The following is a 144179-nucleotide window of genomic DNA, read 5'->3' as shown; positions in this document are numbered from 1 at the left end:
TGACGCGGTAACCATTCCTTCACCGTGGCTAAGTCGTATGAGGTTCTCGGGGTATCAATTACAATTCATAGTCACTGGGAGTCCCTTTCAAAAAGAATGGCTAGTAATATACGCGAAAATATATCGTCAATATTAATTTCAAACTTTCTCTAACTCTTCGCCGGGCTAATTTTTCATTGGGAGGCAATCTTAAAATCCGGGAATGAACTCAGTAGAAATGCCACGAAATTTATTTACTGGACAAATTTCCTATATCATCGGTAGCAACCTATCCATTTTACGGAAAGACTGGTTAAAATAAATGCTTTCAACGAATATGCTAGGTTGTTGAAATTACCCCCGAAAAATGATACAAAAGTGAACTCTGACCTTGATGTTCAAACAATCTTTCGCAAAGCGATATTCTTTTGTTTCGTTCATATAAAATAAGATTATGACTAAAATTTAAAATTCTTGACACACAAAGTAATAATTCCATATGTGAATACGTTCTTCCCTTCCATTATGGCCGGGAATAGAATATCTCCAAAGCTGAGCAGCAAGCAATTGTTAAAATGGCCTGAATTTTTCTTGAATATCCCTTAAATAAGTACACGCACCATAGTATACTGTACTGTATGCAGTATACTGTATATGACTTTGTCTCCAATGTCATACGCAAAACTATTTACAAGAAATCGTACCTATGCATGGAAAAATACACAGGGAATAACCAAAATTTCTCAAAACACAAGCGTTAAAGCAAATGGAAAAATACGCAGGGAATGACAAAAATTTCTCAAACACAAGCGTTAAATCAAATGGAAAAATACTAAGCTTCTTCGCTTTTTACATCCAATAAAATTTCATCAATTTCCGTACATCTAGACTCTTAATTATCAGTGAAGCACTTGCGTTCAATTGCAATTTTGGCCATTTTCGAACAGTGATCAATTCCGAGTGCACATATGCCAAAAAAAACCACTCAAAAACTGAAAATTCTGCGCATTAAGTTCCAAGTGTTCGAATTACTTTGGCGAAGCCAGCTTAATAAGACATTTCTTTCAATATTTGACGACATCACTATTTTTTGGCGTTCCATAGCACACATTCCCAAGTTTATAGCTTCATGAAATTGCATTTTTGCGATGGTTTTTCTCAATCTAACAGGTTCAGAATTTTAAAGGAGAAAAAGTTCAAAGGTTTCAAACGCAATTATCAAAGAATACGCGTCATCGTCATGCATATGCCTATGATGACACCTAATTAAAAACGGACCTATTGATTTATACCTATTCATGACACCTAAGTGTTGAAACGCGGAATTCAATGGAACTCAACAATATTTTCCTCTACATAAATACGCAATCGGCTGGAATAATCATAATCTAGTGTTTAACTTGTATTATTGGTGTTAAATAAGCATTTAAATGCATTTTAACAAACCCGTTTTCCAATTAAGATTAAAAAAGCAACGCCTAAGGCAGCATTCACCCGGAAATTTTACTTTCATACAGAAAATAGCTCTTTTTCTTACTCTGAAAATATTAAACCTTATTAAGCTTTCTGGAATGATTTTAAATTAACACTTTCTTATTATCAGAATGCCCTTATCATTAGTGAATATATAATTACAAAACTGATTTGCATACACCATGTCTCTCATTTCATTGTCTTCATGCCGCATTGGCACGCAATCGACATCTCTTAGATGCAGGGAATTGAATGGGGTTCCGGATAAATTAGAAAAACCGAGCTGCAATTATTCAGATGGTAAAATAACATGACACTCATAACACGCCCGGAAATTGTTCTTAAATATTATACGAGAAAGGATAGGCAAACATTCCATACACACTCAAACGCGACTATAAGGCACCGAGATGGTTAAACACGAGTCTGAGCAGCGATAACGAGACAAAGAATATTCAGCCAATTATCAAAAATAGTTTACAAAGTAATTATGAAAAACTAGCTCACTAAAACAGAGAAACTTAGTGGATGTCGAGGAAAATTTTTAACAATAAATTACGCAAAAAACGAATAAATACATGGGAAATAATTTTTTGAAGGCAGAAAATTGAGAAATTGCTACAGCCATAGTTAGCACAGCCAATATTTCAAATGATATATTTTATAATCTATTCTACAATAGAAGAAGGGCTTGATGTAGACTAGGTTGCTGGATTTTTTTCTGTTAGGAGTCACAAAATATTTACTTGGTTGTTGTGTCCATCCAAAAACCTACCTTAACCGGTAGATAACCTTATAGTAAATAAAAATTCTACAATAGTGGACAAAACGAAGCCCACTCAGACCTGAGGAGTTCATGAGTGTCATATTTTTGACCTACGAAGGAGATGAATAACGGCATCGAAGTACAAGAACAAACGATGACCCAGGCCCGAAAGAAATCCACGCTAGAAATGTTGAGGAAACAAGCAGAAGGCATCGCAACTTACCTAAAAACAGTTTCCCACAAATCGATAGAAGGTTCGGCACATCGCGACAATATGCTGGCTCTTACTGCTGCCAGGCAGAGTAATCTAATATCGCGAACCTGAAAATTCCTAGATCATATAATGTTTGCAATGCAATGAACTTACTCGGTAGCAAACACACACTTTGCAGGTACCAGCACGGATTTATTTATTTAGCCTTTTATATATTTAACCTTATTCCAAAAACAGCACTTTTTGGCCTTTACCTCGGACTATTAACAGTGAAAACAATGGAGACGATTACAAGCACCCAAAGTGAAAAAATAGGAAAAGCAGTTCATGCAAAACGCAATTGGGTCTTTACTTAATAATAACCTGATCTCGGGGAAAAGAATTCACTGGTGGGTACTATATTTTTTAGATTTCAAGAAATCATTCGACGAGGTCCCTCACAACAAATTGACACATAAACTATGATAATAATGAGATTATGACCAACTCTACTTGGGTCTTCGCGTTGATGGGGCGAGTTCACAAAAAAGACGATGCAACGTCATGAGTGCTACAGGGAAGTGTTTTCGGGCCCCAGCATGCTCTGATTGCCGATAACGACATCAGTTCCCATGTTATAATTTTCGGAAGACAGTGATTTACTGATAAAAAAGACACCGCCCAATTGCACTTTAGATAAGATACGGAGCGGAAGTGCAGAATAATGCATAGCTATGAAATTTATATAAAAAGTAGAGGAAAAAGACTCAAAATATAATATTGATGGGATCGAACCAAAGAACAGATAAAAATACTACGTCACACGGACATCGAATTTTTTGTGGGGTGCACGCATCACAAGAATATGGGCATCAGCCTCAAAGAAGTTAGATTGCATTGGTTGGGATGTATGCCATGAAAGATTAGAGAGATGCAGAGCTTAGCGTTGGCTACACCACTTAAGTTCGGCCGCTTCTTCAGCAGGCTGCAGGTACAGTTATTTGGGATCTATGGTGAAAACTTGAATTAATTATGCTGAAAAAATATCAGTGAAATCCCGAATTAGCTTGTTTAACATTGCTACGAGAAGAGAGTTAGTACGAAGGATATGCTGGAGAAATTAGCATGGACAATCATGACTATGACTGATAAATACATACAAATCGCGTTTACTAGAGACAGCGATGGCATGGATTACTAATATTATCACGTTATCTACACGTTAAGGTAGGTTTCGTATGGACACTAGCTGGCAAATTGTACAGCGACGATTCCCTTGTCCCTCAAACAAAACAACCTGACATTCAACATTCCAATTAGCCCCTATTCAATTCCGAATGCTTCCTTCCTCCCCTCATTCCGTCCAACATCCTTCTCCTATTCCTGCCTCTTCCTCGTTAGCCTTAAAATTCTACTCTCAACCATAGTCTAATGCCAATCAAAATCCTCTGCATCCATCCTTACTGCCTCTTTTTGATTTCTCCCGACAATCCTCTCCCCCCCTACAATTTACTGCACTCTTCCTCTGCCTTCCTTTCACTCCACACCCAGGATGGAAAAGGTGAGGTGGATTGAAAGAAAAACAAAGGAGAAAGTGCTAGGCACGGTGGGGAGGGGAAAGGATTATTGGGATAAATAAAAAGAGGCAGGAAAGATGGATGCAGAGCATTCTGAAATACTGACCCAACATTTCAATGGTAGATTGTACTATCAGGGTGAACTAAGAGAGATAAATATCAGCACAGACAGTGTTGATTATTCGTTTATACCTGGAACTATGCATAATCAAAACATCGGATGTAACTAAACCCAAATGCTAAATTCTAAAAGCAAAGTAAGAAATTTAACTCGAGCACACACATAATTGCATGATATTCGTAGATGGGCATTTACGCGTCTAAGTGTACATGCATGGGACATATATTGTATAAATACGATATTTGTGCACGACAGCTCGTTGTTCTAGCCCCCCGCCACAAGCCCTTGCGGCGACCTGCATGGTATAATATAGAAAAACAAGTCGTTAAAATCTTTTCACTCCGCTAGCTCCATAAACTGCCGTGGGAGGGCGGCCATCCATCACACGACAATGGCTGATGGGCTATTCTCCCGGAAGCGTGCAGCATTCGTGTTACGCCAGACAACACGATCGAGTTCTTTTGGGGAAAATCCTCGCCGGAAACAAAAACTTGGTCCCCGACCGGCCTTGGTGTTACGCGCAGAGATCGGGGGGAAGGAAAGGGAGTGGAGTCCAGTCGACGGCGTGGCAACAGCGCTTAGCCGAGGAGGGTAGAGGGCGGCGAGAGGGGATGGGGACGCGGCCGACCTCCGTCCCGGTGAACGCAGGCAGGTGGGGGGCATTCCTGTGGGCTCCGGGGCCCCACCCCCGGGGCCGACGGCTCCCTGGGCGACCGAGGGAGCACTCACCTCTCGCAGTCCGTCGAGCCGCCCCAGGGATTTGGATCCCTGCAGCGGTCCGAAGGCGACGACGGGGGTCCCTCCGGGCTCTGGGTGCCGCTGCTGCCCGCGGTGGTGCCGGGGCGGCCGATGGCGGTCCCCGTGGCCCTCCTCTCCCGACTCGGGCTCCGACTGCACCTCCCGGAAGTGGTGGCGCCGCGCCGCGGACCCCCGGGGACGTCGCCGGCGAGGGGGCGCGGCGGCGGGGGGCGGTCCGGCTGCGGACGGTGCGTGCAGCCTGTGCACCAGATTCCCCAGCATATCCACGCGAGGGGGGGTTCACTGGCGGCGTGCCGGGGGGCGCACCGAAGGTGAGCAGCACCACCGCCGCGGCACGGGATCACCGCGGGGGCTCATCGCGCGTAAATGGGGCAATGGGGGGGCATGTGAGTGGAGAGGACACGGACCACGCCGCAGGCGGCGATACACACAAATACACCACTCCGCACCCGACAAGCGGGCGGGCACCACGACACGCACCACTGAGAGCACCAAGGTGAGAACAGAGCGTCGCACGCCACACACTCGCACGGCGATGAGGACCACTCGACCGAGAGGAACGGATGACGACTGCAGCGGCCTCGCGTCGCCGCCCGCCTCCCGTCGTTCTGGAGGGGAGGGAATGGCGTTGAAAGGGGGGTTAGGGGCGCTGGTGGGGGGGAAGGGGCTCTCCACGGGCGAAGGCCGTCCAGCGTCGGCCGGGAGTGTGAGGTGGGGGCGCGTCCGTCGTCGTATCGGCCCCCGTTGCTCCGCTTCCCAGCGGCCCCATTCCGCCCCCGCGGCGGGCGGGGTCATGGCAGAGAGGCCTTCGCGGTGGGGCCCTCGCTGGCGGTTCCCAGAGTTGCCAAAATTATTTTGAAGCCGTCAACGAAGCGACTCGAGGATCACTCGATCGTGGGAGAAGGGAGGCGACTTTGTGTGAATTCTGACGATTCCGAAGATTTTTATTATCTCCACCTGGATTTCAACTTTTCGGGTCACCTTCAGGTTTGAAAGTGGTACCACGTGGTGAAGCCTAGTTTGTGATGAAAATCTACTTGTGGATTAAACAAAAAATTGTATCATTTCTCCCACGACTTGAACATGACTCTAAATTTTCTCGGAAGTGTAGATAAAAAGTCGCCAATCTCGAAAAGTACTGCGATATTGCAGTTGAAAATTAAAAGTACATGTACTCTCGAATGCTTTAATAAAAAAAACATTACTGTCCCAGTGGCTCCAGAATGGGATTGGATTGGGGAGCAGAGTGTGCACTTTTGCGTGTTAGCATAGAGGTGGCGATGCCTCCCGACAATGACTCCTTCCAGTAAATAGAACTTATTATACTCGTGTGTAGGTAGTCATGCCAAACGCTTCGAATCTATTGAAAAACTCATGGAATTTTAATTTGTTTTTATGAATTTTTAATTCAGTGACAAAAATACTTAAAATTTGTACAAGGAGGCATTTAGACATTTCGGTACAGCCAATGTAGTTGGACTACACTTGTGAATTCACCCTCGTGCATGGAACGATGAAATCGGCCGATGAAACCTTTAAAAAAAACCCTGAAACATTTTGTAGAATGACGATGGCTCTTTCTATTTCTTTTGTTCCATACTCATCAGTTGAGGCTGGAACATTATCGAGCCCAGTCTTTTTCCGTAGCTTCCATCTTCATTGACCGTGATCGACTTAAAGTCTTTCATCATAAAACGTAGGCAGCATTCCGCGGATGTCTTTACCCCCCGTTCTGTTTGCTCCCATACATTTTAATCCAGCAATTGAGAAGTTCTTGAAACGTGGTGCTAAATTTGAAGTCATCCTGATCATTCTGAGAAAATGGCGTTTTTAGCTAGACGTTAGCTGTTACTGGAAGAGGAATGTGTCAAAATATAACGTCGAGATTCAATTGTAATCTTTAAATTGTCTACATAGTATTTTTCGTTTTACCTGCGACCCATATCTTCATAATTCTTCAATGTTGATGTGTTTCCTTATCCGCCATCTGCTTTGAGTTCATAAATATTCTATTAAAATGTCAATCTGCTTCTCCAATCTGTGTCTCCGGAGTAAAGCATGAATAAAATACAGGCAATGAAGTCAGTACTTCCGGTGTTTTGCCTCGGTCAAGGATTTTTTTTGAGGTTAACACTGATCGATATCAAAGCTACCTTCAAATACAGTTGGATGTACTGTTATTCAGTTTTTCAGAAAAGTGGAGTCATGACAGCATTCTCAGACTTCGTTCGTCTTCGACCACTCATCGCTATCCTGGCAACACACTTTCCGTGTCAACGACTGACTACACAATTGTTCTAATATAAGTCAAATTCCTTAAAAACAATAGGAGAGATCGCTTATGAGCTAATAATTCGTACATTAATACTCTGAACATATTAAGACTTACGAAAAGACAGATTCCTCCAGAGTTTCAGATTATAATGTAAGTTTTTAATTGAGATTATCTTTAAAGGTAATCTACTGGTTAAGGTAGATTTTGGATGGAACCATCAACCAAATATTTCTCTTGCCTATTCTAGCAAAACGCAACCCAGCATCCAACTCTACAGCACAGTCCCTCTACAGCAGCAGTAGATTTAGGAGAGGTGACCGACAGCTGAGGTCATTTGCGCCATCAGGGGTGGAATGGTAAGGAGGAAGGGAGGAGAGTAACCCGGCGTCGGCATTTATCTACTCTTAATAAAAGGCACCTAAGGGGTCCACAGTTTAACGTCCAATTTGAGGGACACCGTACTCACTCACAAAGCGCTTTCCACAAAGCACCTCAAGTAGGGATCGGGATACGAATGAAAAAGATCTCCCAACTTTGGGGTTCGAGCCCGGGCCCTCTGGGTGGGAAGTCCCTCTACATCTTAGTAAACTTCCTTTCTTCTTTCATTCCTTCCAACCACTTGTCCTATTACTCCCCCTTCCTCGTTTGCCTAACACCCTCCCCACTCTCACAGTCTTTTCAACATCCCACTGCCACTCTTCATATGCCTAGCAGCTTATATATGCTTTGCATCCATTTTTCCTGTCTCCTCATGAATGATTTCTACGAGCAATTGCCTCTCCTCCCTTACCATACCCAGAACTTCCTCATTTATTTTCCTTTTTGCCCACTTCAACCTCTCCATCCTTCTCCACACCCACATTTTAAGAGCCTCCAATCTACTATATGCTTATCATCCTGCTTCAATGACCATGTTTCCGCGCCGTACATAAGCACACTCCATGTCGACGTTTTATCGAGCCTTTCCTTAGCATTTTTACTCGATGTCCCTGTCAACAATTATCTCGTCCTTGTGTTAGCTACTTTGCCTTGCGAAACTCTTCTCCACACGTCCCTACCGCGTTCGCCATTTTGCTCCAAATCAATTCCGAGATACGTAAACTATTGCAGCTGGTCTAATTTTTCCCTCCTAATTTAATGTGACTGATGGTTGAGGCCGAGACTTTGTGGAAATCCATTGCGAACAGGAGTTTCAGAAATAACTTTGCAGCTTCCACATAAATTATTTTAAGTGGATTAAATTAGTGGGGCAAATAAGTTATTTTATGTGGAAGCTGCAAAGTTATTTCTGAAACTCCTGTTCTCCTAATTTAATGATTAATTTAGCCTTTCTCTTTCAGGAAAACGGTATTATCTTCATTTTGTTTACATTTATTCTCATCTCAAATCAATCGCACTTAATTTCCAATTCACTCGGCAATAAAATTTGTTTTCTCCGGCGTAACTTTTTGGAATTTGCATAACATGTTCAAATTAAATTATTGACTTTGTAATTGCACACACTTTTCGTCCCAGGTTTCGACGTCATCATCAGGTGGTCCTCATGGAAGCAAACTTGGTGTGTACAGGTATGCACTGTATGTATACCTTCTGATTGAGGGAGGGGGGGGGTTGGTCAGAGAGGGAGGGGTAAAAAGGATAAAATGCAGCTGGGAGGAAAAGAGAATTGCATATTTCGGTGTCAATCGCAGCCTTGGAAGAGTGGTAGGTCTAGGAGTGGGGAGTGGGTGTAATACAAAATTTCGTTGGCAAGTTCATCTTTGCAAAGGACGCATTTCAAATTTTCCAACTGCTCCAAAGCATCGAGCCTTTGACCTTTATTTTTAAAATAAAGAATTTGTCACTTTTTGGTCAAAAACGTTTTTTATACAGGGTGCGGCGCTTAAATCCGGACAAGCTCGCGTTTCCTCGAATGAGATTTCCTCGCCGGGTAAGCGAAACCTTCACCAGGCTTCTCCGAAGCATTGTACTTAGCCACAATATCGTGAGAAGTTGATCTGGGGTGCCATAAGAATCAAACTATTTGAAAATATAACGCAAAATGCGAACACTTTCGATAATAGCGGCTCTTCGATCATACTCCGCACTATTACGCAACATCTCGGCCATTTTGAGGTTATGACTGTTTACTAGATGCCTATAGCTTTCAAGAACGCCAATCGCGACATCCAGTGGAACTACGATACGGCGGGAAATTCAAATTGAAATGTGTATGGATTTATGCGCCGCACCATGTATAACAAGTTTGCTTCTGTGAGGACCACCTGATGATGAAGCTCAACGTTGACACCTGGGTCGTGTTTTTAAACAAAGTGTATGGAATTACAAAGTCAATAATTTCATTTCATTTCAATATCACTCAGCAATGCTTGAAATCCCTTGGCTGACTGAAAAACTAAAATTTGGTCATCAGCAAACCCAATTGATTTAATGTATTCCGCCGCAGTTTTTCACTCCAATATCCGTTTTTCCAGCGTCCCTGCAATAATTTCCTCCACATTTACATTGAGCTGCACAGGTGATAATGGACATTCCTACCTTACGCCACTTCCTAACACTGCCCATCCGTACTCTCCGTTCCCCACTCGCACCTGCGAGTTCTGAGACATGTACACGTTGCGGATTAGTCTCATATCCCTTTAAACTATTCCTATTTTCATGCAATATATTAAATTGTTTTTCCCAAATCACTTAATCCAATGTCTTTTCAAATAAATACGGCACTGGCAAATACGTCCTAATTGCATTCTATCTTCCTCTCTATTAGCTATCTAATTACTGCAATGGCATCCCGCAGCACTCTTCCCTTCCTCAACCCAAACTGATCATCCCCTCAGTAATCATTTGCCTTGCTCTCCATCCTTTGGTATAAAATCCTGAAAACCACTTTACCTGAATGAGAAATAAAACTTATTGATATGCAGTCCTCACTTTAATTAGCTTTTAACTTTTTAGGAATTTGGACTAGCACTAATCTGATAAAATCTTCCGGCCAGATCTATGTCTTAAAATGCTACGAATCAGTCCAAAAATACTCTTTCGCCCATTTTTCTCAAACCTTTAAATAGTTCCGCAGGAATGTTCTCCACCCCGATGGCCTTATTTGATTGTATTTCCCTTAATGCCCTTTCTATCTCGCCGTAGAGAAAGCCTGGACCTAAGCTATCCTCATCTACGTCATATTCTCTTTCTACAGATTTACAGATCTTCCATATAATCCTTCTATCTTTCTCGGATCTTTACTATTCCAACTAATGTTTTCCCCGACTTTTCTCTGATTGTTCACACAGATTTCCCTTTTTACCTCCCGATAGTGTTTTAACCTTCATGGAGACGCACCCATTTCACCCTTCCTCTGTCAACTTTTCATATCTGCGCACTGCGTCTTCCACCACGATTCTTTCTCGCTATTTTATACCCGTCTCAATTAATAATTTAACTCTTTTTACTTCCTTTTACCCAACTCTGTATTTACATTCTTCCATTTCCTTCTCTCATCAATCTTCCTAATCATCCTCTCCGCAATCCACGATTTCCTTTCCATTTTCCTATTTACAGTTCCTACAGTTCTTTAGCTGCTTTCAATATCCCTTTTTCACAAATTCCAGTTTTACTTCGGTGTACTCAGCTCCTTTCCCTCATTCACGGTTTTCTCGGCAACCTGCCGATACTCCTTTCTTGTCAATCCAGTTAATGCTTCTACTTACCATTTCCTAGCCCGCCTCCCCTCCCTTAACTTTTGGAATGGAACGCTACATTTCATAACTACTGAAATGTGATCGGAGTCCGAATCCGCTCCCGGGAAACCGTGCGAATATATCACGCTGTTACTAAATCTGTGTCTCGCCATAATATAATCTGTCTGATAACTTTCTAATTCACCTATTCACATATTCCATGCATCATAACGCCTTTTATGATGTCCAAACAATGTTTTTGGTGGTAAATGGAGGTGAATAACTCTTGTTTCCTGCAAAACTCATTTGCTTTCACCCCAATGTTATCCTTTGATCCAAAACCCTTTGCTAAGTCCCTCACCTGATCACTACTTCTTTATTCACCTATTGTCACACTCAAACCCACCATCACTCTAAAATGTATCCCAGCAGAAAGACATCCTACTATATTCTCTAACTAATTGTATACCCTATCGATTTCTTCCTTCTTATGAATGCTTAGTAGCATGTATGCCTGAAGAATGACCAAATTCGTCGGTTTTACCTTTACTTCTACTATCAATATTCTATGTTGACTACACTTCTTCCTGTCTTTTTATTCAATTTTATTGCAAATCATCTCTGGCTCTCGTCCCCTCCGCTGTATATTACCCAATAACTATCATTCCAGTAATCCCCGCTATCCTTCCATCTCGCATCGCATAGATCTGAAATATCTATAATCCTTCTTTCCATCGCTCGCTTTATATTTTCTAATTTTCCTGTCCACAGCATTGTCCTAACATTACAAGTTTCTATTTTAACTAATTCGGTCTTCTTCTTCCGTCCTGCTGCTGTCGGTTTTCCTTTGCAAGGGTTTCGTGAGGTGACGACCGCGGAAGCCTTGCCTCTTTCGCTGCTAGGCACGACACACGACTAATAGGGCCGAGTCCCGTAATAGCCAGGACTCATTTTCACTCAAGTGTCCATCAAAAACTAGCCTGGATGAATGATGACATAGGTATCATTTTCCGATTTTCGATGACAGCACGAGGATGGCGATGGTGGGTTGGTTGTCTTTGCACTTAAAAAAGGACACATGGTCATGGACGGTGTCAGTAAAAATTGTGACAATTCATATTGATACTGTCCATGACCATCATCTTCAAAGACATCCGTCTTTTTGCCGACAATACACCTGCTCACTCATCTCGAGTTGCAGTGGAGGAATCAAAGCAACGTGGCTTTGTAAGTTCGCAACATCCACCCTGTTCTCCTTACCTCGCCACCAGCGACGTTTTCTCATTCCCAGAACTCTAAAAACTATTGCAAGGACGAAGATGTAAATATTAATTGATGAACCTTTAAGGTATCCTCTCGTAACTAGCTCCAACTTCCAAAGAAATATTATCAATAATCTTTATAAAATATTCCGAAAAAGGTAAAGGCTACACCATCATCATCATGTGAAGACTACAGGACAATAAGTTTTATATCCCACGCAGCTAAAGTTGTTCTCAGGATAATAAACAAAAGGATAGAGAGTAGGGCAAATGATTGCTTAGGGGATGATCAGTTTGGGTTTAGGAAGGACAGAGGCACGCGTGATGACATTGCAATAATGAGATTGTTAATCGAGAGGAATATAGAACACAACCAGGAGGTATTTGCCTGTTTCGTAGATTTCGAAAAAGCGTTTGATAGAATGAATTGGGAAAAACTAATGAGTATATCGCAGAAAATAGAAATAGATTGGCGGGAAAGGAGGCTAATCCGCAACCTGTACATGTCTCAGACTGCTCAGGTGCGAGTGGGGAACGGGGAGTCCAGTAGGGCAGTGTTAGGAAGAGGTGTAAGGCAAGGTTGCCCATTATCACCGTTGCTGTTCAACCTGTATGCAGAGGATATGATTAAAAAGGTATGGGAAGAACTGGAGGTAGGAACGAAAGTGGGCGGGGAATTCGTAAAATCAGTTAGGTTCGCTGATGACCAAGCTTTAGTTTGTCAGTCAGCCAAGGGGTTTCAAGCATTGCTGAGTGAATTGGAAATTCAGTGCGACAGGTATGGGATGAGAATCAATATTAAAAAAACAAAGGTTATGCGATGTTCTAGAAAGAAAAGGCTAAGCTAAACATTAAAATAGGAGGGCAAAAACTAGAGCAGGTAGAACAGTTTACGTATCTCGGAAGTGTTTTGGACCAACACGGTCAAAGTAGCAGGGACGTAAGGAGAAGAATTGCGCTAGGCAAAGAGGCTTTCACAATGAGGAGTTAATGACGGGGACGTTGAGTTAGGATGTTAAGAAAAGACTCGTAAAAACTTTGATATGGAGCGTAGCTATGTACGACGCGGAAACGTGGTCATTGAAGCGGGAGGATAGACGTAGACTGGAGGCTGTTGAAATGTGGGTGTGTAGAAGAATGGAGAAGGTGAAATGGACAGAGAAGAAAACAAATGAGGAAGTACATGGTATGGTGGGCGAAGAGAGGGGTTTGTTGGGAGAAATCCTTTGGAGGCAGGAAAAGTGGATGAAGGGGGTATTGGCCGGCAGTGGGATGTTGAAGACTGTAATAGAGGGGAGAATGTTAGGCAAACGAGGAAAGGGAAGGAACAGGATAGGGATGTTGGACGGGATGAAGGGAGGAAGAAAGTACTCAGAGATGAAGAGGGACCTGATATAGAGTAGGATGCTGGATTTTGTGTTTTGTTAGGAGTCACAAAATGATTTATTTAGTAGCTTTGTCCATCCAAAAACCTACCTTAACCGGTAGATTACCTAATAATGATAACTTTATAAAAATGTTTATCTTTAAGTTGTTTTAGTTATAATTACCATTGTAAATTGTGATTTTACTAAATTTCACACTGGAAGTATGAATGTATAAATAGCGATAAAATTGGGTTAGAAGATGGTAGCCGATAGAGGCGACAAAGTTTTGAGGACTTCAGGTTTGCTTTCGGCGTGGATTTTTGTCGCAGGTGATGAATCATTTATTGCAGTGTTCATCGGGGCTTGATTCTGAAGAGTGAGTTGGCAAACATGAAGTTGCCACTTTCAGTAGTTAATTTCCGTTAAGTGTGGGAAGTAGACCAACTGTAAAGTAGTTCGTCGAAGGAAATGGTTGACGTGAATTTGCTGTGGCTCTTGAAATGTTGCACACACATTACGGGTAATATGTGTACATATATATGTATATATATATATATATGTATATATATGTGTATATATATGTGTGTATATATATATATGTATATATATGTGTATATATATGTGTGTATATATATATATGTATATATATATGTGTATATATATGTGTGTGTATATATATATATTTATATATATATATATATATATATATATATATATATATATATATATATTCATCCACAAGGAAATAGATATAAGGAAAAGGGATAGGGACATATATACAGGACAAACACAGGAGAGAAGTGGGGACGGCGGAATCAGGCAAATCACGAGCATAAAAATATTTCTTTGACCGGCATTTGAACACCGGATCTTTCCAATTGCCAGGCGGATCATGTTTGAATGTATAAACGAGGGGGGACCCAATAATAACAGGAATGTTGTTATAGATTCTTTAGTTCTCAATATATTTGCATTATATTTTGTTCTTCTTCAAAGCACTCCCCATTGACCACAATGCACTTCTCCAAACGATGCTTCCATTGTTCGAAACATTTCTCAAGTTCATTTATCGGGATGCCCTTTAGGACTTCTAGCGATTTTTGTTTCACCTCCTCCACAGGGTCAAAACGCTTTCCTTTCATGTCCCTTTTGAGTCTGGGGAACAAAAGGAAGTCACAGGGAGCTAAATCCAGTGAATAGGGAAGGTGGGGTGGACATTCAATGTCATGCCGTTTTTTGTGAAAACCCAATCACGGAGAGGGCGGTATGAGCCGGCGCGTTGTCATGTTGGAAGACCCAATCGCCTCTGTGCCAAAGTTCTGCTCTTTTCTTCCGGATACTCTCCCTCAATCTCTTCAAAACCCCCCAGTAAAACTTCTGGTTGACAGTTTGACCCGGGGGAACGAACTCCGAGTACACAATAACTGCAATCGAAGAAATAAATGAGCATTGTCTTGATTTTTGATTTCACTTGGCGAGCTTTTTTTGGACGAGGAGAGCCAGCTGTCTTCCATTAACTTGATTGCTGCTTCGTTCCAGGATCGTATCCATAGCACCAGGTTTCATCACCAGTAATGACCTTGGAAAAAAAATCAGGGTCCTCTTCGAGCTGATTTTGAAGCTCAAAACATACCTGAACTTGATGATCCCTTTGCTCGTTAGTGAGATGGCGAGGGACAAATTTGGCTGCAACCCTTTTCATATGACAATCTTCAGATAGAATCCTCTGAATTGAACTCCATGACTTTCCAGACATCTCACAGAGTTGATCAATGGTTCTGCGACGGTCTTCACGAATGAGGGCATTGATTTTGTCGACGTTTTCGTCAGTTCTTTATGTTGAAGGGCGGCCTGAGCGGGGTGGGCCTTCAATTGACATTACACCATTTTTAAAACATGTAAACCACTCGTATACTCTGTTTTGCTTAGGACAGCTTCCCTATAAGCAGTCTTGAGCATTACAATAGTTTCCGCAGCCGATTTCCCCAACAGGAAATAAAATTTCACTGCAGCGCGTTGCTCAAGATATCCCGACATCACGTTTTTCGCCGAAATGAAAAAAGTTGTTTCACTGAAACAGCTCTCACGGACGAACCAATCCAGTCGCAGCGACGGCGCTACGCATACTGACGCAGGAGGCGTGAGCCTGACGTACGTCCGGCCAAACAAAGGCTTCCCCCACTCTCGCTCACCACCGCAGCCCAATTCCTGTTACTTTTGGATATATATATATATATATATATATATATATATATATATATATATATATATATATATATATATATATATATATATATATATATATATATATATATATATATATATATATATATACACACACACACACACACACACGAGGGTCATCCGGAAAGTAGTACCCGTTCGTGCCGCATGAAGTGCTGACGACGCGAGTAGCCGCTGGACGAGGTCAGATAGCTTCAGTGGCTTGTCTGCCTTCTCTGAGCCAAGTTGCGTGACGCTAGCATTGCCTGTGTTGTTTCTGTGATTGTTTACAATGTTTAAAAAAATTGAGAACGCCGCCAGTTGTGAAGTGAGGGCAGTGATTAAATTCCTCAATGCAAGAAACGTTCGCCCATGTGATATTCATCGCCAATTAAAGGAGGTGTATGGAGACAATGTAATGGACGAGTCGTCTGTTCGGCGGTGGTGTCGCAACTTCAACATGGGGAGGGGGAACACACACGACGATGAGCGTTCGGGGAGACCGTCTGTCATTACAGACCAACTGGTGAGCTCAGTTGACGAATTCGTGAGGAACGATCGGCGCGTCACAATTGATGACATCTGTGAGCATTTTCCCAATGTTTCTCGAACAATTGTTCATGAAATTGTTAAACACCATCTGCATTATGCAAAAATTTGTGCAAGATGGGTCCCTCGCGTATCTCAATGAGCTGGCGGCGAAGGACTATGCAGCAGGAATACAGAAACTTGTCACACGTTATGACAAATGCCTTAATTTGCTTGGAGATTATGTTGAGAAGTAGTTTAAAGTATCCTCTTTCAAATAAAATTTTTTATGTTTGTTAATATTTACTTTTGTGTCTTTATTTCACGAACGGGTACTACTTTCCGGATGACCCTCGTATGTATGTATATATATATGTATATATATAACTTGGATAGCGACAAACAATATAAAAACACCTAAGGGCACACGTTATTTCTTAATAATTTCAACGGAATTTAGCTCCGTCTTCCTCGGAAGAAACAGTGGTACTCCTGAGGTGTCTGAAAGCTGAGGTGCAGTTGCCTATAATCTGGGTCAACGTAGGGATAAGTGGTTTTGCCTACGTTTAATCCCTCTCGTGCGTTGATGGTTTTGGTGGAAATATTACATGCACCGATGGGCATAACAAACCTGTGAGTTAAACCGATCGTATTTAATCTTTATACAAATATAGAAATGTATTTGCTCAATGTGGAAGACGCTTGAAAGTTTAAATTTTCATCCTAAAAATTGAAAAAGAAGTACACATTTATTAGTGCGTGTATAAATTTCAAGGCTGCCTTAACAATTAATTATTGATGCTATTACGTTCACATTTAATTAAAATGTGTTAATATGAATTTGAATATTATTTCTTAAATAACTAAAATTTGGTGATATGAAAAATAAACATCGATGCAAAATATACTCTTTATTCATTTAAAAAACCATATGACAACCGGACACGTCCACTGGAAACATGAATTGCATTTATTTTGCCATTCTAAATGTAAGATGGCGAGCTTATTGATTTTGAACTAAGTACGTTTTTCATTACAATTTTGAGAACGTCATTTATCTGGTACTGCTACCATAACGGAGATCGGAAAATCCGTTCATGAAACACGAATTGCGCGTATGTCTTTATTTATTTGTCCACTGCTAACGTCATTACTCTGATATCGTGCAACTCGCGACCGTGTCGTCATCAATCCAATATGGCGGCCTAGACGATCTTGAAGTAGGTTCATTAAATGTCGTCGGAGGCCGCCGGTGTGCTGTTTTTGACCAAAAACTTGGTAATAAAAAATGATATGGGCGCCGGTACGTTGTCTTGATGAAAATACTAAGACTTGGTTTTCACATTCGTGGTCTCTTCCATTTCCAATCAAAGAAAACGATGAATATCACCGTCCGATCGCAACATCCCAGCTTTTTTGGGTCGTGGGGAGATGGTCCCTTCCTTCCATTATGAGGGGGACAGCCACGGGATTTTGTTTCCATATCATAACCATAAACCCAGGTTTGCCCTGAACCCAGGTTCAGGCCTGTATCTATTGTTTTTAAAAAGTTTCGGTGATCGTTTGAACGATAGATTAGTTCCTGGTTGATCTCAAAACGTTTTTGCCTCTTGTCAACCGCTAACAATCACGGCACAAATTTTGACGCGATAGGAAGCATGCCAACATTTTCTGTCAAAATGGTTAAACACGATCTAATTCAAATGAGAACCTCCTTGGCAATCTCCCTGAAAGTTCACCTACGCTTTGCACGCGTTAAATCATCCACAGTGTTAACGCGAGCGTTGTTCGTTGACGTCAAGGGTCGTCCACTTCTCAGTTCTTCATCAGTCGAGATTTGTCCAGACTGGTAGCGGCTGTAGCAACGAAAAATTTTATTCCGACTCATAGATTCATTACCGAATGCCTCTTGAGTCAATGCCTAAGTTTCAGTTGCACTTTCCTCGGAGTTAAAAAAACCCCATGGCCACGCGCTACTTCTCTGACACCTTCATTCTCAAGCACCCAAGAATTTGTACAGCAAGCGTGTGTAAGCTCAGACAGTAATCGATGTTGTGCGGAGATAAGTCGAGAAGGGTCCTTGAGCAAAGCAGTATTTTGCTTCTCGCAGACACTGCTAGAAAGCGACACCACACTCATTACAAACCGTCCAGCAGGTCGCGCTAAGAAATACCTGTCTCATCTTTGTTGTGCAGACCTAGAAAAGTTATGAACTCAGGATATAATGCAACATTTGGAAAATAATTCCCCTAGATGTCTTATTTGGTAATTTTCGAAACTTAGCCCACGATGGCGATCATGCCTACTAGAGAATCCAGATACATGATATAATCTCTCAATATAATTTCACTGACATTTTTCCGAGTCGCCAGGCATTTTTATGCATATCTACAACTTTTTTGGGTCTAAACCAAGTTTAGATGATAATGAACCCCTTTCTCCCGGGTGTCTCAATTACTTTCTCACCGTGGTCAATCCTCATACCTAAACCATTGTCCTCCACCAAACTACAATCCCTTCCTTTGCCAAAAGTTGCGTTCCAATTCCCCATCACTATCAAATGTTTCCCTCGAAGAGCATCTCGGATTTTGTCTTTTAACTGATGGCATACCCTATCGACTTCTTCCCCTTTATGAATACTTGGCTGCAAGCATACCTGAACAATGACCAAGATAGTCGGTTCATCTTCCTCACTTCTAATTGTATTATTCTCTCCGTTTCTTGTTCTATGTTGACTATACTCCTTCTTACGTTTTTATGAAATGTTAGGGCAACCCTTCGCTGAATGTCATCCCTCACCTGTACATGGTGCGTTTCGAAAGTAATGCAATCATTTTTTTAAAAGTAATTTATTGAACAGATTTGCGCAAACACTTAAAATTCTTCAAAGTACTGTCCTTGGGCCTCTACTCAATTTTGCTAGCGACTCGGCCATGACTGGGACGCGCCCTGGAAGGAGTCTTCCCCCCGCAAGGTCATCGCCACGGCTGATTGGATCTCTTCTATGGACGAAAAACAGGTTCCTTTCTGGGCTGCCTTAGTCTGAGGGAAAAAAAAGAAGTCTGCTGGAGAAGTCAGAACTATAGGGGGGTGAGGAAGCGTTGGCACCTGGTGTTTGGCCAGGAACTCGGGGACCCGTAGCGCGTTGTGGCAAGGCGCGTTGTCGGGATGGAGTTTCCAGGTAGCACAGATGTCTTTTCTCGTCCTGGTGACCATTTAGACAAGTAACAATGCGAAATAAAACAGTTGGGGACAAGTTAAGTTCATTGGCAACCATCGTGATACTCAATAGACGGTCAGAATCCAACAATTGTCGAACACGAGCAACAGTGTTGCCGGTTTTGCTGGCTGACGGCCGCCTAAAGCGTTGTCCGTCGTGAACCTCTTCACGGTCCTCCTCAAATGCCTTTAACCACCTCGACACTTGTGAGTAGAACAGAGGAGAGTCCCCGTAAGCATCGCGAATCCTTTTGTTCGTCTCCTCCAGAGTTTTTTTCAGTTTAACACAAAACTTAGTAATCGAGTGACGTTGCTCGATCGTCGATTTCATTTTTTTCGTGACACGGTTGGCGCGCAGACGTTTCGTATAACTGACGTCCTGCCGCTTCCGCAGCTAGGAGAGCTCTGATATTGGGCACTGAGACCGGTTTTCGGCATAGCTTAGCGTCTCCACCAGCTACTTCAAGTGGAATGATCCCACTCCGATCAGTAGGAGCGGCGCGGGGAATTCAATTGCATTACTTTCAGGGCGTACCGTGTATATTGTCCTATAATTACCAACAAAGTAATCCACATACAGTAATCCCCTCTATCCTTTCATCTAACGTCTCATATGCCTAAAATATCCACATTTCCTTATTACACTTATCGTACATTCTCTAATTTTCCCATCCTCAGTATTGTCCTGACATTCCAAGTTCCTCTCCTTACTGATTTGGTCTTCTTCTGCGTCTTCTGTGTCCCTGCTGCCGGTTTTGTTTTGCCAGTCTTTTGTGAGATGACGACCGCGGAAACCTTGCCTCTCCCGCTGCCGAGCACGATACACGGCCGATTGAGCCGAGTCCCGTAGAGTCCAGGACCCATTTTCTCTATAAATTCCATCATCAACATCTTGGAATTAATAAGGGAGGTATTTCCCGTTGCTTTTCTCAGTAGTGTTTTTAACATGACACCATAACTCAACTAACACCTTTTGCAGGGTTCTTATTGAGGAGCAAACGTTGCGTGGACTACCCTTCGACTGGCTCCTAACCTTCGACTTATCTGGCTTGGGTGACCTTACGAGGAGCAATCATCATTGGTCCCGCCAGCAGAGCTGCACGAGTCATCGGAACGCACCAGCCCTTTCCCCACTTTAAGGTTGTACTCCTTGGACGGGATATATACACATTATATATATATATATATGTACACACACAGTTATCAACCCGAAATTCGGTTTGTAATTTGCAATAGGTGATTGTGATATTCACCCAACACAATAAAGGGCCTATGAAAGACATTCATCAGGGAAAGGTGGCCAGATCACTTCTCATTGCCGCATATGGCCTCCCAGAAAGTTCTGATACCCAAAGATTCACCCACCACGGATGAAGCTGAGGGTACTCAGACAGGTATCCCCGGGAATCGAAACCGGGTCCCCTAGATAGAAGTTTAAAGCTCTTCTTCTAGGCTATGGCATTCCCTATGACGTACGTTCTTATGCTTGCTAAAATAGAAGAAGAATGCCCTATGGTGGGAATTATTGAAGGCCCTAAGTATGTCGCATACGTGCGAATGTTCAAAACCCATTAACGCCTCGCCAATGAACCTATGACAGGTCTGAGCTGTTTTTCGACCAAACGACGTGAAAAGAGAAAGCATATGGCTATTGCCATTATTTCGAACGAGCGGCGATCAAGAAGGAAAGCTACAAACATTTCAACCCCTGTAATTTAAGTGAGTGTATAGTACTTAGTAATCGCAGTATATGCAGATTTATTGAAACAAGAAATAACTGTAACGAAACCTACCGATGTAATCCTAAGATCAAGTACTACCTCACTCATACCTCTGCTCTTACAGGTTCAAAATATGTTTTGTTGCTTCACGAATTTACTTCCATCCGTTGAATGATTGTTTTTGTTGGTTTATCGAACTTGAGACTGAAAATTTGCAAATAAAGCATCCTACAATATACCCAGCAAATAATACTCCGTTATTTTGCGCAGAAATGTGGAACGCCTTCACCAAAAACAGTAATTAATCGGTAAATTGGATTGAAAGCTCATTTCCTAATAATTCCTACGCCAAGTAGTTGTACATTAAATTAGCGGCGAACAGTTTCTTTTTGTTCAGTTCTGCGGGTCAATCTGAAACATAAAACATCAGTTTGGCCAAGTAATGATATCTGGGTAAATTGGAGAATGTTTTGAGCCACCTCGGAGTTGAACCCAGGACTGCTATGTCCGAGCGGTAGAAGATAAAAGATGATCGTCGGATTATGGTGGACTAGCGGTGCGAATATTAGATAGTGGAAAACATTAAATAGATAATTTTGCTAAAAATGAAAGAATAACTCTGCAACTGTTAACGTGAGGAAACACGGTTACTAAGCATTAAATATGTTGTAATTTTTAACCCATGGTTTGAAAAGCCAGGTATCACCATGGAGAAACGTTTGCCAAAAGATGGCAGGATCACATTAAATTGTTATCACAGTAGTTCTCTAGTTTTAATTGAAAATCAATAGTATTACAAAATGTATATAGATGCTAAATGAAGGAGACTAGAGTATATATTAATAAAATATTTTCAGCATTTCCCAATTTTGCGAAGTAATGACAAATAATTTTAGTTTGGTACTCAATAGGGTGTTGGCCGGTGGTTGGTGTGAAAGTCTACGAGGCTCGCCGTATTAATTAAGGGCCGTCGAATGTATAAGTATGGTGTCATCCGTTCGTCCCTCAAATCGAACATCCAATCGGGGGTGCGGCAACCAGGGGCGTAAAACCCTGCTCCTTGCCGTGTTTCTGTACTTTTCAAATTTTAACCCCGCCTCCGCTTGAGAGGTCAAACCTTTAAGATTTTCATTCAATGGAATTACCGCGACAGATTCCGCCATGGAAGCGTATTCAGTCACAGAACTCCATTTCAGCCCGCTGAATACAACCACGCCATCTGCGAGCATCTCTCAACGGATGAAAGACAGGTGGACCACCGGTTAGCAGTAACGAGCAGTGTTTCGTGTTGGTCCATTGCATGCCCGTGGCCTTTCGCCTTTCCAGCCGCCAAGGCTACCAAGGTGGGGAGAATTCTTCTGCGTTGTCAAGACGCAGATCTAATTCCTATCCGCTCGAAGCTGCCTCGGCCTCTTCTTCGATGTTCGAGCTTCTGCTGTGCTCAAGCTGGCTATGGGGCGCTTATGACGCTCCCGCGGCCAGACTTTGATGTCGGCGATCTTCCGTATGAGCGGCGTCTTCCGACTCCACCGCTATCTTAAAGAATTTACCCGAGATCTTCGTCAAAAGGATGTCCACGGGTTCCAGCTTCCCGTCCCTGTACATGTCAGGGACGCGGTCGTATCGATCGGGTCCCAAGATCAGCAGAGTAGAGTTCTGCATCAATTGAATTCAAGCGAAATTCGATCGCGACACTCCTGACCATACCGGCGCTGCGAACGTGATGACAGGCTACACGCACACACAGTACAGTCAGCGCTTCGTATCCATGCTCAGTATAAGCTGGCGAATAATCGGCCGGAGCCGACTAAGCATCGCAAATACCTTCGCACGAACAAGAAGCGCTTGGGAATGCGAAAGGAGTGGCCGGTCCATCAACACACCGAGGCAGAGAACCTCGGATTACCACGGTAGAACGACTCCATTCACCGACATGTCCACTTCTGGCGGCCTTCCATGCCCCGTGTGAAAGACAATCGACTTCGTTTTCTGTACGTTGACGTTGCAAAGTGCCATCGAAGATATATCGGCAGCAGTTTGTCGACAGCGCCCTGCTTCACCGCACTGCAGCCTCCTTCCTCCTGGATATGCACAGGAGCGCCGCGTCGTCCGCGTACAAGTACAGGATTTCATGATTCCCATGCTGTGTAGGAACATTGCCGGGAGAATTTAAAATGCAATGGCCTTAATACGGACGCTTGACACACGCCGGCGGAGATCCCGTCGCAGCACAGAGTTCACCTTGAGCCATCGCTCAGTGAAAGTCCTGTTCCGTAAGTAGGAGTGGACCAATTTGGTTACCCAAGAAAGGAAATTGAGTTGGGGTGGGAATCATTAGAAGAAAGACGATTCAATGCTAGGTTGAACTTACTGAATAAATTCAAATCCGTATGTTTCAGCACCGAACAGATCTGGCAAATTATTCGCACTCCTACATACATTGGTCGCTTGGGCCATGTATATAAAATTCGGGTAATAGATGCCAGAACTAGAAGACCCAAGGACTCCTCCTCCCCACGGACAACACGGGATAGCAACTGTACGGTTATAGGTAGCAAAAATTCCACTTACCACCCTCAGTGTCTAGGGAATCATTAGGCCTACTCAATTTCATGCCCTTCACTAGCCTCGGGTGTTTTGTTGTCTAAACCCTTTCTCTCCCCATGACCACATTAGAATGCCATCAAATAATGTAGTGCTCTTTAGAGTATTACTTGCTCTGCCTTTTCTGTTTTTAAGTTTACCCTTCCATCCCTCGTCTCTCTCCGCGGGGGGACCCTCCCGCTACCTACAGCGTTGGGTCACATTCCCTACCTGTGTCCTCGGGGGAGGAGACCGCTGTATGTTGCATGTCCATATGGTAGTGGAAATACGCTTTCTTACTTTTCAAATTCTAGCTTGCACGTTATAGGATAAATTTTTACTGTATTCTAAGGTGCAATTGTTTGTTAGTTGATAGTATATGTATTTGCTTGCGTGTAAGTTGAAAGGATTTTTGCATGAATGTATACGCTACTGAGGGTATAGGTTTGCATGGATTAGTTGATTTTGCATGTGGTTTAATTCTCTTTAACGGGAAGTGACCATACAACCCCCGAAACACGCCCTTGCGGCGGCTTGCGCGGTATTATGTAGATGTAGAAATGGAATCGCCTCATATTTAACAGGAGTAATTGGTGCCAGGAGCGATCGAGCGCCTTTCTGATGTCAAAAAATGTTCCGGTAACCGCATCATCCTGTTGAAGGCGTCCGTGATAAATTTGCTTCTCTCAACAGCTGATGGATCGTAGAATGCTGCTTATGGAAGTCGAACGTTTCTTCCTGAAGGATGTCATTCTCCCGGACAAAGTCAGATATCGACCGCTGCAGCAGTCACTCGAATATCTTGCCGAATCCGTCGAGAAGGGAAATAGACCTGAAGTCTCAGGGACCCACCTCCGATCTCGCCGTCTTCGACTGATATACTACTCTCGCTCTCTTCCAAGTGGTCGGGAAGTAGGATGTTCTGACGCAGCCGCTTATAATCCTGGTCAGATACAACATCATCACCGCCTTTGAGAGCTCCCGGATGACAACATTTGAAATGCTTTCAGATTGGCTTTCCTTGGAAGAGATAACGTGTTACCCCAGTGATTTCCTCCTCCCGGAACTTGTAACATCCGCGGCGTCTTCAGATGCAGCATCCCCAGCTTCCTCCGACGCCGCAATCTCCTCTTTGATGTCGGCGGATTCCTCGTTCCCAGGGTTCGGCGAGAAAGTCCGCTAGCAGTTCCACCTTCTCCCCGGGAGATCGCATCACCACATCCACGGTAATGACGATCGGGTCTAGCCTACGAGGCGTCCGCAGACTCATGCAAACCTTCCACACGTCGCCGATGTCTTCCCTGACGTCCTCCGAGATGAACTCCTCCCACACGAGTGCTTCCCAGTATTCGGAACGTATTTCTTGAAGGGCGTTCTGGACCACAATGTTCAGCTCGGAGAGCTGCAGCCGAGTGTCGTCTGTTCGGTATCTCTGCCATCGCCGCCGGACGCTGTGTCGGCGAATGATGAGACCGCGGACCGCTGAAGGAAGCGGAATCCGATGGTTCGAATTCCGCGTTTTCCTCCGTGGGATCGCGATCTCAATGGCAGTTGTACCGGACGGTCTGTGAGACATGGTCGACCATTTGATCGTTCATCTCTGACGATGCTGGCCGCGATGGCTATTTTGGCTGCTCTCCAGCAATGATCCTGCGGAAGAACTTCCAGACGGCGGACAGCAAATCAAGGCGGCATGTTGGAGGCAATACAGGAGCTGTCGTCCAAACTAAAAGCAGCGTAGAGTTGTGTATGAGTGCATGCTCAAAGATGTCCTGATACCGCGAGCGATCGCGATATCAAGAACGCTTCGCCGGTGTCGTCGGTCCCAAACGCGTCAGTTCCGCTTCGTCATTCAGCTCGCGCAGGTCTTCTTCTCTCGGATTGGAGGACTGTGAATGCCAAGTGTAATGCTTAGCATTCAAGTCCCCCAGAATGATGGCGGCGCTGCCGTCTTCAATCAGCCCATGACGAGATCCGCATCTCATGGCTTCCCCGGCGGAATGTATAGGGGTGATACTCGGAGCCATCCCCACCGCGTCCGGATATCCACCAAGGCAGCCTCTGCGTGTGGACGAAGAATCATCACACACGCTCGGAGCTCGATGGACTTGTGGACGAGGATGGCCGAACCTTCGTGTGGTCTCCTACGCTGACGCTGAAGATCCCGATCCGACCGGCAGATGACCCAACGCGGCATTCTCTATAACACAGAGGGTGCGTTTTGTTGGCCGCGGTGGCGATAGCACTCTTCTGGAGTAACGCCCGAAGCTCTTCATGCCGGCGAAGAACCCCATTGGCGTTCCACTGAGAAATGAGAACTGCCCGTTCAGTCATGAGTGGTTGATTGAATCGTCCTGCTGCTCGGTAATTCCTTCAGGAGTGAGAGGAGTAGCTGGCCTTGACGTGACTAAATACTCGTATTGCGGCGAGTCTCCAAGAGCTCGCGATCTCCGCCATCCTCCTCAGAGAAGGAAGCCACGTACTCAGGAGACGTCTTGGCCCCGGATAAAGCGCGTACGCCAGCACGCAGATCGACGCCCTCCCTATGGAGAATGCCGTCGTCCTTCGATTCGCTAGAACGCTGCGAAGTACGGGCTCCAAAGCAAGATTAAAGAAGATCGGCGACAGGGGTGTCTCTAACCTGCCGGGGATCGAGATGGTGCGGGGGCTAACGTACTGGCTTCCCACCCTGAGGGCGCGGGTTCAAATCCCGGCGGTGTTGAATATTTTTCAGAGGTCTCTCGATCCCTATTTGAGGTGCTTTGTGGAGGGCACTTTGAGTGAGTACGCCGTCCGTCGGATGGGACGTTAAACTGCGGACCCCTTGGCGCCTTTCGTAAAGAGTAGGCTAATGCCGACGCCGGGTTTCTCTCCACCCTTCATCCTTTCCTGTCCATCCCCTATGGCGCAAATGACCTTAGCTGTCGGTCGCCTCCCCTCAAAACTACTACTACCACTCTATCCTGCCTGTGGTGCCCGTGGACCTTCTAGACGTCGGACGTCGCGCCCTTGTAGATGTCCCCGATGGGCTCCACCATCCCCTCCGGCATGCCCAAGTCTGCCGGCATCCTCAAGATATGCGAATGCGGGATTGAGGGGCACACGACCAGCAGATCGAGTCAGGGATGGCTCATGAGTAGTGGCCTATGGATGCCGGTGAATGTTTAGAGGAGGGCAGATCTGCCTCCAATTCTGCAGCCCTTCCCTCTCACCTCCCTTGAGCTGCAAGACGACTTCGCTGCACTTCCACATGTGTGCCACCCACCGCATCTCCGCACACCAGTTGAATAACTCCGCCAGCACCTTGCCGTCCGGATCAACCTTTCGGTATGCAGGTTATGTGATCTCGTCCAGACGGACGGTGTCATGTTCTTTGCTCGGCGTAGTCGCGGGATTGCTTCCTCATAGGTGATTTGGCCCGCATGAGTCTATCACCCTCGGCGATCATATCGGGCGGGAGGAAGGGCAAACAGGGCGGGGGGTGGGAAGAAGAGTCTTTAAAAGGGCTCGCGCGAAACTCAAGCGGTGCCGCGCACCAAGTATTGGTGTCCTCACATTCGAGCGCGCCTTAACGCCTTTCCTTTGTTCATCTTATATGTGAACTGTAGCTCCCGGTGCGTGAGCACATGTCAGCCCGCCTCGGGCAGTGACTAGGGGGAAAAGCGTTCAGTAGTGCCTCGACTCCAGGTGCTTAGCAGCATCCTCACTGACTCGACTCGCCACCCCCGACAGCGCCACAATGCCTATCGCAAATCGTAACTCGAAGAGCCGCAACAGATGCTCGGGGGTGCATCTCCGGTCTTCCGGGGAAGGTGAGGGTACTTCCACGACTCGGAGTACATCGTCGCAATCTGACCACTGTCCTCTCTGATCCTCACGGTCTCGCTCCTACGCCGAGGAATTAGGGCATACGCTTCAGAACACAGAAACAAGGCAGCTGGAAGGAGTTTTGGCCTAGTGATGACGAACTTCTGGGATTCTACGATGAATAATGGTAATATCTGCTAATGTTTTAAGGTAAAAATTCATTTTTCTTCGTGTTAATTTTTAACATCAAAATAATTTGATCTCTTCTGTGTGATCCGAGTATATTTCATAAATTCTAACCTATAAACCCTCAGTATGCCTTATGCACTGGTGGATAGAATGGGCAGGGAAATGTGATATATTGTAATATGAATTGTAAGCTATCTTGTGGATTTTGTTTCATTTAATATACATTTTTCATTTCGGTTAGAGATAACATGATTATAAACTCCATGTGAAACAAGAGTTAGGCATATCGAAAATATCATTTAAAATAGAGAGAATAAATCCTTCTCAGTCCATGGCTAAATGTATATCAAAGTCATAAAATCCATCTACTTAATGTGCAATGGCACATGTGGCATCCTTTAGGCAAAGTGGCACAGAAAGTCAACAATAACAGCTCTCTCTCACATATTTATTAAGGACTATATGCATACATTCCTGCAAGCCAATGTACAGAGGGCATGCACATGGTGGTGCAAAAATATTCCCTCACCACAAATTTAGCTCCACCAAGTCTTTCGGGTCAATTTAATTAGGAAAATACCATTCAAATATTATTTTCAAAGTTTTAATCAAAATTGCTAAAGAGAGAACTTTTACATTAAGTACCTCCTGTATTGTGGCTGCATTTCACACTAAAAAAAAGTTCTCGAGCAAGAGCAACAAATTAAATTAGTTCTCAAAGTCCTCTCCCTTTAACTGCAATTTAAAAATATCTCCGAAGGATTCAAACTAATAGAACAGCCTCGCTAAAAGACATCACAAACACACTGTGATAATGATCTCACTACAAGAGTACCAAAGAACCTGGAATCACTCTCATTTTATCTAACTGTTTGTATAAAATACCTTGATGGCCTGGACGCAAAACATATAGGCAACAAAGTACACCCTGCTCTACCTTGATCGCATTTAAGTAAAATAGTGTGCAAATATTAAGTTAATCACCAATTGCTCAACTCAGCTCTGATGTGAATGATTCCTTTACCTGGTTCCTTCTAATACTGGAGTCACATCTCCACCGAGCATCAACAGTGTGTGCTTCAACTTTTACACTCTCTTCAACAGTGCATACCCATGGTATGTTTTTCTTTGTTGACAAATGAGAATCTAATGCTGACTTTCTACTGAGTCACCATAACACCACAATGTGCCCGATAGGAGTAAACACGATTCTTTTCCAGGACCTATGATTTGATAACACTGCTCAACCAACAACTCTGTGTAAAATATTCCTTTCGTTATTTTTATGAATAACTCTTTCAAATGCATCCAGCATGCCTACTTCTTACAATTATGGACATCAGTTCGCATGTTGGTTCAGATTGAAAATGAAGGAATCTTCTCTTTGACGACCCTTGCTAAGTACGAAATTGTGCAGGAACTTGTTAAAATAACACTAAATTTTCACTAACTCCTGGTACAAACTGAATGTTATTGCTGATGCCAAATCAATTTAAACTCCAGTGGAATATTTGTGAAAAAAGGAGTGGATGACACTAGACACAGCTGCATCGGCCCTTTTCATGTTATCAAGAGAAAATATAGAGAACGCGCTGCCATTAGACTGGCACCCATCCACTAAAATATTATTCAAATACTGCAAATCATTTTCCCAGCGGGCAGTGAGTGAGCATCGCCAGCACGTTTAGCTGACCAACACTGCACTCATGCATTCCTTGAACTCTATTGAGGAAATTACCCGCTATGCCCACAACACATACTGACACCACACATTCATGACAAGAGTGGGAATATCAGAACCTCCAGGTGAACCCATCAGAGCCTCTATTGGCAGCCCAGCTAGGCCACAATCATTTCAGATATGTACCAAACTTCACGGCCCACCTCCATAACCCCTCCCTTTTATACATCCCAAGGAGTTAAACTTTGATTAAGTTTAAAGAAAATAAATAACAGCAATGATAATAGCAACAATAACAGTGTCATTGACGATGAATCTAAATCATTTTAAAACCTTAAGTGGCACTAAAAATGCTTCTCACTATAATATCACTTAATGATTGCCAACGAAGCAAAATAAAATCATCATTAAAGAAAAGATAGGAGACTAGGTGACAAAAAAGAGCCAAGCCCAATACAGGACTGTACTGCCCTCAAAAGTTTCTTCTCCTGGTTTTGAAACAATCTTCATGAGAATCTCAATGAGCAGAGAATGAAACAGTAGAGGAACAAAACAATGGAGGCACGTACTGCATATGCTCCACTTCCGCAATCCGTGGCATTCTCCTGCAAAGAGGCAAAGACTGGAATAATAGCTGGACCATGGTGAACACAAGGAGGAAAATTGACTTCTCAGGCTCATGAGTTAAGAGGCAAAACACATTTAAAACATACCAAACTAAAAGGAAATAGTTTTTACTTGATGATATATAACTAATAATAGGATTTACTTGATAGAATGAAACATATCCATTTAATAATCATCACATTCAAAGTAATAGAATACAGATAAAAAAAGGGCTTCTCAAATTGTCTTTCTCACCTTATCTGTATTAGCATAGCATGTCAATGGCTTCACACGAAACATCTTCTTGTAAGCACACCAATCTGGACCAGCATCTGGAAGGAAAAGAAAAGAAGAAAGAGATGGCATCAAGCCATAATGACAATCTGCTAACTACAACAGTTCATTACAATGTAGCAGCTGTCTTGGTGAGTAAGAACTAAGAACATGTAACAAATATTATTAATCTATATGGTTTCTGTTCTCATTATGGCATTTTTATCTTCAAAGTAATACCTCAGTGGTTATAAAACCTTTCTTGGTATTCCCCCATTCATTAGTTCTAGGGTCATGATACCAAATCAAATGCTTCTTCAGAGTCCATTTAGACTGTAGGAGGGTATTTCTTTCTTCTGCCTTCCAGAAACTTGTGCTAAATGGTGCCACTACTTTTCTGAAAAATATTAGTTTTCGTGGTGGTGGCATTGGTTCCTTTCAACATGTCAATGTAGTTTTAACTTGATCAGTCTTTATGGATTCTTTCCTAGGACTGGAAGCAGAGTAAAGAGTTCAAAAGATTACAAGAATCAAGGATCTCTGAATCAGAAGACTGGAGAGTAAACCACTTCTCAACATTTGGGAAAAAAGCAAAGAAGTATAAAATCTTCCAAAATTCTTGAAACTTTGGATTTTGAATTAGGTTCTAAATCATTATTCCTTCGATTCTTTCAACATTTACTACTTTTCTAGTTTTAATATGCTCAATGGCTGTTGCTTTATAAATAGCAGTACATCTGCAGTTTTGATTGCCTTCCGGAGTAATTCCCATTTGTTACCATTGATACATTTGAACACATCTCTTTTTTAGCTATATCATGTTGACCATTTGTTTTGATTTTCTCCTACAATTGGATTTGTGTTGTTTGCATGGATCATGGAAAGGCATATTTATTTCACAGAAGAGTTTACAAACAAAACCCCATGCATTTTCCACCAGATTATTTTCCAGTTTTTCTTTGTCTTCATGGACTGCTTTGAAATGATGGGCCAGACTCTGCTCAAAATTTTCTATCAGAGAGATAATTTTTTTCACAATTTGGGCCCATTTGGAAATTCTTCTCACTTTGTTTCATTTTATTGTGTAAAAATCTTAAAGCGTGAGCTTTATTAGCTCTGCCACACTGCTATACAGAATGGATTGGACTGAGCCTCTAAGTTAAAAATATGATTTATAATTTTTATGAAAATCTCAGTGAGCCCCATTTATTTATAGTTCTTATGAATTGTAAACTTATCCACAGAAATACACAAAAGGAAGCAAGTGCAAATAAAATGTTATAAAGTTAAATGATTCATGTAAAAAACAATGAACAAAAATCTCAAAATAAAAAGAATTAAGCCAACTTTTAAAGCTGCTTTATAAGTTCCAAAGCCTGGAAAAGAAAATCTGATGGTGAAGAAATGGAAATATGAATGGATGGATGCATTCCTGAGAGTAGGTTCCTGGTAGTCAATCAAGTGTCCCCAGGACCTCATAATATTAAGATAAACTGACTAGTCTAATGGGAGTCACATAAAATAAGTGACTTGACTGCTCACGTGCACATTCACGGCAGTGTTGTGCATTGAGATCATGGTGGAAGTCTTAAAGAAGACTGTAACTGAGGGGAGAATGTAATAAGTGAGGTAGAGGGAGGAAAGGATTTGGCCACCAGATCTGAAGGATTACTAAATGCATCTGGAGATCAAAGGAAAAAATAATAATGGTAAATGCAATTTGGTAACTTTTTCATGTACACATATTCGTAAACCAGTAATCTTGCCTGCTGAAAGAACAAAAGATGCACAAGACTATATGTGTTAAAGATCAAAATTTGTATAATTTTGATCTCTAGAAAAAGGCAGGACTCAGTAAAATAGTGTCAAATCATCTCTTCCAGGCCCTACCCTCATTTCACTTTGGAATCCTAATATGTATACTCACATTTCTTATCACGTTTTATTTGGTGAATGATGGTGATAATATGAAGCCACAATCATCTCCTAATTTCAGAAAAATACTTATTAAATGACTGCATGGAATAAATTGGGGTAAAAGGATTCCCTTCTAAACTTCTGTGGCCACTATACTTTATCCAATTGGTATCAAGAGTTTGATTATTGATTGACATTTCTTTCAGTTCAGTAATTATAGCTCTTTTTATGTCAGAAATACTGTTTAATTATTGATTGAGACACTTGTTTGGACACCTTTCAAATACAAAAAAGGGCTCAAAACAATGTTTATTGATGGAGCCTTGAGCAAAACAAGAAGTGTTTCAACAATGACTTGGAAGAGAACTGATAACTTTAAGGGTTGCAGCTAAGGGTATTCTCAGGAATCACTACTGCATGCTAGAGCTGACTCTGGGCACTGTGGTGCATTCCTGACAAATTGAGAGCAACCTTTTGCAGAATCAAGTCATGTGCCAGCATTTGACAACGTCCCAAGATCAAACTAGAAGACAAAAAACTACCCAAAGCAATATCAAGTTTGATTTCTTTAACAATGATTTGTTGCACATAATAATGACTCGCTCTTTGAATGTCTTTAGGTTCTCCAGTTTTTAACATTCTCATATATTAATTAGTAGGGCAGAGAGTAGAGCCGTGGGCATTGGTGGGCGCACCCACCTTCAGTTGGCAGTTGGTTCAGGTAGTTGGTGGGGAAGCGGCAGGTGCATGGAGCCTCGGCGACGACAAACACAAGTGTCAGGTTGGGCAGGAAAGATGCTCTCAGAGAGCGAGTGCAGTTGTCACAATGGTATGCACCCACGTGGTTCAGTTTACCAGTGTGTGTATACCATGATGCTTTGGTGGTGCACGCTTGGTCCACTCTTGTTGGCTCCCAGCCATACTCCAGCTGTGCCTCTGAGATGGGTACATACCCTAGGAGAAGGCTAAGAGAGGAAATGACAATGTACACTTTGCATAGTAATGTCCAAATAATTAGCTCAATGTAATTACTGTGAGGAGGGCATTAGATACTATACCTATGCACTCAACCCTATCCTTTTTGCGAAAATTTCTTGCAATAAAATCAAGAGGAGAGAAAACATGCAATTTTTATGCTTCATAAACAAAACCGTGTCATTGAAAACATTCCATTCATAAATAGAAGAAAAAAAATATTGCTTTCTGTTTTTGTGTTGTGCAATTATTACATAAGCGTCATAATTTTCATAATAATTTTTATAAATAATTTTTATATGCATATTTAGTTATTATTCCATACAAAATTAATTTGAGGATCTCAGGAGTTCACAACTTTTCACCCACACAATGCTCCAGGATACAAAATCAATGGTTGAAAAATTATATTATGTGTTAAGCATTCTTTAAAATATCAAAATTTATTTGTTTCAATCAAAAACATATTTATCTAAAGCTGCTTTGATTGGATGAAAAATCTTCACCTTGAGATGACCCAAATATATAGGGTAATTGTGAATAAAACTATGATAAGAAACACAGTGCCTTTCTCATGTGGTTGGGTTTCTCTGCGCTCTTGTGGCAAATGTGGCTCCACACTGCACTGAGAGAACGCAACTGAAAATAAATGAGCCTCTCTCTCACAGTTTCAATGAAGAAAGTATTTCTTGGCTCCAAATTAGTTATATTATGACTAAGGTATTTCAGGTTTAGCACCTCCAGCTAGACACGTTCTTTCCGTTGCATCTGAAACTTGAATCCGGTGAATATATTTGGTGCGATATATGATGGATGATTTTTTAAAATTGATTGATTGAATTCCAATGTTCATCAATTGCTCACCCTGAGTTTAAGCTGAAACTATTTGATTTGGAGATGTTCAGTATTATACAGTTACCTCTAACTGAATTCAGTTTAAATTAAAACCAATTCGAAGTCATAATGAATCAATCTTCTTAATTAGATTTTATATGTTTATATATACTTTCATCTAATAATATCAATGGAATTTATTCCTATCGAATAGCTTTCAGAAGAGTGAATCCTTTTAATGAATTGATCATAGTGCAAATTTAAATGAATTCTATGTTCCTGGTAAAACCTTTTCTCATTTATTTTCACAAGGAGATTTGTTTGAATTCTTTTCTGTTCAGACTTTTAATTGAAGATTTGAGACCTGCTCATAAGTTCTCTTTTTATTGAACAGTTCATTTCCAATTGGTGGAAAGGAGGTCAATTCATGGACAGATGAAAGGAAGAGGTGAGTGACTGATGAAATGATCATTTTATCACGAAAGCTGTAAACCCAATCCTACCTGACCAGGCAAAACAGAAAAATAACCCGATCTTGAAAAAATTTAGCTGAATTTAAAAGAAATTATATAGCCCTACTTAAGACCTAAAAAATCTAATGATGACTCAACTTGCCCTAGGGTAAAATAAAACTAAGTAGCTTGGCAGATAGTAAATAAGGAGCTAGGAAAACTAATGGACCATTTACTCCATTTATAAAAGGTAGCAGTAAATATCAGGGAGGTTTAAAATCAGCAATTTAACAAATAAAAAAATTATTAACACTGAAATTGTAACCTCTAACACTCCTGAAATATTAAAAATTAATGCAGTGAATTCACCAAACACTATTAATATAAATATATCCATATGAGGAGAAGGAATAAAAGTTGGCATTAAAGAAAGGGAGTATCAGCAAATCATCTGGATTAGATGCCCTCTCAAGGCATCTCTCTCCATCAGTGTAAGGATCATTTAATCATGCAACTGCTCTATCTAATAAAGTGGTCACTAAAGTTGGTACATTTCCTAAAGCCTTATAGATAAGTGTTGTACTACCATTTTATAAAAACAAAGATGACATAAAAAACTTTAGACCGATTTCCTTGCTCTCACATTTTGCTAAATAATTTGAAAAATATTTAAGTCATTCAATACTATATCTGGAGCAAAACAAATTAATATCCATCTCTCAGTGAGGCTATTTAAAAAAGAAATCAACCATGGCTGCTCTTTTCCATGCAATGTACTGCTTCTTCAACTGCATGGATGAGAAAAAATGCTTTCTAGGTATGCTCTTAGACTTTCCTAGTCTTGATATGGTAAATAATCAGCTGCTGTTAAACAAATGCCATGCTAAGGGCATCAAGGGTATTAATTCCATTGATCTATACCAAACCGTATCTTTGCAATAGGTATCAGAATATTTACTTAACTCTGCACAGAACATGGTATATGTCTGATCATTCACCAGTAAATTGAGGGCCATGAGACTCAGTAGCTTCTCCAATCCTATTTATATCTTTTATAAATGACTTGCTAACAATAATCAATAAACCCAATTTAAAAATGTTACCTTCACTTATCATCTAATGTCAATGCATTATGTTCTGAAGGCTAAGTACTAGTTAGGCAATAACATTTTTCAGTGCCGCAATCCAAATGGTTTGAAATTAAATTTTAATAAAACTCAAACTGTGTTAATTAAAAAGATCATTTTCATGATAATTTTATTATATCATTGGGTAATAATCTAGTGAGCACTTCATCAAGCATAAAAATTCTAGGGAATTGGAATGGTGCAGTGGCTAATGCACAGGCTTCCCACCATGAGGGCCTGGGTTTGAATCCCTGAGGTGGCAGATATTTTTCAGTGGTATCCAGATCCCTACTTGAGGTGCTTTGTGGAGAGCACTTTGAGTGAGTACAACGTCCATCAGATGGGATGTTAAACTCCATACCCCTTGGCACCTTTTTACAAGGGTAGGCTAATGCTGACGACAGGGTTCTCTCCGCCCTTCCTTTCCCATCCATCCTAAATGGCACAAATTACCTTAGCTGTCGGTCGCCTCCTTTTTAACTACTACTACTACAAACATTCTAGGAATGCATTTGAAACATAATGGTACGTGGAATAGCCATGTCTCTAATTTAATTTCACCATAACAATGCAATGCATAATTTCTGTATTTTGCATCAGATTTTCTGTTTCCGTGAATATTTTGCTCTCGGTAAATGCCAGTCATTTTTAGAGCAACTATACTAAACGTGTAACTTGTATAGCACTGGTTTTATAAATCTGGATTTCATGAAAAAGTATGGAAAAGTATTACCATTAGACAGCAGCTAAAGATGTATCACTAGACGTCCAATGACTATTAGTAGCCAAGAGATAAATTGACGTGTTGAAGTGACCTGGATTTGGTCAAACTCACCTAGTGAAAAGGTACTTCATGACTCCAAAGATTTGGTTAATATCCAGCACCCATCCATGGTTCCAGAAGGTGAGCATTTGGGTGCAGAAGCGAAGGATGGATGGTGTGTGGGTGGGTGCGCTGGTCGTCACATGCTCCTCCTCCCTAATGCACCGAGCATGGAAGTTGTAGCGATCAATCTTCTCAAACATGAATCCCGTGAGCAGCTCAGTCATTGCCTGTGGGTCTGCCTGCCCCAAGAATGTCCCCACCTGTGCACAGGAAGAGATAATTAATCCTTCAGCCAACAGAGATTTAGGACATTTCATGGGCATAAATGAAGAGCCATTTCATGATATATACCTCAATATCTGGTTGGTTAGAAGCAATAACAAAACCAGCATCATCAAGAAGAAAGCACCTCAATTCCTCTGTGTCACCGCAATTCCACTTTTCCACTTCTGCTGTACTAGTGATGTCAAGAAATGCCTTTTGCACCACATGCCTCCCCATTTCAGCTCCAACCACTGAAACATTGCAAACAGTTATTGACATCTAAAGATGGGAATGCTCTGAGAATTATGAACGTGGGAAAAAATCCCAGAAAATGTAATAAAAATAGAAAATGAAAGGGGAAGTTGGACACAAATAGCAATCGTAATGATAATAATAACCTCAGATGACTGAGGTTTTTATTTCCAAAAAAATTACCACCCTATAGCCTGCCTCAACATCATATACAAGACATTCTGAATGATTGTATCCTCTACCTAATCCAGCCTTTATGGGAGAAGGTGACAAAGACAACATGTCCATATACAGCGTAAACTGTCAATGGTCTGGGTGGTTTACCACAAGGCATACGACTTCAGTTTGTGTGAGGTGGTCATCACCATGCTGATCTTGATGAAAGTTCACCCAGGTGATACATACTAAGCCTGTTACCACTCCATAAACATCCATTCCATTTGACAGCAAACGGTTTTGATGGAGATGGTAACATATAACCAAGTTTTATTTCAAAGGAATCGATAGAGTCTTCTTGCTTTGTATTTTCCTTCCTTCCTCTATTGTCGAAGCTCAGTGATGTTAGAGGATATCTGTGCTCTGTCCCATTGAACAGGAAGTAAAAGATCCCATTTGTAAAGTAAAAGATTCCTGTCCTTTGTGGATGACAAAAAGCATTGTACCTCCAGGGCAAAAGATCTCTCTACCTTGCAGTGGATGTTGTATAGAAATACAGTGGGGCTATATGGATGGAGTTCAGGTTGGACAAGTGTGTGACCATCCATCTGGTGAAGGGAAGATTTAAGGGCAACAAGAAAGACATGCAACTCATTGATGGAAATGTCATCCATCATTTTGATTATAAGGAGGCATATGAATACCTCAGCATTTCCCAGCTTTACCTCCCACCATCAAATAGAGACATACTCTCAGATATATCTGGAGTTCTGAGCTCTCTGGCAAGAACATGGTTCCAGACACAAACATGCTTGAGGTTCCAATACTGCATCACTCCTTTGGCAAAATAAAGTGGAAGGCCAACATGTTGCAGGACCTTGATTCATGACATTGCTGATTGATGTGTGACCTTGAGCTATACCTCCAAGGCAAACGACTTGTTTCTTCTGTATACATGAGTGGTTGGAATTATTTTCAATTTCATTTCAAGAGAGCACTCTAAAACAGTTTTTAATCAGCTAAACATACACAATTCTAAATGTTTTTTTGAAACTGGGCTAATGTCCATCATCATTATACCAGGAAAAAACATAATGTTGCATTGTCTCAGTGTGGGAAATCAAAAATCAACATCTCATTTAATACATTCAAACTATACTTTTTGACCTTTTACCCTTGGAGGCGATGAAAGTCACCTTGCCTAGGAATATTCAATTATTATATATAATTTCGATTATATATAAATGTATTATTTCAATGCATGCATATATGCAATAGGCGTATTTTATTCTCTTAAATATTTCCTCAGGTGTAAAAATCTTGAAATTATTTGTTTTTATGAATATGTTACATTAGGTAGTGGCCTCATCTGAGTCTCTAGCAAGCATCAGTTTTCATGGTCGTCATGAAGGCCAGAGACTCAAGAGGGATTTAGATGAGTGATGTTCATGCCCACTACTGTCGGGTAACTGGCGACCATCTCATAATGTCATGTGCATGCAGGAGGAAGAGGGATCCCAGTAAGATGGCCTTCTGCATGCCAGCCACAAGTATTGCCACTCTAGCTCCCTACAAGCGGGTATGCACTTGGTGTTCTCCAAAAGAGAGCCATTAACTCTATGGTGCCTGCCTATGATGAGGACTGGGAGCTTGGCAGAGTATCCCAGGTATCATTTGCTGAGGTTTACTCAGCAGATCATGGTCTACTTTTCAAACATCTTGGCATCCATGCATGCTTCAAATAGCGGTGGAAACTTGATCCCAAAAATGGTATGCATGAGGTGGTCAAAAATAATGATATGGTGCCCCTCAATGCAATGTGACTATTAGATCAAGGCATACCACTGCTGACCTTGCCAGGAAGCAGAGGTCAATTGGCTGATCATGACACCTACCAGGAAGTTTCATACCCAAAATCTGCATAACCCTTATTGGTCACTTGCTCATCTTCGGGAAAGCACTACTTCCCCCTTTGCATTGACAAATTGACCTGGTGGCCGGAGGTTATCCTGATTACAGACAAAACAGTTGACATGATGGTACAGGAGCTTTCCCACAGATGGGTTGCCCATTTTGGTCTCACATTTCCACCAATAAAGTGGGTTAGTTGCGCTCAACCCTGTTCCAATGGTTAGCAGAGCTGATGGGTATGCAGCATATGCTATAAACCCCATACCTTCCCTCTGCTAATGGGATGATTGAGAGATTCCTACATCACCTGAAGGCTACCGTCATGTGCCACAATGCTGACTGCTGGATGGACATCTTGCCTTCTGTCCTCTTGGGCATTTTATCCCATAGAATTTTATTTTAAACTGTCTCCAGTGTTGAAAATACATGTTCAATTATTTTTTGTAACTATTCAGTTTACATCATAACATAAAGTTAGGTTGATTAAAGATGAATCAATAAAAGGATTGGATAGTGTTGTGAATGCATCATTACTAATAATGATGTAGAGGTACATGAGGATACAAATAAATATGTGAGATTAGTTGGTAATTGTAAGAATCAAGTTTATTTGGAATTGGCTTGCTAAGTATTTACTCAAGGAAAGGAGGATGCCATGCACAAACTACTGAGAACCTTTTTGCTCTGATCTTTTGATATGAATTACACTAGATATATTGGTAAATCTGGATTGCTTCATGAGGATTTTGGAAAATTATTGGTTTCAGTCTTGACTGTATCAAGACAGCCCATGATATTTTGTTAAAAAAAGTTTGTGGGAAGTCACCACTAGAACAATAAAAGATAAACATCACACTCAAAGAGTTTGTTGAACACTTACCAGCTGCAGTGTAGACTTTCCCATCTTTTTCAATTGTTACTTTAGTGGCAACATGAACAGATTTACTCTTAATACCATAACGAGTAGACTCCATGATTGAAAAAACGTAACCATTCTTGAAAGAAGACCTTTTATATATGGGATTATGCTTAGGATCTCTCAAATCAATGTAATGGTTAACTTCACTGCAAAAAATACAATGAACATTAGAGGATACAATGCCATTTCAAAACTTATAAAAGTGGGTAGCGAAAGGTAGCACGTGAGCTCTAATTTGAATACTCAAACTAAAAAAGATATAGATACACAATTTCCATTCACAAGAGTTACTCCTGTCATGATTCATCAGCATGGTAGACATTTATAGCTTTTCATTATGCTCAGGCTCTTATTTCTTTAATAAAAAAAACTATAAAAACAGTAATCAACTCAAAGGTCGGTTTGGTAGGTGATGGTAAAGTTCACCCAATACTAAGCTCGACAGCGTATGAAATTTGCACATCAGGGTAGGGGGGCCAGTTCCTTTCCCTGTGCCCGTTATGGTTTCCCAGGAAGATCTGGTACCCAAAAAATCACATAGCTTGGGTGGAGCTGTAGGTGTCCAGAGAGGCTTGCCTAGGATATGAACCCGAGCCCTCTTGCCAGTAGTCCAATGCTCTATCCCTGGACTACCACAACCCATCATAATGATAAATTACAAATAAGTTATCAAATGACTTGTTTTATCCGGTATAACTTTATGGAATTTGCGTAACATACTGAAATGGTGTGCCAATATTTTTTAGTTGTCTTATAACGACAAGGTATTACAAAAAGAGAATTAGTAATAGTGTGAATTTCTGCGAATACTAAAAAATGGTTCAAATCTCATTTTCAAGTTGACTTGATGTTTAGGAATTTAAGTTTGTGTTTTATTCCGTATGACAACAATGCAGTGTTCTGGCGGAGAGTGAGCCACATGGAACTTCATGTCACTCCCTGGAGGAGTATGCCTGGAGGATGTGCCTTCCAGCCACAACTGTGAAGCAGCCCAATGCAATCCTCATGCCACATAGTGACCATTGCTAAGCTGTGGGTTATTTTACGGTTTGACTTTTTTTCAGGTTTCAAAATTAGGATTGAAAATATTCAGAACGAATTATCAACTATGATTGCATAAATGATTCGCTACTGTCCAGACTATCCACCTATGCTCGGTTCTATCTGGGATGTGGAGGCATGGTGCACACACCCATTTTAGTGGCCTTCAATTTTCATACTGCATAATATATTAATGCAGGTAAAACTAAATTATAAAAAGTTAATATTTGGGGAAATTGGATAATTTTATGCATAAATAAGAAACCAGAAGAATGCCAGGCTCACCTTGATGGATAAACCATTGTCAAACCTCCAGTGGTGAATACAAATCGATTTAAAACTTTGCTTTTTATCCCTTTCAGCCACTCTGACCAAAGTTTTCGTGTATTCTTCACATCCCACATCAAATGCTGTACTAGGCTGGAATCACCTATGGGACACAAAATAGAATCGATTGACAATGGAGATGAAAAGAGAAAGGAGCATTCAAGAAGATACCTCAACCATACCCCGACCAAAAGGGACCCAGTTTCCTTCTCAGAGGTGATTGAGAACCTCACATTGGGGTCCATACCAGACCATTCCGCATCCTACGTGCCTAAAGTAGACTTGTGTACATTATATCCAACTTGACTTGTCCAGGTTCATTGAGGTTGGGAGGTTTTACGGAGTAAAACTTCCCCACCAATTGCTTCCAGATTGACTTGTTCAACTGACTTATTGTGAGATCAGAGCCATCTGCCCATAGCCGGGAACTGGGCTATGGTCTTTGAGTAATTAGATCTCCAGACATGTGCAGAATTTGCAGGTACTCATTAAATCAAATAACTTATGTGGTTGACAGTGTTATGCATGAAAGTCTCTGGTTGAGTGAATCGTGAGTGTTTATTTCCATCAATATGGTAGTATTTAGAGGAAAAAAAGGAATTTAATGTTCAAATGCTTTTAATTAGGTGTAATTCATTGCACATTTTATGAAGCGCGAAGTTAACATTCATCCCAATCTTTTTTTTAGCCTAGAGGGTCAGTAAAACTAATTTTGATTTCATAATATTTAGATCTATATATTTACTTATATGCGTACAACAGTTATGAATAAATTGAAGAATTTTGTAGATGGAATTGTTATTATTAAGATTATCGCTATTATGTGATGTGAATATTGTTTTGCTCACTTCTACGATGTTGAAAGATGTACAAGTGAGAGGCCAAACAAACTCAATTATATTTGACATCAATTATTGCACCATCTATTTGGATTTTCTGAAATGTAAGAACTAAAAGCAACCCTTAATTAAATTGGTGAGGTGTCACACTTTCGCATGGACCGTTACAACTTTTACTCTTTTGTGTGTCCTACTGAAATTGGGGTGTCTTTTATGCTGATTAAGTAGTTAATGATGCATGAATTAATTCAATATACAATATTCTCAAGAATAATGTAACCAATCATTTATGTGCCAGCAAAACACAATCTTAACCACCAGCAAGGTCTCTTAAGTCTTTGGTCAGTTGGGTTCTACCAGGCATTAGTTCCCCATTTTGTCCAATTCATTGAGAAGGCAGCCAAGTAAGGGGTAGAGAAACAAAAGTTAGTTTGGGTGAATGACCACGGAATACTTCTGCAGTTGCATCAATGAACAATGAGGCGGAGAGGGGGTGGGAAGTTGAAGAAGCATATCTCACCTTGGGACCAATTTCAAGTTGTTTTCATTCATAAGAATGACAGCTCTATATCTACATTAAAAACTGGAAAAAACTTCTTTGCAGGCCAAAGCAAGATATAAAAAATGCAATTTTTCATTTACTGGTACATATTATGGGCACAGCTGGTGTCGATAATAATAATAGTTTCTGGTGGAAAGACGTCTAAAAATAGATCATACATAATCACATCATTAATGGGGATACAAATTTGTTGATTGCATGGATGGAATTCACCACCCTAAAATACTAAGGATAAATTATGGGCACTTCATTCAGTAAGTGTTTTTTGTTAGGAAATGTACTTCATGTAGTATTGTCAATCAATTTTTACAATGAAGTCTCATTTTTATGCACAGAGAAGCTTAATAGGTATCAAGGAAACCCTTTCAATCAAAACCATTGGCCAAAACTGAAGCATCTAAAAGAGACATCTCATGATTTTTAAAAATGAAATTTATTTCTAGAAAAATTTGCCCTTAAAATTATGACAATGTTTGAGATATAATTCCATTCATCATTATAATCAAGGGTGGTGGAGGCTCTTGGTACATCTTCATCAGAACTCTCTCTCTGCCCTCTGCTCTAGAGTTTATGCAATAATATATATTTTCTTCTGCCAATCTGCCTGCCATTTCCATACCTCTCTATTGGCATTCCCTCCAATATACCTTAAAACAGGCATTCCCCCCTCTCAACATGTACACCATTTACTTATAGTGTGCTGCCCCTGAGTAATGCGAAGAGCATCACAGCAGCAAACACAAAGCAAGCGTGACTCTCGTGGCAAACCAACTTGGAGAGAGGTAAACAAAAATCAGGTACAAGTGCTCAAGACATGTGATAGTGGCCTTCAGTGGTGGAAATGATACTAATCAACATGGCTAACCAGTGACTTCATCGGGGAAATGAGTGCCCACTCCCCACTTAAGGAGTGGCTACCAAAGGAATGAAATTGCTACGTCTGGAGAGGCTATAATAAGGTGAAAGACAGATCAGATACGATCACAAGTGCTTCGTTAGAGGAGGGTGCTTGGAGACACCACATGGAATGCCCATGATTAGAACTTAAGAGCAGTCAAATAGAATATCAAGAGAATGTTAACACAAGGCCCTCGTAGATGTCACTGATGTATTATACCCTGTAAACAACAACTCTGTTCACTCACATGACTGCATGGACTCTGTCACGAAATTGGTGATGTTGTGCACTTGCACAGTGTGTTCACAAAACCTCCATGGAGCCAGCAGCACACCATCCGGATGGACAAAGTTGAGGCTATCTCTAAAGTTATCATAGGACACCTTGCCAACAATATGGCCTTCAGGCACTGCTAGACCAAATCTGAAATAAAAATTTATAATTTTAATGATTCATTTTAAATCCATAACCTATTTAATATCATTAAAATTTAATAGATACATATTCAAGTCGACATTCGCATGTTACAAGCTATACCTAAATTTTGTTCCACCAATAGGTCCATAGTAATAGTTCATCTTCAAAGGCAAAGAATATCTCTCATCAATTATCACTCTTGCTGGAACTGATGATGAAACGCCAGTTTTACTGTCAATCATTGCATTGCGTATTTTTTCCATTTCGTCTGAATGCCCTTCTAGCTCCATCAAATCAACATCTGCAGGGTCCTACACACAACATTGATTTGAAATCCATCATGTATTCAATGAAATACCTTATTAAAAATTAGAATCATAAACTTACCTCAGAATCTATAACTTGATGTTCTAATAATGGATGGAACACGACAAAGCCATTGGGGTTGATGGAGAACCCATAACCAATGTGACCAAGGCTCTGATGTGGAATCAGTGAGGTCAGCTCAGATAAAGATACATCAATTCCCATCACACCTAGTAATGTTTGATTTTCCTGATAGGGTATGGAAAAATATTAAACAAAACAATAAAAAAGGAGTACCAACAGGCTGTAAAGAAAATTTTGAGTGAGGAAAGGGAAATGGGTGAGAAAAATTGGAGCTTATAAAAGAATGGGATTTCAAAAGTTTCAAATGAAACTATAGGAACAGCATATTGGAAAAGGATAAGTAAAAAAATAAGAAATAGATTATGGACGAGATGATTTGGAAGTTAGACGAGAGAAGGAAATGGAGGAAAGCAAACACTGAGTTAGGTAGATGGAAGTGTGAAGAGTTGATTAATAAATAGAGGGGGGAAACTAATAGGGTGAAAGAAGCATGTTGGGAGATGCAGTGGAATAAAAATGCAGGATACGGAAAGTTTACATTGGAAAGGTGTAATTGGTGCACTATACAGGAAGGTGAAAGTGGCATCAGGAAGCAAGAAGGGAAAATCCATGCAAACAATCAAAGATAGGGCAGGAAATTATAAATTGAATCCGAAAAGATTCAAGAGAGAGGGAAGGAATATATAGAGGAACTGTATGGCAAATGCATTCGGCCAGCAAGTATATAGAAAGAGAATGTGACGTAGATGGGCATAGCTTAGTTCCATGTATACTTGGCAGCAAGATAGAGAGGGGCAAGGGAATTGAAATGAAATAAGGCTGTGGGGGTAAATAACATTACCATGGAACTACTTAAGGATTTACAAAAATGCGGAAGGAAGAGTTTTAAGGACAAATTCATAGCATTTATGAGGGAGGAACTTGGCTGGAAGATTTCATCAGATCAGTGTTAGTTCCCATCTCAGAAAAGGGAAAGGTATGTTGCTGTATGTTATGACCATAGAAAAATATCTTTGATTTTACATGCAGCTAAGATGGTACTTCAGATCATCATTAAGAGGATGGGGACAATGTGATACGATAAAAGTGATGATGATACTAATGAATTATTCAGTATAAGGGAAATCTATATATATTATAAATCTAAATATATATAAATTCAGTATTAGGGAAAGAGGCAAGAGCTCCATTTTCACTGGTACTTTCCAATTTTATGTGAAGGAATTGATTAAAAGGCCATGAAAATAACTGGAGGTAAGATTGAAAGTCAATGGAAAATCCATTAAATCAGTTAGGTTTGCAGATTATTAAGGTTTAGTCAGAAATTCAGCCACCCAAGTCAAGGGTTATAGTTATTGCTAACTACATTAAAAAACAATGTGGTTGGTATGGGATGAGAATAAATGTAAACAAGACAAAGGTTATGAAGTTTTCAAGAAGTATGAAGGCTAATGTTAATATTAAAATTTGGGGGCTACAACCAGAGCAGGTGGGAAAGTTTACAAACCCAGGAAGTGTTTTGGTTTAAAATGGTCAAAGGAGTAGGGGCATAAGAAGAAGAATTGTGTTAGGCAAAGAAGTTTTCACATGGAGGAGGGAATTAATAACAGGGTTGTTGGGTAAGGATGTTAAGAAAAGGCTTGCTAAAATTTTGATATGGAGCATGGTATGTACAGTGTGGAAACATGGTCATTGAAACAGAATGATAAAGCCTAGATTGGAGGCTTTCGAAATGTGGTTGGGGAGAAGGATGGAGAAGGTGAAATCAATAGAAAGGAAAACAAAGAAGAAGGTGGATGAGAGGGCATTGTTGAGAAAAATCATAAGCAGGGAGGAAAGATGGACGCAGAGCATTTTGATTGGCAAAGGGATGTGTACATCTATGATAGAGGGGGGAATGTTAGGCAACCAAGGAAGGGGTTGAAATAGGATAGGCAAGTCTGATGGGATGAAGGGAAGAAAGAAGTATGCAGAGAATTGAAGACTATCAATAGTTCCAGAAGTCAGGTTTTGTCTGGTTAGCTGAGGCAAAGAAATGTTTAGCTGTAGGCACTGGGTCCATCCAAAACATATTCAAAGGTAAAACCCAACCGAATGGTGAAAATATATTCATATGGATATAGACAAAGAGTAAAGGGATTGTATAAAAGACAAACAAATGGTTGATGGGGATGGTGGAAAGGTGTGAATTCCAAGCAGAAAATGGTCTCCTTGACTGGGACTTAAAAATTTACACCTTTGACTTGCCGAGCCAATGCTCTACCAATTAAGCTATTGAGGAAACATAATTACCACTGAAATCCGTGGTGTTTAACAACCATGGGCCCCAATTCTTCAGCCAAGAGATGGCGCTCGGGAGCTATTCCACCCTCTACTAGAGAAATGGAAAACATACAAAAGGGAAGGACAACAGGAAAAGCAGCCATAGATGTTGTAAAGAGTAGAAAGTGTATGTTAAGATGTATGTATAGCCAGGAAAAAGAAAAGAGCCAATTCTGCCAAATACTTATGGTCAATATGGCTCATTTCCTTCTTCTGACTATGCATACTCTTAATGGCACTGAAATAATAATAAAATCCGATCAGAAAACATATATGAATGAACACAAATGATAAAAATAAATACACAGAAAAAATAGGACACATCAGGGATCTAAACCTGGGACACTGCATAAAGGTTGCTTAAAGGAGCAGGTGATTTAGGTATTTTGTGATGTCTAAATGTTGTCCAACTCACATTTACTGCAGACCGATTAGCCACTGGAAGAGTTATTGTGGCAACAAAACCAAGTCCCTGGAAAGAAAAATAAAATTTTGCTATCACTGATTTAGACAATTAAGTCTAATTAAATGGAGTAGTTATACATATAAAAATGATCAAGTGGCTCAACAATTTCTCTGATGAACAACACAAGTACATTTTGGTAACTATTTTTTCACGACTCCATATGGTATGCAAAGTGCACTACTTCTGATAAAATGTGGATTAAAAGACTCAGCATTAACAAACTTGAAACTTAATTTTGATGTGTATTGAAAATACAAGTAGCAAGGAGCTTTCAACATATTTTATGTAATTCAGTCAGTATGAAAGGATATCAGGTGACCTCCGAGGAAGAAATGCAATGCTTGGTAAAATAGAATACCAACTCGAAAATATATGGCTGTATCAAAATAAACTGTCATAAAATTAAAAAAAAATGAAAATATCGGTATCTCCATGCATGTGCATGGTAAGAGAGTACTATGAATAAATGGCAATGATTGTTCCCAATGAATAAAATCTTTTACTTAATGAACAGTATACGGCGCTTAAATCCAGAAAAGCACTCGTTTCCTTGAATGAGATTTCCTCGCTGGGTTAGCGAAACCCTCCCCAGAATCCTCCGAGGCATTATCCTTTGCCACAATACCATAAACAGTTGATCTGGAGTACCAGAAGAATCTATTTTGAAATACAAAGCCCAGCGCGAACACTTTCGATTATAGCAGCTCTTTGATTGCACTCAGCACTTGCATGTCACATCTAGGCCATTTTGAGGTTATGAATGTTTACTAGATGCCTATAGATTTCAAGAACGCCAATCACGACCTCCAGTAGAACTACAATATGGCGGAAAATCCAAATTGAAATTCATCCAGATTTAAGCGCCGCATCCTGTAGTTAGATGGAGTACTTTATTTTTTTCTATGAAAAAAATATGAATCATTTCCATTTTCAATGAAAAACAACTATGAAGATATGAAAATAGGGCAATGGAAATCACACCTTCAACTATTTTGGGAAAGGGTTAATATCACATGCCAATATATGAAATTACCCCAGAATCCTTGTAGAAATTTGTCCATTGAAAAAGTTCTTTGTTCCCAGAAATAACTAATGGACGGCTGAGAATTCTCACATAATCCTGCAAAAAATATAAGAAAATTAGACAAAGGACAAAATCTTTTATGCTTAATCATTGATGCATTATAAGATTCAAATCAGTATGAACTATTAATGCATGCAACAAAGTGTAAAAAAATTTTACACAATAAAGGGACTTTAAAGTTTATGACAAGAGAGGATACTATCATTATTGACTTTCAATAGTCCTAAGCAATGTGCAAAACAGAATGAATGCAACTATGATATGGGATGTGAAATAAATGTTTTCTACTGCACCCAGACAGGCGGAGGGAGCACACAGTGATGCTTGGCCTGCCTCGATGCTGGGTTTAATGCATTACAGCAAATGCATCACAGTCTGCACACACATTGACACCTCTCCTCGACACCTCTTCTCAACACCTCTCCGCCGGCATGCCCCCAGTGGGAGACCCTGACCCAACCCAATATCAGCAAAAAGAGGCCAGCCACGGGCCATGGGGCATCAAACCCTATATGGCCAATTCATCTCAAGCATGTTTTCTCACAATAGATAATCAAATTACCTGGCATCAATTTATCCACCAATATAAGTGGAAATATGTCTGTGGGCCATAACAAAATTTTATTTGAAACAGGGCAAGAATGAATATTAACTGGTGGAAAGGAAATGAAAATGACCCTAAAATATTAAAGCAAAGAAGGGAAAACACAGGCAAAATTTGAGACACTTCAAGAAGCTATTCAGCATAAAATGCTTAAATTTTTAAAGTTGAAATAAAAATGTTTCATAGTAAAAATCTTTTCAGAGCACTGATTTGAAAATGATCCATCAAATGCTATTTACTTCATTAATGAGCTCGGAAGCTCAGATGAAGGCTACTGAACATGAATATGGCCATTTTTTCAAACAACTGTAAATCATTAGGTACCTCTTATTACAAAGACATGAAAAATTATACTTCAGCAAAATACTAAACTAGTTCCAAAGAGGCATCAAAATGCCCACGTGTAATGTTAATTCCACTGATGTAGAGGCATGTAATTGAAACATCAGGCTATGGTGGAATTGAACATGATATTAGGCCTAATTGATGCCAACAACCATGTAAAGCTTAACTGCTCAAAATTACATCGATAATACCATAGACCCCACCACAGCTTCACATCACCCATTTGAACATGCATTTAATGCAACAATTCCCTTCCAAATGGACTAAATAACTACATATTTGGTTAATTCATGCACAGTTTTATTATTCACAGCTATTTGTGCACAATTTATTATAAATATCCCTGTAAACCATACGCACAGTAATCAACCCGAAGGTTGGTTTGGTAGGTGATGATAGAGTTCACTCAGTACTAGGTCCAATGGCATGTGAGATTCACACATCAAGGTAGGGGGGGCCAGTGACTTTCTCGGTGCCAAGTTATGGTTTCCCAGGAATATATATATATATATATATATATATATATATATATATATATATATATATATATATATATATATATATATATATATATATATATACACACACACATTTCTATGTAATGTAAATAACCTTTTCTTTCCATGTGATGAATACTAACAAAATTAATGCACATTTTTTTGTAATATGATGAAACCATGCTGAACCAGCTTATCATGAATAAAGCAATAAGTAAATAAATAAATCTGCGGCTGATTATGTTATGTAATAAGCATCAATATAAACCCAAAGAGAATGAAGACTAAAAAGAATTTTAAAAAGTAAAAAGAAGTATGGAAAATTGCACTTCATAATCAGAAGCAACTTTTTTTGAAGACTTTTGAGACACTCACTGTAACTAAGCTAATAATGCAACCATGTTACCATCTGCTAATATTTGTATCATTATAACTTCCTAACTTCTAGCAGGATTTTGTACAGGGAGACTGCCCCAAAACAGAGCTGTAAGGGCCTTTGATGGGTTACAAACTATGGGGTGGGGGAAGATGAAGCAATAGAAATTTTACAGTAATGGGCAGTCAAATTTGGAAATACCAATTGTCCCTATTTTTACAAGTATTGATATTGAATTGGAGGTAAAACAGTGAATTAAAATGCAATGATTCAATCCTTAAATATTCATTTCTAAATAAATCTTTTCTGGAATAAATATTTACAGGCTCTAATTACTATTTACCTCCAAATAATTGCATGTAATCTTGAGAGTAGAACTGTAACCATAAGCCCATGCAATTGTAGAGACGTATTCATGAAAAAATTTATTGGAAATACAACATACATTCCTCCTGGAAAAACCTGAATATGCATACTGTTAACTGGCATATAAACAATGAAATTCCATTTGCAAAAAGTCAATGATTCATTTATGTGGAGCCTAATGACTAATGGCAGCCCGGTAGGCTACCGGTATATAGCAGATAAAACCATTTGGTCCAGGACCTGAGGGCTCCAGGCTTAATTCTGGGCATCACCTCAGATTTCACCTCAAAGCTTCACCAGTTTTAAATGTGTTATAGAGCTTCACAATAACATGAACTTAACCTCAACTATTGAAATAAAACATTTAGTTGAGTAATGTGTGGATTGGACCTATTTTGTTTATGTTTGTTTTCATGAAGGTTTTTCCATGGGATTTTGCTGCCTTAACCTTAGTGGCACTCCCAATGGTGGCATGGATTGAAATATCATCATCATCATCTTTGAGAGAACCAACTGCCACTACATTGCAGGGAGATGAATAGAAGAAGGCAGGAGGAGAGTGGCAAATAGTTGGGATTGACAGGGATGTATTTTAAAATAGAATAACATTGAGTTATTATCACTACATGTACAAAATTGTTTCCTGTGAAGTTTATTCTGAACATTAAGAATGATTCCTTGATCAAGTCTGATATGGGAGTGGCAACATGCTTTTGATTGCTCTCGGACACAATTATACATACATATATGATACCAATTTATATTCTTAAAATAATTAAGACTATGGAAAACAAGAAATTGAAAATCTGTATTTAGAATATTGAGAATATTCATTGGAACAATTTAGCAACTCTTACAAACAGCAAAGAACACAGAGTGAAAAAGATAAGAGGATTGTATTAAAGTGACTCCTTGGGAAACAGCTACAATTATTTTTACATCTATTTGAACTTATGTGGTTTGCAACTATTTAAATCTAAGATAATTTTCATCATTAAATATAGACGATCAAAAGTCAACATTAATGATTAACTTTTAACTTGACATTCAGCTCCTCTCCCACTCATCATATATTTGACACATCAGATTGTTTTTTGTATCATTCAGATGGATTTATATTTGTGATAAATTACAATTTTTTTGTTTACAATTTTCCATATCATTTCCGTTCATTCTATAATGATGCCTGGATCCATTTTGACTGAGATTCAACCATTTCAATTTTTCTACATTAATAGGGTAGTTTGTCATGGTTTTGATTCCAGACTTAAACATTCAACAGTTTTATAGCGTTACTTACTTTGATTCCAAAGAATTAAAAATTGCTCTACCCCCACCACTTCAAATGCTACCATCAGAATCACCCACCTCATCTCTTTTCCCTGATGAAGGACTGTCAGTGAAGCAGTTGTCGTGTAATAAATAAATTAAGTATTACAGAATTTCACAAAGAGTATTTTCTTTGCTACAATGTAAATATACCAATAAGTAATCCCTGAAACTGTCAACTTCATCAGTTGTTGTGTCTTTCTCACAGGTGCCAGTGCTCCACAAGACAGTCATAGAGCATATGCTAGGCATCACATGAGTAATGTGTTTGTTTTCTTAGCAGTTTGTGGTTTTTTTCTGCACTATCTGAAATCGATCTCATGGCATGAATAACACCATCAGATATTCATGAAGCTTTTAAGGAGTCAGAAGGCAAAGAATCTGAAGCAGAGTATGTCAATGCACCTTCGTAAGCTGACCAGGGAGCAGTGGTGCTGAAGACCCACAGACCTCTGGGGATGAGGAAGACCATAATTACTTTACTCAGTCTCCTTCTTCAAAGAGAAGACCATGTAAGGGTAAGTTAAGCTTATAGTTTTCAATTTCTTTATGTTGAAAAATAAAAACATTAGATAATAAATAAATGGTAACTAATTTCAAACAATATTCCATATTTGAATTTATCAATTAGAAAATTATAAATAAATAAATCTACCCATTATTTTATTATTTGTAAATAAAATTTTAACTTTGTAAAACATGTTATGAATATGTGTGGGTGCATGCAAGGATATTTAGGATATTTTTTCCTTTTAGTACTCGCTTGTTGTCCGAAAACAGCAAGGTTTTCACGGATGTTCCTACAAGTTGATGTTGATGTTGTTATTTGACCCTGTCACCTAAGAGAGGATGTAAGCATGGGGCATTTATACTTCTCCATTAAGAAAATTAAAGTGGAAATACATTAACATATTCTGATGTAAAATCATATTCCATTTTTTGTTTTACCGTTTATAAATTAAAACGTATCAATGGCTACACTGTTATTTTATTTTCTCACAAGAAAATGTTAAATTTGTAAAACTTTATCCATACTCATGTGTGTGTTTATGCATAAATATTAAGGGCATTTATTGGTGGATTTCAACTACTTTTTATAACAAAACAAAAAAAATGAAAAACATAATGAATTATTCTGAGACAGAGATCCACTGTGTACTTGAACGTAACAGCTGGTATCTATTGCTAGAAGAGCTTGATGCTTTCATAAACGTCCTCTGCCTATTAAAAACGGTAGGAGTTAAGAGGAGGTATACCTATTTCTATTTAAGTACAGTTTTAAATTTACTCAGTTCAGGCCAGCAAAAACAGATAAGTATGGACAACAAATTTTTAATGGCGGTGGATAAGTACACAAAGTATATTCTGAATGTATTAATGAGTTTATATTCTATATATATATATATATTCAAATATAAATCAATATTCAATTTTAATTTAAAACAAGTCAATTGTTAAAAAGAAAATTTTCAACTCTTTTGATGAATTCATATAACAATGATTTTGTATGCATTGATTATATTTTTTGACATGCCATATATTTGTATGTACTGACAAATCGCTGCACAAATAAATGATTATTATTATTATTTAGGGAAAGATGACTAGCAGCCAAATATTGAGTGAAGTGCTGATCATGTGCCAAAGAAACTTATTCAACATTTTATGAACAAAGGGAGGAAGATCACACCAGTGAGAATTGTTTACATCTACTTTACTCATCAAGCATCTCTAAAAGGGATTTTCCAATGAAACTTCAAGTAGACCTCTCAACAAAAATACATCCAGTCTAGGTTAGCAAATATACAAGCTGTAAAACATGATGTAAATCCAAAAGCAGTTGAAATAACTGGAGGTTGAATATGCCGTCAGGTGAGAAGAGAGTGTAAAGGGAACTAAACAAGCATCTTGTGTCAGGCCTGTGACAAACCAGTTTGTAAGCAGTAAAAAGGGAAAGTGTTTCAAAAGTACTGCACTGGTGACCTTGAGCAATGAGTAACCTTATATTCTTGATATATTTATGCAGCACTAAAATGTAACATACAGAATAAAATGCAACTTTTACTTTTTTCTACCATTGTTTGCAAAGATAATGTCACACACAATTCCATAACTTATGCACAAAAATGATTTAATAACCATGTCTTCAATATCTGGTGCTTCATTTTTTAGTTTTTGCTAAACGTGTAATCCAAATGTGCACTTTTTTTGAGAGATAGTGCAAAACTTACATTTTATCTTGTAAAAATTGTGAGTAAATGATTTCATCAACTTTCATGCATAATTATGACAACTAGGAAAAAGTTCAATCATTAAAACAGGTCATTACTACAACAGGGTCATTTTTAACCCAGGACATGGGTCTAGGGGCTTGGAAGTCACCATGGTTTTTGTATTAAAAATTAACTCTGTTGATGCATTCGACAAATTCAAAGAAACTCTGGGAAGTACTACAGCAGTAACTTCAGTGAAGTTACTGCTTGCCTTCACTGAAGTCATGCCACCTACTGGCATGCAAGATTATGCCATTCTGTAATTAAAGCAAGAGAGAAATCCTTAGTAACATAGCTAAACTGTAAACAGCACTGATTTAGACCTGGAAATTGCCTGGTCTGAGTTTGAATCCTGGTCAAGATGAATGATTTTTCACTTTGCAAAACTTCAGTTCATAACAAATGGAATTTGTTTGTTTAATAGGAACTTTCCAATAGAAATAGTTGTTGCTTCCATGAAATTTTTTTATGAATGAAAAATATAATATTTGTTTCACCTAAAAATTTGGCTCCCAGAAAATGAAAAAGTGCCAAACTTGTCCGTCGACTTTCAGGGTTACAGATGGGATGCTCTGAGTGAGTGCCAGTGAGGGCATATCAGAGTGGGTCAAAGGCAGGGTCATGCACCACATGCTGAGTATGCAGCACACACACTGAGGGCGGCAATCTTGGGGTGGACCGGTGAAGAAGGGCGGGCCAAGGCAAGGTATGACACATTTTAGGGTGCTGACAATTTAGACATTAAGTGGCTATCAGTATCTTGAGAGTTCTGACTTCCTGTTTAACTATTCCAATTGAAAAATTTATACTTTGCAAAATATAAAAAAATGAGAAAAGGTACAGCATTTATTTGTGTAGTTCAGCACATTTGCATCATAGATACAGCTCAGTTCTTGGTGGGCATCTGTTTGATTGCACCCTAAAGGGCCTGATCCCTGTGGTCGGTGGTTGTTTCTGAGCAAAAGGTGAGCAGAGTGAGAGCAGTATCATGGGGGCAGCAAGGAGATGGCCAGGAAATGTCATTCGTGTCAAAGCTAGGGTTTTCAGACACATTCAAATGCAAGCATCAACTCTCTCATGCTACATATTAAGTTGAACAAGAACATTGAGGAATGGTAATGCTTATGTGCTATGAAAAATTCATGAATACTTCAATCATTCACAGTTACTGACACCCAAGCAAACTGCTCTAATAGTTTACTTTACAAATAATAATACATACATACATCATTTCATAAAAACTAAACACTATACACATTGAAATAGCTAACGACACTATTTCTATTAAAATCCTAGTATATCTCTGGAGGGCCTCCCTTCAAGTCCCATAACAGCTTCCATCATCTGAATCTATCACTACAGTTTCTTTCCCTCCCATTTCTAGATCTCCAGTTCAAGTCTCAGAGTGTATTTGCCTGCATGATGCCCTACCATGACTAACTAAAATTTTTCAAGTAGAGTTCTCATTGATGTTTACACACATTGATGCACAACTACTTCTCATCTATTAAATGATGTAATAAAAGTAGATACCTTAACCAGGTTTGCCACCTTGCCAGAAAAAAATTAAGAATTTCATTCCATTACTCCAATATATATTGACGCACTTTTCATATTGATTAAAATTAAAGCACATATAGTATTTATAACTAGTTTTAATCATAAAACCACATCCTGATCATGTAGGATGTTGGCAAATAAAAATATGTACTTATATCTTACCATTATAATAGAATAAGTGAATTGTTAGATTCTGTAGCGTTAAAACAGGGCATCAGATAAAAGCTGATTTCATTGAAATGTGACACATAAGAATATGCAAATGACATTTACAATACAATTAAACAGCATTTGCATAGTTTATGGAGATAAATTGTTTGACTGCTGCCAAAATCAATGGAAAAGGGCCTAAAAGTACAACTTTAGGGCACTATAAAAGTAATGGAAGAGGTCCATTCAAAATGTAATTATGAAATGTTTACTTTAACTGTACTGCTGTGAACTTGAGATGGTATTAATCCATATGGCAACACAATGAAGTATGTTAGTAATTATATATCAAAATAAATCATAAAATTTCTGGACTGAAAATTTAAAATTATAACTTTTCATAAGGTATTTTGAAAAAAAGTGTTGAATTTTAAAACATATCAGCTACCATAAGTTAATCATGTAGGACTCTTCCCAGTTGAAGCTCTACAAAATCTGTAAATAATTTCAAAATCACTGAAGGCCTTAGGGAGAAAATGGAGATGCTTTGTCATCATATTTGAAATACATTTTTCAAAAATGCTAATACATATTTTATGTGACAACTTTCTTAGTTTGTGGCCATAGAAATGCAAATTTATTTCTAAATACTGATTGGAGGCTGTTCTTTTATTCTTGGGCTGAGATTTGAAATATAAATTTTTGTTTTCCTATCAAGTTTCCTGAATTCATATGTAATTTTTTTTGAACACCTAACTTTTGAATGATTTGTGTTTAATTGCATTTCAAACTTGTTAAAGCAAATAAAATGAATATAACATGAAATACTATACTAATCTAATGCCAGCCAGCAGCTGTAGTGCTGTTTCAAGTAATACTGAAAAACTGCTTTCACCAGGACAACAAAAGCACCATGAAAAACATAAGCCATTCAAATTAACATGCTGGCATCTTACTCCTCTAATGACAATAATAAAATTGATGATTATGAACCTATATAGCCAAATTACTGCAGTGGAAAATAATTACCTTAAGCCAGCATATGTAATATACACAGTTTAACTTACATAAATAAATAAAATTGTGAAAATTATGTGCTTAAATTGGAATATCATGTGTGAGATTTTAAAGCCAAAATAAATTTCCAGAACACAAATGTGATGTATTACATACCACATTGACTAACATAGCCAGTCTTGACCATTGAAAATTCATGTATTACCATAATACCGTACCACAGGTAAGTATTAATTTAGGGTACATAAATCAACGATTTCCCTACATGTTCCGAGTAGATATTAATATGTCTAATTGCCAGACAGGTCCAAAGGGGGAAGCCTTGAAGTTACACCCTTATTTTGTTAGATAGCTTGATTGTAAATATGTTGTTATATTTCATGGTGCTGTTGCCTTTTTTTATGGACAACAAAGGTGGCTGTCAAACAAAGCCCATAGCCACCTGCCAATGGTAGTAAATGTCTGAAAAAAGACACTACTGAATCAAATTTAAGTATGTACCAAGCTTCCAAAGAATATTGGCTTTAAACAAAAATTTAAAATCACTAAGCATGAGAATATGTATTGAAAAAGCCACTGACAGTCTTGGGCAGTTGAGAAGGCTGGGCAAACCAACCCACTGCTAATGAAAGAGGCCTTGTATTAAGATGACAGGAGTGAGGAAGTTGGAAGGCACAGCAGTGGTTAAGTGCTCAGGGTTTCACAACACATTGAGGATTGGCATGGAATGTGGTTAAATGTTAATTGTTCAAGATGTGAGTTAGAGGAATGTGCAAAGGAGTCTGATGGGAGAAAAGGAAGACTGCATATTGAGGCTAAATGTTGGGTTGGCGAGTGCAATGGAACAAATTGAAGTGGTATGGGCTGGAAATGAGAGACTCAATGGAGAATAGCATATTGCAATGGCACCCAATGAAGATGTGAGGGAAGGAAAGATGGGAGATGGAGGAGGAGGCGAGGTCTATCTAGCATAAATAGTGATCACAGCGGAGAAAGTGAGGGGTGCGGAACGGGAAAAGGGTCGGCTGAGATCATGGCAAAGGGGAATCCTCAGGAAGCTCAACCTGCAAGCTCCGCAAACATGACAAATAGAAAGGGAAGCAGTAATGGGGGGTAACTAAGGACACTCACTGGAGCCTGGGTGAAGGATCACCCACCTCTTGTCCTGAGATGGGGAGACTCCCTACCATGCCCACGTGGGGCACATTCCACAAATAAACATCATCCTGAGAATGCTCTTAGAGCCTGGGAATGGGCAACTTTTGGATGAGTTAGGGGATGGAAAATGGCTTTACACACGATTTGCTTGAGGACCCTCCCATCACAGGTAAAAAAAATCAATTACCACCTTGGGTGACTCCCAGCAGAGATATCCTGGCAATGCATGTGCTGGAAAAGAGCATGACAAAGAAGTAGCACTGATTTGTGTGGGGACAAAGGAGGTGAATGGGTAAGCAAGATGTGGTAGGCCCCATTCAGGATCTGTGCACAATCACAAGGAAGAAGTTCAATATGCTAAAGCCATAGTCAGTGGTAAATCAAGGAGAGGAAACACATTACAAAAATGACTAAAGTAATTATGATATGCATTGAGTGTGCAGAAAATAAGGACTCCTATTTGTCCATTTGAACTGTTGGATTAATGAAACTGATCTGGCCAGAGAGGGCTTGAACCTAAATAAGAGAGGATCAATGAAAATTGGAGAACTGCTACATACTGTGGTACATTCACTTCACTCACTGAGTTAGTAGAAGAAGCTGCCAAGGATGCAAGAGTTGGATCTCAAAGGCTTGAAGAACATGAAGGCAAGAGCTTCATAGTTTCTCAGGTTAACCACAGGAGTGTTCAGAATAAAGTAATGAATTTTGAGATGTTGGTTGATGAATACAATCCTGATATTGTAATTGGCACATAGTGATGGCTAGGTGCCAATCATATTTTACCAAACCAGATCTTCCACCAAAATTTTGCTATTGATAGAAGAGATATGGATAGTTGCGCTGGAGGGATTTCCATATGGGCAAATAAAAAATTAGTAAACACTTTGGAATGGCTATGAAATGATTGTGAGATGATGTGCAGGCATGTAAAAGGTGGAAATGGAACATCTCTGGTCTCAACAGGGGATGAGACAGCCCAAGAAATTGCTAGTCGTTGTTTAATGCACAAAGAAGGCTTTGTGCGGGTGTTGAATAAATCCACCCATGGGACCAACACCCTCAATGCCATTGGTACTTTTGAGACCAAATGTTAGGGTGGGGAAAGCGGATATCTTCCTGGGAATAAGCAATCATGCAGCTGCGTGTGTGTTCATATTAATTGGGAAAGTGCCCTGTGGAAGGGACTAGCAAACAAAAGGACTATATATAAATAGTGAAGGATTCCTGCAGATCTTAAGGAAGAAATTCTTCGAATGGTTAGCCAGGGGTCAGAATATAGAAATAATTTAGGATGCCTTTACGAAGATAATGGAGGAAGGATTAAAAAAATTTTTGTTCAGAAAAAATTCTCAAAATCAATACTGCCCTATAGTTCTACAACCACAAAATCAAATCACTGCAAAAAAATAATAAGGGGAATACCAACAAAAAGTTACAAAAGTATGTAATCACTAAAAATTGTAAAATATTAGCTTGGAATTGAAGTAGGAAAAAGAAAATAGCAAGGGATATAGTCTTGCAGAACAATCTTGACTGGTAATTAAAACCAAATTAACTAATACTTGAGGAGAGGGAAAGCCATTTGGGAAAATATTACAGTTTATAGAAATGAGGACAGAACTCTACTCACAGGTCAAAATAATAAGCTTATGCTTTCAACAATTGGTACGCTAGTGCGTATTTGGGAAGGTAAATAAAATACATACTTTGAATATGGCATTTCATCCTTTGAGACATCAAGGAGGGACAAAAATATCGAATTCTAGAAGAACTACAGCAAATAATTTGAGAATTTTAAAGAAACTAAGAAAATATGGTAAAAATAGCCAATAGAGCAAGATGACATTTCAATTGGCTTGCTCAACATATTTGGTAGTGCTGCTTTGTCTTATATAAATTATTTACTTAAAGTCACCATGAATAAAAATGCCCTACCTTAAAACGAGAAGAAGGCACACATAAATGAATCCTCAAAGGAGGGGCAAAGCCCCTTCTGAAAATTATACACTGACTGGTAAACATAATTTTAGTGGTCTGCTAGTTAATAGAAATGATAATTGCTAAATATCTCTGGGATTTATGGGTGAGTAAAAACTGGTTGTTCAATGGCCTACATGGTTTCAGAAAAGGGCACACATTTGATGCACAACTATTGGGTTTCTGTCAAGGTATTACTAATTCTATAAGTACAGGATTAGAAGTTGATGCCATAATAATTGATCTATCAATGGCATTTGGCATGATTGTTCATCATTGACTTATCCTCATGATGGGCCAACTACCACTGCAAACAGAGAGCAGAATTATCTCCTGATATCCTAAAGGGTCAAATGCAAAGGCCAAAGGCAGGAGAAATATGTCCCAAAGAAATGAGTGTGCCATGGCGAAATCCACAAGGTGGCATCCCTATACTGGTTTTGTTTTTAATCTACATAATTGAACTCCCTGATAAAATTAACTAACCAATACGACTATTTGCAGATTTCAATGGTAAAAAATGCTTTTGGGTGTTCCTTCACATCGGGGTAACTCTTGGCGACAACAATTTCTCCAGCCATTCCGCTGGAATCTTCATGTCAAAAGTGGCAGTGTGTCCATTTTGGCTATCTTATATAGGGGAATGGGATCCGCAGGTTGTCCCTGAATGGCCGAGCCAATGACAGCCAAAATTTATGCATTGTCACTTCTGACCTGAAGATGCCAGTAGCATGACTGGAAAAACTGTTGTTGTCAAGAGGCACCCTGATGTGGAGGAATGCCAAAAAGCCTATACCATTGTGAATAAATGCCATGGAAACCTCAGATGATAATTGCAGATTACTGCATTGTCCACAGGAAAGTTGAGAAGAAGAGTAATTGTGAAGTCATGTAAACACAATGGCTGTCTGGGTGGCAAATAATATCCTATTTCATTACTCTTAGTAGCAAGTATCACTAACAGGAAATACAATTTCTCTGGTAAATTCATCCCTAAATGTGATATTAGCAAATATTTTGCAGTATATTTAACCAAGGATTTTGGATGATGAATATGACTTACATGGTTAATGAAGCTTTCAAAAATACTGGATTGGGTGATGAGAAACCTGAATTAAAACAGTTCAAGCACTAACGGAAAGACATGTGAAACCCAGGTAAGGACTGTTTTTGAGCATTTATTAATGGTGTGGGGCCCGTACATAGAAGGTCATAGCACAAAATTGGAGGTAGTGTGAACTACGGAAGCTAGATATAGGAGAGTAGAAAGTATGTTAGAAAAGTTAAAAGAACCATGTTGCGACTCTTTACAAACTAGGAGAAAAAGAAACAGGCTCTGAGGAGTGTTTCATCTGCAAAAGAGGGGGAAAATATAGGGAGAAGTAGGGAAAACTGTGGAAAAACCAAATTTCATAGGATTAACCATAAGAAATTTGGTAGAATGTTGGTCACAAATGACTTGCATAAAAAAGTCATACCTCAATAAAACAATTGTATATTGGAACAGATTACCTGCAGAGCTATTTGACCTCTAATCAAACATTGTAAATATTTGCAAGAAAAAATCTCAAAGCCTCAAATATAATTACATTTTCACATGAACAAAATACTTAGTTCTTTTTGGTGTCCCGTTTGTTCATTTCACTCAATAGTGTGAGATGCACAAATAACCACTGTTCGTAAGTTGTTTGTATTTATGTTCTTTGGGATGTATGTTACCACATGACATCAAATGAAATTGTAGAATTTGTAATAATAATAAATAAACATTATGCTTAATCCATGATATTGTGAAAAATTCAATAACGGAAGGCAAAATTAAGAGTTCATATAAGTTACAAATGCAAGCCCAATTACAATATCATGCCCTATCTTACATGTGGCATGTACTTAAAGTCACTGCCATGGCTTCCAAAGCAAAAAGAACTCCTTAAATACCCTTTCCAATATACAGCAATACCAAAAGTGTACAGAAATAATTCAATAATAAGCAGCATTGAAGCACAATCAGAGACACTAGTCATGAGAAAAAGAAGTGGACAACTACAACTTGCATGGCATAACTTAATGGCATACCTGAATTCGAGTCCTGATAGCTCCTAGTGCTGTAATTGTATTGAAGTACCCTTTCGTCTCGCACGCAATTGTCTTCAGGATTACAGTAGGAATAGGGTGAGGGCCACATGCATAGGTGAAAATTCGAACATTCTCTGTGATGGAGTCATTGCGATAATGGTTGAGGATTTCCTCAGGCCACTCTGTTCCACCATCACTGAAGAACATGATCACTTTGTGGCAATCAGATCCTTCCCAAGGTTGCTTTCTTCCTTCAAACTATATGGAAGCAGGGGAAAAAAATTAAGTTGAGGAAGTTTGTTTGCTGCTCTGCATAACTGAAAATTGGCTAAATGTTGGGTGATTGAGGTATGGCCACAAATGCAAGCCAGTACAGTGGAACCTTACCTAACAAGCTATTTGTGTAGCAAGTGATTTGCATAAAGAGTAATTTTTACAATGAGCAAAAAAATTTTTTCTCACGTCTCTCTTAGCAAGTAACTTTTCACATAATGAGCGACAAGGAGAGGTGGATTCCGGGAATAATCATGAACCTGCTGTTTCAGTTTGTGCTTAGCACTCATTCCATTAGTATCTTAATGTTGCTAATGGTCACACATTTTTCCAAACTTGTGTTCAGACAGAGCAGACATATTATTTGTTATATTCTTGTGCAAACTTTCACAATATTTTGTGAATTGTTTTAAAATTGTCCCAAAAAACAAAACAAGAAGACAGCCACAGGAGAATAAAAATAACCTTAGAAATGAAAAGTAAAATCACTGAAAAGTAAGAATGAAATGTGAGCATGGCTGATTCATCATGAACATACATTCGATCAATGCCAACAAACTGAACTATTCTCAAAAACTAGGGTAAAATTAAGGAGGTAAATGCTTCAAAGGGTGTGACAAGAATATCTCTCAACTGCTATGCATTCCCAATGAAGCTGAAAGGTTACTCACTCCTCATGGATAAACAAAAAGCAATTGTGAGGCCATGCTATTAGCATGAGAAGGCAAAATTGATTTTTGCCGACCTCATTAAAAAGATGTCAGGATCACCAATGACCGAAAAATAAGTATTTAAGGGAAGCTGTGGGTGGTTCGAGAAGTTTAGAAAAGAACCAGCATCCACAATATTGTGAGGAATGATAAAGCATTGAACTCTCGCTCAGATAGTAGAGAACTTTCTCGGTAACTTCAAGAAGTTCATAGATTCTAAAGGATTACCTGCTGCAACAGGTTTTTAAATGTGATGAGACGGGCCTCTTCTGGAAAAAGATGCCAAAGTGAATTCATATGACAGCAGAGGGGAATGCATAGCATCGCACATTGAGAAGCATCACCCTAGTAAAGTGGTGGCTATGCATGCTACAAATTTATTCAACGATAATGCTGTGTCACTTATTCACAAAATTTTGAAGCTTTGGTAAAAATACATAACTCCAGACAGCTTTCTCACAAAAAAGAATTGAGAATGTACTATAAATAATAAATTAATTATATTGATCCTTTTTTGTTTCCTGCAAATGGAATTCCAATTCTAGGTTGGCTCATTCTGCAATAGAAGAAAACATGAAGATGATTGAATATCCTAAACAATGTATGCATAATTTCTTTGCATAAACCATTTATTTTTTTCTGGCAAGGAATGCATTATAGTATTTTACATTAATAAATAGAGAAAATTTTTTTGCTTATTAAGTGTTTCACTTTATGAGAAAGATTGCAAAACGAATGATGCTTGTTGTGCAAGGGTCCACTGTTTATGATATTTGGAATTGTATAAACTCATTGAATGCCGAGTTCAATTTTCGTGCTCTCTTCCTCTTCATAAAATATGAGGTCCTAATTCATTTATTGTTTCCTCAGAAGTCAAATAATGCATGCGGCTGCACAAAAATATAGTAGTTAAAAATACTTAAAGGAGTTTACATTTGTGTGTTAATCATATAATCAAAGTCTTACATATACTGTTTTCTTAAAATATAATTTCATTGATATAACCTACCTTCCTAAATGCCTCAAATGCAAATTCCAGAGCAGTTGCATAACTGGTAAGATTTCCTTCTTGTAATTGGTCAACAGCATCATATAAAAGTCCTTTATGGTAACTTGTAGCTTGAACTAAAGTATTTAAGCAGGGTATCACCCAATCAACTTCATTGTTGAACTGAAAAACAATTTAAGCAATGACTGCTGCATGATATTAAAAAGTTATTCTGCATAAAAAATTTAAAAAAATGGTTTATGAATGTATGAAATTGGTGAATTGAAATATTACTCACAGATCAGTGGCAACAAAAAAGCATAATGCCTGTCATCACTCACAGGTGGTATGTAACTAGTATTACTTGCACTCAAGCCAGTGATGGAGAGCAGGATCAACACCAACTATTATATCATTTACATGACATGTTTTCAAATAGGTTGACTTCAGCTACACCCATTGAAGTGCTTATCATCTGTCCATAATTTTTTTTTTATAAAATCTAAATTAGTGCAATGAAGAGGTCAACAACTAGTCAATGAAAAATCTAGTGTTTGGGCTTGCAAATTAAAAATAACCACTCATTATGTTTTAAATACCATGCATTTATAGCAGAAACTACAGCATAATCATGACTTAAACTTCATAATAATTATAGTTTCAGTCCTTTGTAGCTATGGCGAATCTAATTAATGATTACATCGTCAGATAAAATATTGATCATTATTTCCCATCATATTCCATAACTATTGCAATATTCAAATCATAAACTAGTAAAATAATAACTGCTATTTCTCATCCATTGGTTTTACAAATGGGAAAAAACCCTAATATTTTGGCTGGTTTTGCAGATAATTGCCTAATTCAGGCCAATGAATGGTTAAAAATTGTCTTAGGCTTTCTATATTCTTAGAAAGCTAATCATGTTTATTTCATCTGGGTATTTAGATTTTTTCTTTTGTTTCTTGGTTATAGGAAAATGCTATCAGGATAATAATCCAAGCATCATCTTCGGTACACTGCCGACCACTTTTCATCAGATGCCAAATTTTGACAGTTTTTAGTAAGTTTGTTTTCTACATTCTCTTGCATGTAAAAAATGACCTCCATGGAGTACCATAACCATAACCCCGCAAGGTGTGAAACTAATGATCACAACACAAAAAATAAATCTCTTTTATCAGTAAATAACTGTAGTTTTAATAAATCCTAATAATCATTCTCAAATATGGGAATAAAACTACATACTTTAAGTACAAATTTAGCTATACACTGGCAATGCAAGAGTAGCTAGCATTGCCACATTTAGATCAGTGATATACTCATGGCTAACATCTAAAGCTTTATATTCATCAGATAAATATTTCTCTCATAATGTTCCTGATCTTATGTACCCATTATATACCTGTATTAATTTTATTGTCTTGATGAGGTCTATTATGTTTTATATACTTAACTACCAATGCATATTCATTATTATTATCGGTATTTTCCCTGAACCACCAATCTTGGTGTATGCATACGGTGAGTATATGAGTAAGGATATGGCTTCATAATTAAACGTGGTTTGTACAGGATAGGTATTGCAGCCTAATATTATATAAATACAGTTAACAATGCCTCCAAAATTTGGATAGCAAAAAAGTACTTTATGAAATGGCAAATCTATTCCATTAAAATTACATTTGGGGATTAATGCTTGACACAACACCAAGAGCTAACAAGTACCATGAGGGAAAGTTTAAAAGCACTTTGAAGAGAGAGATGAAAAGTACGTGAAACCATTTGGGAGTAAATGGGTGGTACCCAAAATTTGAGTACCATCCATAAATGCCCTGTGGTACTGTAAAATCTATGCAGGACATTTTAAAGAAGTGAATACTGGAAAGTAAAATTCATGCATCTAAAAATAATATAATTAAACCAAAATATATGCATACTGAATCCCTTTGCCATGAGCATGGATTATTAAGTAAAAAATTGTAGAATAAAGGTAAAACCATCACGTGATAAATGGCATCAAGCATCTGAATAGTCCAATATCTTTCTCAGAACAGTGTTACACATACATCACTTATGTTTAAAACATAAAAACTCTCCTGCAAATATCCTTCAGGGCACAATCAACTGTTAAGTTTCCAAGAGCATTCTGTTGTTTAGTTGGATGGGTGAAACCTTAAGAAGAATATCAAAATTTTTAAAAATCAAGTTTTTTTCCTGCTTAATGATCTAAAACTAACAACTATTTGGTCATTTTAGGCAAGACGAGCTACTGTGGGGTTGTGGGCCTATACTAAACATTTGTACTAACTCTGATGTCAGAAGGATGAAAAAATAAACTATCGGCAATGCATTTTTTGATATAGCGGAGAATATAAATGATATCTATAGGTGTGGCAGTACACTAGTGCATGGATACACTGCTCTGAATTGGTGAGTTAATGGTGCATTTCACCTGAGTTTTCCACAAAGCTTCAGAGGCAAGTGAGCAGGGCTAAATATATGTGAACCGATTCCATAAATATTTTTTTGTGGATGATGTTGACAGCAGAAGATAACATGTGCATATAGAGTACATCCAGGCAAGAATAGGTCACCCTTGTGATCACCCATTACAAACTATAGGAAAGAGGAAATTTGAAGAGTGTGAAGATCTCCTCAGACCAACCCATGCAACATTGACGTAATCATCCTCTCCTAGTGTGTTCAGCAAAGTTTTCACAGCTATCTTCATAATGTCAAAAGTCTGGCCATGGACACTCCCACTCCTGAATGGAATGAGGAAAATAAAATACATATAAATCACCCCTCAGAAGCAAAAGCAATATCAAAATGCCCAAAGGGTACTTACACATCTATTAGTATGACTATGTCCTTGGGAGAAACAGATCCTTGAATATACCACGACTGACGTCTGACATCAAATAAATCAGGCAAATTTGGAATTTCTGGCCACCTGTTGGCATAAAAGACAACAAAATAAAGTTCTATCATACTTAAAAGAATTATTCAGATACTATATACAGAACAAGAATTTACTTATCAACATAATATTCACTTAATTAAGGATGAGGAAAACTTATGGATATCTCCATGCCTCGTTAAATTACTTCCATGTTTCTTCTCTTATTGATTTTTCAAAGTGATCATTGACCAGAGATCTGTAGGAAAAAATAAATTCAAAGGGTGTGAAGATATTAACCATCTGAGATGGAATTTCACAAAAAAAGAGATGGGAATGATCAAAGATAATCAAATCATTCAAAATTGTGTCACAAGATCAATACTTGTAATTGATCGAACACATGAGTCATTTTTGCTTTTTTTAATTGAAGACTGGAAATTTGAAGTGATATTTCTCTCAATTCCTAATTTTTAGACATTTATTTAGAGAGGGAGGGTTAAAGGCGACTCACTTTCTCATGGACCTGAGAATCTCCATTTCATTTAGATGGGATGAACCCAAAATGACTCTCTTCCAACTCTATGGGTCACTACCCCCAGTCGTTAATTGGGTTATTTCCCCCAGTTATTGACTGGCACAGTCTATCACCACTTAGCCTATGATAATATGCTAGCTAATGGATGTATATCATAATGCACAAATGACCATTGTATGTAAATTGTTTTTATGTATGTACATTGGGATCTATGTTACCACAGACTCAAATAGAGATATATCATTATATGCATTTAATCTAGCATTAAATTTTGAATATCTAAAGGTTCCCACCCTGATCTTGCAACAAATGTGGGATGCTTTGTGCTCTTTCTCATGAATTTTGCTCGCATCTGGTAGCCCTTGTATGTGCCTTGTCTGATTCTGTAGTCGGCATTTTTTGAGATGGATACCATGTTCTTGCCTCATACTCCTTGAGAGATCTTATTAAGAGAACACGACACTTCTCCTTCACTTTCTCAACACTACATTTTCCAACTAAACGTTTGAGGATTAGACCATTTTTTAATATTTTTCAATTCATTGTTTAGTATTTGACAATCTCTGATCAATGATCTCTAAATCAATGATTTTTTAATCTATTTATGTTTGTTACACTATGGTAGCATGGTAATGAAAATTATTGAAACAAAAGAATGAAGAACTTCAAGGATCCTTGAATATTCTATCTTCACTTTGCCTGATCATCAGGCAGGATATGTTTGGCCATTTGCTGGGTCAAACATATGCTGCCTCAATTGACTTACCAAACATACATTCATAATAGATTCAAACTGTTAGAATTTTCACACAATTCATTGCTGGTTACCATTTCTTATCGATAATATCAGCACTGATGTATTCTTCAAACAATTCCAGCAACCCTCACAAATTAAAATTTAAACACTCCAAGAATGATTTCTCTTACCTGAGTGCAGGATAAACTCGCATAAAACCTCTCTGGCTTCCAAAATACTGCCACCGCAAGGATGGATCCAGCTGTAAATTTTCCTTAAATGCTTCATTCAGCAATGATGTCCACTTCAAGCCGTTAAGAATTTGTGGATCTATAGGAAAAAGGCGTCAAACTTTTAATAGTCAGATTCTCATGAAGACCACTTGCATTTTCAACAGCATTAAATTCCCACTTCCATCTTTAAATATAATTAGGCAGATAATAAAGTTAACTAAAGAATGCAATGGTACCAAAAAAATTCATTTCTAGCATATGAAAGAACACGTAATTGGCATGGAAAAATTTACAAATTCAAAGCACCCAACTGTCTAAAAACATTGTATATATTAACATTGGCATGGGAATTAATTTTAAGAATTTTTGCAGCATGAAAAATGAATGGATGGATATTATCGAAAAATGTATGGGCACTGTCAAAATTCATCTCCAGAATATAAAAGAACGTGTAAGTGGCATGGAAAAATCTACAAGTTTTAATCATCTAACTCCCTCAAAACATTCCAAATAATGATATTGGTCATTACAATTGATTTTAATAATTTTTGCACGATGAAAAATGAACATTCATCAAGAAAGGTAATCTTTCCAACAACTTAGATCTCATATTTCACTTTTCTTTCTTCCAAAATAGCCAACATTTCAAAGAAATTTTCAAGCAAGCAACTCTAAGACCCCCATACATCAAAAAAAGCAATAATCTTCAAATACAAAATTCAAATTTCATTCACTACTGATAGTAAACTTTCATGCATTTTATGTACGAATCTAATTGAAAACATCAATGGGCTCCAGATCTCAATTCAATTTGAAGTAGATAAAATATGCAATTTTTTGCAGTGCAAATTAATAATGAAACAGTTAAAAAACAAATGTTACCACCATACAAGCCTCTTTTTATTGCAGTAGTCATAATTATTTTATTTGCCCAAAAGATCAAATATAGAGGGACCATACAAGATATGAGGCATGTCAGGTCATATTATGTAAATATAAGCTGTTTGAGGCAAAAATAAGATAATTCATGAAATTTAAATATGTGACTCATCATCCATATATGCCCCAATGGAATTATACAATTTTTTACAAAGAATTTTTTTTCAATTGAGCCTTAAAAGAAAAAATATTCTTAGAATTTAAGAAATTAAGAGGAAGTAAGTTGTAAAAATGTATACCCATCTCTTGAGGTCCCAATTTCATCCTTTTTGTTCTAACTGACATGCAATGTGAATAATTGTTAGTTCGTGTGAAGCTTTTACATTAGACAAAATAGATAATATAATATCACAAGAAAAAGGAAGAATTTTTAATTAAGATAATATTCGTTAAAAAGGTGAACTATTATGTTGAAAGGCAACAATTCCATTTTTGTTGTACTCACAATATCATATCTAAGAAGTGGGAAGACCTCCAAAGTGTAATGTTATACAATACTCAAAACAATCCACCATAATGAAACTTAAACAAATTTTTATACTTGTAGCTTATCTTAGGTGTCTTAATAAGTATCATGCTGAGTCCAACTTGTGCTTTAAATCCACTACCTGTTTTTCCCAGGACATACTGAAATGAATACAAATTCCTAGGAACTTACACTAAGACACTTGTCCGAGAGACATGATCATTATTTACAAGACAGCTTTCCATCAAACTTTAACAAAATGTGAGCCTATTTATTTGAGTTTTATTACCATTTAAGCTCAAATGTATATCAACATACCATTTTTTGATTGCATCCATTACATGATGTGATTCTTGATGAGATTGGAGAAAGATGAATCAGAAAATATAATATTAAGATCATCAGCATGCATATGCAGATATGGGTAATCCCATCAGGTCATTTAGAGGTTAAGGTGGATGGTTAATATACAGGAGGAACTAGACGGGTTCTACAATTGATCCATGAGGAATACCCAGAGGTAGGATGAAGTTCAGGAGTATTTATGAATTTAATTTGATATTAATAGAGCCTGAGTATGATCACTAAGATAGGAACTTATCCAAATTTTAGGCATACCTCAAATTCCTAATATTTCTATTTTTGAAAAAAAATATTTTGTAGTTAACATGATCAGCAGTCTTGGAGAACTTGAAAAATAATATCTCTACTCCATGTTAATTAACTAAACACTTCAATACTGTTTAAACTGATTCATAATTAACATGTGTTGTCTTTATAAACTCATGCTGAAAGGGGCAAAATATTCTATTTTAATAGAATAGTTAATTTGTTGTACTTAACCTGTTCAAATATTTTTAAAAAGTATTTTGGACAGCAACATGTCTATAATTATTCAGAATATCCGACCAGCCATTTTATTTATAAACAGGTATCATTTCCAGTGTTTTTGACTGGGAAGGGTAGTTAACCCATGAAGCACAAATTCCATGATGAGAAATAATAATTCTCATTTGATTAGGTCAAAACTAGAAGAGAATAATTTACTTGGTAGTTTGATATCTATCAGGAATGAACTAAGAACACAGTATGTAATTATACGAACATCTTCATGAGATACATGGTTTGATATTTTAGCTGTGCTTCAAAACTGTCTTCACTTCACTAACCACATGAGCCTCTACAGTTAAAGAACATTAGCAATTGAAGCGTGTCTGAAAAGTCTTGGAAAAATTAGATTGCATCATTTTGATGCAGCATGGAACCAAATGCTAGGACATGTGTGGCCAAAATGTTGAGTTTTGCATTGGTAACACATAACACTGCGCATTTATTTTACATTAAAAAGCCCTTTTCACATAATGGTGAAACATTTTTATGTTCAACCACTTTTTTAATATTACATATTATTGATTAGGGGAGGTTAACAACAGTTAATGTTATTTGTGCCATCAGAGCTAAGTGGTCGCGAATTCATAGAAATAGGATAATCAGGGAATAGTGGAGAGAAAGCTGGCATTAGCCAACACTTAATGAAAGGTGCCAAGAGGCCAGACAATGGAGCATTCCATCCCAAAAATGGTGTGTTCCACTTGAACTGCTCTCCAAATAGCACTACAATTAGGTAGGTATTGGATACCACTCAAAATACCTGCCAACTCCAGGATGTGAACCTGAACCCTTGGGGTCGGAAGATGCACCAACCTGATTCCCTTTCTACTATGTACCTCACTAACCACATCTACCAGCCACATCCCAGTCAGTAACAGGGGGAGGCTATCCTGGAATTTATTTATTTATTGCTTTATTCACCATAGGCCGGTTAAGCACAGTTTTGTCATAAAACAAAAAAAATGTACATCAATTTTGTTGTATGCATCGCATGAGAAAAAGGTTATTTACACTACATAGGGATATTTTATAAACAAAATTTTAGGCTTTTCTTTGCATAATGTACAAAATTCAACCAAAGAGTACAAAGGTTAAATAAGTAAGTATGCTTTAAGTTTACGCTTGAGATTATTTAAAGGAGATGCTTTCAAATCTGGAGGAAGAATGCTTAAAAATTTATCTCCTGATGGGTTTGGGAAGGCTATGATTCTTTTTCCCATTTTTATCCTCGGAAGTATGAAACAGGATTGAACTCAAAAGATATTGGCATGGAAATATTCAGCTAAAAATTTATCATTTAAAATATATTTATTAAAAGGATATTTCCTATGGAAGGATTATTCAGAAAAAAATTATATGTTCAGCATTAAAATCCAAGACATTTCCAAGGATTCGTCTTTTTCAAAATTTCTATGATGTAACAATTAGGCAGTTCCTCCATGCATTTTGCTGGTTTTTCCCAGCTATCACATGTTCTCTAGTCTCTCGGTCTCTTAAATGGAATGAAGCATACAATGCAAACTGCAACAAACCCATTGAATTTCTGCAATTATGTTGAATTATTTACCTTAAAAAAATAGAAAAGTTTAAATTTATTTGTTATGAGATTAGAAATTTGTTTTTTTCTTGTTTTTATCCAAATCTAAGTGTTTGCTCTAACTTTCAACATGGGTACAATACATTCACACTAATTATATATATTTCTACTCTTCCAGGTATCTTGATTCACCTATTAAATAAAGCAGACAACTGTCATTCTGTTTTCATCAAAACATTCAGATAAGAGCAGCAAAATTTGAAGTTATAGTTGCATATTTGTTATTGCCAGATAACCTTCAATCACAGGGCTACAATAAGGAACTTACACATATGAATGAATTGAAAATGAAAACGCAAAAAACCCTAAACCAATCCAAGCTTTTTAGGGCGAGATAAAAATATCAAAGAGAGTGAAATTTGAAAATGCATAAATATTATCCCTCTTTTTCCGTTCCTGGCCATTTGGCTGCATGATTTCACTCTTGCCAAAGTCCATATTCTGTTCATATTGTCTGAATAGTCACAGCGAGCTGTATCAATGGCATCTCATACAAGAGTCAATCATAAGAAAAAGAAGGCAATGTGATTCCCAAGAAAAGGAAGGCATTGAGGTAGAGGGATGTACGATAGAATAGTTTTAATAGTTCACCTATTTCAGAACATTTAGAAGAAGGTGAGCAAAGTTGCAAGGATATTAAAGGGCAAGGGACTATTGGCAATAAGCAATGTTGACACACCAGTTCCCATTAGACCATCAAAGGGAAGCAATGTTGGTCCGGGAGGGAGGCTGAATGGATGAACTTTATCATAATTTGTTGTTATTAGTATATTAAACAAAATCGGCCCCAAGAGCCTTCCAGGTTATGAATACTTCTGACTGTGAATTCCTTTTTTGCTGGCCCCGGTGGCAGCGGGGTAATGTCATCGCCTACCAGCTCAAAGGTTGTGAGTTTGATTCCTACCGATGAGTTTTTCTCCACCTAGGGCATGGATGCTTGTTATTGTCTTCAACGCAATGTGTAGGGGCCAGGTGGAAAAAAGGCCTATGAAGTCTCAATCTTGCCCCATTAAAGTCGTTAAATAAATAAATAAATTATCTGGACTCAACTACCATGCTTCCAAGCCATACAATACCCTGGAACAATGATGGTGAGAGGTATTCCGCAAACTCCAGATGGTTAACAGGCAAGTCGCTGCCAGATAGAACAAGGGAAGTTTCAAAAACGGCTTCGCAGTGGGGGACAAGGCCATCACCTGTACGCAACCTCTAAGCTCAGATGGCAAGAGGGAGTCCTTCAAGAGACCAGTCAGCATTGCCAAATTACCCTCCCCTGTGACTGTTGATTTTAAAGACTCAATACCAAGCAACGTTTTTCAATGCGCACATGTATTCAAACTGAAAATAGGCAGAGAGAGGGGTGAAGTGAATGCTAAAAGAACAAGGAGCAATCTAATTACAACAATGAGGCTGAGGGAAGGCCTTTTTTCTTCCTATTCCTATTATTTAGTATATTTAGGTTCTCAAATCATATGGATCAAGTCCATGACTGCTGCACTGAAAAAAGGCAACAAGCAAATTATCCCACGGCCCTCTTGGCTGTGTATTTTCATCTGCAGTGGGATTGCGAACAAAGGGGAGGTGGATTAGCCATGTTTGATGGCTGAAAGTAGCTTTTGATGTCACAAAAGAAGGTGAAGGAGGGGGAGCACTGGGTTATGACCTCACCTCCCTATGCCCCCATGGTTGAGAGCAGATGCATAATGAATGGAGCAAGGAGAATATAGTCCCTTTGTCCTTGTAAGCAAGAGTACTTACCTGGGCCAAAGATGAATTTAAATACAGTTCACATTAAAAAGAGTGTCAATATCATTTTTGCCATCCTGACCTAAGGTGCACACTTCTGCTGTGACCTGCAGTGATGAGTGTTTCAGAATGAAACCCCTGAGAATGTTGCGGTTGTGTGTTTCTGTCAGGGGACTGTATCTGGAAGTTGGGGGTAAAATTTGGCTATTAAGTAATTTGCTGGGGTGATTGTGTGCACTCCTAGCATTGGACAATGCCAGAGAAGAAGCACGCTGTACCATGATTTCTGCAGCAACATTACCATAAATGTCCACAAATGCTGGCCGTAGGATCATATTATCCCATATTACATATAGGTAGTTTTTCTTCCTTAAATGCTTCTTAAGTGCACTGAAACGCTTCAAAGGCTTGGCATTAATTTTGAAATGAAATTGAATCATATATTTTCATCACTCATACTGAAATACATTTAGACTGCAGCAAGCATTTGCACTTATTATTTCCATCAAACATTCATATGGGAGAGGGTAACTCAAGATGATGCACAACAAAGGAGAATATATCACATGCAACATACAGGGCGACCATAAATGAATTCTAATGTTTGCTTTTTGGGTGGTGAATACCTCTCCATAAATATTATGAAACAAAGGCAATTATAAACTTCTACTATAAGGGATTAGGGACGTTGTGGAATTATAGTGCTTCACTTTTTTATGGCTTTTGTTTATTTCATGATAAATGAATAATATTTCATGAAGTTTTCTCGGGTCTTCCACCAGGTCAGGGGTTCTATATTGGCCAACGTTTCTATGCACAAGTCGGGCATCGAAACATTGGCCAGTATAGAACCCCTGACCCGGTGGAAGACCTGAGAAAACTTCATGAAGCAAATACGTAGGCAAAGCACTAGATCTTAAAACAATAATAATTTATCAAATGGTATGCTAGCATAATGCTAGTATTCATTTTGCAGCTCATATATTAAAAAGGAATTTTGTTGGAGAGAAAATTTTTTCAAAACTTAAAGATTGTATATTTCTTTTATGTGATTTTATAAAACTGAATTAAATGAATATGCATGTATTACATTTTAGAGGATCATAAAACATCATGTTTGATTGTATCGATACAAGTCTTCAAGCATCAATACATCCTAGGATGAAAAGCTAGAATTCAAATAGTCACCACAGATGTTGCTTGGCACGCTCATTTGGGAGGAACTAAATATTTGCAAAAAATCTGTTTAACTTCCACTGCAACTACCCATGAATGCACCCAATGAAGGGCTCTCCCCATCACCAGAAATTGCCACCCTCTCCTCTCCTAACCATAAGAGCTCCCCCTTTTATATGTCCTCAAAAGTACATAAAGTTAACAGTCCCGGATGCCCTAGTATAAACTCGTCTATTTGAAGACATCTCCACACCAATTCACCTTTACATGCAACCATTTGTCACATCACTCAATTCCTTAATCAAAATTTTCTGCCGCCACCATCCCAATCCTTAGTAATGCTTACTCCTCAATACATCCATCCCACATATAGAACGCCTAGAATCTATCCACTATTACCTTGCAGAGCACCTCACACTTAACATTCCCTCTACCAACTTTCTCATCTGCCTGGCAGAAAGAGGATAAATGAAAAATTCCCTAACCTAAAATGAAAAATTCTTCCATCTGATTGAAGGGACCACTATAGGTACTCGCATTGCCCCTTCTCATGCCTATTTTTTTATGGGTCACCATGAAAATACCTTCCTTCGAAACCAAAATATCTCATCCCTCGTCTGGACCCATTATATTGACAATATTTACCTTCTTTGGCCCCATGGACACAACAATCTTCTAGCACTTTTACTGGCAATTTCAATTATTCTTCCTTGATTTATTACATATCTTCTAACTTGGAACTCTCTTAAATATTCTTAGACATTGAAATCTACCTCAAGAGTAATATTTTTAACCCTTTGTCTCCACAAAAATGACTAACCATGAATTAGACCTCCATTTCCTCAGTTTTCACCCTTTCCAAACCACAAGCTTCATACCATTTTCACTCTCTATTTGTGGCCACTGCTATTGTATTAATACTCCCTCCCTGCAGCAAAAAATAGATAGCTTCTAACATTCTCTTAGCAAAAGCAGATACCCTGACAAACTCTGATAATCTCAAAATTATCATTACCTATGTCCAAGGTGGTCGTATAATCCATTACCTCTTCAAAGAAATTTACCCCATCACAAAAATAATGAATTCAAATCTATTCTCCTTCCAATATGCAGGTTTTTTTTCTTTCTAATGTCCCACAGCATATTAAGTTGCATGACCTTCTAAAATCCATCAGACCCCCACTTCATCTGGAACCCCTCCTCCATACTCCTCAACCTGCCCAAGGTGTAAATGCTGCCCTTTCTTCTCTTTCACAAATTCTTTTTCTGAACAAAACTTAAATACCCCTTGTGCTTCAAAAAATATAATATACTGCCTCCATTGTAACTTCTGCCCCTGTACTAGTGCAAGTGAATGTACCACCACCCTCTACATCCATTTCAACAATTATTCCACACCCTCTCCCACATTCCCCAATTACCAAATTTAAAAAAAACTGCTTCCATCATTAAATTCTTAGACAACTTCTTTACAGTATCAGTAATAGAATAATAATCTACTTCCACTGTATGTATTAACTGTCACCACCCATTTTTCACTAAAAGCTCTCATCCATACTTACTCTCCATCCACGATCACCAAATTGGTAACAACCCTGACTCTCTTCAGATATTTCTCTGCAATTCACGCAACTCTGTACTTAACTCCAGATCCCCAGACACACTATTAACTAAAATATCCTATAATTCGTCCACATGCCCAAACCTTCCCAAATTAAAAACTAGCACACTATCTCCAATTTCTACATTCATAATTTATTTCCCAGACATTCAGTCCCTCAAATATATTTTCAAAGACCAATCCTCATTCTGATCAACCACAAAATATTGGCCAACCTATTACATACATGTCCTTCTTTCACTTTAATCAACCCACCAATTATTTCATCTTGAATTTCACTGAACCCTTTATCTAAATCCTCCACTACCTTAAATTCACACCAACTCTTTACAATCGACTGAGATATAAAACCGGTCCCATCATCACTACTCCTTTGTTCCATCCACTACCTACTTATTGTCTCTCATCTCATTCTATTTCCTCATGCACCACCAGCAATGTAATTTAACAATTGAATTTCAAACTCTGCCTCTCTTTCTACAGTTGGCAATACATACACCACAGCCCTCAGCATCTGCACAAGCAATCAATGTGCCTCCTTCAACCTTTCTTTCATCAGCCTCTCCACCAGTTCCCAAACATGCCTCCATCTATGATTAAAGCTGTAATCATTGAATTGTATTATGATCATTAACGATGTCTCAATTCCTTCCCCCCTCAAGCTATTACAGCTCAAGATCCTAGCAGCATACTTTGTTTTGCTCCGAGGAGCATGGTCAAACTCGGGATTGAACCTTTCCCGCTAGGAGGTATCCTCCCAAATCCTGTCAACTCTCCTTCCTAACACTCTCCCCACTCTTCCCCAACATTTGACCTCCCATCAACCATGCTCTTATTTTTCTCCCTTCTTGTGAAAGAGATGGTTTTGTATCCGAGATATTATAAACATTAAATTGTGTCCTTTTTTGTGCCTTGTGCCAGAATCATGCAAACAAAAGTACTTACATGTATTCACATTTATCAACAATGTTATATGTATGTTTTCATGTGCTATGTGCAGAGAACTCTCACTAATCCGGACCATATGGAACTGGTGGTAGTCCAGATTGTGTGAAATCCAGACTATCCAGGATTTGAACAAGTAAGCCCATGTGAACTTTCCCCTGTCCAATTCTATGCACTGTTGATCATTGGTGACTTTCAACAACTCCATATGACCCCTTAGATCCCTAAGTGTAATATAGGATCATTTCAATATTAAATAATTCTATTTAGATAAAATGCATTGCTGATGTTCTTCAAAAATTAAGTCAGTAGTGATTCAATTGATGTAGAGAATAGCAGTAGAGGAGTGGTAGCAGATAAGTGGAAGCACAGCAGTGCTGCCTCTTGGGATCATTTAATAAGCTACAAGCAGTACATGCCAGATTCTGTCCAAATCAGTAAGAAATTAATTTACTCACACACACACATATGCACAATAAACATTTTTATTGTGGTTGCTACTTAAAGCTTTTCCATGAGCATTAAATTAAATTTGTTCTCATGTACATTCATCACCTAGCATTGACTCAGTTTAGTATACTTTTATTTTATCAATAGACAGTTATCATTAAACAATGTATTAAATCACTCAAATAGTTATGAATATTAAAATTCAATTTAACTCTGATTCCTTAACAATAATCTAGAGTAATCCTCTACCTAGTATAAAGTTCTTGTAAACCATATGTGAACAATAAACATAAACTTTTTTCCACAGAATAAAGTTCAAATGAAGTCACCTAATTAGGTGTCATAGCCCAAAATGCAGATGATCGACAGGGCTTAACAATATTACTTCAACTTTGATTTCAAGGCACCCATCAAAACTTCAATAATCCAAACTCCCCTTTGATAAAATTTACCTCTAGATGTAATAACTACAAGAAATCCTGTTAAGCCTATTTATTTAGAAATATCACCTTATTATAAAGGTACTTCACAATATTTGAGGAAACATCAAAATACTAGTGGTACTATTTTGTTTTCTTGTTCATGCAGTGCCAAACAGGTAAGAATTTAATTCAAACATGCAAACAGCCAAGTAGAAAGGTGAAGTCTATTGCGCTATCAACAAGCAAACAACAGAGGAACAGACATACCGTGCCACCAGACCACTTTGTAGCGAGGCCCCATCCCTACAACAGAGACACACAGCAATTCATATTCTGAGACAACGGAGGCATAAGGCAGTTTCCTGCACAGATTTCATACCCTAATGTAGATGGGATGTATTAAAATTGAACAAGCCTACTAAGTTTATGAGCATTAGGGAAAAACATTTTATTCAGGCAAGCTTTTACAATAACAACAGTTGAACACAAAAGCATTCATTAATAATGGTGGTTTGGGGAACATCACATGGTGTTCAAATGTGAGGTGTCTCAAATGACAAAAATCACTAGAGCCACTAAACAAACAGCAAGTCTGGAAAGAGTTTTGTGGAAGTCCATAGGTGGGATTCCTTTACGATCACTCTACAAAAACATGGTGGCACAACTGTCATATGAAACAGATTTCTGATTCTATGACCTAGTTTTATAATGTCTGGTTAAATCTAATCGTTAGTTAATGTTCAGAAATGCAAATTTAACATCATGTGGAGATTGCCAACAAAACCAATTTTATACACAAATAAGATTGCACATTAGTGTAAGTGATCATCGTAACCATAGTAACATTGCCTGCCAGTTATTGAGCCGTTTAAGAGTCAATTAGTGGTGATAAACTGAGTTTTGGCCTTAACTGGAGGTAAGATTTAACCTTCAGCTTAACATGACATTATAAAACCTGGCCTATTTAAACTTGATTAAGAAGGTTTTCTAAACTGATAGTGTTGGATATAAATTAAGTGGGATAACCATAATGGCCTATCAGAATAAAACAAGTTTGACTAATGGGTAATCAAGTTTTGATTTGGGAATTTGAACATCATAACCTAAATCTTAAGAAAGATGGCATTACTTATTCACCACTAGTTTTGGCTGCTACTATTGCCATGTCTCCATCCCGATGATAAAGAGAATAAAATTGAAGAAATCACAGAGTTACTCACCTATATGGGCATGCGAAAAATGGCATTCAATGAAAAATGCATGTCATGAAAGTGTGTAAACATTTCAGATTTGGGGAGTTAAAAGTTACTGCTAATGAGTATTTAAAGGGACTTGGCTCATAATGAAAAGCCTAAATTCTAGACCACTGATGAAAGGAAGAAATAATTATTCAAGAAAAGTTTATAAAGAAATATCCACTTTATCAGAGTCAAAAGAATTACTAAGCCAAAATGTTGAAATAAAATTGGAAAAATTGATGGCTAATGATACTCTAAGATAAATTGTAATATGCAATGGTTGGCAAGTTAAATGTTGGATAGATAAAGGCTAGAACATTCGATTTGACCATCAACATGCAAAGTAACAGTTCAAAAAAGTGGAAGGGGGCAAATTGCATACATAGTTTATTGGAAGTACCATGCTAAAAGGACAAAAAAGTTTATTTTTATCATAAAATAAAACAACTTATTGCTATTTCTGAGGAATGTTTTTGACGCACACCTAACTTGCAATGCTGAACTAACTTAAATCCTTTGTCAATCATATGTGTCCAATGCCGTGTCCAATTGCCCTAAGCATAGTTTTCTTTTAAAGTTAATGGACTTTCTCCTTAATAATACTGTCACTGTAAGCATCTGCTTTTCAGAATATATTTAGTTTTGGACCGTGGTAGACAGAAAAAATGTGTTATCAGGAGAAAATCATTAAACTTATTCCTCAGAATAATATTTTCTTCTTTGTTGAAAACAAAATATATCATAAAATTAATACACAGATCAATTCGCCTAACCATATTCACCTATGTAGCCAATTCAATTAGAAATTCACAATACACTATGCCTTCAAACCAACTGTGAACCATAAAAATTAACTTTTTATCATGCCACTCCAGCTCAGGTTTTGAAAATCAATTACCACCTTCAAGTCCAATTGACAATGAGAAATTCTCATAAATGGACAAACAATATGAGAATTAGTCAGAGAGGTGAAATCCCTCACGCTCATGGACATTCATTTCATATAGGTAACTAAACAGGCCATTAAGTATCCCATTTCTGCCTAAATCTTAAAATTTCAAATTTCAAAATTCAATGCATTAAGAAGAGCTATGATTAACAAAAAATGCCCCGGGCCATATTGTTTGGCAGGGAGAGGGGTAGAAGAATGATGGAGCAAGCAATCACAGACATCAATTGCCAACAGTCCCTCACTCAGGATTGTGGAACACAGTGACCCTTGTGAGTTGAAAACGCACATGCATTCAGGGTTTACGAGGACGAATTCCTGCAGAGGTGACCCACCAATCGTGCTAGAATAAATAAAATGGGGGAAGAAAAAGATAATATAAAATTTTCGCTCACACCCTCCCTCTCAGGATTGTGTAGCACAGAGATCCTTGCTAGTCGCAATCACACATGCACAAATGGGGTTTATGAGTAGAAACACCAATGCCAGGGACCCACCAATTGCACTGAAATTAATTAGAAAATAAATGGTAATAAACAAAAGACTTACCTAGATATGCATACATGCTCCATCAGTCGCACTAAAAATCACATGTGAACCAGTCACTCACACAAAGAGGGTTTTCAAGGGAAACTCGTTTGCTAGTGACCCGCCAATTATTCTGCCAGGTGCACTAACAATCACACAAGAACACACCGAAGGAAGAGAAGTGCCCATAAAAAACTGAAACCAGGTGATTCATCTGCAAAGCAATCCCCTCCTATACAGGATAGGGAATGAGGAGAGGTAATAGGAGTCATTGTAGCGATATGGGGAGCATCCGTGAAGAAGTGATGCTTGTTCATTGGCTGAAAACACATGCAGATGTGCAACAGAAATATGTATATATATATATGTATGTATGTATATGTATATATATGTATGTGTGTGTGTCTTTGTGTGTGTATATACACACACACACACACACACACACACACACACACACACACACACACACACACACACACACACACACACATATATATATATATATATATATATATATATATATATATATATATATATATATATATATATATATATATAAGTGTGTGTGTGTGTATGTGTGCGTGTCTTTGTGTGTGTATACACACACACACACATATATATACTACCTCGATCAAAAAGTTCCCGGAATAACCACCGTGTGGCGCTCCCATCGTTCCGATTTGAGTTCTGTTTTTTTGTTAAATTGGTACATCTGTTGTTGATATTCCCTTTAAATCTTAGTGTCATAACTTGACATTTGCAAAAGTTACATAGCCAAGAGTACATCTATCTCTGTGTGTGTTGGCGATTTTTTACAATTTCAGAAATGGATTTAAATTTGCAACTACGAACTTGTATTAAATTTTGCGTAAAAAACGGATTTAGTGGCGCACGGACGTTGGAAATGTTGGAAAAGTGTTTCGGCAACGATTCTCTAAAAAAAAACGGTCGTTTACCAGTGGCACGAGCGGTTCAGAAGTGGTCGTGAGTCAATCGAAGATGATGAACGCAGTGGCAGACCATCGACATCGAAAGTCGGTGAAAAAATTGATAAAGTAAAAGAAATGTTGGTCAATAACCGCAAATTAACCATCAGAGAAATAGCGGAGGACTTGAACATTGCCTATGGATCCGCCCAAGACATTGTGGTTAATGATTTGGGTTTCCGTCGTGTAGCAGCAAAGTTGGTGCCAAAAGACCTCAATTTCATGCAAAAAAGAGACCGTGTTGACGTCGCAAAAGACATGATTTGCGATCCCACATTCATCAAAAGGATCATTACTGGAGACGAGACGTGGGTTTATGAGTACGACACGCAATCCAGACATCAGGCAAGTGAATGGCGTTCACCAAATGAGCCGAGACCAAAAAAACCACGTCGTTTTCAGTCAAAAAAGAAGGCAATGCTGACGGTTTTCATGGATTACAACGGTGTAGTGCATCATGAATTTTTGCCAGAAGGCCAGACAGTAAACAAAGAGTATTATTTGGGCGTTATGAGACGTTTGCGTGAAGCAATTCGCCGAAAGAGACCAGAAATGTGGGCAGAAAACTCGTGGATTTTGCACCATGATAACGCACCGTCGCACAGTGCTATCATTATTCGTAATTTTTTGACGAAAAATGCAACAAATACCATCCAACAGCCACCGAATTCACCTGATTTGGCTCCCTGTGACTTCTTTCTGTTCAATCGAGTTAAAAAACCATTACGGGGAACGCGTTTTAGCAGCCGAGAGGAAGTAATGGAAAAATCGCAGGAAGCACTGATGGACATACCGAAAACCGAATATAAAAAATGTTTCGAGGATTGGATCAAGCGCTGGCATAAGTGTGTTGCAGTCGATGGGGATTACTTTGAAGGGGACAATATAGATTTAGATGAATAAACTTGTATTTTTAATTTTCTGAATAAATTCCGGGAAATTTTTGATCAAGGAGGAAAAAGTGATAATAGTAGGGGCTGGAAATGCTGGATGGAAGGAGAAGGAGTGGAAAGGTTTGTGAGGGTAAGAGTTGGGAGAGGGATTTTTAGAAGTGAAGGAATAATATGGAAGGTGTTGGGAGTGGAGGGGGGATGAAAATTATGTGAAGATCGAGGTAATGAATGCCTAATATTAATATCTGGGTAATTGCAGGGATTCAGGAGCCAGATAAATGCCTGCTCTAGTGTTTTGAGTTTGAGTGGAGGGCCAGAGGGTGGAAGGGATGCCTGCGTGAGGCCTGTATGAGCTCTGCGGTTTATTGATTCTAATATTGAAGGGTGTGGTACGCTGTCCCATATAAAAGGCAGGGCATAGTTGGCACTTCAGAAGGTAAACTATATTGCTGGAAAAATGATTGAGTACATGAGGAGTAGGGAATTGGTAGGAGAGAGTTAACTAGCGGGTGGAAGAGAACGCCATATACGCCATTAAAACTTGGTATCATATTTCGAGGCCCATGAGGTGCACTATGATGCATAAGATGCCCTATGATTTTTCAGGTTAGAATTTATGAAAAATTCTTGGATCAGATCGAAAAGTATTTCAATGTTAACACTTTATAGGAGGAAAATAGAATTGTTACATTAAAAAAATTAACAACCATAGAAACCATTATTCATCATTGAATTCCAGGAACTTGCCATAACTGCTCCTAAAATCATGTACACGGTTATGTTCACTGTGGAATTCTATAAGCTACCTTTCATATTGAAGTGATAGTTTCTGTGTTATTGTAGTTCTGGTATGCACGCAGAGACCTTTCTCTTCATGAATACTCTACATAATAACATTTCCAGAAAAAAATTGGCAATAGACATAACTATCACTGATTTTCTTGCTTGAGTTACAACCATTTTTGTTAAGACAGTACACCTATAATTCCAGTGTCTCATCCAGCTCACAACATGTTCCTTTGGCCATTTAGGAGCACATGAACATTAAGTTTTTTTTACTACCATCTGTATTCTCTAAATCAATTTACTGCTTCCACCATTCTACCACCATCTTCTCAGTCGCAAGTGGGCCAAAATGCCTTTTAGCTGCTCGTTTTCTTGTTCTGAAGTGTAGTTCACAACTTCAAGTTTAAATGCAATAATGTAGGACATTCTTTTCTCTTTTGATCCCATGCGGTTATTCTCATGGTAACTTTTTATTCAACACTTAGTTTCAGTATGTAAAAGATACACACTAATTGAAAGGAACATATTAGACATTGAACGACAAAATCATACTACTTACAGTTGAGTGCCTGTGGATTCCAAGTTTACCACAAGGGATAAAATGCTCAAGCTTAGGGACAACATTTCCATTAGCCTAATACGCATAAGTTTTGTAACATATGAGATGAAACTAAATGCCCTACATTGTATAAATATATGATTTAGTTGGGAATTTTTGAGGAAGTACTGTTAAGGAATTATGTAAAAGCTCTTTCACTTACTAATGGTTATTATCAAAATATGTCACAAAGACATTCATTGTCTATGACTGTAGAGTGAAAAAATACTTTACAGAAAGTATTTTTCCATGCAAATTGGTTTGGGACTTATAGAACAAAGTCATACCTTTAAACCCTTAGGCCAGAAGACCCAGACTTTTTTTAGAGCACTTTTTGGAGTAAAAAAAGTGTCTTTTTGGTTTGGAAATACAGTATATGATGACCTAGTTATTTAGCAAGGAGGAAATTATATAGTATACACACTAGGAAAAGGTTACCTCCTTTAAAGCTGTCACTAGGCTTAGGTTTTTAGATAACATAATTAATACAGAGAAGTGCATGAACATTAAAATCATACATGGAATATAGCAGGAAACGTGGTAAATTATGCAAATAGTAAATTATTGAACAGCTAATTAATTAGTCGCAGTACAAAAATAAAAAATGTGTAAGACTTTTATTAGGCCAGTTGTTACCTATGGAAGTGAAACATTGGCAATTGAAAAAAAGGGGCAAGAAGGGCTGAGGAAATTTGAAAAAAATCATACATTGTGTCTATGGCCCAATTAAAGAAATCAGTACTTGAAGTATAAGGTGCAACCAGTAAATAAATTAAATTTGAAAACATGAGGATTAGTAAGAATGATAAAATCTCTGTGAAAAAAATGATTAGGTCAAATAGAAAGAATGGCAAAGTAACAAATGCCAAATAAAACCGTGAAGGCCGAGAAGTATAGAAATGAGAAGAGGGCTCGACCTAGGAGGAGATGAATGAGGAAGACATTTTGGATGTTCTTAAAAGGATGGGAATGAGAGGGTATGAGGATCCAAATAGATGCATTAATAATAATCGATAATGATTAATAATTATTAATAATAATTAATAATAATTAATAATTATTAATAATGATAATTAATAATAATTAATAACAATTAATAACAATTAATGATAATTAATGACAATTAATAATAATTAATAATAATTAATAATAATTAATAATAATTAATAATAATTAATAATAATTAATAATAATTGATAATAATAGATACAAATTGATAATAATTAATAATAATTAATAATAATTAATAATAATTAATAATAATTAATAATAATTAATAATAATTAATAATAATTAATAATAATTAATAATAATTAATAATAATTAATAATAATTAATAATAATTAATAATAATTAATAATAATTAATAATAATTAATAATAATTAATAATAATAGATACAAATTGATAATAATTAATAATAATTAATAATAATAATAATAATTTTTATGCTAAAGGGAAAGATGGTGTCTTGAGAGAATGAGTTCATTCCATTTGGATATGGAAAATAGTGTCTCTTTATTTAAACTGCACCTCTTATATATGAAAAACTTAAAAAAACAAGGAAGTCATGAAGGAGGAAAGTCTGTGGGAGGAAAGTCTGTGGAAGTCTGTGCCGGAGGAAAGACAAAAAATGGTAGCGCGGTGGATAACAAGCTATCAATTATTAATTCCTCAATTTATAAAAGATTTTCTGAGACCAGAGGAATTCTTTAGTGCAAAATACCCAGAAATGTACAGTAGCGGTCCATGGCAGGAGCATCTTCACTTCAATCAGAAGATTTCCATTTCATGGTCAGCCATCCATGGTTTCAGAAATTCAAGACACAAAATAACATTTGGCAGTAGAAACTAACTGAACATATTTACAAGAGTACACTGAATATATTAGCACATTTATTTACCATTACTTAATTTCATATTTTCTCTTGGAGGAAATTGGTGGGAAATTCCATGCATAAAATTGTATTAGCTTGCATGTTGGAGTCTGATGGCACTTAGAGACGTCAGTTGGGTTCACATTCCTTGTCCTTTTAGGTGAATGCAAGCTGAGATTATGTATAAAAAGAATTCAAGGAGTGTCAATGCTCTTGTATGTGTAAGTTTTAAATTTCAAGGTAATATCCAATATCATCTGAATATAACTCCTGATCAAGATGGGCACATGGAGAATACATAAAAAGTTGGCAAGTACATGAAGAACAAAGGTGTAAACCTTTAGGAATAAGACCCAAAAAAGTATCCGGTAAGTGCATTATAATTATTGGAATTATTTTTTTAAATTGGTATTTGTGAAAGTACAACCACAGAACTAATATACTGAAAAACTTAAATGCTCCATCAGGAAATTACTGACTAACTGGCAATATCTTTGGCTATGCTTACAGGAGAGAGATTCCTCAAGTCCTTGCTATTCCCTTTATGTATATTATTATTCCCACTGTAGTGTTCCCTTGTATTACTCTCACAGCAAAAGAATGTTGAACGAGCAGTTGGACCACGTTATATTTACCTCAGAGAGCACCAGGTTTAGTGAAATCCAGTAATGATGGTCAAATATTATATGACAATAGGGGCTAATCTTTATTCGCATCATTTAAGTAAAAAACTTGTTGACATATCATCTGTTAGAAAATTTTTTATCCCAAATATGAAACATGGTCTTTATATCCTACGATTCTTATAACACAGGGAACCCCTAAAACTCTTCAATGTTTTACATTTGGATATATCATTAATTATTGCAATATAAACTTTCACTGTATAACTGAGTAAAATCCAAAGGAGCGATTATCAATGTATTCAAATGACATGATAAGACAATCAACAAAAAAAGTAATGATGGTGAGTTGTAGTTTATCATCAGTGCATTTAGAGGCCATTGGAAAACACTTTGTATGCCTCTTGGGATGAAATTTCCTTTCTGAACCCAGTGTAAATCTATTGACTGAACATTGTAACATAACAATGCAGTAAAATGAAACTCAAACATATTTATTGTTCTGTAGCAAGAAACCCCAGTTCAAAAATTCAATAAAATATGTCATGAAATTCATAGAGAATAAAAGCAGATGAAGATATAGTTCTAAAAAAATCATAGCAGAATTGCTCTTCTCAGTTATGTATACTCATTACAGGTAGGTATAGGTCCTATTAAAACCATATTTCACTTTCATTTCAAAATCACATTACATACACTTGGCTTTGGCATACTTTTCTTTAGTCAAAACAACATTAGCTGGATTCAAATCTTCCTAAGAACAAAGCCTAAGTGCCATGAGGAGCTCTGAAAAAAACTTGCAAAGTGATAAGCATTTAGATAGTTGAATAACTTACATCCTTCATAGATTTCCAGAGGTATATGTACACCTGATTCATCAAAGCTCACATTCTGCATAAACCTTGGACTATACTGCAGGCGCTCATCATACTTCTTGACTTCTTTCATGTTCATGAATTTCACATCATCCAAGGAGAGGGCAGGGTTCTCTCTGTGATCTGCCACTGCGCTCTCAGCAGCTTTCACCAACCTCTGTCATGAGGATCAGAATTTGGGCACATCAGTCACTTTCATTGAGGCTAAATCGTTTTAGCAGAGTATTTACAGAGTGTCACATATATTTTGCATCCTACAGAAACAAAACAATAGATAATAAAACAAAGGTATCAATTCAACTTTTACACACATGAGCTTTCGATGGTTGGGTGGCAGCCAACATTCATCAAATGTGATTGGCTTACGATCTCCCTGGAAGGACTAAACAAATCAGAAAATATGATCTTTGCTCAGGATGCTCATAATTCAAAGCATGCAATGATATCTGACTGGATTGAAAAGTAACATTTAGTGAATCCCAATTTTTTTTCAAGCCATATTTTATGCAGCCAATAAGAAAAAATTTAAAATATGAGGAACAACTTATACTGAGTTAATACTGATATACCTGCATTGTTGAGTATGTCCAGGGAGTGAATGAGAAAATGACCAGTTGCTTTTAAAATCATCCAAGATTTCTATGACAAAAACGCACGTGGGGAGACTGAAGAAAATGAGGAGACTGCCACTGACCACTACTGTGACCAGGTGTAGTGCAGCAAAAGACCTTTTGACCCTTTTCCATTTACTATTATAATTGGAGGAAAAACTTATTCAACTAGCATTACACAGTAAAAAAACATGGAATTTTTTTAACTTAGGAAGTTAACTTAGTTACATGAAATCGGACACAATTTCAGTATACCACACTTCAACGCTGAAAATACTTTTGTGTTTTCAGTAAAGGGATCATCGCAGATTGAGTTTGTATTGAGATGATATACTTGAGATGAGAAAGGTTGTACAGTCTACCTTCTTAAAAAGAGGGAAAGACGCCCTATGCTGCTGGAACTTGGCATGAACCACAATCGCAGTTATGCAAATTGGATAACATTAATACGTTTTTACTAAAAAGTTACTCACATATTCTGCATGTATAAAGAACCTTAAGGTGAAATATCCCATCTCATTGCCATTACTGAATTGTTACCTCTTCTACCACAAGACTCGATGAAATGAACTCCAATTTATTAAAGGCCATCTGATGAGCTTGCAATTTTCTTAGACTCTATGGTAAAAATAATGAATGGCTCCAGCTTTATCTGGCATTTGGATGGATATACAAAGTGGATGGTATCCACAGGGATGTCTCTTACTGCTGAAATTCAGGTTACAATCAAAAATAACCAATACCAACCTTTGTATTGACTCTGCCATTGAATTCAGAGAATATAAAGCAGACCATAAAGACAGAACCATCTCCCAAAACAGTGATCCTTAGTTGCCAGAGGGATTGAATTCCACATTCAGTTTTCTGCCATAGTTCTTCCGTGAATATAATTTTAACGAGTACAGTAAATTCAACAAAGCATTTACAATTTATTCTGAATTTGCTCTTCCAACCACTAATAAATTTCCAAAATCATACTGGAATTAAAGGAAGTCATCATGTGATTTGAAAACTATGATCTGCTTCCTCTACGGTCTTTCCCACTGTCATAAATGTCTCATTGACGAGGAAACGTCCTTCACATGCGCTGGCCCCTCCTGCTGTTGGAACACTAGTTTCGGGTGGACTTTCATTACCAATCTCATGGAATTGTTCCAAGGGAAAATCAAGGAAATATTGGGAAAATTAAGGTGTTAGAAAAATTAAAATGTGCAGTCCTGCAAGTGAGTTGGGGATGATATGGGTCGAATTTCGACTTGAGGTACTCCCATTTGATGAAATAGGGAACTACTGACACTATATAGTAGATAATGAGTCAAGTACACTATAATAAGGAAGTGAACTAGTAATTCACAACAGGTCCACATCACTTTAAATATTTCATGTTACTTTAACTCATGATTATTGATATCAGAACACATAGTAATGCATTATTTCTCTTAATTCCAAATATGTGTGGGCATATAGGAACCTGCATGACTGTCAACAATTAGATTGCTGGCCAGATAATTTTGAAAGCTGGCAGGAGTCAGGAACAAAAATTACAGATACATATTCCTTAATTGTGGAATGTGTCCAATAGAAAATTTTGGCTCAGGACAAATTTATCTTCAGGGGAAACAATGGTCACTCATGCTCTAGCTTAGTGTAAAATGAATATAGAAACGACAAAGGCATTTTTTTGTGAGTTGAAAATTGCCGCTCAACAATTGCACTCATCCATGTAGGCTGGGAAATCAATGAGATGAAACCACAATCTTCCACAATTCCGCAATTTAAACAACATTTCATCGATTAAATAAGTAGTTCACTTTATATTTTAGTTATTATACCATTAACAATTATTTTTGTGATAGAAAGGATATCAGTAGTAAACCACATTTTTAATTGAATTAATTCACTTTGAAGTAATCATCATTATAATTATAGTTAAATCATATTTTATCAAGATTAACACACATCTCTTCTACAGTTTGGTGACAATTAAATGTTTTAATTTTTATTCGGCAAAAATATATAGGTTTTCATTTATATTTATCTTGAGCTATTTTTTCAAGATGGTGGCGATAGAAGATGAACAATTTGGGTCACTTTTCTGGTGAACTGAAGAAATCAAGTTTTACACACCATGTAAAATTATTTCTCTAAAAATATTTTCTGAGTTTCTCTATGAAACCTTCTCCTCTTCTACTGTAATAATAATCCTGGTCATGAAGAAACAATAAATTCGTTCTGCATTCCTCAGTATGCACTTCCCAAGCTCACTATACTGCCCCATTGATCCAAGATGTCTTCTTTCAAAGAAACATCAAAGGCCACTTATGGTTTGAACAATACCATACCACCTCACTTGTAACTTCTGCTCCTTTTCTGCATAGGGGCACTACTCAAATGTATCTACAATAATTGTTACTCCACATAATATCCCACATTCCTCCAACACCCTTTTCCTACTCATACTGCTTCCTACAGTCAAACTTTTGATAACAACTTAACTGTAACAATAATAGAAATCCTCCCGGAGTCAGCATGTGGCATTTTTGTGAGGACCTGGCACGCATTTGGCTTCAAAAGGCTTTAGAAATACCCTGCCCAAGCCAAGTGATAGCCAATAGCCACCCTTTCCTCTCCATCTTCCCTCATCTGGTGACCTTCTCAATCTTAAACCAATTCCCTCTCACCTTAACCCCGTGGATGTAATTCCTCTTTATTCGATGAAGGCACACTAAAATATTTCGATTTGATCTCTTTTGGAAAAGTAGCAATGAAATACATTTAAAATACACGCAAGCATTAGAAAGTATTGGAGAAGAGTCACTAATGCTGCCAGTGACAATGACTTCATACACCTTCACCCAAATGCCCTGATAAAATGAAGTCAAAAAGAAATGTGACATCATTATTGAAACTTATCCCTGAAATGCCTTGGGGAATGTTACCCAAAACACATGTTTAGAAGCTCAAAAATAAAAAAGAGAGAGATCTCGAAAGTGAGAAATATCAGTTTCTATTTTATCACAGAAATAGTATGGTGAAAATCAATTATTAATCTGCCAATGACTGATGATGATATGGGAGTTATTTGAGTTAGATAGGTATTCTTATTTGAAGTATGAGGCATAGTTCAAATTGGTCATTGGTACCATTTGATAAATTTGCATTACAAACACCACCCAAAAAATACCATCAATACCATTAGAAAAAGGAAATTAAATGAAAAGGGAAATTTTTATAATATCCATTTTATATGCAAGTGCCCACACACAAATAAAACGAATATGGACATAAAAGTTCCATATTTATTTTCCAATTTATCCCATCATACACACATTTTGCTTACATGCAGTAAAGCATTCTGGGGTGACCTCAGAAACTCTACGAATGTATTCATGTTTGTAGATGATGGTTTGACTTGTGCTATAGAGCTTATCTGTGAAATAAGCCAGTGCACTTGATGAATAAGCAGTCATGAATAATGATATACCATACCTTAACAGCTTCCTCCTTTTTCATGAAAACCTCATTCATTTTTGGTATAACTTCATTCAAAAGCTGCATGCCACGTACTTCCTGTAGTTCCACATTCCTAGAGCTCTTGTAATTCTGAAAGAAATTAAAAACATTATACTCAGCATTATAAACACAGAAAGTGGACTGTGTGTGCCTAGTGCAACACGGCATACATAAACATCTTAGCACTCAAACGCCCACACCAATATAGCAACAATTTCCCACCAAATAATCTAGTGGGAAATTGTTGCTCTCTTTTCTTTATCATTTTTGTATTCCACCACATCATACCTGAAACTGCTCAATTAGTTTTTACCTACAGCATTGGTAGGTATTTTCTTATAGATAAGTTTCAAAATATTCCCACACAAGGTAGATACAGACAAAATATGGAATTTCAGGCCAATTTATGACAGTTATTCCCTACTAATGATTTTTTCCATAATATTCTATCATTGAATATTTCATTTACCCCAGCCGGGCTAATTCATACTCTTCTCTTCTCAAGACTTTAAAGTTCCTTTCTTTGAGATTTTCTCTAATCACATTCATTCTTAATGGATTTCTTGATCCATTTCCCCCCTCTCTCTTAAATCATTCACTGTACTTACATCACATATTCCTGCTGGGTGATTCAACTCTTATCCACTCTCTCAACATGACCCAGGCATGAAGGATCTCAGGTTTTCCCGGCGTATGGTATTCGAGAAGTTCTCTCGGGTTTCCCACCGGGTCAGGTTGCAGTACACCGACGTTTCGATGGCTGACTCTGCCATCGTCTTCAGGGTGAAGTTCAGGGCATAAAAAAGGCCTGGTATTTATACTCTCCGCCAAGGCTCAGGTGTGCCCTGATTGGTCGGAAGCGTTAATGTGATCCGCTACGGCCAATCGGGTGCGGGGCACCCTCTGAACTTCACCCTGAAGACGATGGCAGAGTCGGCCATCGAAACGTCGGTGTACTGCAACCTGACCCGGTGGGAAACTCGAGAGAACTTCTAGAGTGACCCAAGGAGCAAAGCTCACTTTTTTCAAAATTGTCTTTTACAAATCCTAACCACATTCCTTTCTGATCCATTGTACATTCCTCCCTATTTACGTGGACTGAACGTGGATACGCTACTACACTCCGGGGACAAAGGTCAATACAGTGCGTTTCTACACGCGATCTGGCTCTGAAGAAAGCGAAGACGGTGAAATCGGCCAAGGCGATGGCCACGGTTTTTTGGGATGCATGTGGAATCGTCTGCATCGATTACTTTCAAAAAGGACAAAAAATAAATGTAGAGTAAAATGCGTCCTTATTGCACTGGTTGAGCGAAGAAATCTAGTAAAAATGTCCTCGTTTGGCAAAGACAGAGTTATTTACCATCAAGACATTGTACGACGAGTGAACACCTGCGCAGCTTTGATGGCGAAAATTATGTATTAAAGGTTGAATTATTACAAAACACACCATCTTCACCAGTTTTGGCCCTAAGTGACTGTTATTTTCCAACTTGATGAAATTACTCCGTGGAAAACGATTCACGTCGAACAAGATCGTCGCCAGCACAGATATCTATTTTAATTGTCTACCTTCCGATATCCTCTTTTGCGGACGGCTTAAAAAATTTGGAGAAACGCTGGTAAAAATATATCGAGCTGAAAGGAATTTTGTTGAAGACTAAAATAAAATCCACCCAAAATAATTTGTTTTTCTATTTTCCCCAAAGTACGTATTGAACGACCCACTTATATTAAAGTAAGTTCACATGAATGTTCCGGCGCAGAAGAAATTGAAACAATGGCAAGATATATGCATAACATCGACAGGATTGAATTAAGAAAATCGGAGCAAATCAGGTGCTTCAGTCCAGCCCTTACATCCAGTCTTTTCTAGAGCACACACTTACATGCGTACATACGTATCTGACTAAAAGAAACTTGGCTTCAGTAGACCAGTCGTGGGAAAATGTAACGAGAATGTAAGGGATATGAACCTTTCCATCCAATTAGGTGATTCATCCGTAAAAATATTTGTAAGCAATGATAATTTTTTCTTACTTCGTCCTTTATTTCACAGCAGCTACTACGATTCCCTTTTGCTCACACGTTGGACTTGCTTTTGTCGTCCATCATTTTATAGCATTAAACATGCTCATGCACTTCATATCCTTCTAACACTAGAAGCCCCGGTGCAAGAATGATACCTGTACCTCCAAACCCATCGGCGGAGGAAAATACCTGTTTCGCTTGCTTTAGCGTGCTAATAAAGTGACTTCAGGGTACAGTGCATAATATTTCTGCGTTTTTTATGTCAGAAATTAACATTTTATCTGAAAATATTAATACAATTTAAAGTGTATCATGCACCAAGAATATCAAGTGTAGTCGGAAACAATGAAAGTTGACTTTAGTGCAATAGTATTGTTACAATAATTTAAGTGCTAACTACAGCCGAATAAAAGCAGAGATCAAACTTTTTCACGACTTAAAAATATTTACACAATCCGTTCCTGGCATGGATAATGAATACATAATCGGAGGACTGTGTAATAACATCGCCTGCATAGGCCCTCGCGGCGGTTGCAGAAGATGCGTGATTTGTAGAAGAAATACTATTTGGCCGCTGATACCCTTAAAGATGCCAATGTTTGGGGTTGTTCATGGGATTTTCGTTGCGATTGCGTCGAATATACTGCTGACACAACTCAGAGCAACTAGCTACTCATAGCTATTTTTTGTAACAAATGCTCGGTGAGAAAACGAAGAAGGGAAAAACGGCAAACACAGAGTGGCATTACAAAGATGGAAAAATGGAAATTTGCGAGATTGATGGAAAAAGTTGGCGCGTATCGCTAAGCTTCCGGGGTTTCCTACACCCCTCGCCCCCAGTTAAACCCTCCTCTTGAAGCGGCCATGTGCGACGCATCGATCTGCAGTGTTGCCATGCCTCTGCCCTCCAAAAGATATTTTTTGCACGAAAGATAAAAAACGTCATTTTTCATGGCAGATCATCAATTTAAATCCGGTTTTAATCAACTCATGACCGGGGACACGACGAGGAATTGAACGTTTCGTTAATTTTTAAAGTTTGAAAAGTAAAATCCACTGCAATGGTCAAGCTCTGTTGGGTCCTTCCGTCGGCGTGGGGACGGTCCTTCATGAGAATTGGGATTCGAGCGAGCTCAGGCGAAGGGTCGAATTAAACTGTCGCGAGGTTCGACTCTTCTGACGACCGCGAAATACCGACACTAATCGGAACAAGTATTCGAAGAATCTTACAGACGGAATTAATTGGATGAAAGAATACTTGAAGAAGAGGACACCGCTGTGAATAATGAGAAACGACAGTATATAATCAGTTTTGAATTGGACGTCACAGTAAATGACTTGGGAGCAAACAAGACACCAGGGATATATGCCTTCGGAGTTATTAAAAAAATTCAGGAAAATAGATTCTGACAACTATATGCCTTAATATATGATAATAATGTGAGATGAGAAATACGGATTGAATTTAAGATGAATTCCATTAAACTTAAGCCCATAAAAAACAGAAAAATGCAAAAATTTCGAAACGATCAGTCTAACATATATATATATATATATATATATATATATATATATATATATATATATATATATATATATATATATATATATATATATATATATATATATATATATATATATATATATATATATATATATATATACACACACACACACACACACGAGGGTCATCCGGAAAGTAGTACCCGTTCGTGCCGCATGAAGTGCTGACGACGCGAGTAGCCGCTGGACGAGGTCAGATAGCTTCAGTGGCTTGTCTGCCTTCTCTGAGCCAAGTTGCGTGACGCTAGCATTGCCTGTGTTGTTTCTGTGATTGTTTACAATGTTTAAAAAAATTGAGAACGCCGCCAGTTGTGAAGTGAGGGCAGTGATTAAATTCCTCAATGCAAGAAACGTTCGCCCATGTGATATTCATCGCCAATTAAAGGAGGTGTATGGAGACAATGTAATGGACGAGTCGTCTGTTCGGCCGTGGTGTCGCAACTTCAACATGGGGAGGGGGAACACACACGACGATGAGCGTTCGGAGAGACCGTCTGTCATTACAGACCAACTGGTGAGCTCAGTTGACGAATTCGTGAGGAACGATCGGCGCGTCACAATTGATGACATCTGTGAGCATTTTCCCAATGTTTCTCGAACAATTGTTCATGAAATTGTTAAACACCATCTGCATTATGCAAAAATTTGTGCAAGATGGGTCCCTCGCGTATCTCAATGAGCTGGCGGCGAAGGACTATGCAGCAGGAATACAGAAACTTGTCACACGTTATGACAAATGCCTTAATTTGCTTGGAGATTATGTTGAGAAGTAGTTTAAAGTATCCTCTTTCAAATAAAATTTTTTATGTTTGTTAATATTTACTTTCGTGTCTTTATTTCACGAACGGGTACTACTTTCCGGATGACCCTCGTGTGTGTGTGTGTGTATATATATATATATATATATATATATAGACACACATTGAATATTCCGTCGATAATTACGTAAAGAAAATTATAGAGGAAAGCGTTAGTGTATAAACATGTGAGGACCAATTTGGGTTTAGAAGAAGCAGATTGGAGGCTTTTGAAATATTTATTTAATGAACTTTTGGGGTGAGATTGCGACTTCATAGCCCACTCCACCTATCCTATTATGTATAGATATGTACATTCATTGAAGGCAATTTTAAATAGCCAAGCCCTAAGCTGAGGAAAACTCACATAGGCGGGCATTGAACCCATGACCCCAAGGTTGCAAGGCGAGGACATTGCCTCGCCACCGCCGGAAGAAGGGAAGCAGCTCTCGCTCTCAGACTCATTGTAGAAATGAATATTTAGAGAGACCACTCACCTGTATCCCACCTTCATCGCATTCCTTAAAACGGAGAAGACATTGACAACGTCGACTAGAATATGAAGCTATTTCTATATGAAACTGGAATGAATTAAATCGGCAGGAGATTCGAATACGGTCAATATATAGACCAAGAAACAGTGATTAATTGGGTTGAAAGTACGGTACAAGCTAAATTGAAGAGAAAAGTAAAGAAACGTCACTCATTATTGCCTTTGATATTCAATGAGTTAATGGAAAATGCAATGAACGTGATCATGAGGTGATGTATAATTTCAATGAGAGAGGTATTAGGTATACAGTGATTTGTGGAAGACTATACTTGCAGAGAAGAAAGAAGGCCTAACAGGAACACTAACCACTAGAGATAAGGGAATGAAAAAGTGCTAGCACAAACAATGGAGGCAGATCATTAGAAATCATTTTTGTGAAGCATCCATGCGGAAGGACCGACCGCAAGGTTTTAAGTTGGAGGCAATCGAAAGCCGGTGCGGGATGCCAGCGGAAGGAAAGCAAGGTTGATCCCGGCTACTCCCCATGGGTATCAGTAGTTAGCTATATTACTTAGCTCATCATTGATATTTTTTACCACACAATTTCACGGTGTAAATGGTAGCAGAGCGTGGTTTCTAGGAGGGTGTCCAACGTTTTTGCGATGGCTGGTAAACCTCCGTTAGGCACCTCTTGAATTAATGGCATCCTCGAAGCAGATACGATTAAGTTATGAATTGGATGTGAAGGGACGTTCGACGAGATAAGAAAATATTGCGTGGGTGCGTTCGTGAACAAGGCAAAAGCACAGATAAACGCCTGAAGATCTGATAGAAGCCAGTGACAATTACAAGGACCGGGTAGCCATTCTAGATATTAAGACGTTGAAGGTAATTCCTGTCGCAGCGTATCGACCACTGTGATAGGTAAAATGGCGATATTGTCGTCGGTTCTTCGGAGTTAGAACATACGTTTGCTTGCCAATTCCAGTTTATCGAAAGAATGCCGTACTAAATGCTAAAGATTTGGCCTGGGAATGATCTCTCCTGGGTCCTTTGCTATTTTTACTCTACATGGATGGTATGCCAGATTGTACCTACGATGTCAAATCCATTGTTCTTCCGCTCGCGAAGGAAGGGAAAAAATGTCCCACTTTGTTTTTTTTATTAACGTTAATTTATTTATTTTTACTGTATGCTTTTTAAAAAATAAAATGAGAGTAATTTGTCTTGTGCATTATGTAAATTATATAATGGTTGTTGTATATTGACCACTTCAAATCTAAATTTAATAAAACTCAATCAGCTGAGAAATTTGTTTTTTAGTACTAGCCTAAGTATCCTTAAATTTCTTACATTTTCCTTATAATACTACCATTCCAATAAATACTGAAAACAGTCCTGAGCTACAACAAAAGTAGAGTCCACAGTAACGAAAAACTTGGTTTCAAAACATCTTATTGTCAATAAATGTACAAAAAACATTATGCATTAATTTTGGCAATAATCTCTCAGTCAGTTAATCACTGTGATAAGGACCTAAATATTCCTGACAGCGTTAATTTCTTAGGTGCTCAGATTGAATCATCTCTAAAATGGTTGTTGTATATTGGCCACTTAAAATCTATATTGAATAAAACTCTCAATCAGCTGAGACATTTGTTTTTTAGTACTAGCCTGAGTATCCTTAAATGTCTTGATCATCCAAATTTTCAATTCGGATTATCATATGGCATTATATTACGGGGTGGCTCAAGCCATAGCCAAAAGATTTTAAAACTCAGAAGTAGACTATGGGAACTGTTTTAAACTTACCTTTCAGATTCCTACAGGCCTCATTTTCATGAGCTGCAAATTATGCCACCGGCTGCTATTTCTTTATTCAATATAATCTTAATTGTTAATTATAACATGCATATATACAAACAAAATCTAAATATCCATCATCATTGCACACGTACTAAGCTTGAAATACACATTTAAGTAAGATCGTTCAATTGGTGTGGTCATACCACCAAGGAGCCAATTTTTAAAACTGCTTCCTCCAGATTTGAAAGCATCTTCTTCAAATACTTTCAAGCATACTTTAAAGCATACTTCCTTATTAAACCATTGTACTCTGGGGATAAATCTTGTGAATTATGTAAAGACATTTCTAAAATTTGGTTTTGTTAATACTCCAATGTAATGAAAATAACATTTTTTCCTGGGATTAATATTTAAAAAATGCTGTACATCTTTTTATTTTATGATCAAACCATTCTGAAACAGCCCTTGGCGAATAAAGCAATACATAAATAAAGAAATACATTGGGAGGAAGAGCGAGACTTTGATTTTGGGGAAACTAATTTTCGGATTGCCAACAAGTCGTAGGGAACTAAGAATGGCGTTTGGAATGCGAGAAATGTATGAAAATAGACCTGTAGTCAAGGTTGAGATGATTTCTTAACTAAAAGTTACCTTCGTGCAGGCAATGGACGCCAGACACAAGGGTTTCAACTATCTGGACGATATAGTAGTATACAGCAGTCACTTACAGGGCGTAAGGAAGACTAACATTACGATAAACCCCAAACAATGACTATCAACCTAAGGGAGACCCCAGGTATTTCGGATATTGGTGTCCGCCCAGGGCATTAGGGTGGCTCCAAAGTGAGCAGCGGTAGCTAACAAGTTCCCCATACCACGTACTTTGAGAGTGACTAAGCGTCTTGAAGGAGTTTGCAGCTATTATGCGCGGTTCGTTCCATCTTGATCAGCAATTTCAGTCCCGATAAAACACTCGAAGAAAAAGAATAGCTGGTTTGTGCAGAAGCGTGCTGCTAATACTTATCTTCGAAGTCTTAAAAGAAAAAAAATGTTGTCGCATCCAGTATTAAGAATGCCAGATTTTAATCACCACTTCTTATCGCATACATAAGCGTAAAAAATGTTTCTGTGGCAATACCACGGAAGGTTAATAGACTTTAGTCCAACTACGAGCGTTCGAAGGGTGCGGCTGCCAAAGGCTCGTAGCCTTTGCCAGCCGCACCCTTCGAATAGGTCGGAAAAAGTACAAAACATCCGAGGTGGAGCGTCAAGTGGTCGTCTTCGGAGTCCAAAAACTCGGCAATTTTGAAAAGGATCGGGAGAGTTAAGGGCTTTCGTGGTTGGGTCGGAATTCCAACCAATTGCGAAAATTGGGCGATAGATGCCACTAGACCTCTCCACTTACCAACGTTAAGCTCAAAATGTTATTGGAACCGAGATCATAGTTACTGATTGTTTGTTGCGTATGTTCGATAACGAACGAGTCGAGAATCTATGAACGGATGGATGACTTCAGCGCAGGCGAGCTACAAAGCATACCGCTGTCCTTCAATTCGACCCAAGACCAACAGTTTTAAGACCCAGAATGTTAGCGCATCAAAGACAAGCCAAAAGCTGGGGAGAAAATAATTTTAAAATATCACTAAAATAGTTGGAACTTTCCGGACGAAGAGGACAACGGCATTGTGTTTATGTTCTGAACAAAGTACGACATATGGAGATGGCATATGTGGATACTTTCGTGATTGGACTATCAGCGGTCACCTAAGCTATCATGCCAAAGATGGACCGGTACATAGTACAGTGCATTAAATCCAGCACCAAGTGCCAGCGCACCATACTAGCGCAAAATTCGAGAGTACGGCAGAATCCTGCGATTGACAATGTATTTTTGTTGATTTTGTATCACTTAAGACGAGCACAAAATCAGGTAATATGTGCTATTTTACTATTTTTGATGCGTTAGTAAATTTTAAACTTTTATATAGTCACGAGATATGACGGTTCTTCGTACCTGAAAGGTTATTAAGGGTAGTGTCGCCATTACGTCATTCCGGAAGCTATAGTCTGTTTTAATCAGCCTTTGTTTACGTCTGATGAAACACAAAATGTATTTTATGGGGGCATTTGACGCGACGACGATTAACCTCAACCACCGGGAGTCTATGAAAGGCGCACAGGAACTATAGTTCAAATGAGTGGGACGAGTGCCTGCTAACTTTTTCTATTGCAATTAAGTGAGCTCACCGCCAGGGTACTGGATGTATGCCTGCCTCTCTTTTTATGGAGCGAGGTTCCAATCCCCCCCCCCCCGTCGTCACAATGGAATATCGACGGTCTTTAATCATTTCTAGGAAACCAGGAATTGAAAGTGAGGTGGGCAGGGGCGCTGCGATGTTTTAGGCGTTCAAACAAAAGCGTCGCGTCGCGACCTAACTCTCGGAGAGAGAGAGATTCATCCACTTTGAAAGAGCCAATTAGCGATGAACAAATTGCGCACATTAGAGTTCTGTGGCGAAGCTAGTAGCAAAGTGATCACACCAATGGTCAGATAATGCCGTTCCAGTGTCCAAGTGGTCAGATAATCCCGTTCACCACGCCTGTGTTAGGAGATGAGGAACGGGCAATATTTAAGAACTTCCATTTCTCTCAAGAGAAACCGTTTTAATGACGATGACCATTCGCAGGCCTTCCCCACTTTCCCATTAAATGCCTTAATTCAGAGGACTCCAGGCTGCCATTGTGTAGATGGGCGCGGAGGGACCGATTAGGACCGTCGTTCAAGGTAGCCGACCAGTAAACGCAACATTCAGTTAAACGTTGCGAGGCTTTGATATTTTCCAAACCATTTTCTTTAAAACATATAAAGTAAAATGTTGTCTCTCAGGAGCAATGAGAATGCGCTTTTATCTGCGAATATTATCAAAACAGCTTTCTGACCTGTTTTCTTGAAGTGTTGGAATATTTGTCATATTATACAACCTTATCCGGATAAGAGTTATCTGAATAAGTTACTGCTTTATAATTCTTAGATAGACTCGAGGAACATTCAGATTACAAGTGCATCAAATTATGTTCTTTAGAGTTTCTCTAATCGGTATTTGGTAAATTTGGAGATACATTTGCGCCAGATGAGGACCACATGCAAGAAAATGATTTTTGAAATCTTTTCTTTAACCTAGAGATAACGATATCTTTAGCCACAAGGATTCATGATACTCTTCTAGCATTCAAACATTCCATGTTTGAATGCTAGAAGACGGTCTGCCGCGCACCCGCTCCCTCCTGTTTTAGCTTCACGTCACCCAACTCCGGTTCGGCAAGAAGAAAAGGGGAGAGAGAGGCGAGGGAGGATAAACTGTCCATACGCATGGCTCCGAAGAACACAGTCCGTTGGGTCATGGTTAGTTGAAGACGGCAATCGCGGACAAAAGCTAAGTGGGGATGCAAACGAAAGGAAGGTCCGCTTGACCCCGGCTCGGGTCTCGGAATAACTTTCGGAGAGCCTTTCGACGGTTGCTTGTCACTGATTAGTGCCCACACTCATTAAAGGCAGAACGGGGTACGAGCTACGGACACCAAGTGGGGTGGAATCAGCTCTCTCAAGACTGAACGCCACATTCCCGTCTGCTATCGCCCAGATCCGCACAAGGGAAATTGTTCCTTCCCCACCAACACTGTCTGAGGACGCCTTCGGACTAGTAAAGAATTAACCCTCACTCTGCGGACGTTTATGTACAAGGGACCTGGATTTTATGACTGAATGGAACCGCTCTAACGCGATCTTTCGGGGACGGGTGATGTACACGTAGCCTACAAGGATCTTACCGGAGCGGCACAGCGAACAGGAGCTCCCCTTGCAGCACCCGAGAGAAGGCCGCTTGCTCACCCATTGGAGAAAGTCGAGGATTTAAGACGCGTGCTCGCTGCCGTCTACCACCCTCAGGAGGATCTGGCTTTCGACGATAGTCACGCGGTTGCATACCGCGAACATGTAACCTACCTTTCCCTCTCTTTCCTTTACAGTCGCCGCAGCGTCACTACGATGGCCCCTTGGCGGTAATCACTGACGAGGAAACACGGAGTGCATACTTCGCCGCCACATTGGACTTGACGAAAACGGCATCACCACCAGACACGGTCTAATGGCGCCAGCATGCCATAAGCCACTTCTAGCAATATTCGACTCCCTCCTCTCACTCGGCTGTTACTCGGACACCTGGAAGCCCATGACCGTAGTCATGCAGCCGAAGCAAGGCAAGGGCTCCAAACACGCCGAGAAATACCGCCAAATATTCCTTACTGGCGTGCCCGGGGAATGGTTCGAGGGAATCCTCACAAAGAGAATGCCCCGATACTTCACCACAAATGGCGTACTGTCATCCCATCATCCACCAGGACCATCACCCGGCTCCTGTCTAATCTAGTGGTGACACTGCTTCTACACCATATCAAGTCGCACCTGGAGCCCGAGGAAGGGCTTTCCTCTCTTCCCACCAATGAGGCGACGAAGAAACGCGAGCGATCGCCCACCTAGACGATTGGCAACGGCTTCAGTGCTGCACAGAGATCGGCGTTCATATGTGTAAATCCGTGTAACCCAAGTAATCGCGCGGCCCGCGCCTCAGTGAGTAACCTTGCGGTGGCTATTATAGACTGTTATTGACTTCGACCAAATCGACCATTGTTATGTTTTACGTAGTTTAAGCCACATCGTTTCTCTTCTTGCTTTCTGTAGTTTTCACATTTATGCTTCCCTTCTATCTCTTACTTTCCTTCCTTCATTTCGGCCCCCTGACGCGAGGTTTTAAGAGTTTCCCCGAGTACGTGACTTAATACCGGCCGAGTACCTCTCACGACGAATATACTATATATATAAGGTATTCCACCATCGTTGTAGATTATATTCACAATTAACTTTTATTTTCAATCAACCCCGAAGAGGAACTGTTTCCTATAACGGACATTCTAGAGTTTTCTATTTTTATTATGTTTACAATTACATTTTTTCTTGACTGTACACTGTTTAATGAAATACGCATTAAGCTGAAAATGAGGGCTTTGCACTTCTTTTGGTGATACTGATGACCATCGCATTGAAATCACTTCACCCTTCGCTGCCGGTTTGCGGTCATATCAAGCTGAAATGCTGAGGTAATACCTCCTCCGCTGCTCCTTTCCCACCCCTCACCTCTCCTGTGTCTATCCTCCCTCACATTATCGATAGTCAGCACTGCTTGTACCAATTGAAATAATAAATTACTCATATAGTTACTGCAATCTGTTGAGTTGTTGATTATGACTACCTCCTACCACCAATGTTCATGGTATAAATTGAAATCTTTTTCTACAGAAATGAAAAGCGGTCAATAGGGGAGACAGATAAGAGAAAATAGGAGACAATTGACTATGATGAAAATACAATGACTTGATTGAATAACAAATGAAAAGGTACTTTGAAGAGAGATCGAGGTGAGCATTTCATGGAGGACACATAAGAAGAATGGCAACTTTACTGGGCACATCCGGAGACACGACATCCTACAGAAGAACAACATTGAAGGAAACCCTACAGGGAACAATTAAAGAGGAGAGCCAAGGATGAATTAAAGAAGTAGGCAATTGAAAATGCTAGTGCAAGGAGGTCCATGCTATGAGGGAATGAACAGATTGGCAGGGGATAGGATAGTCTGGAGAGCTACAACAAAATATGGATTGATGACCTCTGATATTTAAGACGGTATAGCTTGGAGAAGCATAGTTTTATTAACTATCCTCTGTGCTGCCATATTTATTTGATATATTCCATATACTCCCATCAATCTTTCTGCCAGACTTTGCATGTGGACTGCAATGTGAATGCGGTTCACATTAATATGTACCCTAGACAAAACTCCCAAACAATCTACTAATTTCAACATCATCACCTGTGAAAAAGTATTATTTTTTGCAAAATACTATAGTTTTCCACCAAATTATATTGCTGCATATCTCAACTGGTCGTGATGAATATTATCATCTTCTGGAGAAACTATTCGCCCTTCCCATGATGATCATGATGTCCTTTGAAACTGTTAGTGCTCTGCAACCAATTTTAAGCTAGAAAATTAAATCTTTAAAAAATTGCTGATGATGAAAGAAATTCATGATGCTATCAAATTAAATTTCAAATAAAGATTTCAAAAAATATAATATTTGGTCCGGAAAGCCTGCAAAACATTGAAAATAAAAATAAGAGGAATCCTCTCTTTGAACTAGGTGTTAGTTATTATGAAACTCTGCCGCAGATCTCAACTGCTTTCTCTCCGTATTAATTGGCAATTTCTCAGCCATACTCTCATATGCTCATCCCAAATGTACACTGCCGTCCAATGCATTCCAATTACCGTATTTTCCCATCGATAACGCGCGCGTTATCTTTTCCTAAATTTTGCACATAATCGAAAAAAATGACGATGCGCGTTATGTAATGAAAATTGAAAAAAGCCAAACATTTGCATAAATATGCACAACATAATTTAAAGAAGAGTCTCGCAAAAATTAATTAGTGTGGAAGCATGCCGTTCTGATTGCATTCTATTTTATACAGATCTGCTGCTGTTATAGTTATTTCATCTCAAAAATCCATGAGAAAAAGAAGACATAATTTCTACACTTCATTTATTCTAACACGTTGTCCTTCTTTATTCTAATACATAGTACTTCACGTATACGTAGAGTACGTCGTATTATATACAAGTACGTACACAGAAAGGATACGTACACCACTCGAATCCAAGAAATTCGTCACCTGAATCACAATTAAATGAATTCACTGCATTTATTACCTCTTCAGGCACTTCATCGAGTTAACTCTCCGAAGTTAACTCTTCCTCATCTTCTAGCACGGGCGTTGAAATAGCCTGAAGCTTTTTCAAATCCATTTTTTAGACAAGTCACTCAAGAACCCTGCCAACTTTCCAGGATCGACCGGCTTATTTCTTCATAAGACACTCTTTTAACCCTTCCCGATTCTGTGCAGTCCTTCTTAACAGACATAATCCAATTTTCCCAACTAGAACGTAAATTTGATTTAAACGATTTATTAATGGATTAATCCAGGCAGCCTCGCGATTTCCTTTTTCTTTCGTGAAATTGATTACTTCTAGCGTAAACATCGCCGTATACAATTTTTTTCTCCATTGGTAATTTTCTTGAGAACATTCTAAATTACACAAGCTTAACTCAATTCACGTTTGAAACAATCACTACGTAGGCGGCACTTATATAGAACTTGGAGGGGTCTAGAACAGCTGAACGCCGATACTAACAAAGCGAAGTTTATCAAACAAAACAAGAACATTCTATTGCATTCTTGTCTTATTTTTGATTTGCTGAAAGTTACTCAGTGTAGTGAATGAAAGGGCTCACAAACCTATGCCTCATTTCTACTTACGAGTCATAGCGAAAGAAGCAATAAGACGGCCTATTGTGTTGGCTAGTATATATTGTGTATTTTTTTTATCCTTCTGTTGTTTGGAATTAATTTCAATCACCTGGCTCTAATCTTCTGTTTACTTACGGTAGACAGCCACTCACAGGAAATTATGACTTCATGTATTCATTGGTTGGTACCATCTATTTGTGTATGGTTGAAGACGTATTTTGACACACAATATGTATAATATTTACGCGCATATAGATACAGATGCGCGGCGTCTACACACGTTCAAGATAACTATTAAGCTCTGGGCACGCGGTATCTATACTAACACATGACAACCACCAAGTTCCGGGTGCGCGTTACGATGGTACGCTAATATGGTACCTTTCACTAATAAGGGATCCCTATCATGAAGTATATCAATTACATTCTCAAATTGGCGATATAATCTACTTCATTCACCTAGTGTCAGTATACACACCTGGGTTACCAATAGATTGATCGGTTCTGCTTTTAGCTCCATTTATAGAACTCCACCATTCACACATAAATTCATCTCTTGAATGGTTCAAAACTCATTGAATTTCACTATGAATTATTATTGCATTTTTAAAAGGTAGAAGAGTCAACAAAAGTACAGTATGCGATTACCACTAAATGACAGTAAAAGGCAATGCTAATAATATGCAGTAGGCCAATACATACATTTAGGCTGAGTTTGGGCTCCCTAAACAAGGCACCCAACTTTTTTCCAAATGCCTCAGAATAATGTATTGTGAAGCCCTTGTTTACACCCAAATAAGTTAAAAAATTATCAACCCTAATGAAGGATTATAGCTTGGCTAGTATTCCAATTGTCACTCTAACCACCTGAAAACAGCACACTGTGCTGCCATTGATGAGGTGAATGAGAGGTGAGAATTGGTGGCTCATTCATTCTTTGACCTCTTGTGAAGCTGTGAGGCATCTGGGAGGCAAGGATGTGCATTGCAGAAATGAAAAGTATGTCACCTTTTGCCGAGAAGTGACCTGATGATGACTCATGAGCTGCCCAAAACCAAGCTATCACCTCGTGACTCAAGGTGCACCATGCCTGCCTCCAGGTGCCCCCTGATTTTAGGTTAGGTTCAGGACCAAATCCAATAATTTCTTTCATACTAACCTGTCACTTGCATAATTCTTTCACCTCTGTCACACATTCTGGGTATTAGTAGTAGCAGTTATTGGGGGAGATGAGTGACAGCTGAGGTCATTTGCACATTAAGGGATGGATGGGACAGGAGGAAGAGTGGAGAGAAAAGCAGGGTTGGCATTATCCTAATCTTAGCAAAGGGTGCCAAGGGGCCTGCGGCTAAATCTTCCATCCAATGGTTGGCAAATTTACTTAAATGCTCTCCACAAAGCACCTCAAGTAGGGATCAGGATATCACTGAAAAAATCTGCCTCCAGGATTCGAACCCAGGCCCTCCAGGTAGGAAAATAGGAAATTAGCCATGGCACCATCCTAATCCCCACACACATTCTGGCAATGCCTCTCGGTACCCTCAGCTTAACCCAAGTTAAGTTGTGGAATATTTTGGATACAAGAACTTCCTGGGGAACCACAGTGATGTGATTTGCTGCCGCCCCCCCCCCCCCCAAATAACAGCCTTAGAATTTTCTTTCACACGCACACACACAAAAGACAATAAACTGTCTCACATCCAACCATTTCATTCATACACCTTCACTCCTTACCATTCACACTACTCTCCCAAGTATCAATAGTCAAGCGAGAGTTCCATGCCAGCCTCTTTTTGGGCCAATGCTACATGACCCATGTCCGCCATATTGGCTAAGGTCATGAGGCTTTTACTTGAAAACCTTAAATAAGGAAGGATAGTTCATGCAAGTTTACCTTTGTCACATGCAGCATTCCCTATAAATGATTATGGCATTTTCCTCGTCAGTTTTGGCACATCTTCACCCCAATGCCAAGACAAAATTGAAGCACTTGAATACCCCAGGCCCACGTTCACTACTCTATACAAGCTAGTACCCCTTCTAAAGGGAATGCATCAATAGCCTGCATACCATTGTCACACCCCACCACCAGAAGGTATATATGCGCAGTGATGGATATATATGCAGCATAAGGCCAACTGAACAAATGTATTATTCAAAATCACTTTCATACTAGCTCACTAAAGCTGGGATTTGTCATCAAACTAGCATTTGCAAAACTTGGAGGATAAGCCAACTCCTTCCTTTGCTTAGGTGTATTAGCATGTTGAATGCATTCCAAAAAATCACTATACTTTGACTTCACAATGCAGTCCATAGCAAGAAGTATATGAAACAGTGCTGAATATAAGGCTTGATAAAAACTTGAGCATGTAGAATTCAATATGGACTCTAAAAATTAAAATAATCTAATATAAATTTCTTTCCTTTTCAATGCATTTTATGGAAGTTTTGCCCGTTTTTTCTTAGCTGACAAGGGGAAAATTACTTATAAAATAGGATGCAAGAAGAAATACTCATTTCCATTATATATTATCAATCCTTAAGGTACTCAAGAAAAAACACCAATCTTTGTGAATGGTCATTAACATGCACAGCATTGGAATTCTACAGGCTAGATATTTCCAGCCAGACAGTTACCACCAACCTTACTTTTCAGGTAGGACTATTAATAGAGCTTTATAGTTCATGACCTGAAGCATTGAAGTGGGGAAGAAAACTGGCGGCTGCAGAAGGGTATATTTTGTCAAAATATTTACTTGCAGGCTCCGCTGTTAAGTGAAGACATCTCATGCCATACTGTTGTCATTTGAATGAAAGAAAACTGAGTACTTGCGGATACATAATTACATTTCATGTGCCTGGTTCCGTTTTTTTGGATTCCTGATAAATAGATTGAAACGTGTTTATACGCATAGTAAAAAGTTGTTAAATATTTCTGTGGCTTAAATATGATGGTAAAACTTTAAAGTGCCTGGGCAGAAGACAGTAAACAAAGTTACTATGAAGCTCAAGAAGATTTGGACAAGCATCAGTCATTTACTATTTTCTGGAAAGTTTTACTAAAAACTGAAAAATCATTAGAGATATTATCAAAGTGGTAAAAACTATTATTACTGACAAGAAAATAGCACTGATATCAATACCTATTGCTATTAGTCTCAACAAGAAGTAAAAACTCCGAACTTTTCAGGTTAAATTGCACCCAGGCAGTTGAAAGGGAAGCAGGAAAAGGAAGGAGTTGAACAATCTAGCCCAACTTTGTATTTCACTTGACTTAAAGCACTTGCATTTGACCATTTTTGTACCAATAGTTTGAGGAGAAATTATGTCAACAAGCAGTAGTAACTATACACGAATAGGAACTACAAAATTAACTAAAAAGCCTCCTCTGCATTTTATACACTTAATTTACAGGTATGCATTTGATGAGCCATATCTTCCCAATAATGCGAGACCAATGTTTGTTATTACGACCTTATGCATTACACCTTTGTTATTGCAACTGTACATGATGTAACACATGCATATCAATACCCAAAAGATTGAGAGTGTAGTTCATCAGTTGCAGTCGTGAATAAATAACTATTTTATCCTTTCGAATCCACCACCATGACTTAACCCATGCTGGAGCTTGATACGCATTGTTTTAAGTCGTGCACTAATGGGTGCATAGTGTGCTCTGAATGAATAATATGAATAAACACCATGCTATAAATTAATGGTATTTACCACTAATGATGCTTCAACTTAAACAACATATGCATGCCATGGCTTCAAATGCAATTTAACTTGAATATGCTCACTACAAATAGATTTAATAATCAAGCTGGTGAGATAAATATAAGAAATGTTGGTGTGTTAAAGTCATTTAACTAGATGCGGATTTGAGCCCAGATCCCTATGTTTTATGTCCAAGTCTTCAGCCAGTAAAGCAGCCGAGTCACTCTTGCAAGGGTGAATTTTCAAGGACTTTAAAGGAACAATAGGTTCTGAGCCTCAAAATAACCATAGCCGAGTGCTGAATGGCTTAAGCACTTCGCTGGAAATTGAGGGATCTGGGAAAAAATCCCCATCAAGATGACTGATTTCTCCAGTGCACTTGTGTGGGTGCCGGTGGGTGATTGCTTAATATACCCATGCAGCATCTCAAGCAGTCCTTTAAATTTGTCCTGGGTTTTTGACAGGCCAATCTGCATCCAAGCGTTGCCAATACTGTGCATTTCTACAATTTCCTGGCTCCAATCAATAAATTATACTTATAATTTAAAATACACCTTTGCTGGAACATGGTATAACCTAAAGAGGTCTAATCCTTAAAAAAAACTACCAATTACCTTGATAGTTTTACAACAAAAAGAATTAACTGCAAGCCACCAAATAATATGTGGCAGGCCATGAACCACTTCAAATTACCGTGGAAAAGAATGATTTTTATGCCAAATGTCTTTCACAATTAAAACAATTTCTGCAGCTTAATGTGACTCAATTGTATTTAACGCTCTATGTACTACCTTTAAAATTAGTTGCTACATAAACTTATTTCATGTCTCTATAGATTTAAGAACTTGGTTGACACTAGGTATAAGTACATCAGACAATTGACTCCACACTGTGGCCAGCTAGTCCCATTTCAGTGTCCTCAACTAAAATGGCTACGTTATTACATGCCACCGATGCACAAAAAGGCATAACATTCTACAGAATGAATTTTAAATGTCAGTTCTTAAAAAAGGTTTTGCGTGAGAAATGCAAATAAGGATGGCAGAGAGGGAATACATTCCATGTGCTAAATGTCTAAAACATATAAAACAAAATTGAGGCAAAAATATTTCTGCCCCAACTCCTGACTGTAAGATTGATTTCCAAACTATAATCACGGCAAAAAAACTGTTTCTACAGTTCAAAAAATTATGTCTTTCAAGCAAATTGTACAAAAGATTAACCTCTTAAAAACAAATATTTATGATTGGGTCTAGAGAAATACTGACGAGGCAATACAACAAAGTTAGGCAGAGATAAGGCACATGATTTTTCAATGATTTGATATAAACTAACTCACAAATTCAAAATTTTAAAATACTTTAAATTAAATGGCCTTCTTAGTAAATGTAAATCTAAAATATCGATTGGGAGAAACCTCACCACATTTCATGGAAAACCTCCGAGTATATTCGGTGAAATCTTACGGCAGCAAGATCACTGTGCAGACTGTACTCTGCAAATTGCACTGTTACTGCGAGAATAACTGAAGTTGATTTTGTCATGACAATTTGGTATATTTAGTTGTTTTTCATATTATTTATCAGGTAACTACCCAACAAGGTTCAAAACAAAATCTGTCAACAAACATGACTTTTGGTGGCGCAAGTACTCAAATCAACTTTTCCATTCTTTCCATCTAATTTGTAGAACTTCACAACACTTACTGAAATACAACCAAAGCATGCATTACATTTACCCGTAATCAAATGAGACTTATGATTCTAGAGCAATTCATCAACTCTCCGTCTTCTTCAGTGACAACACTACGTTAAGGCTGCAAGAGGAAGTGACTAGCAGAGAATTGGCCACAACATTTTCAACTGTCGCAAATAAAAGGTGAGTATTACCTCTCTTAACACAGCCACTCCAGTGACAGATGTCAACAGATGTGTAAGTTGACTTTCTAGCATGAAGTTCCATTTTGATAACCTATAATATAATATATAAACTGTTTAATGTATTTGGCAAGTGGGCACAGGAATAGGTTCTAAAAATACCATGATATATATATATATATATATATATATATATATATATATATATATATATATATATATATATATATAAACACAATTTCTGCGTTTGAAGCTTCAGCATGTAAAAACCTTACATACATATTTTTTTAATGAAACTACATTTCAAATTCACCGCACAAGACATAGGAATCCCTTGTTATACAATTAATAGATTTCCTCTTCATTCTACTTATAACTAGGACATAGAAATTAAATCAATGCATATGCTTTTCTCCCAACACAGTCCTCCTGAAAAAAGTTATGATTTTTGCCAAAAGCAGAAAGATGGCAAAGTAGTTTGAACTAAAGTAAGGCAAAATCCTAAACCCATTTCATTGACGAAGTCAACTCGATAATTATGGAAATATCAAATTAAAAGGCAAGGTCTCAGATGCAAACCACTAGCCATACTTTTGAAAAGCCCCAACTTACGTGGTTCAAGTGCAAAGAAAGTTAAGGGAAGTGGCGGGTGCTCAAAAATGAGCAGCATCAGGAATAGCGATGAGGCCAACTCCCCTCCCACTCGTACCGCTCCACTCTATCACCTCCTTGCAGTCGCTAGCCTTCCCGTTTCCAGCACTAAACCAAGGGCAACATCATGACCTGAACAATCTCCACCTCTAGCTGTAACTTACATCACAGACTCAGCATTCAATGGCACCAAATAGTGGATCCACGTTTGCAACTAAGACAAAAGGTGCACACTTCAAGGTCTCCCCATGACCAAAACTGTGTAACATGAAGACAAAAATCTCAAGTACTTCCAGCTGACTTGATTGACAAGACACCAACGAAGCATTGGGCATGAGCCAGCATTGAGTATTCGTATGCCTCAACAGAGAGCACTGCATCACAATGTATGCGAGTGGCACATTGTGTCAGAAACGGCACAGGAGGTGCCCCCACGTAATGCCACCAACTCCACTACAAAATATATTCACTGAACTACATGACAGGAACAGTTCCCCATGAAGGATTAAGCAATGACTAATGCAAACCACCCGGTACACTGCTAAAGCTGCCATAGAAAAGTTAGCTTAGCATTATGTCAAGTGGTTTCAGGAGAGGTAGGCAATGGAATATTTCAGTCGGCAAGTATAAACTGAGCCAAATAAGAACATCAAATCATTACCACCAGATCTAGTTTGGGAGCATATTCTTTGAGTAATGAATTACAGGAAGGAGTTATTTCAGAGAGGATGTTGCTTTAAACTGCATCGCTGAAAGGTTTCCACTGTGCCAAAACAACATCAGGTTGCACTGGTATACATTGAACTTTTGGCACCAAAAATTGAAAAATACAAGTCCAAAATCTCACCAATAAGAAGGTCCACAGTCAAATTCCTTCCTGATTGTCATGTATTATAGTTCACTGAATTTTTAATGAACACCACAATAATGCAGACAAAGACACCAATTTTTATATCTGCGAAGGAGGCATACAGGGAAATGAAATCCATATCTCCACAGATAATAAAAAACTCAACAATTTCAAACACTTGGCTTAATTTACGATTGCACAAGAATGAGGTAGGGAAAAGAGTACAACTAGAATGAATGAAAGTGGCCCGAGGTGCATTAAGGCACCTTGAACTTGCAAGGGGTAATCAGATATACATTCACCAGGGCTCATTGGTTTTCTATTGCAGAGCAGTTCCCCAACCCCATAGGTTTCCAAAAGATAAAAAAATCAAAAATTCAGACTGAAAACCCATGGCCAAATGTGACAAGAGGTTTTGAAGGAGCATGAAATTCTAAAACCAGCAATAGATCAATAAAACTACTAATTTCACTTCCAAGACTCAACTTCTCTTAACGAAAAGCTTCACCCACAAATTGAAGGATTCCTATGAATAACACAAGTTTAATACATTTGTTTCACTCAAAGGAATAAATTTGAATTCATTCCTTCTACAGTTTCCCCCCAAAACATATACATCTACACATTTATCCGTGCCTCATGCTTATAAAACATGCACAACAAAAGCTTTCCACTAATGCTTCCAATAAGTGCAAATACTACACTCACAAAATGTTAAAATGGAGCCCTTCCTAGAAGCAGACCGTATCTCACCCTTCACCAATCCCAAATGTCCCTAACCATGACTACCCCTCAGTCACATCCTAGCCACTGATCAATCGCTACAGGCAAGTGCTCATTCCTACACTGGTCAGGACATTGTCCTGGCATACTCCCTCCACCAAAAAGAAAGCCTTTGGAAAAACAAGGCACGGTTTCTTGTTCAACAATCTCACATGACATCTTTATCAGTATTTTTGCCTCTGTGGACATTGAATACCCATCATAAGGTGCAGATAAAATGCCACAATATTAGATCCTCCTCAACAACTAGGCAAACTGGTGAGCACGAGACAGCTTTATCCAGCAGAAAAGGTATTTCCTCAGCAGCAATTATAGTTTCTGGAATCCTGAAAGTTCACATAACATCAAATGAATGAATCAAAGTATTCAGTAGTTCATACTGACAATATGGACAAAGCTGCAAGCTGGATTCCTGGCTTAAAAAATGGTTGCAACCCAACTGTGAAGTCAGCGGGTACTTTCTGGTTTCCCTCAAGGCGTGTCGTACTCTATGCGCTCAACTGATATTGCAAAAAGAAAACAAAAACATATTCAACAATTATTTACTAGCTTTAGTAATGAATTATAAATGGATACCCAAGGCATACTCTCCAGACCTATGGTGTAATTCTTATATGAATGGGAAGAATAATTAAACTTTGAATACTCTTTTATAAATCAAACAAAAGAAAACACCTTAAAGATTTTTATTTAGTTTTTGAAGCATACAGAATATCCAATTCTCAAATCTTCAGCAACATGAAGTTCAAATTTAGCTTCTTCTGCCATGCACAGAGTGAAGCATATCTTTTACGTAAACTTTTTATCAAAAAATAATCTTCTCAGCAGCACTGCATATTTAACAGTTTTTAAGATTTTTGGCCAAAAAACTTAATACTGCCTTCACTTAAAATCAAATATCATTATCAATTAATACCCTACACTGGCTCCTACCGTGTAAACACACTGGGAAGACTCAGGAGCTACTACGTTATTTCAGCTGCCACATTTTGGTGGCGTTCCACTTCGAAGTCAAATTTACGCAAGTCCTTGACATCCTCTATTTAAAAATGACAGCTGGAACACCAGTGGAATTGTCATCAATGTAAACAAGCTATATTTTGATACGCAACAGCATATAGCCTCCACAAATCAATGTCTTTAAATTGGTAAGCCCATAGATGACAGAAACTGTCTACCCCAATCTACACTAAGTTAGCAATTATTTAAAAAAATTAATAATTTGAAAAAATTATTGGCTACATAAATTGTGAGTAAAATATAACTTTTTTTAAATCTGCAAATTCAGCCCAAATGTCCAGCTAACGATTAAATGTATTACTTCAAGGGATTTGTCTCAAATTCTACTTAATGGCTATTTATAATTCCCATTTGAAAAATCAATAAATCCAGTGCAATGAAAGAGTTGGGATTCTTGACATCTGAAGTGGTCTTCTTGCTATTTCAGACTCAAGCTTGTGTGACATGTCGGCCAGAATCACATTGATTCCATGCTTGAGGCTCTAGCTACAATGTGCCGTACCATAGGAACTTTCCTATACTTTTCCACACCTAAATACCTTATCTTGGAGAAACATTCACTATAAATGTTCTCACTTTTCCCAAGACCTGAGGATGTGATGGGGACATGTATTTGATTACTGAATGCCTGGCTTCAATTGACAAGAATTCACCATTTCCTCTTTCATCACCAATTCTGTTTTGCCTTACCTTAATAATTTATCTAAGCTAAATGCATCCACCTGGGAAACTATTGCCCACCACTCTTAAAATAATGTTCCAATTTTAACCCTTCAGAATCAATCTACTGCGGGTTCAAATCGAGAAATAGCACTTGAAGTGCCCTGATGGTCTAGGTATAAAACACCAACAGTGCAATACCGTCATAATTTCTGGGATTTGAATCAATTGCCAAATAGCTAATGGTCAAACTAGCCTACCAGAGAGAGTTAGTGTGCTTACGTCCCTTCGCAAAGTAGTTTTAAATCGGTTTGGAACTATGAGGATTTTTAATTATAATATAATATGATAATTCTATAGCCTTCCATTGATAATGCCTTCGGCTCTTCCAGCAGTGTGAGTAGATAATATTCTAGGCCTCTGATCACAGAGATCACATCTCCAAACTAGGCTCGATCATTGTGAGTTGAAAATCATAGGCACTAGCTTACAGTACATTGTAAAAACATAGGATGACATGCGACAAAAATTGCACGTATACAAACTAACACGGAACTAGAAACACTTTAAATTGATACTTTAGTAGGTATGGAAATTGAGTCCAGTCATTTCCACCTTTTATTTCCCTTAATTGCCATCTTAAATACACGATTGTTTGACGAAGTCTTTCAGACTTAAAGTTGACAGTATCAGGAAGTTCCTCTCACGACATTCTGTTACAATTCCACATCTTTGCCGGATTTACTTCATAAAGTGTGCTTCCAATGCTTGTTGCTAACGATCTAAAGCTGGTTAACTTATAACATTTTCGAACATAGATAAATGCTTTCAGTATCATTTGATTAATGAACACCTTATCAATTACTGACTGCCGAACAGCCTTTAAATCTCGTTTAGGTTAATATCGTTGGTTAATTAAGATAAAAATGCGCTCCTAAGAACCGCCGAAGATTAACTAGGGAGAATGGTTACGGCTTAAATATTGACATTTTTAAACGACTAGTTACAATTCCTAACAGTTTTCCATTCGTTATAAATGTCTAAAATTAATACGGCAAAATAGCATTTTCCCATAAATTAATGAAATATCTTTTAAAACAGATATTGCTTACACCATGGGAATTTATTTCACATTACAGTAGAAATTCCTATGAACGAAATGTTAGCGCACCAAACCTTAGTAACCTTTCTTAGCTATACAAAAACTGGACATGCACCTAATTTTTCCTGTCGCTAAAATATTCACGAAGGTTACACTACTGATTATGTAAGGGATATCACTAACGAAATGTACACAACTGCAACAAGGAATACGTAAGCAGTCGATATGCACATGCTTGTAATTAACTAGCATGGTATACCGTATTTCTCAAACCGAATACTTACGTTTCTGTATCCGGCAGCTCTTTCGTGTGGCATAAATTCCATAATAGAGTGTATGTTATTATTTTAATGACTCGACACATAATACTGTATCCCTTCATCAGCCGTGTCACTAGCTTACAAAAATATTGCTTTGGAAGAAAGAGATAGCAAGGCACACCGCAAGAGAATTTATCATAAGTAGTAAAAATCCGTACTTCAACGTGAATAAATAATTCTCCTTCAACACGCGTTTTAGAAATACCATATAATTGTGTACATACTGACACCACCAGGAACAACTACACTTGGTTTTCTTTACACTTATGCACTGCTTTTTCTTTGTGTTGGTCGTGATGTCAGCAAAGTCAACCTATCTTAATCGCTTTCCTCCAATGACGGAGTGCGCAACATGAGCCCCAATGACAATCCTAGATCTGAAATACTACCAGATGGCGCATGCCTTCGGTTTACAGTGCATGGGGCAACCAAGCTTGACGAACCGTAGTATCACGTGACATCAGGCATATCGTGGAGGCGTTTGAAAATTGTGAATTGCCAATAATTCTTTTCAGTGGACAAATAACAAAATACAGAACATGACAAAATGCAATACCAACTTTACACGTAGCTGTATGAGTTTATTATCGACGATTCCTACTTTTTTCCTTGATATATTGAGTATTTCTCTCATAGACGTTATGTTTTCACATACCGTCATGGATTATATTTGCCTTACAGGATCCCTATTTGAAGAGGTAGTTGACTTTAGTCATCGATTGGTACTATACTCATCCATCAAACTATCTTGCGGGTTGATTAATTTGGTTTAGTGTTCCCCTCATAACCCATGATTGGAAATTTTGTACTTTTACAATATTTTCCTTGCTTGTTTCAAGTGGCCACTATCGACTCATCTAGAACGAATCATGTTCATATGCATAAAATTACTTTGTATAAAATTTCATTTTAAAAATATTATTTTACTTTTCATTCTTTTAATATTTCATTATTTAATTTGTGTCATGGTTTCTTTCCTACTGCCAACTAGCAATTTGAACTTTTCGTTTGTCTGGAGTCTTCCAAAAGCCCGTTCACAGTAATTTTTCTTTTGCACTCTGCTTCTTACTTCCAAATAATTATTTATAATTTTCCTCTATGCTACCCTTTTCTCTTGGTTAGCATCATTACAGCATTTAATTCTTTTTTTGTAAAGTTATTTTTGAGGTTTAAAGTTTCCTTACAATATGCAAGCCATGATTTTTTTAAACTCTTAACATTTTTATGTTGTTTACCCCTTTTTCTATGACTTCATTTAATATTGTAAATATTTACTCTGGATGAATATATGATCACAGTTTTGAATCATTTTCTCTTGTGTATTCAGGCTATTTCATTTTCTGTTGGCATTGGAAACTATGAAGTCACATTTGGATGAGTGCCACCAATTGATTGAACTTGATGGCTGTCGATCTGCATCTCTTAAGGTAAAAATGTGGTTTCCCGCGGGGCTTTGGCTTCAGCCCAGTACTTTTCATCATCATGATTAATGATTTGCCCTGCGGCAGAATTAGATTTAATTCTGTTTTATATGCTGATGACACCACTTTTATATAAATATGTCAACATATAGAGGATGCAAAGGAACGGCCTAGCGCTACCTAAAGACAGGCTATGGAATGCCTTGATATTAATCATTTACATTGAAGCTAAAAAAACTCAGCATATTTTATGCAGTCTTTAATCAAAAATAAATGGCATTGAAACTGCTAAAATATATTAAAGATTCATATTGATACAAAACTTAGTTGGGAGACCCTCAGTCAGATCTGTAATAAACTGAATGAAGCTGTTTATATGTTAAGAAAGAGTTTATATGAAAAGAAAGTTGAGCACTTTACCATGCCTTCTCTCAAAGTCACTTGAATTATGGCATTGAGTTATGATGTCATTCCCTCATGCAAAACAATTTTTGCTAATAGAAAAGAGAGCTATTCGCTCTCTTGCTAATACTCCACCACCTGATTCCTGCAAGCCTTTTTTTATTAGGCATGGAATCATGACTGTATTTATTTTATGTATCTTTAAGGCTCTAATTCATGTGAAAGTTAATCTAGAAACTAACCAATTAACATCTCACATCCATAACGACACCACAAAAGCGAATCTAAATACTACTTATACATAGATTGTCATCAACTTACAACACATTTCATAATGTGAACACAGGAGTACATAATTATCTGCCTAATCAGTTGAAATTGTTCTGTATCCAGAGTTTCAAGAATAGGGTATATACCTGGTTACTTGCTCGCCCAGGGCGTGTTAACATTTATCTTTCCATAGTTTTGCACATTAAATTACACAAAAAATTAGTGGTAAATGAAGGAGTTATTGTTATCATACCTACAAGATAAAATAACTAAGTCGTGATAGGATATGTAGCCTATAATAGTGCTGACATTATTTAAGGCGAGAAAAAATCATTCTCCTCATTTTTGGGATAGACCTTGTGCAATACTTTTAGGCTCAAGTTTATATTCTTTTGTTTCCATTCTGATTAATTGTTGTAGTTTCTTTCTAAACGTGAACTCACACCATATTATCGCACTAGAGAAAAATGCACGTTTAAACTGGCAAGAAGTGTTACATTCAGAATCCTGCGGTCCCCTAACTCTCTAGGAGCTGGATAAAATATAAAATTTCAAAAGAGGAACGATATGAACGCCATAAACTGCATATGGCAGGATAATAATCTCATAAACCCCTTTCAAGATGCTTCTTATCATTATCGGATAGTTTTACGCACATACCTGTATGGTGAGAGGGATTCTCTTCCCTGCCCAGCAAGCTATCTGAATCAGATAAGGAGGCACTGGAGGTCACTGTGAAACAAGAACTTTTATTTATCACTTATCCAATGACAACCTTATTTTTTAGTGCTTACAGGGAATTATTTAACAAGAGTAAAACATTAATACAAACATTCAAACTCTGAGGAGAGGTAAAACCATCTATACGGGAATCGAACCAGCAACCTCTGGTTTAGCGAGAGCGTTACCCCGGGGAACGGGTTGGGGCGGTGGCTAATGTACTGGCTTCCCATCCAGAGGGCCCGGGCTCGAATTCTGGAAACGGCGGATTTTTTTCAGTGGTATTCCAATCCCTACACGAGGTGCTTTGTGGAGGGCACTTAAAGTGAGTACGCCGTCCGTCGGAGTATGGGCAGCACCAAGCCAGTTTTCAAATTTCAGATACATTCTAGACGTTTATTCCGACGCAACGCCATTTCAGGTAGCATGGGTTATTCCCATGCTACCTGAAATATGGGCCCTCGAAGAAGAACGGCCTATAATGGAAACTGAGGCGCTAGCGGCGCTCATGGCGGCCCATCACGCCACCAGTGTAGCCGACCCGGATACCAACGTTATTATTCGTTGTGATAACCAACCAGTTATCGCCTCTCTGTGCAGAGGAAAAGGTGTTATCTTCCACAAGGAAGACATTGTATATTTGTATGTAAGTTTAATAAAGGAATTGTCACGCAATGTGACCTGGAGGTACGTTCCCTCGGACTAGAATCCGGCCGACCGTCCCTCTCGGACCGTCCTACCTCCCTATGCCCGCTCGGCCTCGGATTCGGGTGCCGGGTGGACATATAGGTGGGACGAAGCCTGAGTTGGCCAGTCGGTCGAGAACGGTCAAGCAGGGAGTGTGCCTCCAGAACCGTTAACCTGTGGATCGCTTGCCGCCTTTCATTAATAGTAGGCTAATGCCGGAGTCGGGTTTTCCTCCTATCCCATCCATTCCTAATGGCGCGAATTACCTCAGCTGTTGATTGTCTCCTCTGAAGCTCCTACTGCTAGCAATAATAATAATTTAAAAATAGACTTAGTTCCATCACGAATTCCATTTTATCGAATTTTGCTTTGATGAGCCATGACAAGGGAAAAAGAAAATATTGAAGACGTGGGGGAAGGGGAGAAGTGAATTCGCATGAGAACCTCCAACGTAAGAAATTCCGACTACTCCCACAATTTCGAAATGAGTTCATTGCCTTTTTAATCGAGAATTAGATAGACGCAAAATCCTCTGATGAATTGGACATGTAAGACATTGTATCCGGAGTAGATACTCCCAGGCTTCACCCGGCAATAACTACCTATGGGCAGTGAACTTGATCCCTCCCTAGGGAAACGGAAATCAACACATGCAAATGTAAACCTTTGGAAATTTAAACTACAGACTGTTTGTAAAATAGATACCAATTGTCTAATATACTCTGCCTTCTGACTAAAAAAAACCTGATGAAACGTCTTATGTGACCAAAGCGCTCACGCGGACACCGAGGAATTTCATTCAAGGTGAAAGAATTTTGCACATTGCAATTATTGTACTTTTTTCAGCTAATAACAATAATATTTGCTATCAACTTTGAGTTGATTCCACTACTATTCTATAGTTTTTCCGACAATGAGGAAGTCGTGGGCTAACTTTCCTCATAGGCTAAGTCCAGTTTACTGACATAGTGTAATGAGTAAAAAATTCACGCGAATGAAATTATTCGTTCATAAATTTTTGCTGCGGAAGATGTATTTCAGGAATGGTGTGCACACGTCAAACCGACACAACAAATTTCAGCAAACTGAATAAACTGAAGTCATCACAGTAACTCCTGGGCTTCAGTCCTGAGCACAGGACACAAGCAGACAACAATCACCCACCCATTCAATACTCCGAATGTAACCATCAAAGTCAATATCAATGCTTTTACGTACATTTCGTAAAATAGCGACAGGGAATTAAGTAAATAAATTAACTTTTTGAAGGAACCAGTGCAGCATAGTGAAGACTAAATTTTAAGAATTTATAATAATAGCCAACAAAATGGAACAAAAATACCTTTATTTATCAAACAATGTGCTATAAACAGGAAGATAGCGTGAAGGCTTATTTGTGACAAATAGTAGCTAAAACTCTTCCAAAGAGGACGAAGCGTGTTGAAGCTCCATAACGTAGCCTTGCAGATGTACGGGCTGGAATATCTGAACTGGGTTCACCACTTGCTTAGAAATAACCATCACGAATTTTCATACGTTTTCCTGCTGTAAAGGAACACACTTAACTGTATTGAGTGATCTCGTTTAGATTTCCCGTTTGAGGTAGGCGATTCACCTCGATCTCTCACTGTGATTTTTAGCGGCATCTTATCTAGTGTTGAGAAATTTTGGTCCCAATTTCGCAGACAGCTGCAATAACCCAGCGATGTTTACCTCGAAGACACAGCGAGGGAATTTCATTTATCTCGTCCAAAATACAAATGTGTATCACTACTGTTTCAACATGTCAAGCATTGAATTAGGTTTGATTGTATGTTTTAGCGCCTTTATATTTAAGTTTCTACAATATAAAATATGGAGAACTCAACGCAGAAACTCGTTTTTAAATGAATGACGAGAAAATTAAATTAAATTTTTAAATGAAAATTGAAAATTAAATTATGCTCTCAGCTCATCTAACAACTTCCTGGAAACTATAATAGAGGGGGAAAAGGAAGAGGAAGGCCAAGAAAGAAATTTATAGATGATATAAAAGTACTATGGGAGTGACCATATACTAGGAACCTAAAGGAACAGCGATGGGGAGAGACCAGCGGCTGCAAAGACATGGCTCCGTCTTTAAAATATGATGACGATGACGAGAAAAAAGGTAAGGTAGGGGGGGAGGATAGATATAAAATTTATTCGCGACATTCATGGATTTTTGGACCATGTTAGTAACAGCTTCACAGTCGGAAGAGAAATGTGTTCTATTCCACAGTACACGTGGAGTGGGGAAGGTGAACTTTGGAAAGGGAGAGGAGATTGCTGAGTGGGGAAAGAGTGGGCAGGATGGAATAAGGGAGCGAGATTTGTTGGGAGGTTAGGAAGGGAGTACACGTGCAATAAGGGTTCCAGAAAATGTTTGAAGAAGTGTCCCATCAATAATATTAAATTAAAGTCGTCGGGGGTTTTCGAATTGAGAGACTTTATAACTAGTCAAATAATTCTTTCACGGGAGGTTTAGGGAAACAAGTCGACAGTACCATCCCTAAATTGCAGCTGCCTAAAACTTGCATCCAGTTTAGAAAAGGCTAAAACATTAAAACACTATTTTCATAGCGTTTTTAATAATCGTTCACAGCAATAATTCGAGTATCTTTCCGATCGCTTCTACGAAAGTATATCTGAAATAGTAATATCTTCTCTTGGAATCGATCGCCAACTTGAAGACATCAGTCCAAACAAATCGCCACGCCCTTATCAAATCCCTGCTCGCGCATGCAAAACAATGGCCTCAGAAGTAGCTCCTTTCTTGGAAAATAATATTTGATAAATCACTAAATGATCGCAATCTGCTCAAAGCCGGGAAAATAACCAATGCTACTCCCATATTTTAAAAAAGCGACAGAGAAGATTCGAGTAATTACCTCCCACATTTCCCCACATCCATCTCATGCAAAATTTCAGAACAAAAAATTATGAGTTCAGTCATTAAATATCTCGATTCTCATTACTTACTTATAAACAAACCAACATGGCTTTCAAAAGGGTAGACCTTGCGAGACCTTACTGGCACTTTTCGTTCATGATAATTTGGTGTCGGGAAAAAATAACGTTCAGGTCGTATCTATATTTCTAGATTGTAAAAAGGCATCGACCAAGTCCTTTGTAAAAAATTTTTCCAGAAGTCGGGGACCTACGGGATGAATAAATGTGTAGTAGATTGGATTAATCACTTTTTAACAAGCCGTGAGCAAAGGTTCGTAATAGATAGAGTATCATCGGACACAGTAAGCGTCGCATCAGGTGTCCCACAAGGAACTGTTATCGTTCCGCTCTTGTACCCTTTATTCATTAATGACATCAGGACTCGGGTTCCCAGTAAAATTCGTCTATTTGATGACGATGCAGGGATATATAGGGAAATATCCAGTCATGAAGATAGGGTATCATCAGCTAATGACCTAAATGCAATCCATAAGTGGGGCGAGACATGGGAGCTAGAATTGAATTTCAATAAATGCGTTTCGATACATTTTTGGAGGAAGAGTATTTCACCCGAGAGCAATTACACTGTACTGGGAACCAACACAACCCACGCAGAATCTATAAAATACTTAAGTTTAACGATAACAACGGATATGTCCTGTGCGAAATACATTGGTGAAATAACATTGAAAAAGTTAGGATTCATAATTGGAATACTTGGGAATCGTATAGAGAGGGTTAAAGAGCTTTGTTGTTTCACTTTAGTTAGGCCCCACCTTGAAATGCTGCAGGTGGATAGAATCCTCACGAGGTAGGCTTAATTTTGGAACTAGATGGAATGGAATGAAGAGCTGCTAGGTGTTTGAAAAGTTGTTATGAACAAGGTAGCAGTGTCACGACACTTAGAACAAGGTAGCTGTGTTACGACACTTATTGGAGGAGTCACGATGGGAGCCACCAGTTGACCGTTGGCTTAAATATCTGAAGATGCTAAAGACTTAGTACAGACGCCGACTTACTATGGTAGATCAGATCACCAACGTAAAATCAGGTAGAAATATTGCGGAACGGAAAGATTTAAAAAGTGGTTTTTCCTCGAACAATTATAGATCATGATAGACATGACAGCAATTACGAAGGAGATAATTAGAATTGATAATGTATGCATTTGTCGTAATCCTGCATGTTATCCTTTTTATTTAATAGACCCATCTTTTGCAGAGTTCTACAGTTTGATTTTAATACGAATACGACTCCTGATATTAAATACCTTTGCATGTAAGTATTTTCTTTCGATTGACATTTTTCAAGCGGATGATCAACTAATATTTGAGTATAAGTAACATAATAAAGATTAAGCATGCATGGCTATAGCGACCTAACACCCCCCCCCCATACGCCCTTGCGGGTTATTGAGTGCATGTAGCATTAATTAATTTTTTTTTTTTTTGGAGTTGCGTACTCGAAGAATCGGAAGGGAGCACGAAAAGTATGAACGCAGGTAAAAAACTGCAGAATGATGACTACAGGAAAGGGTGCGTATTGGGAGGTAAAACTTCGAGGAGATGCTCTGTGCTTTTTTATGTGGATGGAGGGCGGGGTAGAGGCTTCACCTACGTAAAACGAAGGATACATTGCTTACACTGCATTATGAATACAACGCATACTGGAGGTCGGGCCCTGTTGGATGAAATTGAAACTGAAGTTTGAGTGTTCGAGCTAGTGAATAAGCAATGGGAGCTGATGAGGGGGCATGTATTGCATGAAGGCCGATGACAAGAATAGGGCTTCGGAGTTTCCGGGACGAGATCGTGAGGGCAGGGCCGTGAGGGCGCATAATAAATTGAAGGTTGGCAAGTCGGTCGAGGGAGATGACGAGGCGTTTTGGACGAAGTTTCGATGGGAGGGGTTTGTTCTTCAGAATGAGGAAAAGTTCCTCGAACAAATGTTGTCATCTGATGCATTCCGGGGAAGAAGGTTAATGCAGCCAATTGTTTGAACGGGGTAACGGTGTTCGATTTGGGCGTGGAAGTGTTTGGGGAAGAGGAAGAGTTAATGCGGCAATTAAGGCGGGGACGACAATGAAAAAGGTGATTAAATTGGTTAGCCATGTTTCAGGAGGGAGCCCTGGCGGTTATTTCTATCATCTCCGAAGTAGTTCTTTCATTGCTTAAATTTGTTCTCGTTCCAAAAAGAATGCATGCAATTGGGTGTATTACCCCACTCTCCGGCGCCTTCATAGAGTATCTTCTTTTCCGACATTATGAAAAGTGTAGATTTTCCTCTGCAATGTTTTTCTCGTTACAAAACCCCATCCGTCTTTCTCACGCGGGGTTTCGTTTTCCCAATCTAATTCATACCACGCCGCTTCTCTCACGGCTCCATCCGACCATAGCATTCCAGTTTATCATCACTGTTAGGTCCCTTTGCTTCCAGTTGTTTGAATACTTATATTTTCGTCCTCTGAATGGTTGAACGTTGGCCTGTACACCTGAAGTAGCACTGTTTCAGTGAGTCCTTCCTCTGAAAACACTATCAGAATCATCTCATTTTATCGTCATCAGGATATGACATTTGATTTTAACTCTTTTTCCAGTATGTTGCCCAAACTTGCTAATTTTTGGTCCCACATACATTTTATCAATTAGGGGATGATCACTTTTGGTTTAGAAATGGGGAAGGGTCTCATTACAGTAATGAGATCACAAATCGACAGGAACAAAGAATTCGAGGGATGCCCAGAAAGTAACCTCCGTTTAGCTATAAAAAATACACCGGAATAGATATGTACATATAAATTATTAATTGCATTTGGAAACTATATATGTATCTACCACTTTTATGCATATTCGCCAAATACATTTAAAAATTTGTTATACCTCCGAACTTGTTTTCAAATTCCTTCAGCATTACATTCCGTCGCCTGAGATCGCAGCCAACCGATGACGGTATCTTGAAGTTCCTCGTCGAGACGAGCACATAGCATGTAGAGTAGCCTAAATTTTCATTGGTTTTTCCATGCAACAGTGCCGTAGAAATCTGTGGAACACCTACTAAAAATTTCAGATGTCGTGGAACGTCGGTTTTCCCCAACCTTTTCATCAATCATCTGTTTATTGTTCACCACAGATGGTCGGCCACTTCATGGACAACATCATCATGGACATTCGTCCTTTCACTCTTAAAAGAACGACTACACTGACGCGCAATTCTTGTCACTCATTACATTTGGTCCGTGCAGGGCACGGACTCTCGATGAATATCAGCAGCTTTGAAGTTTTTTATCTGCAAAACCATTAGCACTGAACGAACTTCACATTTGGCGGGAATATCAATTGTATTGTACAATTTGATTCGCTATTATAAACAGAATGAATTGCGGTGCGACCTTCCAACCAGTGCAGCTCGAGGCGTACTGACTTACTGTGTGCGTCAATACAGGGACCACTCGGCTCCCTCAACTAAATCTCACGCTACACGAAAACAGAGGTTACACTCTGTACAGCCCTCGTGCAATTAGGATGTATTTACCGGCTTCGTAGACTTCGAATAGGCGTTTGATAGAGTGAATTCGAAAAAAATAATACATTACAGAAAATTGGGGTAGCTTGGAGAGATAATAGACTAATCCGCAACCTGTACATGCCTCAGGTGTGAGTTATAGATGGAGAGTCCGGAGGGTAAGTGTGAGGAAGAGGAGTACGGCAGCGTTGTACATTATCACGTGTGCTGTTGAACGTATATGTGGAGGAAATGATTAAAGATACAAATAACATCACATAGGGGTGAAAGTCAGCGGGGAATCTGTAAAATCAATTAGGTTTGCTGACGATCGAGCATTAGTTTGTCAGTCAGCCAAGAAATTGCAAGCATTGCTGAGCATATTGCAAACGATGCGATAAATATGGGACGAGAATAAATTAAATAAAACAAAGACTATGCGGCTTTCCAGAGTTATCCCTCTGGATAAAGCAATTTATTCAACATCAGGCCCCCCTTAATCACTGTTTATTTTCTTTTCCCCCTTCATCACGTCCAACATCCCTATCCTGTTCCTGTTTTTTCCTCGTTTGCCTAACATTCTCCCCTCTATTACATTCTTCAGCATCCCACTGCCGATCTATACGCTCTTTATCCCTCTTTCATGCCTCCTAAGGATTTCTCTCAACAAACCCCTATCCTCGCCCACCATACCAAGTACTTCCTCATTTGTTTTCTTTTCGGTCCTAATCACCTTCTCCATCCTTCTCCACACATATATTTCCAAATCCTCCAATCTACGTCTATCCAACTGCTTCAATGACCACGTTACCGCGCCGTACATAACTACGCTCCATATCAAAGTTTTTACGAGTCTTTCCTTAACATCCTTACTCAACACCCCTGCCATCAACTCCCTCCTCCTTGGGAAAGCCTCTTCACCTAGCGAAATTCTTGATACGTCCCTACTACTTTGACCGTGTTGGTCCAACACACTTCCAAGATACGTAAACTGCTCTAGCTGTTCTAATTTCAAAAAAATTAGTACACTTTTACATATCTGAACGCTGCTCCAAAAACTTCGGCATCGCGTTCCGTGACGTGGGTCGAGCGTGGAGGTTCGCGTTAACAGAGCTCCTCACTACACCACAGCTCAGAGCCGACTGCCTTTTTCAGCGTCGCTTGCCAACATACCCCCCTCCAATCGAAGCCCGTCAGAGCGGTGCTGGGCGCGCCTGGAGCGGCGCGCCCAGCCCAGGAGTCAGTACACTTATTTTCCGGACGAACCCTGTATATAAATGTATATATTTGGAGAAAGAAAAAGAGTTCTGCAGGAGACAGGGGTTCCTAATCGCCAACAACTGGTGTAGACACCACAGAATGCTTAAGTATACATGGAAAATGCCCGGTGACTGACGAATGTATCATAAAGACTTTAATGTGGTTAAGCACATATATTGGATCAGCGTGATCAATTTGCCCAGTTTTCTGGTAGCGGATCACTATGTATTAATGATGAAGTGAAGCCTTTCCACATAAAATACTTCGAATACTTCTTCTTTATGTGGGAAAGCGAAGTATTTTAAATTTAATTTCAATATGAAGAACTTCCACCAAGTGACGCCAGAAACTGTTTCATTTTGATGAAGTGAAGCGTTTGATTCAAAACATAAAACGGGGAAGGCTGTTTAAGAAATGGGACGTAGTAACATTAGCTGCATGGAAAAAAAGGAGTATTGGCAAGCCGCAGAGAATCTCGTGAGTGAGGAAAATGGAGCTGGGTACTACTAAGGAAAAATTGGAACATATCAAGGAAAGGATATTGAAAACCACAAAAGAAACTCTCGGAACTGTTACAAAGAAATAGAAAAGGAACACATTGGGTTACGGACGAGATGATTGGATGGATTGATGAGAGAAGTAAATGTACAAATGTAAATACAGAGCTAGGTAGAAGGAAGCATAGGTATTTAAATAATAAATTGAGATGCGTAATAATAGAAACCAAAGAAGCGCGATGGAAGACGCGGTTGGAGGTCATAGAATGATACACAGGAAGGGTGAAAAATGAGTCCGCTATGGAAAGGTAAAACACTGTGAGGAAGAAAGATTAGAAAATCTGTGTTGGCGATCAGGGATAAGACAGGAAAAATAAGAGTCGAATCAGAAAAAATCCAAGAAAAATGGAAAAAAATATTGGGGAACTGTATGGTAAAGCAATTAGGCCAGCAAGGTTAGACGTAGATAGAGAATATGTCGTAGATGAGCATATCTTAGTTTCAGGCTTATTAGATGATGAGAAGGAAAGGGCATTAAGAGAATTGAGGTGAAATAAGGCCATCGAGATAGACAACTTCGCCGAGGAACTAATTGAAGGTTTAGGGAAAGTTGTGACGAAGACTTGGTCAGAAGTGTTATTTCCAATTCCAAAAGAGTCGATGGCTTAGAATTGTGAGGACTATAGAGCAATAACTCAATCTCTCTCGCAGCTAAAGTAGTTCTCAGGATCATCAACAAGAGGATGGAGAGAATGGAAAATGGTTATTTGGGGATGGTCAGTTTGGGTTCGGGAATGGGAGAGGCACACGTGATGCCATTGCAGTAATGAGATCACTAATCGAGAGGAATATAAAATAAAATCAGGATGCACATATATGTCTGTTTCGTAGATTTCGAAAGGGCATTATATAGAGTGTATTGGGAAAAACTATTGAATGTTTTGCTGAAAATAGAACAAGATTGCAGGGAAAGGAGACTGATCCGAAACCTGTACATGTCTCATGCTCCTCAGGAGAGAGAGGCGATAGATATTCCAGATGGGCAGTATTAGGAAGATAAGGAAGATAGAGTTGCCCACTATCACCGGTGCTGTTCAACTTATATGCGGAGGATTCGGTTAAAGAGGCATGGGAAGGTCTGCCGATAGGAATTAAAGCTGGTGGACAATTCCTAAAATTAGTTAGATTAGCTGATAATCAAGGTTGGTGTGTCGATCAACCAAGAAGTTGCAAGCATTGCTGAGTACATTGGAAATTCATTGCGATAGACATGGGCTGAGAATAAATGTAAATAAAACATAAGTATGCAGTTTACCAGAAAGTGAAAGGCTACATTGAACGTTGAAATAGGAGAGAAAAAACTAAAGTAGGTCGAAGCATACGTTTCTCGGAAGTATTTTGGACCAGCATGGTCAAAGTACGAGCAGCAGGGATATAAGGAGAAGAATTGCATTTGGCAGAGTTCGGGTCGTTCGAGAAACTCGGGAGTAATAGGTGCGCCGCTAGATCTCTCGCCTCCCGGACTCATGAGCTCTCGCAGCACGTCGCCTGTGTACTCACCAAGGCGCACTCGCAAAGCATTAAGCACAAGTCTACTTCGGAACCGGAGCCAGAACGACCGTCTATGAGGGTGCCACCAGCGTCACCTTCGCCGACACGTCCAGTCGTTTCTCCAATCATGTCCATGGGAGAAGACGAACCGGCAGGGGCAACGGCCATACGCAATACCATGACACAGCTATCGCAGCAGGTAGCACGAAATTCGGAACGTATCAGCTCCGGACAGCCATGCCCTCGGCATATCAAGGATCCCGGGGTACCAGCACCAACCAGCAGCCGCCCGCGAAAACCTTCGTGGAATTAGCGGGACCCAGACCAGCCATATATATCGATCTTCCACCAGAGCCAGAGTGTCTCAGCCTTTTCTGGACCATTAAGGAGACAAAGTACAACGGGAAACTATCATGCAGGGATCTGCACGAGTGTACCGCCCTCCTGGCGCTGGCCGCCGAGTGGCCGGGACTCCCAAAGCAGGCAAGATTAGTTATTTACAACCGTTTACGAACTCTAGGTAATGTTCAACAACACGGATGGGAGACGGCCATCCGATTATCCGAAAACTCGGGAAACGAGTTCCTCCGGTTGCCGGCGAATATACTACCTATCAAACAACTCACGGTCGTGATCCAGCTGGCCCCTCCTTACCACGCCACCAGAGGAACGAAAGGAGGAATGCAAACCATATGTGTACAGCAACAGTCATGAAAGAAAATGGAAAATCCCGGGATTCGAAGTGCAAACGCGCATTACACCAGCAAATGCCAAAGAAAAATTTTTTGCAAGCATCATGGTCTTCAACAAAAATTATGATTTCTTGAGTTTTGAGCACTGCACAACAAATCACTTCGCAGCTGCAGAAATTCGGGCTGATAGGAAACCATTGATATTGATTTCCGGATGTATGCCACCATCGGAGGACGTCCAAGAATACATCACAGAGCTAAAGAGCCTGATACATAAATTCAAAAATAAAAGGATACTAGTCGCAATTGACTCGAACGCAAAGAACGAAATATGGTTTAGTAAGGAAACCAATGACCGAGGCAGGGCATTGGAGGACTTAATAGCTTCCGAGGACCTGTATATAATAAACGAACCGGGGCAACCGTACACGTTTAGTTCGACAATAGGCTGCTCAAATATAGACCTAACCATCAGTAACTCGGCATTAATACGAGACGTGTACAGATGGGAGGTTCATGCCGAACTATCTATCAGCGATCACAGATTAGTCACATACCAGATTGGCACGACTACAGAAAATGAACGCTGTCATCGAAGAAGATTTAATATCGGTGCAGCAAACTGGAGAAAATTTATGGAGATATTATCGAAGAACACCTGGTACAAATGTGAATTGTTGCCATGGGATCCAAGCAATAACAACATCGATGCTCGAGTTAGATCTCTTACGGAGGCGCTGCAAGGTTCCGCTCTGGCTTCGATCCCTCTGACCAGAACACGACGAAACGAAACAGTGTGGTGGAATGAGAAACTTCATAGGCTTAAGATAACTTGCAGAAACCTACGGAGAACTTACCAGAAAAGCATTAGCCACGAAGAACGTACCATCAACAAAAGAAGATACTATGAGGCAAAGGAGAACTATGAACAACAATTGCAAAAAACAAGGAAAAAAGCTGGGAGAAATTCTCGAGGTCAAATATTGAGGAAAACCCCTGGGGGTTAATATATAAAATCGCGAGGGAAAAATTTAAAACCCTACCAGCATACTCAGCTAAGACCAACGCCAGAGGGGAGCTTCTATTCCTGGACGAAACCATTTCCAGCATCATCAACACGCTAGTGCCGGATGAAACAGCAGAAAATGAAACTGAAGAGCAAAAAGTAATTAGGCGTGAGGCTAACCTCCCTTGTCTGCAAAGTACGGAGATAGATATCACCGATGAGGAAGTTAGAACCGCGATTAAAGAGATGAAAGTGAAAAAGGCCCCAGGCTTTGATGGCATAAACACTGAATTGATCAAAGCAGCAGAGCCGTTAATCCTCAACTATTTAACTAGATTGCTACAGGACTGTTGCAGAAACAAGTACTTCCCTGCGGCATGGAAAAAGGGTGACCTATGCACCATCTTGAAATCTAAGGAAAAGGATCCCTCTGATGCTAAGGCATACAGACCCATAACACTACTACCCGAAATGGGGAAAACGTTCGAAAGAATCATCAAAATGAAAATTGAAGAAGCAGTTGGTGAGGAGGATCTACTTCACAAAAGCCAATTTGGATTTCGAAGAGGCGGATCCACCGCAGCCGCGGCAATAAAACTTCTGCAAGAAATCAAAAATCGTAAATATAAGTATAAGGTGGCCTTATTCATAGATTACGAAGCAGCATTCGATTCATTATGGTGGCCCCATTGCATAAACCAGCTCAAAATGTACAAAGTCCCGGGACCAATAGTAGAACTTATTAAAAACTATTTCTTGAATAGAACCACCAAAATACAACTAAATAATCTGGAAGTTGAAAAGAACATTACAAAAGGGGCACCACAGGGATCCATACTCGGTCCTTTTCTTTGGAACATCTCCATGAACGATTTACTGAATCAGCCCCTTCCTGGAAACTGCAGATGGACAGCCTATGCTGATGACGTTGTGATCACAATGCCAGCAAATTCCAGGAGAGAAATAGAAAAACTCGCAAAAGAATGTTGCCATATAGTGGAGTCATGGAGTACGAAAGTGAAATTAAAAATTTCTGTGAATAAGACTAAGTACGTCGTATTCGGGGAAAAATTGTCACGAAACCCAACTATAAAAATCTATGGTCAAAACATCAAAAGATCCTCCACATTCAGATACCTGGGCATTGAATTCGACGAGAGACTAACATTCCAAGAGCACGCAAATTACGCAGCAGGCAAGGTCAAGAAAATATTTAACTGCTTAAGAAGGCTGTGCAGAAACCGATTTGGCATCACCACTAATAGCTTAAGAACTATATACAACGGAGTCACCATCCCAATATTGGCATACGGCAGTGAGGTGTGGGGAGAGAGACTCAATTACAGCAGAATCCGGAGAAAACTGGAAGAGGCCCAAAGATCTTGCCTAATTGCAATATCCGGGAGCTACAATACGGTCTGTAATGAAGCTCTACAAATAATAACTGGGATACAGCCGATAACGTTCTCAATAGAGGAAAGAAGAATCAAGGTACGGATGAAACAGATGGAAGAGGCTACTCTGGGAGATGTAGCTTTGTCTCCAACTGAGAAATGGAGCAGGAACAGGAATTTTATAAGAGCGTATTTCCTGGATATGTGGGAACGGGAATGGGAAACATTAGAAAAGGGTAAAACAACCAGACAATTTTTACCTAGCGTGAAGGAAAGAATGAAGATCAACTTTAAAACTTACAACGGTATTACGCAAATTTTAACGGGCCACGGGGAGTTTAGATCATACCTCAAGAAAATAGGGAAAAAAAGGAGGGGACGTGTGAATGCATGATGGAGGAGGACACGGCAATACATAGAGTCCTTTATTGCCCAATTTATGCCGAGGAAAGACGCGAACTGGAAGCTATCCTTGGGTATTTGCACAACGTCCAACAAATTGGGCAATACCTACATGAGGAACCGATTAGGAAAATATTGGAAAGATTTATTAACAAAAGATAAAGTAAGAACGGGGAGAGTAACGGAAAGGAATGGCATGTAACTCATATTTTGTATTTTGTAAAATTTACGAAATTGTATTGGGGGTTTAAATATAAGGCACCCCAAGAAACAAATTGAAACAATAAATGCCCGATCGTGCTCGAACGGGACCAATTATTATTATTATTAAGGTCTATAGAATGCCAAAATTTACACTCAAGGACGCCGCCAAGGCACTTGGAACGATCTCAGTAGGCTCCTTCCTCATTAAGTTGGATCTTACGGATGCATTCTGGTAAATTTCCATACAACCTGCACATAGGCACTTTCTATGGTATATTCGTGAACAACGAATGTTTTCATTGGACACGGCTGGCTCGAACGACCGAGTTCATTGCTTAGTTGGTAGATTATGTAGAGGGATTTGTATAATGGAGTACCGTTGTATGGGATGGAGAGATAAATAGAGGTCTTTATTTGGGCAAAATGGAGACCTAAATGTCCCTTCTTCCATTTAAACCATACATATTATATTAACCTAACCTTAACCTAAATATTATATCAGGCATTAAACGTATATTTACATTCATACGTACACCTAAATACAAATGGACAGGCATAATTTCATTTAACACAGATTTTAACATCGAACAGAAAAAAGAAAAAAAGTACACACACCCACACAGAAACATATATATATATATATATATATATATATATTTCTATGACCATATATACAACCATATACATATAAACACACACACATACACACACACACACACACACATATATATATATATATATATATATATATATATATATACATAATTACACACATATACACCCATACATTGTACATAGTAGCATTTAGGGGGGGTGACCGACAATTGAGGTCATTTGCGTCATAGGGGATGGACAGGAAAGGATGAAGGGTGGAGAGAAATCCGGCGTCAGCATTAGTCTACTGTTGACGAAAGGCGCCAAGGGTCCGTAGCTTAACGTCCCATTCGGATCGAGATACCTCTGAAAAATATTCAATACCGCCGGGATTTGAACCCGTGCGCTCTAGGTCTAGGGGAGCCAGTACGATAGCCACCGCGACCATCTCGATCCCCATACACATACACATACATATATAAATTAAGGATACATCGACACATACACACATTCAAAGTAAATGACAGTGAAGATAGAGAACAATAAATTAAAGAAAGTCTGAGCAAAGAATGAGGTTTGTGGGAAAAGCTAGGGAGAGCGTGGCAGTGCCCACCTTGTAAAAACCCAGACAGGAAAACACCCACGAAGAGAAGGGGGGTTTGAAAAACCTGCAAAAACCCTATCAATTACAGGAAAGATACATATACATTATAGCAATCATTTTTACATAGTATACATATTATTAAGTAACTGAAATTGAAATGAAGAAATTAATTATATTGACATTACATGTGGAGTAATGAGGAAAATAACATTAACTATAAATAATGATGCAAAATCGTACTGCTTGAGATGATAAAAGACAAAGTAGGAACATTGATCTGTATAGCAGCTGAGTGGAATGAGTGTGGGTACACTGTTTAAGTTTTGTACCTGAGGAAAATGAACTTGTGTAGTGCTCTCTTAAATGTTGTTCTGGATGAAGAGCTTTTTATGTCATTTGGGAGAGAGTTCCACAGAAAGGAAGGCATAATGTAAATTACAAAGATTTGTGATAGATTTCCGTGCGATGGTGTGGGACAAGATGCTAATTATTACCCCTAGTATTTCTGTTGCGGATTGAGCTTATGGGGAGGAAATCTTTGTGCAAATATTTAGGTGCGTGGTTTGAAAGTATTCTGCAGAAAATTGGAAGAATATATAAATGCCTGCGGCCTTCTAGCTTTAACCAGGATATTCTTGTAAATGAGTCGGAAACATGGTCGTATTTTCTAAGATCACAAATGAACCGCACACAGGAATCATGGGCCCTCTGGATTTGGGTTTTCAGTTCGCCTGAAAGATCTTGGTACACTACATCACAGTAATTAAAATGGGGTATGAGAAGAGAGGACACAAGAAGCATCTTTAAGGAGGGGGCAGCAATGTGCTTTAACCTTTTCAGTGAATGCAGGGATGAGTTTATTTTTCTGCAGATAGCAATTGCATGATCAGTCCAATATAATGTTTCATTGATGGTTACGGCTAAACTATTTATTGTCCTTAGGCATGGTTTGATAGATTCCTGCAATGTTAGTGGTGGTAGTTTATCAATATTTATTTTAGAATGTGGTTTATGGTATCCGATTATTTGGTATCCGACTGACTTTTGATTGGGTTTATTTTCAGTAAATATTTTATTCCCCATTGTTACAAAGCAGCAAGATCTGAATTATTTTCGTTTATAATTATAGGTGTGTCTTGAAGGTGGGACTGGTCATATATTTGTAAATCATCGGCATAAAGGCGATGATTGCAATTTGAAATGCCTTTACTAATATCGTTTATATACAGGGAAAAAAGCAAGGGCCCAAGAATGGATTCTTGTGGAACAGCCCTGTGTATTTGAAGCCAGTTAGAGGATGAATTACGTGTGGTGACTCTTTGAAATCGGTTAGGTTTGAGCGAATCCATTGTAAAGGCGAGAAAGAAAAACTCCGGTTTTGAAATTTTGCTAAGAGAATGTGTATTTCAACAGAGTCGAAGGCTTTGGTAAAGTCTAGGAGAGTCAGTATTTTCGCCTCTTTGCGATCCATGAATAGCAAGCAAGTTATTTTTATTGAGAAACTTTGAAATTTTCTCGTGGATGAGTCCCTCGAATGCTTTTGATAGAGGAGGCAAAATGCTGATTGGCCTGTATTCGGTGATGTTAGTGGGTGTGGATTTTTTTGGGATGGGACGGACGAGGGCGCGTGTCCAGAGCGAGGTATATGTTCCCGTTAAAATAGACCAATTAAAGTTATGAGTTATAACAGGTAGCACATTGGGAAGTAACTTGTGCATGAGAATAGCTGAAATTCCGTCAGCTCCATTTGAGGAGGACTTGAGTTTATTGAGGGCCTGGAGGACTTCCATTTGTGTAACAGGAGAAATTTTCAATGAGCTTCCAGCAGAAACTGGAGTTGGTCCAGAATTATACAAATTGTATAAGTATTCATTTTTTGCATCAAGGTATGGGAAAGAATGGTTGAGTGTAGAGCGGAGGTAAAGAGTAGTGAAAATGAAACATGTTTTTCATTTTGGTCTATTGCAGTGCCCTGGTGTGGACTTGTAGATGCCATAGGATTTGGATAAAGACTTAGTGGATTTTAATACGTCTGATTAATTTGCGAGTCATTTAAACGTAACAGAGGGATATTTACGTAATATTTTTGCAGTTGTCTTGTAGTTTTTTGGACCCAATTCTGATAGATCGAAGGATTGGAACCAAACGGAAGGAAGTCCGCGACTGTTCCGCAGTGAGGTGGCTGCAAAGGTATCTGACCCCAGTGGGGCGGCCATATTAGTAATGGTGTCATATTAAAAACGTAATTGTGGGATACGAAATGAAACCATTCGTTGCGCATGGACCGAGTGTCAGAAAGGAATGGGGATATTGTTGAGGACATCTCCCTTCTAACCCGTCAAATAATCGCAATTAGACTAGGATATAAAATGAGTAATTGAAATTTTCTTGACAACTGTCGTACACTTGCTATGTCCATGTTTGACGTACTCGTTTTTAATTAAATTAAATCAGATTTTTTAGATGAAACTTATGTTGAATTCTCTTACAACGGAGCGTGAGTTTCACGGTTACTCTGAAATGAGCCCAAGGGAGGCTTTGCATGTACTTAAAGATACTGCATTCATATCGAGCTGTCTATGCATCTTATACATCTCACGTCCAATTTCGTCTGAGGCAAATATATAATGCAACCATTATGATTACTTCGTTTGAGACTATCCTATACACTTGTAAGGCATCTCTAAACCTGAATGTAATACGGATCGATCTAAGGGGAACATCCGGGTACAGCAATGAGCAGAAATGTGTCTGCAATCCCATGAAATATAGTTTTACAGTGATGAATAATAAAATTATAATTCCTAATTTTTATTCGGAGTATCTCGACTATTGCAGTGAATATTATCTCCATAACCGCCACTGTACCTACTTTGTGAAATACAAAATGTCAAGTTGTTACAATGTAAAGCCGTTGGCGGCTTAGTTCGTTTAATGTTTAGAATACAGACACATGTATTGACATCAATGGCATTTGAATGCCATTCTGGAATGCAGTTTACGTCTGCAGCCTGGACAAGGCATAAAGACCCGACAGGAAACTAAGTACCTTACGTTGCTTGGTATTAGTCGTTGCTGCCATCTCATGCCCTTTTGTCTAACTATTTGTTGGTGGTGGCGCCCCATGTTTGGCGCCAACTTCGGAGCAACTGGGTGACGATCAATAGTCTTCCTCTTCGGGACATTTCCGAGCTCTGCAACTTCCACGTGAATCAGAGTAAAAGCAAATTAATTGTTGATTTGAGGAACATATCGAGCTCACAAATGAAATAGATAGATAAATAATGCGCGTTAATCAGACGAGTACTGCCCGTCAACCTCTTTAACTCTGCGTCATCGCCAAAGACGACGTCATTAATTTGGGTGCATGAAATTTGTATTGATTTAAGTTTCGAATGCACTAAAACAATTATTTCTAAATAAATACTCTCCTTTCGTTGATTCTCCTCACAACGCCGATACGAGTTTACTTTTAGTTAGGAAGGCATCATAGGATCTGCTGTTACCGGCCACCAATCGGCAATCTCTTCTCGGTCTTTATTGGATATCCTAGGAATCCATATCTTGCAAATCCGATATTCGTTTACAGTTCCTTTATTTTCACGTGTGCCATATATTTTTCTTGGACCATTCTTGGATATTTATGTCTAAGAAAATTGCTCAGTAGCAAATGGTGGCAAGCAGTGTTGTGGTAATTTATAATAATTCAGCAAATGATGATTGAGCATTTATCATGTTTTATACTATAGATTAAGGTAATGAGAAAATTCCATTGATTATGATTGCTCCATTTTGCAATGATTCGGCCGCTTTTGGAATTCATTGCGAGCACTGCGGTCCATAGGGGAGAGTATTGATTATGAAATTGAATAAGTTCTAAGGACATCTGCTAGATTTGTTAAAAATAGTACCGAGGAGAGTTATGGTGACGCGATTATTGAAGGAACTGGGTTGGGAGCCCACCATTGAAACAAGTAGGCGAGGAAAGGAGCGCGTTGCGGGAAGGGTGGGGAAAGGTTTGCCCGCGAGGCACCGAGTCCACGAGAAGGATTTTGGTGGCCTCAATGGCGAGTTTGGGTACATTGGGGTGATCAACCGACCAGAATATAACCATCTGACAAATTACGGTGATTTATAACATGGATTTTTTAAAAGAATGAAGGAGGAGTGCGATTATGGTTCACATTAAAATTACAATAACACCACCAATACTTTAAAGTGATACTACACTTTCTGCATGCTTCTTAGACATCTCTGGGATCAACTCCGTCTCATTCATCACCAAAGAATGTCCATAAGTGTATCCAGATGTTAACTGGTTAAGATCACGCCGATATAAAAAATCAGCGTGCTTAGCGACTTAGCAGAAAACGTGGGAAATATTTGATTCTCGATTACAACTTAGAATTCGGAAATAATTCTGATTTTAATGAAAAATCTAACCATTCGCAACTTTTGTCTGACTTATCCAACTTAGTGGCAAATGTTTTTCACCGTATAATTTGCTCTTCTACCCACGCAAGTGGCAAAATTGACCCAAAGAACAATGCAGATTAGATCAAGTTTTGTGATTCCTTAATTAGGTCGTCCAAGAAAGAAGGGAGACTGCCGCATAATGTTTCCTTTGAGGATGCCACCATTCCTCATGCGATCCGCCGGAAACATAATCATCTTCCTTCAAATACGATTTAAGTAAATAATTAAGTTCTGAATGTCTATGATAAAACAGAGGAAGACGATTATTTTCAGGAGCACTTTTTACTGAAATATCTCATTTCTTGCTGATCAAAGAGCGCATTAAATATATTTCATAATGATGGAAGGATATTAATAAAATATGCACACTACACGTTTCGCAGAATATTTTCTCTTCAACACTAGATTCACTAGACTTTAGCATCTGCTTGAATTGAATATATTCCCAAAGATTGTTCCTGAAGATTCCACAGTTTCGTGAAATTATTACAAGAGTAAAATGTATTTTCTGTCAAACATCTCAACGCTGTGCTACATTCCAATCACCATGAATGAAATTCCACGATGATTCAGTTTCAAATATCTCTCATAATGCCCGCCATGAGAAAACTACATAGTTGAAATGATGGAGTCTCCCTGGAAAAGCAGGCCCTCAGCTATCAGCCCATGTCATTCGCCACAGCATGGTGAGGGAGGAACGGTCGGCTTTCCGTTCCCAATACGGTGAACAGATGAACCTTGCCGGGGACCTGGACCCGACACGGGCGACCATTGATGTGACACCACACCTCCCGAGCGTGGTTTCACATCGCCCAAGCACACGGATCCCCTCTCCGGGTTACGGTCCCTGAGTTTTGGGCAGTAACTAGGTGGCCTGGATGTGGTATTATACCACTCTGTCCAATAAATACGCGATCTGAGGCCATGAAAACTTTATTTTACAAAATTTAGTCTATATCGGTTTTGACCCCTTCAAAGTACTCTCCATTCACTGCTATGCACTTATTTCATTTTCTATTTCATTTTTAAGCACCCTTGGAAGTCCTCGGCAGTTAGGCTCTTTAGTTTTCTCGTCGTTTCTTGATGTATTGCATTCACGTGTCCCCTCATCATATTTTTGCATTCTGGGAATAGTAAAAAGTCGCAGCGGGCGAGATCTGGTGAATAAGGAAAATAATTAAGGGTGATGATTGAATTCCATGCCAGAAACTGGCAAACAATCAATGCTGAATGTTCAGGTGCATTGTCATGGTGAAGGATCCATCCATCATGTTCGGATAAAAGAGTGTGCACTGTTGGTATTCCTAAATTCAGTTAATCAGTTATCATTCGGAGAGTTTTTCGACGATCGGTAAGGACAAGGGACCGCACACGATCAATGTTGTCGTCAACGCACGTAGTTGACGGTCGTCCCGGCCTTGCATCATCCGTGGCGTCTTGTCGGCCATCTTTGAAACGCTTAATCCACTTGAAAACGGATGTTTTCTTCACAGCATTATCACCGTAAACAGCTGTCAACATTTCAGTAATTTCATGATAACTTTTACCAGCGCAATTCACCAAAAACTTGATGTTGATTCGTTGCTCCGTGATTTCGTCCATTTCCATTTTCGACGAACAGTAAAAACAAGGGAAACAGAAACGAACATAACTGGCACCACACGAGCATCTCGACGATTCGCCAAGCACAGACGGCTCATTGGGTCTCCGGTAACTAGCGCCGTTAGCGTAGACCTAGCTGTAGACCACGTAATTGCCGCCAGATTGCACCAGTTCGCGCATTAATTGCACAGACCAGGTATACGGGACCAGAAGGTTCCGCTGACGTTGACCGCATGGCTATAAATGCAGGGAAGTGTGCTGCCGCCATCACCGAGCATACGGTAGGGGCCAACTGGCGCGTCACATCTCCACCGATACGCCCATAGTACAATTCACTGGGTGAGCGGAGGCATAACACTCCTCCTCCACATCCAAATCAAAGACGACCCGTCTCGGACGAGGCAAGTCTCGACTGTTATTTCAAGAGTACACCGTGGGCTGCGCATCCCGAAGGGTACGCATCACCAGCCATAAGAGGGGATCGATTTTTTCATTCTCAAAACGCTACTCAAACCAGCGACGGACTTCAGCCTCCTCCCATGTGGCGACCAAACGGTCAAAGATTTTGAGCGACTGCGGATGTTGCAAAACTACGCTAGGTTTTCCGTCCTGGGTTATGGAACCGCTTGACGCCCATTTACGCTTGGAATAAAAAACTGGCGTAAAAGAAAGGTCTGCCTACTGGCGGGTGTATCCATTTGTCGAAATGAACTCCCCGGGTCCTTGTATTCCAGAATGAACATCACGGCCGATATGCTTTAACAACATAACCCACGACATAGAGAACGAGTGAATGATGTATTAAATAATTCCTTCTCCCCCTTTCTATCTCCCTTGCTCTATTTCTCCCTCACCGTATATCTCTTTCCTTTTATCCCACCCCCACTAATACCTCCTGCCTTACCCGCCTCGCCACATCTCACCCTCCCACTCTATACCTCTCCCCATACCTATCTGTCCTTCCCTCTCGGTCCTTCACTTTCCCCTTCTCCCCCTCTCCCTCCAACACCCTCTCACCCTCCCTCTGACTTAATTCTCTCTATCCCCCTCTCCCTCCAAGTAAGATGCTGGGAAAGTGGGAGGAACTGGCACAGAGAGATATGGTGGAGGAGAGAGAGAGGGGAGGAGTAAATCAGAGAGGAGGGAGAGAGAGGAGGAGGGAGAGAGAGGAGGAGGGAGAGAGAGGAGGAGGGAGAGAGAGGAGGAGGGAGAGAGAGGAGGAGGGAGAGAGAGGAGGAGGGAGAGAGAGGAGGAGGGAGAGAGAGGAGGAGGGAGAGAGAGGAGGAGGGAGAGAGAGGAGGAGGGAGAGAGAGGAGGAGGGAGAGAGAGGAGGAGGGAGAGAGAGGAGAGGAGGGAGCGAGAGGAAAAGGGAGATTATGGAGGGAGTGTGAGGGAGGATTATGAGGGGGAGAGAGATAGGATAGGATGAGCGAGGGAGATTGAGAATGACGGAATGAGGGAGTGAGGGAGGCGGAGATAGAGAGGGAGAGAAGATGGGGAATGTGTAGGAGGGAGAGGGATGAGAAAGAGGGAGGGAGATGGAAGGAAAGAGTCAGTGAGGAAGAGGGTGGGAAAGTTGGAATGAGGAAGAGAGCGGGATAGCGTGAGGGGGGGAGAGCTGAGGGAAAGGGAGTGAGGGAGATGTGTTCTCTTTCTTGTATTTTTTCCTCCCTCTCTCTCTCTCTCACACCTCTCAATGGTCCGTATCTCTCTTCCTTTTTGTCTCTCCCGCAATATTCCGCCTCTCTCTCCTCCACGCCTCCATCTGTCTTTGTCTCCCTATCTCCATTATTTCACCCTCCCACATCTTTCCATTCCCTATCTCTCTCTTACTATGTTTCTCTCCTTTTCTGTATCCCTTCCCTCCTCCCTCTCTCTCTCTCTTCCTCTTTATCTCGTTCTCTCTCTCTCCTGCACCCTTTCCTACCTCCTATGCCTCTCATCCTCTCTCCCTCTCCCTGACCCTCCCTCTCTCCTCCTCCCTCTTGCTCTTCTCACGCCCTCCCTCTTCCTCAGTCCCCATTTATTCCTCCCTCCTTACCTTCCCCCTCTCCCCCGCTCCTTCTCCCCATCTTTCTCACCCCCTTTCCCCCCAACTCCCCCCTCCCCACCCAGACCACCCTGCTCTCCCTCTCGTTCGCCCTTCCTCTCTGCCTCTTAATTGACCTTAATAGAACCCATTTCGACCGTAAATCTAATCAAAGGATGGAGGGATTTCAGTAATGTTAAAAATTCAGTTGAGTGCCTTTCAATTCCCGTACATAGTCAGATGATATCACCCATGAAACGGAAATAATAAAATAAATTTTGAACATTACACAATTTGAATATCCATCCTTCAATGAGAGTCCCTGCACAAATGGGTTTCATAAAAAAAATGGGTTTTAAAATTTCCATTTAGAGCAGAAAGAGCTTTTTTTTAGCTTTTCGAAAAAATACATAAAATTGATGTCATCATCTCCAATGATTCTAGTCGCCACCCACCCATAAATTTGCTGCATTTCACTCGATGCCTCACCGACTCACTCCTGCTATCCCCTTACCTGGGGCTGAGTTTTTGATTGAACTCTAAGCCATTACATATATTACCTCCCCAATTTTTATGGTGAAAAATCCTCAGAAAAATTGTATTCTCAAAACCGTCACAAGCAAGCCATTCCCAGTTCAACTCATCTCACGCTGTTCCCCGTCAGCGACTCCTAAAAAGCGGTGTAACCTTTCGGGC

The 144179-nt window shown here is 38.9% G+C and overlaps 1 protein-coding gene across 2 annotated transcripts; it reads right to left on the bottom strand.

The window, feature by feature from the left end:
• Positions 1–28146: 28146 nt before the first annotated feature.
• On the bottom strand, positions 28147–117515 carry LOC139686973 (voltage-dependent calcium channel subunit alpha-2/delta-2-like). 2 transcript variants are annotated; one of them, XM_071584015.1, is made up of 22 exons: positions 117166–117515; positions 111828–111909; positions 92075–92188; positions 87936–88131; positions 68328–68466; positions 66812–66916; positions 66629–66728; positions 63982–64143; positions 61990–62247; positions 55582–55599; positions 48208–48294; positions 47124–47180; positions 44384–44551; positions 44117–44307; positions 43827–44002; positions 41239–41383; positions 39874–40058; positions 36762–36925; positions 36420–36670; positions 32896–33161; positions 30262–30338; positions 28147–30005 (listed from the first exon to the last, which is right to left on the bottom strand). In XM_071584015.1, exons 1-22 carry the CDS (start codon positions 117261–117263, stop codon positions 29907–29909), a joined length of 3138 nt encoding a protein of 1045 aa, XP_071440116.1. In that variant the 5' UTR covers positions 117264–117515; the 3' UTR covers positions 28147–29906. The 2 variants fall into 2 exon arrangements, with proteins under 2 accessions (XP_071440116.1, XP_071440117.1); XM_071584016.1 differs by lacking the exon at positions 55582–55599.
• Positions 117516–144179: the final 26664 nt, after the last annotated feature.

This window comes from Hetaerina americana, unplaced genomic scaffold, assembly GCF_022747635.1.
Source record: "Hetaerina americana unplaced genomic scaffold, ioHetAmer1.1.p SCAF_16, whole genome shotgun sequence".
NCBI classification, from domain to species: domain Eukaryota; kingdom Metazoa; phylum Arthropoda; class Insecta; order Odonata; family Calopterygidae; genus Hetaerina; species Hetaerina americana.
This window is presented reverse-complemented; position numbering and strand designations above follow the sequence as displayed.

What these genes read in the sequence shown, in the direction of transcription:
- LOC139686973 (XM_071584015.1), bottom strand. Translation starts at nt 117,263, where the DNA reads ATGAAGGGATACAGTATTATGTGTCGAGTCATTAAAATAATAACATAC. An exon ending in ATTTCTACAAGGATTCTGGG is followed by an intron (nt 47,181 to 48,207) that starts GTAATTTCATAT and finishes TTTTCTTTCCAG; the next exon opens with GGACTTGGTTTTGTTGCCAC. An exon ending in GAAAGTCTACACTGCAGCTG is followed by an intron (nt 36,926 to 39,873) that starts GTAAGTGTTCAA and finishes GCAATGTTTCAG; the next exon opens with TGGTTGGAGCTGAAATGGGG.